Below are 144179 nucleotides of genomic sequence, written 5' to 3' on the forward strand. Positions count from 1 at the left end.
GGAACTACGGAATAAACGGAGACTGGCGAAGGACGAGGTGACGATGCGCGTCGGGAATGGTTCCAAGGTCGATGTGATCGCCGTCGGCACGCTACCTCTGCATCTACCCACGGGATTAGTTTTAAACCTCAATAATTGTTATTTAGTGCCAGCTTTGAGCATGAACATTGTATCTGGATCTCGTTTAATTCGAGATGGCTACTCATTTAAATCCGAGAATAATGGTTGTTCTATTTATTTGAGAGATATGTTTTATGGTCATGCCCCGCTGGTCAATGGTTTATTTTTGATGAATCTCGAACGTGATGTTACACATGTTCATAGTGTGAATACCAAAAGATGTAAAGTTGATAACGATAGTCCCACATACTTGTGGCACTGCCGCCTTGGTCACATTGGTGTCAAGCGCATGAAGAAGCTCCATGCAGATGGACTTTTGGAGTCTCTTGATTACGAATCATTTGACACGTGCGAACCATGCCTCATGGGTAAGATGACCAAGACTCCATTCTCCGGAACAATGGAGCGAGCAACCAACTTATTGGAAATCATACATACCGATGTGTGCGGTCCAATGAGTGTTGAGGCTCGCGGAGGATATCGTTATGTTCTCACTCTCACTGATGACTTAAGTAGATATGGGTATGTCTACCTAATGAAACACAAGTCTGAAACCTTTGAAAAGTTTAAGGAATTTCAGAGTGAGGTTGAGAATCAACGTGACAGGAGAATAAAACTCTTACGATCAGATCGTGGTGGAGAATATTTAAGTCACGAGTTTGGTGCACACTTAAGGAAATGTGGAATAGTTTCACAACTCACGCCGCCTGGAACACCTCAGAGAAATGGTGTGTCCAAACGTCGTAATCGCACTCTATTGGATATGGTGCGATCTATGATGTCTCTTACCGATTTACCGCTCTCATTTTGGGGCTATGCTTTAGAGACTGCCGCATTCACTTTAAATAGGGCTCCGTCGAAATCCGTTGAGACAACACCGTATGAATTATGGTTTGGGAAGAAACCTAAGCTGTCGTTTCTAAAAGTTTGGGGATGCGATGCTTATGTCAAGAAACTTCAACCTGAAAAGCTCGAATCCAAATCGGAAAAATGCGTCTTCATAGGATACCCTAAGGAAACTATTGGTTATACCTTCTACCTCAGATCCGAAGGCAAGATCTTCGTTGCCAAGAATGGATCCTTTCTGGAGAAGGAGTTTCTCTCGAAAGAATTGAGTGGGAGGAAAGTGGAACTTGATGAGGTGATAGTCACCCCTTCCGAACCGGAAAGTAGCGCAGCGCGGGAAAATGTTCCTGTGGTGCCTACACCAACTGGGGAGGAAGTTAATGATGATGATCATGAAGCTTCGGATCAAGTTACTACTGAACTTCGTAGGTCCACAAGGACACGTTCCGCACCAGAGTGGTACGGCAACCCTGTCTTGGAAATCATGTTGTTAGACAACGGTGAACCTTCGAACTATGAAGAAGCGATGGCGGGCCCGGATTCCGACAAATGGCTAGAAGCCATGAAATCCGAGATAGAATCCATGTATGAAAACAAAGTATGGACATTGACTGACTTGCCCGATGAGCGGCGAGCCATAGAAAACAAATGGATCTTTAAGAAGAAGACGGACACAGATGGTAATGTGACCATCTACAAAGCTCGACTTGTCGCTAAGGGTTATCGACAAGTTCAAGGGGTTGACTACGATGAGACTTTCTCACCCGTAGCGAAGCTGAAGTCCGTCCGAATCATGTTAGCAATTGCCGCATACTATGATTATGAGATATGGCAGATGGACGTCAAAACGGCATTCCTTAATGGCTTCCTTAAGGAAGAGTTGTATATGATGCAGCCGGAAGGTTTTGTCGATCCTAAGAATGCTAACAAAGTATGCAAGCTCCAGCGCTCAATCTATGGGCTGGTGCAAGCATCTCGGAGTTGGAACATTCGCTTTGATGAGATGATCAAAGCGTTTGGGTTTACACAGACTTATGGAGAAGCCTGTGTTTACAAGAAAGTGAGTGGGAGCTCTGTAGCATTTCTCATATTATATGTGGATGACATACTGTTGATGGGAAATGATATAGAATTCTTGGAGAGTATAAAGGCCTATTTGAATAAGTGTTTTTCAATGAAGGACCTTGGAGAAGCTGCGTATATATTAGGCATCAAGATCTATAGAGATAGATCAAGACGCCTCATTGGTCTTTCACAGAGTACATACCTTGACAAGATATTGAAGAAGTTCAGTATGGATCAGTCCAAGAAGGGGTTCTTGCCTGTATTGCAAGGTGTGCAATTGAGCACGGCTCAATGCCCGACCACGGCAGAAGATATAGAAAAGATGAGTGTCATCCCCTATGCCTCGGCCATAGGGTCTATTATGTATGCCATGCTGTGTACCAGACCTGATGTAAACCTTGCCGTAAGTTTGGTAGGAAGGTACCAAAGTAATCCCGGCATGGAACACTGGACAGCGGTCAAGAATATCCTGAAGTACCTGAGAAGGACTAAGGATATGTTTCTCGTTTATGGAGGTGACGAAGAGCTCGTCGTAAAGGGTTACGTCGACGCTAGCTTCGACACAGATCTGGATGACTCGAAGTCACAGACCGGATACGTGTATATTTTGAATGGAGGAGCAGTAAGCTGGTGCAGTTGCAAGCAAAGCGTTGTGGCGGGATCTACATGTGAAGCGGAGTACATGGCAGCCTCGGAGGCAGCACAGGAAGCAGTCTGGATGAAGGAGTTCATTACCGACCTAGGGGTGATTCCCAATGCGTCGGGCCTGATGACTCTCTTCTGTGACAACACTGGAGCTATTCCCCTTGCGAAGGAGCCCAGGTTTCACAGGAAGACCAGGCATATCAAGCGTCGCTTCAACTCCATTCGTGAAAGTGTTCAAAATGGAGACATAGATATTTGTAAAGTACATACGGACCTGAATGTAGCAAATCTGTTGACTAAGCCTCTCCCTAGGGCAAAACATGATCAACACCAGGACGCAATGGGTGTTCGATTCATCACAATGTAACTAGATTATTGACTCTAGTGCAAGTGGGAGACTGTTGGAAATATGCCCTAGAGGCAATAATAAATGGTTATTATTATATTTCTTTGTTCATGGTAATTGTCTATTGTTCATGCTATAATTGTATTGTCCGGAAATCGTAATACATGTGTGAATACATAGACTACAACGTGTCCCTAGTAAGCCTCTAGTTGACTAGCTCGTTGATCAACAGATAGTCATGGTTTCCTGACTATGGACATTGGATGTCGTTGATAACGGGATCACATCATTAGGAGAATGATGTGATGGACAAGACCCAATCCTAAGCATAGCATAAAAGATCGTGTAGTTTCGTTTGCTAGAGCTTTTCCAATGTCAAGTATCTTTTCCTTAGACCATGAGATCGTGCAACTCCCGAATACCGTAGGAGTGCTTTGGGTGAGCCAAACGTCACAACGTAACTGGGTGACTATAAGGGTGCACTACGGGTATCTCCGAAAGTGTCTGTTGGGTTGGCACGGATCGAGACTGGGATTTGTCACTCCGTGTGACGGAGAGGTATCTCTAGGCCCACTCGGTAATGCATCATCATAATGAGCTCAATGTGACTAAGGCATTAGTCACGGGATCATGCATTGCGGTACGAGTAAAGAGACTTGCCGGTAACGAGATTGAACAAGGTATTGGGATACCGACGATCGAATCTCGGGCAAGTAACATACCGATTGACAAAGGGAATTGCATACGGGATTGATTGAATCCTCGACACCGTGGTTCATCCGATGAGATCATCGTGGAACATGTGGGAGCCAACATGGGTATCCAGATCCCGCTGTTGGTTATTGACCGGAGAGGCGTCTCAGTCATGTCTGCATGTCTCCCGAACCCGTAGGGTCTACACACTAAAGGTTCGGTGACGCTAGGGTTGTAGAGATATGTGTATGCGGAAACCCGAAAGTTGTTCGGAGTCCCGGATGAGATCCCGGACGTCACGATAGGTTCTGGAATGGTCCGGAGGTGAAGAATTATATATAGGAAGTCAAGTTTCGGCCACCGGGAAAGTTTCGGGGGTTACCGGTATTGTACCGGGACCACCGGAAGGGTCCCGGGGGTCCACCGGGTGGGGCCACCTATCCCGGAGGGCCCCATGGGCTGAAAGTGGAAGGGAACCAGCCCCTAGTGGGCTGGGCGCCCCCCCATGGGCCTCCCCCCATGTGCCTAGGGTTGGGAACCCTAGGGTGGGGGGACTTCCCCCTTGCCTTGGGGGGCAAGGCAACCCCTTCCCCCCTTTGGCCGCCGCCCCCCCTTGGAGATCCCATCTCCCAGGGCCGGCGCCCCCCAGGGGGCCTATATAAAGGGGGGAAGGGAGGGCAGCAACCTACAGCCTTGGGCGCCTCCCTCCTCCCCTGCAACACCTCTCTCTCTCTCTCTCTCTCTCTCTCTCTCTCTCTCTCTCTCTCTCTCGCAGAAGCTCGGCGAAGCCCTGCCGGAGACCCGCTACATCCACCACCACGCCGTCGTGCTGCTGGATCTCCATCAACCTCTCCTTCCCCCTTGCTGGATCAAGAAGGAGGAGACGTCGCTGCACCGTACGTGTGTTGAACGCGGAGGTGCCGTCCGTTCGGCACTCGGTCATCGGTGATTTGGATCACGGCGAGTACGACTCCGTCATCCACGTTCATTGGAACGCTTCCGCTCGCGATCTACAAGGGTATGTAGATGCACTCCCTTCCCCTCGTTGCTAGTATACTCCATAGATGCATCTTGGTGAGCGTAGGAAAATTTTAAAATTATGCTACGATTCCCAACAGATAATTCGCTTTTTGGTACAAAGTTCAGCAAGAGCCTTCCGAATATCGCTATTTGGAAGGCCTTTGCTAAAATTTGTACCAAAAGGCGAATTATCCTATTCGGGACTCCGTTCCAGAACAACTTTGCAAAACTTCGTACCATCATGCCCCGGTTATTTCCGGCTAATGATGAAGCCATGGATTTCTTCAATACTTTGACACAAGGCAACCCGTCGACCCCTTGGCGATCCTCGACTCTCGACCCCTCGACGACCCAAGACCCTCGACCGCTCGGCGATCCATGACCCTCTACTCTAGTTCCCGACCCTCGACCCCCTCATGTCACGTTTGTCTAGTGTCAAAGGATTTAACAAAACCATGTCTTCATCATTAGGCGAAAGTTCCCAATCCTCGACACCCTCGTTCCCGATAAATATTAAGAAGAGAAAGAAGAAAAAAAAGAGGAGAAGAAGAAGGAATAGAGGAGAAGAAGAATTTTTTTCTTCTTCTTCCCCTTCTTCTCTTCTTCTTCTCCTTCTTTCTCTTCTTATTTTTTCTCCTCTTCTTCCTCGGTGACCCTCGACCCCTCGGCGACCCTCGACCCTCTACACCCTCGTTCCCGATAAAAAATAAGAAGAGGAAGAAGAAGAAAAAAAGAGGAGAAGAAGAAGAAGAAAAAATAGAAGAAAAAAAGAGGAGAAGAAGAAAAAATAGAAAAAAAAAATCAATTTTTTCTTCTTCTCCTCTATTCCTTCTTCTCTCCTTTCTTTTTCTTCTTCTTCCTCTTCTTATTTTTTCTCCTCTTCTTCTCCTTCTTCTCCTTCTTCTTCTCCTTCTTCCTCTTCTTATTTTCCTTTTTCCTCTCCTTCTTTTTCTTCTTCTTCCTTCTTCCTTCTTCCTTGTTTCTTCTTTTTCCTTATTTTCCTTCTTCCTCGACGACCCTAATGATACGGCTCCAACGTATCTACTTTTCCAAACACTTTTGCCCTTGTTTTGGACTCTAACTTGCATGATTTGAATGGAACTAACCTGGACTGACGCTGTTTTCAGCAGAATTTCCATGGTGTTATTTTTGGGCAGAAAATAAAAGTTCTCGGAATGACCTGAAACTTCACGGAGAATATTTTTGGAATTTATAATAAATATTGGCGAAAGAATCAACACCAGGGGGCCACACCCTGTCCACGAGGGTGGAGGGAGCGCCCCCTGTCTCGTGGGCCCCCTGAGGCTCCACCGACGTCAACTCCAACTCTATATATTATCGTTCGGGGAGAAAAAAATCAGAGAGAAGGATTCATCACGTTTTACGATACGGAGCCGCCGCCAAGCCCTAATCTCTCTCGGAAGGGCAGATCCGAAGTCCGTTTGGGGCTCCGGAGAGGGGAATCCGCCGTCGTCATCATCAACCTTCCTCCATCACCAATTTCATGATGCTCACCGCCGTGCGGTAGTAATTCCATCGTAGGCTTGCTGGACGGTGATGGGTTGGATGAGATTTATCATGTAATCGAGTTAGTTTTGTTAGGGTTTGATCCCTAGTATCCATTATGTTCTGAGATTGATGTTGCTATGACTTTGCTATGCTTAATGCTTGTCACTAGGGCCCGAGTGCCATGATTTTAGATCTGAACCGATTATGTTTTCATGAATATATGTGAGTTCTTGATCCTATTCTGCAAGTCAATAGTCACCTACTATGTGTTATGATCCGGTAACCCTGAAGTGACAATAATCGGGACCACTCCCGGCGATGACCGTAGTTTGAGGAGTTCATGTATTCACTAAGTGTTAATGCTTTGGTCCGGTACTCTATTAAAAGGAGGCCTTAATATCACTTAGTTTCCAATAGGACCCCGCTGCCACGGGAGGGTAGGACAAAAGATGTCATGCAAGTTCTTTTCCATAAGCATGTATGACTATATTCGAAATAGATGCCTACATTACATTGATGAACTGGAGCTAGTTCAGTGTCACCCTAGGTTATAACTGTTGCATGAGGAATCGCATCCGACATAATTATCCATCACTGATCCATTGCCTACAAGCTTTTTGTTGGGGATCGTAGCAGAAATTAAAATTTTCTACGCATCACCAAGATCTATCTATGGAGTTCACTAGCAACGAGAGGGGAGGAGTGCATCTACATACCCTTGTAGATCGCGAGCGGAAGCGTTCAAGAGAACGGGGTTGATGGAGTCGTACTCGTCATGATCCAAATCACCGATGATCCTAGCGCCGAACGGACAGGACCTCCGCGTTCAACACACGTACGGTTGGGAGAGACGTCTCCTCCTTCTTGATCCAGCAAGGGGGAGGAGAGGTTGATGGAGATCCAGCAGCACGACGGCATGGTGGTGGAAGCAGCGGGGATCTCGGCAGGGCTACGCCAAGCTCAGCGAGAGGGAGAGGTGTTACGGGGGGAGAGGGAGGCGCCAGGGGCTTCGGTGCGCAGCCCTCCCTCCCCCTCTTTATATAGGGGCCCTGGAGGGGCCACCGGCCCCTAGAGATCCAATCTCAAGGGGGGGGGGCGGCGGCCAAGGGGGGAACTTGCCCCCCAAGTCAGGTGGGGCGCCCCTAGGCGCAGGGGGAGGCCCATGGGGGGCGCACCAGCCCACCAGGGGCTGGTTCCCTTCCCACTTCAGCCCATGGGGCCCTCCGGGATAGGTGGCCCCACCCGGTGGACCCCCGGGATCCTTCCGGTGGTCCCGGTACAATATCGGTGACCCCCGAAACTTTCCCGGTGGCCGAAACTGGACTTCCTATATACAAATCTTTACCTCCGGACCATTCCAGAACTCCTTGTGATGTCCGGGATCTCATCCGGGACTCCGAACAACTTTCGGGTTTCCGCATACTAATATCTCTACAACCCTAGCGTCATCGAACCTTAAGTGTGTAGACCCTACGGGTTCGGGAGACACGTAGACATGACCGAGACGACTCTCCAGTCAATAACCAACAGCGGTATCTGGATACCCATGTTGGATCCCACATGCTCCTCGATGATCTCATCGGATGAACCACGATGTCGAGGATTCAAGTAATCCCGTATACAATTCCCTTTGTCAATCGGTACGTTACTTGCCCGAGATTCGATCGTCGGTATCCCAATACCTCGTTCAATCTCGTTACCGACAAGTCAATTTACTCGTACCGTAATGCATGATCCCGTGACCAACCACTTGGTCACATTGAGCTCATTATGATGATGCATTACCGAGTGGGCCCGGAGATACCTCTCCGTCATACGGAGTGACAAATCCCAGTCTCGATCTGTACCAACCCAACAGACACTTTCGGAGATACCTGTAGTGTACCTTTATGGCCACCCAGTTACGTTGTGATGTTTGGTACACCCAAAGCACTCCTACGGTAGCCGGGAGTTGCACGATCTCATGGTCTAAGGAAATGACACTTGACATTAGAAAAGCTCTAGCAGACGAACTACACGATCTTGTGCTATGCTTAGGATTGGGTCTTGTCCATCACATCATTCTCCCAATGATGTGATCCCGTTATCAATGACATCCAATGTCATGGTCAGGAAACTGTAACCATCCATTGATCAACGAGCTAGTTAACTAGAGGCTCACTAGGGACATATTGTGATCTATGTATTCACACATGTATTACGATTTCCGGATAACACAATTATAGCATGAACAATAGACAATTATCATGAACAAGGAAATATAATAATAACCATTTTATTATTGCCTCTAGGGCAACTTTCCAACAGTCTCCCACTTGCACTAGAGTCAATAATCTAGTTACATTGTGATGAATCGTACACCCATAGAGTTCTGGTGTTGATCATGTTTTGCCCGTGGAAGAGGTTTAGTCAACGGATCTGCGACATTCAAATCCGTATGTACTTTACAAATATCTATGTCTCCATTTTGAACATTTTCACGAATGGAGTTGAAGCGACGCTTGATGTGCCTGGTCTTCTTGTGAAACCTGGGCTCCTTGGCAAGGGCAATACCTCCAATGTTTTCACAGAAGAGAGTCATCGGCCCCGATGCATTGGGAATAACTCCTAGGTCGGCAATGAACTCCTTCATCCAGATTGCTTCATGTGCTGCCTCCGAGGCTGCCATGTACTCTGCTTCACATGTAGATCCCACCATGACGCTTTGCTTGCAACTGCACCAGCTGACTGCCCCACCATTCAAAATATACACGTATCCGGTTTGTGACTTAGAGTCATCCAGATCTGTGTCGAAGCTAGCATCGACGTAACCCTTTACGACGAGCTCTTCGTCATCTCCATAAACGAGAAACATATCCTTAGTCCTTTTCAGGTACTTCAGGATGTTCTTGACCGCTGTCCAGTGTTCCATGCCGGGATTACTTTGGTACCTTCCTACCAAACTTACGGCAAGGTTTACATCAGGTCTGGTACACAGCATGGCATACATAATAGACCCTATGGCCGAGGCATAGGGGACGACACTCATCTTTTCTCTATCTTCTGCCGTGGTCGGACATTGAGCCGTGCTCAATCTCACACCTTGCAATACAGGCAAGAACCCCTTCTTGGACTGATCCATATTGAACTTCTTCAATATCTTGTCAATGTATGTGCTTTGTGAAAGACCTATGAGGCGTCTCGATCTATCTCTATAGATTTTGATGCCTAATATGTAAGTAGCTTCTCCAAGGTCCTTCATTGAAAAACACTTATTCAAGTAGGCCTTTATACTTTCCAAGAATTCTATATCATTTCCCATCAATAGTATGTCATCCACATATAATAAGAGAAATGCTACAGAGCTCCCACTCACTTTCTTGTAAACACAGGCTTCTCCATAAGTCTGTGTAAACCCAAACGCTTTGATCATCTCATCAAAGCGAATGTTCCAACTCCGAGATGCCTGCACCAGCCCATAGATTGAGCGCTGGAGCTTGCATACTTTGTCAGCATTCTTAGGATCGACAAAACCTTCCGGCTGCATCATATACAATTCTTCCTTAAGGAAGCCGTTAAGGAATGCCGTTTTGATGTCCATTTGCCATATTTCATAATCGTAGAATGCGGCAATTGCTAACATGATTCGGACGGACTTCAGCTTCGCTCCGGGTGAGAAGGTCTCATCGTAGTCAACTCCTTGAACTTGTCGATAACCCTTAGCGACAAGTCGAGCTTTATAGATGGTAACATTTCCATCCGCGTCCGTCTTCTTCTTAAAGATCCATTTATTTTCTATCGCTCGCCGATCATCAGGCAAGTCTATCAAAGTCCATACTTTGTTTTCATACATGGATCCTATCTCGGATTGCATGGATTCAAGCCATTTGTTGGAATCTGTACCTGCAATTGCTTCTTCATTGTTCGAAGGTTCACCGTTGTCCAACAACATGATTTCCAGGACAGGGTTGCCGTACCACTCTGGTGCGGAACGTGTCCTTGTGGACCTACGAAGTTTAGTGGTAATTTGATCATGATCGTCATCATTAACTTCCTCTCTTGTCGGTGCAGGCACCACAGAAACATTTTCTTGTGCTGCGCTACTTTCTGGTTCGAGAGGGGTCATCTCATCAAGTTCCACTTTCCTCCCACTTACTTCTTTCGAGAGAAACTCTTTCTCCAGAAAGGACCCGTTCTTGGCAACGAAGATCTTGCCTTCGGATCTGAGGTAGAAGGTATACCCAATGGTTTCCTTAGGGTATCCTATGAAGACGCATTTTTCCGACTTGGGTTCGAGCTTTTCAGGTTGAAGTTTCTTGACATAAGCATCGCATCCCCAAACTTTAAGAAACGACAGCTTAGGTTTCTTTCCAAACCATAATTCATACGGCGTCGTCTCAACGGATTTCGACGGAGCCCTATTTAAAGTGAATGCGGCAGTCTCTAAAGCATAACCCCAGAATGATAGCGGTAGATCGGCAAGAGACATCATAGATCGCACCATATCCAATAGAGTGCGATTACGACGTTCGGACACACCATTACGCTGAGGTGTTCCAGGCGGCGTGAGTTGTGAAACAATTCCACATTTCCTTAAGTGTGTGCCAAATTCATGACTCAAATATTCCCCTCCACGATCTGATCGTAAGAACTTTATTTTCCTGTCACGTTGATTCTCAACCTCACTCTGAAATTCCTTGAACTTTTCAAAGGTCTCAGACTTGTGTTTCATTAAGTAGACATACCCATATCTACTCAAGTCATCAGTGAGGGTGAGAACATAACGATAGCCACCGCGAGCCTCAACGCTCATTGGACCGCACACATCAGTATGTATGATTTCCAATAAGTTGGTTGCTCGCTCCACTGTTCCGGAGAACGGAGTCTTGGTCATTTTACCCATGAGGCATGGTTCGCACGTGTCAAATGATTCATAATCAAGAGACTCCAAAAGTCCATCTGCATGGAGTTTCTTCATGCGTTTGACACCAATGTGACCAAGGCGGCAGTGCCACAAGTATGTGGGACTATCATTATCAACCTTACATTCTTGGCATTCACACTATGAATATGTGTAACCTCATGTTTGAGATTCATTAAGAATAAACCATTGACCAGCGGGGCATGACCATAAAACATATCTCTCATATAAATAGAACAAACATTATTCTCGGATTTAAATGAGTAGCCATCTCGCATTAAACGAGATCCAGATACAATGTTCATGCTCAAAGCTGGCACTAAATAACAATTATTGAGGTTTAAAACCAGTCCCGTAGGTAAATGTAGAGGTAGCGTGTCGACGGCGATCACATCGACCTTGGAACCATTCCCGACGCGCATCGTCACCTCGTCCTTCGCCAGTCTCCGCTTATTCCGTAGCTCCTGCTTTGAGTTACAAATATGAGCAACCGCACCGGTATCAAATACCCAGGAGCTACTACGAGCGCTGGTTAGGTACACATCTATAACATGTATATCACATATACCTTTGGTATTGCCGGCCTTCTTGTCCGCTAAGTACTTGGGGCAGTTCCGCTTCCAGTGACCGTTTCCCTTGCAATAAAAGCACTCAGTCTCAGGCTTGGGTCCATTCTTTGTCTTCTTCCCGGCAGCTTGCTTACCGGGCGCGGCAACTCCCTTGCCGTCTTTCTTGAAGTTCTTCTTACCCTTGCCTTTCTTGAACTTAGTGGTTTTATTCACCATCAACACTTGATGTTCCTTTTTGATCTCCACCTCCGCTGATTTCAGCATTGAATATACCTCAGGAATGGTCTTTTCCATTCCCTGCATATTGAAGTTCATCACAAAGTTCTTGTAGCTAGGTGGGAGCGACTGAAGGATTCTGTCAACGACCGCGTCATCCGGGAGATTAACTCCCAGCTGAGACAAGCGGTTGTGCAACCCAGACATTTTGAGTATGTGTTCGCTGATGGAATTATTCTCCTCCATCTTACAACTGTAGAGTTTGTCGGAGACTTCATATCTCTCGACCCGGGCATGAGCTTGGAAAACCATTTTCAGCTCTTGGAACATCTCATATGCTCCATGCTGCTCAAAACGCTTTTGGAGCCCCGGTTCTAAGCTGTAAAGCATGCCGCACTGAACCATGGAGTAATCATCACTACCTGACAGCCAGGCGTTCAGAACGTCTTGAGTTGCTGGGAAAACAGGTGGATCACCTAGCGGTGCTTCAAGGACATATGCTTTCTTGGCAGCTATGAGGATAATCCTCAGGTTACGGACCCAGTCTGTGTAGTTGCTACCATCGTCTTTCAGCTTGGTTTTCTCTAGGAACGCGTTGAAGTTGAGGGCAACATTAGCGTGGGCCATTTGATCTACAAGACATATTGTAAAGGTTTTTAGACTAAGTTCATGATAATTAAGTTCATCTAATCAAATTATTAACGAACTCCCACTCAGACAGACATCCCTCTAGTCATCTAAGTGATACATGATCCGAGTCAACTAGGCCGTGTCCGATCATAACGTGAGACGGACTAGTCATCATCGGTGAACATCTTCATGTTGATCGTATCTGCTATATGACTCATGTTCGGCCTTTCGGTCTCTTGTGTTCCGAGGCCATGTCTGTACATGCTAGGCTCGTCAAGTCAACCTAAGTGTATTGCGTGTGTAAATCTGGCTTACACCCGTTGTATGCGAACATTAGAACCTATCACACCCGATCATCACGTGGTGCTTCGGAACAACGAACCTTCGCAACGGTGCACAGTTAGGGGGAAAACTTTCTTGAAATTTTAGCGAGGGATCATCTTATTTATGCTACCGTCGTTCTAAGCAAATAAGATGTAAAACATGATAAACATCACATGCAATCAAATAGTGACATGATATGGCCAATATCATTTTGCTCCTTTTGATCTCCATCTTCGGGGCACCATGTTCATCATCATCACCGGCATGACACCATGATCTCCATCATCATGATCTCCATCATCGTGTCTTCATGAAGTTGTCTCGCCAACTATTACTTCTACTACTACGGCTAACGGTTAGCAATAAAGTAAAGTAATTACATGACGTTCCAGTTGACACGCAGGTCATAAATAAATTAAGACAACTCCTATGGCTCCTGCCGGTTGTCATACTCATCAACATGCAAGTCGTGATTCCTATTACAAGAACATGATCAATCTCATACATCACATATATCATTCATCACATCCTTTTGGCCATATCATATCACATGACACTTGCTGCAAAAACAAGTTAGACGTCCTCTAATTGTTGTTGCAAACTTTTACGTGGCTGCTATAGGTTTCTAGCAAGAACGATTCTTACCTACGCCAAAACCACAACGTGATATGCCAATTTCTATTTACCCTTCATAAGGACCCTTTTCATCGAATCCGATCCGACTAAAGTGGGAGAGACAGACACCCGCTAGCCACCTTATGCAACTAGTGTATGTCAGTCGGTGGAACCTGTCTCACGTAAGCGTACGTGTAAGGTCGGTCCGGGCCGCTTCATCCCACGATGCCGCTGAATCAAGATAAGACTAGTAACGGCAAGTAAATTGACAAAATCGACGCCCACAACAACTTGTGTTCTACTCGTGCATAGAAACTACGCATAGACCTAGCTCATGATGCCACTGTTGGGGATCGTAGCAGAAATTAAAATTTTCTACGCATCACCAAGATCTATCTATGGAGTTTACTAGCAACGAGAGGGGAGGAGTGCATCTACATACCCTTGTAGATCGCGAGCGGAAGCGTTCAAGAGAACGGGGTTGATGGAGTCGTACTCGTCATGATCCAAATCACCGATGATCCTAGCGCCGAACGGACGGGACCTCCGTGTTCAACACACGTACGGTTGGGAGAGACGTCTCCTCCTTCTTGATCCAGCAAGGGGGAGGAGAGGTTGATGGAGATCCAGCAGCACGACGGCGTGGTGGTGGAAGCAGCGGGGATCTCGGCAGGGCTACGCCAAGCTCAGCAAGAGGGATAGGTGTTACGGGGGGAGAGGGAGGCGCCAGGGGCTTCGGTGCGCAGCCCTCCCTCCCCCCTCTTTATATAGGGGCCCTGGGGGGGCCGCCGGCCCCTAGAGATCCAATCTCAAGGGGGGGGGCGGCCAAGGGGGGAACTTGCCCCCCAAGTCAGGTGGGGCGCCCCTAGGCGCAGGGGGAGGCCCATGGGGGGCGCACCAGCCCACCAGGGGCTGGTTCCCTTCCCACTTCAGCCCATGGGGCCCTCCGGGATAGGTGGCCCCACCCGGTGGACCCCCGGGACCCTTCCGGTGGTCCCGGTACAATACCGGTGACCCCCGAAACTTTCCCGGTGGCCGAAACTGGACTTCCTATATACAAATCTTTACCTCCGGACCATTCCGGAACTCCTCGTGATGTCCGGGATCTCATCCGGGACTCCGAACAACTTTCGGGTTTCCGCATACTAATATCTCTACAACCCTAGCGTCATCGAACCTTAAGTGTGTAGACCCTACGGGTTCGGGAGACACGTAGATATGACCAAGACGACTCTCCGGTCAATAACCAACAGCGGGATCTGGATACCCATGTTGGCTCCCACATGCTCCTCGATGATCTCATCGGATGAACCACGATGTCGAGGATTCTAGTAATCCCGTATACAATTCCCTTTGTCAATCGGTACGTTACTTGCCCGAGATTCGATCGTCGGTATCCCAATACCTCGTTCAATCTCGTTACCGACAAGTCACTTTACTCGTACCGTAATGCATGATCCCGTGACCAACCACTTGGTCACATTGAGCTCATTATGATGATGCATTACCGAGTGGGCCCAGAGATACCTCTCCGTCATACGGAGTGACAAATCCCAGTCTCGATCTGTGCCAACCCAACAGACACTTTCGGAGATACCTGTGGTGTACCTTTATGGCCACCCAGTTACGTTGTGACGTTTGGTACACCCAAAGCACTCCTACGGTATCCGGGAGTTGCACGATCTCATGGTCTAAGGAAATGACACTTGACATTAGAAAAGCTCTAGCAGACGAACTACACGATCTTGTCCTATGCTTAGGATTGGGTCTTGTCCATCACATCATTCTCCCAATGATGTGATCCCGTTATCAATGACATCCAATGTCATGGTCAGGAAACTGTAACCATCCATTGATCAACGAGCTAGTTAACTAGAGGCTCACTAGGGACATATTGTGATCTATGTATTCACACATGTATTACGATTTTCGGATAACACAATTATAGCATGAACAATAGACAATTATCATGAACAAGGAATATAATAATAACCCTTTTATTATTGCCTCTAGGGCATATTTCCAACACTTTTCACATATTAATCTTTGCTTAGTTACTTTTCCGTTGCCACTGTTACGATTGTTACAAAACTACTACTGTTACTTTTGCCACTGTTACCGTTACTTCCATTCTACTTTGCTACTAAATACTTTGCTGCAGATATTAAGTCTTTCAGGTGTGGTTGAATTGAAGACTCATCTGCTAATACTTGAGAATATTCTTTGGCTCCCCTTGTGTCGAATCAATAAATTTGGGTTGAATACTCTACCCTCGAAAAATGTTGCGATCCCCTATACTTGTGGTTTATCAAGACTATTTTCTGGCACCGTTGCCGGGGAGCATAGCTCTATTCTTTGAGTCACTTGGTATTTATATCTGTTGATCACTATGAGGAACTTGAAAGACGAAAAAACCAAGATTTATCCCTCAACTACGAGGGGAGGTAAGGAACTGCCATCTAGCTCTGCACTTGATTCTCCTTCTGTTTTGAGTAAACTTGCGACACCTAAAACTACTCCTTCTATTGATTTTGATATGTCGCATGTTATTGATCATGCCACATCTGCTATGCATGATGCTTATGATGAAACTACTTCTATGCTTGATAATACTGTGCCATTAGGTGAATTTCTTGATGAACAACTTGCTAGGGTTAGAGAGAATGAAATTATTGGAACTGATAATATTTATGAAAGTGATGATGAAGATTCTCCCCCTAGATATGAATTGCCTGATGTACCTGAGGGTTATGTTATGGATGAAGAAACTGCTAGAGATTTTTATGCTTGCAAAGATAGATATGATATTAAGAAACTGTTAGCCAAACTGAAAGAAAAATCTCTGAATGCTAGAATGAAATATGACCCTACTTTTGCTACTTCACCTATCTGTATTTCTGATAAGGATTATGATTTCTCTGTCGATCCTGAGTTAATTACTTTGGTTGAATCTGATCCTTTTTATGGCTATGAATCTGAAACTGTTGTGGCACATCTTATTAAATTAAATGATATAGCCACCCTATTCACTCATGAGGAAAAAAAACCGTTACTATTATATCCTTAAGTTATTTCCGTTCTCATTAAAGGGTGATGCTAAAACATGGTTTAATTCTCTTGCTCCTGGTTGTGTGCGTAGTCCCCAGGATATGATTTACTACTTCTCTGCTAAATATTTCCCCTCTCATAAGAAACAAGCTGCCTTAAGGGAAATATATAATTTTGTGCAAATTGAAGAGGAGAGTCTCCCACAAGCTTGGGGGAGGCTTCTCCGATTACTCAATGCTTTGCCAGATCATCCTCTCAAGAAAAATGAAATACTTGATATCTTTTATAATGGACTAACCGATGCTTCCAGAGACCACCTGGATAGTTTCGCTGGTTGTGTTTTCAGGGAAAGAACTATTGAGCAAGCTGAATTGCTATTGAATAATATATTGAGTAATGATAATGATTGGACACTTCCTGAACCAACTCCTAAGCCAACTCCGAAGAAAAGGGGTATTCTATTTCTCAGTCCTGAAGATATGCAAGATGCAAAGAAATCTATGAAAGAAAAGGGTATTAAAGCTGAAGATGTCAAGAATTTACCACCTATTGAATAAATACATGGTCTTGATAACCCGACACAGGTAGTAAAGGTAAATTCTCTCTATAGATTTGATGAAGGTGATATCCCTCGTTATAAGTCTGCTAGCCAATGCTTAGATGAGTTTGATAATTTTATTGTTAAACAAGAAAACTTCAATGCTTATGTTGGTAGACAAATGAAACGTAATGCTTATATGATTGAACACTTGAGTGATTATATGTCTAGAGTTAAAGGTGAACTTAAACTTATTAGTAAACATGCTTCTATGGTTACCACTCAAGTAGAACAAGTGCTTAAAGCTCAGAATGCTTTGCTCAATGAATTAAAAAAAATGATAATGCTTTTAGATTTGTGACTAGAGGGGGTAGAATGACTCAGGAACTTTTGTATCCTGAGGGACACCCTAAGAGAATTGAGCAAGATTCTCAGAGAACTAATATTGAGTACCTAGTTCCTCTAAGAAGAAGAAAAAGAAAAATGATAGGACTTTGCATGCTTCTAGTGAACCTGTTGTTGACACGCTTGAGAATCACAATGATATTTCTATTTCTGATGCTGAAACACAATCTGGTAATGAACATGAACCTAGTGATAATACTAATGATGATGTTCATGTTGATGCTCAACCTAGCAATAACGATGATGTAGAGATTGAACCTGCTGTTGATCTTGATAACCCACAATCAAAGAATCAACATTATGATAAGAGAGACTTTGTTGCTAGGAAGCACGGTTTTGAATTTCCTCTTCCTACTGTCAAGAATAAATATGATATTCTTATTATTGGGGACGTGCATATCCCCGTGGAGGTAACTTAGTGTTATTCGAAAATTCTCCGGTTTCATGCAATTCAGAAAGAGTTTGTTAACAAGACTTGATCAACCTTGTTAGTGGATTCCTTTTGATGAGCATGAGATGGATGAAGTTAGAAAGCACAACTCTCTGTACCCTCCTTTTACTTTCTGTTATTTAGATTAAATAAATCAAAAATAGTATTTTCTATGTGTTTTTTGAATTATCCTTGCAATAAAAAAACCCTGAAAATAAAAGTTCTCCAAACGTCCCGAAAATGAAATATGAATTTTTGTAGAATATTTAAGAATGTCTGGCACTGAGAACACACCAGAGGGGGCCACCACCTGGCCACGAGGGTCCAGGGCGCGCCCACCCCCCTGGGGCGCGCCCCTGCCTCATGGGCCCCACGTGGACCCCCTCCACTTATTCCTGCACCCACTCACTTCTTCTTCCTCGAGAGAAAATCCTCCCATAGCTCAAACCCGTGTTCTAGCTCATCTTGCTACCATTTTCGATGTCCTTGCTCAAAGCTCCATTCACAAAACTATTTTGGGGGATTGTTCTTCAGTATGTGACTCCTCCAATTGTCCAATTAGTTTTTGTTCTAGTGCTTTATCTATTGAAATTTTTTGCTGCTTAGGTGACCCTATTCTTGAGCTTGCATGTCAAATTTATATGGTCCAAAGTAGTTTTAACGCATGATACAGCCTCTAGGCACTTGTGGGAGTAGTTGCTATCAATCTTGTTGAGTTCGGTTCACTTTTATTTTGAGTCACTAAATATTTCAGAAAATTTCAGAGGGAGAAAATGTTGAAGAGATTGTTGAGAGGTTCTTCGAGCTAAAGCTCGAAGGATAAGCAAAATGAAGAGAACAAAAAACCCAAATACAATCTTCCTCGCACCGCGGAGGTTCAGCCGTGTGAATGGCCTTGTGATGAGTTCTTGAGAGCCGCCAGAATTTATGATGATTTTTATCACTTGGCTGAGAATGCAGGCCTCACCGGCTTCCTCCATGACCAGTGCGAACAGTATCTCCTACTCACTAATATTTTCGTGCAAAATTTTTATTTTCATGCTAAGAAATCACCACCTTCAGTGGAGTTTCATTTATATGATGATGTTAAGGAGATGTCACTCCGTGATTTTTGTCAGGTCTGTAAGATACCCTTTGTAGGCAGCATCGAGGAACCACACCGTAATGATGTGGAGGAATTTATTGATAAAATTGCTGTAGGGGAAACGAGGAAAGTTTCAGATGCTAGAACTACTAGTATACATTTTCCTGTTCTACGATGCTTGATTGGTCGCGGGAACAATGGAAATCTTAGTGCTCCTGATATTGTTATTTTGCGCCATGCATTGTTTCATGATACAACTTTCAGTTTAGGCGCTATTATTGCTAAACGATTAAGTCTGAACCGTACAAAGGGCCCCATCTTCGGTGGCATCTTTGCTTCGCGCCTTGCTGCACACTTTGAGATACCTATTAGGCATTATGAGAAAGAGGAAAAGTTGTTGCCCCTTGTTTTTCTAGATTATAAGAGTATGGTAGCACATGACTTTATTGTTAAAAATAAGAAGAAACTGCTTAAGTATAGTTTGATATTTGGTAAAACTCACTGTGAGGTTATTACCTTGCCTGCACCCTCTTTGTTTAATATACTTTCAGGCACGTACCTCATCTTGCCAGAGGCCATCTATGCATACTGGAGTCTGACACAAGTTCCAGAGCCTGAGCCTGAGCCACCACTTGACCCTTATCGACAGTCTGTTTATCAGTGGGATCCGGAGGAGATCGCCAACCAGTGGCACCCAGAGGACACTCCTCCGTACACTGGAGAGAGTAGCTTCGATCCGTGGCCCTAGAGCAACTTAGGCCAAAAGCCTAAGCTTGGGGGAGTACGTATTTTTCACCAATATTCCATTCATGTTCACACACTCATGCCAGTTGTCGGTGCTCATACTTTTTCATTGTACTATCCATGCTAGTTTATTTTCTAAACCTTCTTCTTGTGTGTTTGAAAAACCTTAAGAAAGACCAAAAAAATTAGTTGTAGCTTTTAGCTAGCTTACTTTCCATGCCTGTAGTAGTAGTAATTAAAAGAAAACCCAAAAATATTTCGTGTTCTTCTTTTGCTTGTTGGGAGCTTTCCCGTATAAATAGTTATATTTCCTTTCTTTTCTTTGGGGGCCGAGAGGAGAAGGCCATGATGAAAATGTTGAAGTGGCTCTTATATGCATTATTGTTGATTTAACAAAGAGCCCATATTACCTTGTCTTCTCCTGTGTATTAAATTCTTGCAGATTCCAGCTTAATCCAATGCACGTGCACTATTATTATTATCCACACCGTTCGGTCGGGCCAGTGAAAGGCAATAATGATGATATATGATGGACTGATTGAAATGAGAAAAGTTGGTATGAACTCGACCTATCTTGTTTTTGTAAATATGATTAGTTCATCGTTCCTGATTTAGCCTATTATGAATGAAACATTTTTGCAATGAAAATTAGAGATTATAGTTGCTCATGCCATGCTTAATTAGCTAGGAGTTTATAATGGTTTACCTTGTGTGCCAACCTGCTATTAAAATGGTTGTGATGTGGTATGACAGGATGGTATCCTCCTTTGAACGATTCGAGTGGCTTGACTTGGCACATGTTCATGCATGTAGTTGAAACAAAATCAACATTAGCCTCCACGATATTTATGTTCATGGTGAATTATATCCTACTCATGCTTGCACCCAGTGTTGATTAATTTTAATACATGTTCATGACAGTTGTCGCTCTCTAGTTGGTCGCTTCCCAGTCTCTTTCTAGCCTTCACTTGTATTAAGTGGGAATACTGCTTGTGCATCCGCTTCCATAAACCCCAAAGTTATTCCATATGAGTCCACCATACCTTCCTATGTGCGGTATTTACCTGCCGTTCCAAGTAAATTTGTATGTGCCAAACTCTAAACCTTCAAATGAAATTCTGTTTTGTATGCTCGAATAGATCATGTATCAACTAGGGCTGTCTATATCTTCCATGCTAGGTGGGTTATTCTCACGATGAGTGGACTCCGCTCACCATTCACGAGAAAATGGCCGGTAACCGGGATGCCCAGTCCCATGCTCAAATCAAAATAATTACAAACAAAACTCCCCCAGGACTGTTGTTAGTTGGAGGCACCCGTCTTTTTGGACAAGCCATGGATTGATGTTTGTTGGTGGTGGGGGAGTATAAACTTTACCATTCTGTTTGGGAACCGCCTATAATGTGTGTAGCATGGAAGATATCGAGATCTCTTGGTTGTTATGTTGACAATGAAAGTATGCCACTCAAAATATTATTTATCTCTATTTCAAAACTCGAGCTCTGGCACCTCTACAAATCCCTGCTTCCCTCTACGAAGGGCCTATCTATTTACTTTTATGTTGAGTAATCATCCTCTTATTAAAAAGGACCAGTTGGAGAGCACCGTTGTCATTTGCATGCATTACTATTAATTTACATTGAGTATGACTATGACTGGATCTCTTTTACCATGAATTACAATGTCTAGTCAGTACTTGATCTTCACAGGTGCTCTGCATTTATGTTTTGCGGTCTAAGAAAGGGCTAGCGAGATACCATCTTGTTATATCATATTATGATTGTTTTGAGAAAGTGTTGTCATCCGAGATTTATTATTATTGCTCGCTAGTTGATTATGCCATTGATATGAGTAAACATGAGACCTAAGTGTTATTGTGAATATGGTTAGTTCATAATCTTTGTTGAAAACTTGAATGCTGGCTTTACATATTTACAACAACAAGAGCAAACAGAGTTTGTAAAAGTTTTTCTTTATCACTTTCAGTTTGTCAACTGAATTGCTTGAGGACAAGCAAAGGTTTAAGCTTGGGGGAGTTGATACGTCTCCAACGTATCTACTTTTCCAAACACGTTTGCCCTTGTTTTGGACTCTAACTTGCATGATTTGAATGGAACTAACCCGGACTGACGCTATTTTCAGCAGAATTGCCATGGTGTTATTTTTGTGCAGAAATAAAAGTTCTCAGAATGACCTGAAACATCACGGAGAATATTATTGGAATTAATAATAAATACTGGCGAAAGAATCAACACCAGGGGGCCACCCTGTCCACGAGGGTGGAGGGCGCGCCCCCTGCCTCGTGGGCCCCCTGAGGCTCCACCGACGTCAACTCCAACTCTATATATTCACGTTCGAGGAGAAAAAAATCAGAGAGAAGGACTCATCACGTTTTTTGATACAGAGCCGCCGCCAAGCCCTAATCTCTCTCGAAAGGGCTGATCTGGAGTCCGGTCGGGGCTCCGGAGAGGGGAATCCGTCGCCGTCGTCATCATCAACCTTCCTCCATCACCAACTTCATGATGCTCACCGCCGTGCATGAGTAATTCCATCGTGGGCTTGCTGGACGGTGATGGGTTGGATGAGATTTATCATGTAATCGAGTTAGTTTTGTTAGGGTTGGATCCCTAGTATCCATTATGTTCCGAGATTGATGTTGCTATGACTTTGCTATGCTTAATGCGTGTCACTAGGGCCCGAGTGCCATGATTTCAGATCTGAACCTATTATGTTTTCATGAATATATGTGAGTTCTTGATCCTATTCTGAAAGTCAATAGTCACCTACTATGTGTTATGATCCGGTAACATCGAAGTGACAATAATCGGGACCACTCCCGGTGATGATCATAGTTTGAGGAGTTCATGTATTCACTAAGTGTTAATTCTTTGGTCCGGTACTCTATTAAAAGGAGGCCTTAATATCCCTTAGTTTCCAATAGTACCCCGCTGCCACGGGAGGCTAGGACAAAAGATGACATGCAAGTTCTTTTCCATAAGCACGTATGACTATATTCAGAATACATGCCTACATTACATTGATGAACTGGAGCTAGTTCTGTGTCACCCTAGGTTATAAATGTTGCATGAGGAATCACATCCGACATAATTATCCATCATTGATCCATTGCCTACGAGCTTTTCACATATTGATCTTTGCTTAGTTACTTTTCCGTTGCCACTGTTACGATTGCTACAAAAATACTACTGTTACTTTCGTCACTGTTACCGTTAGTTCCATACTACTTTGCTACTAAATACTTTGCTGCAGATATTAAGTCTTCCAGGTGTGGTTGAATTGACAACTCAGCTGCTAATACTTGAGAATATTCTTTGGCTCCCCTTGTGTCGAATCAATAAATTTGGGTTGAATACTCTACCCTCGAAAACTGTTGCAGTCCTCTATACTTGTGGGTTATCACCTAACCCTAAACAGTACAACTAACGACAATGACTTCGCTTGCATACATATGAACAAATATGATCGATCATCTATGAACAATAAAAACATCATATGATATATGAACAAAAAAAATCACATCTATGAACAAAAAAATTCATATGATCATATATATATGCAGAAAAAAACATCATATATGACGCTGAACAAAAAATCATCATATATGCATACATATATATTCATACATCAACATTACATCAACATACATCAACATATATGCAAAAAACATCATATATATATGCAGAAAAAAACATATATGCGGGGGCCACGGCGGCCACGTCCACGGCGGTGGCGGCGGGGGGGGGGGGGGGGAGGGCAGGGGCACGGGGGCTCACTGGGGGCGGCGTCGGCGATGGCGAGGTCGGGGCCGCGCTGAGGCAGAGGCGGCGCGCGCGGGGCACGGTAGGGGCCGGCGCAGGGAGCCGACGGCGAGGTCGGGAAGGCTGTCGGCGATGGCGAGGTCGCGGAGGCATCGGTGATGGCGACGGCGACGACGACGGCGACGAGGAGCGGGCGGCGACGGGGGCGGCGACAGCGACGAGGAGCGGGCGGCGTCGGGGCGCAGGGGAGTTGGCGATGGCAACGAGGCGTGGGCGGCGGACGGCGTCGGCGAGGGCTCGGGGGCGGGGCACGGGCGACGGTGACGGCTCGGGCAACCTGGTGGCGTCGATGAGCTCGGCGTCGTCAGGGGGCAAATGGTCGATGAAACTCAAAATTTTCACAGGACCTGCTTATATACACGAAGCATTGGTCCCGGTTCGTGGCACCAACAAGGACCAATGCCCCCCTTTAGTCCCGGTTGGTGCCACGAACCGGGACCAAAGGTCTCTTTTCAGCAGCCCAATGGGCGGGAATCAGGGACCTTTTGTCCCGGTTGTTGGCACCAACCAGGATAAATGGCCTTGTGCTGCCCGCGTCGCGGCCAAAAGTTTAGTCCCACCTCGCTAGTTGAGAGAGCTCGAGAGTGGTTTATAAGCGCTGTTGCGCCCACCCTCTCGAGCTCCTCTCAACTGCAGGCTTTCGGGCCTAATCTGTCACTATGTGCGTATGGGCCTACTGGGCCTGCTGCGGGCCTGAATCCTGGCCCATGGTTGGGTTTCTAGTCGTATTCACGCCGTGGTGGCCCAATAGGTGGCACTTTTTTTAACTTATTTTTCTTTGTTGCTTTATTTTTTTATTTTGTTTCTACTTAAAACAAAATACTTACTGTTGCTATTTTTATTTATTGTATTAAAGTTTATTTATTTTACTTTATTAAAGTTTATTTTCTCTCTACTTATTTATTTTATTAAAGTTTATTTTATCTTATTTTATTTTGTTTCTACTTATTTATTTTATTTTATTTTATTTTTTTGTGTTTCTACTTATTTATTAAATTTATTTTGTTTCTACTTATTTATTTTATTTTGTTTCTACTTATTTATTTTATTTTTATTTTTTATTTTTTATTTATTTTATGAAAATTCTTTTTTGCTTTTAATGTTTTGAACAGAAAATACTTTGATAATTTTAGTTGCATAAATTTTATATAATTTTATTTTCAATAATACTAGAGGTTTATAAAAGCTTTTTAGTTGATTCCTTTAGCTAATAGGGTTTCATTAAAGTTTTCTTGTTCATTCTTTTTTCTATTAGAGTTTCATTAAAGTTTTCTAGTTCATTCTTTTAGTTTATTATTTTTGCTATTAGAGTTTCATAAAAGTTTTCGAGATCATTCTTTTTTATATTAGTTCATTCTTTGAGCTAAATGACCCTGAAATTGAAAAGCACTTCAGATGAACTCTGAAGAGGTTGAAAGTTGTCATGGTATCATCATTTCACCCACATAGCATGTGCTAAAAAGTTGAGAGGGTTACGACAAAAACTGGATGCACTTCGTGTACAAAACGGACAATCTCTTTCGAAGTATCAGGGTTTCAGACGAAAGCTCATGTGTTACAAAGGGATTTCATTTTTTTGAACTTATTTGAACTCCAGAATTTTTGTGTGTTAAAAATGCACCATTCAAAGTCACATCATCAATTTTCAACCCTTTCTGACTTCATTTGTTATTTTTCATGCATTTACTGATTTTTTTTGAGCTATATGACCCTGAAAATGAAAGCACTACAAATGAACTCTGAAAAGGTTGAAAGTTGGCATGGTATCATCATTTCACCCACATAGCATGTGCTAAAAACTTGAGAGGGTTACAGCAAAAACTGGATGCACTTCGTGTACAAAACGGACAATCTCTTTCGAAGTATCAGGGTTTCATATGGAAACTCGTCTGTTACATGGATATTCTAGATCAAAGGCATCATCATAATAGTTGTGGAGAGAAAGTCTTCACTTTTTCTTCGTTTGTGTCCTTAGCTTATTGCGCCGTAACCATGGATAATCTTCATCGTTTAACAGGGTGCTTGGGTCAACCTTGACTTTGAAGGGAGGAATTTCATGAAACTTTTCATAATCTTCAGACATGTCTGTCTTGCCCTCCACTCCCACGATGTCTCTTTTTCCTGAAAGAACTATGTGGCGCTTTGGCCCATCGTATGATGTGTTCGCTTCCTTATCTTATCTTTTTGTCGGTTTGGTAGACATGTCCTTCACATAGAAAACCTGCGCCACATCATTGGCTAGGACGAATGATTCGTCTGTGTACCCAAGATTGTTCAAATCCACTGTTGTCATTCCGTACTGTGGGTCTACCTGTACCCCACCTCCTGACAGATTGACCCATTTGCACTTAAACAAAGGGACCTTAAAATCATGTCCGTAGTCAAGTTCCCATATGTCCACTATGTAACCATAATATGTGTCCTTTCCCCTCTTGGTTGCTGCATCAAAGCAGACACCGCTGTTTTGGTTGGTGCTCTTTTGATCTTGGGCGATCATGTAAAATGTATTCCCATTTATCTCGTATCCTTTGTAAGTCAGTACAGTCGAAGATGGTCCCCTGGACAACGAGTACAGCTCATCACAAACAGTGTTGTCACCTCTGAGACGTGTTTCCAACCAACTGCTGAAAGTCCTGATGTGTTTACATGTGATCCAGTCGTCACACTGCTCCGGGTGTTTGATGCGCAGACTGTTCTTGTGTTCATCGACATACGGGGTCACCAAGGTAGAGTTCTGTAGAACTGTGTAGTGTGCTTGAGACCAAGAATGCTCGTCCCTGCATATTATTGAGTCCCCTCCTAGCGTTCCTTTTCCAGGCAGTCTCCCCTCATATCGCGATTGAGGGAGACCAATCTTCTTAAGGCCAGGATTGAAGTCAACACAAAACCCAATGACATCCTCTGTTTGATGGCCCATGGAGATGCTTCCTTCTGGCCTAGCATGGTTACAGACATATTTCTTTAGGACTCCCATGAACCTCTCAAAGGGGAACATATTGTGTAGAAATATGGGGCCCAGAACGACAATCTCGTCAACTAGATGAACTAGGACGCGCGTCATGATATTGAAGAAGGATGGTGGGAACACCAGCTCGAAACTGACAAGACATTGGGCCACATCACTCCTTAGCCTTGGTATGATTTCTGGATCGATCACCTTCTGAGAGATTGCATTGAGGAATGCACATAGCTTCATAATGGCTAATCAAATGTTTTCCGGTAGAAGCCCCCTCAATGCAACCGGAAGCAGTTGCGTCATAATCACGTGGCAGTCATGAGAATTTAGGTTCTGGAACTTTTTCTCTGGCATATTTATTATTCCCTTTATATTCGACGAGAAGCCAGACGGGACCTTCATACTGAGCAGGCATTCAAAGAAGATTTCCTTCTCTTCTTTGGTAAGAGCGTAGCTGGCAGGACCTTCATACTTCTTTGGAGGCATGCCGTCTTTTTCGTGCAAACGTTGCAGGTCCTCCCGTGCCTCCGGTGTATCTTTTGTCTTCCCATACACGCCCAAGAAGCCTAGCAGGTTCACGCAAAGGTTTTTTCGTCACGTGCATCACGTTGATTGAAGAGCGGACCTCTAGGTCTTTCCAGTAGGGTAGGTCCCAAAATATAGATTTCTTCTTCCACATGGGTGCGCGTCCCTCAGCGTCATTTGGAACAGATAGTCCACCGGGACCCTTTCCAAAGATTACGTGTAAATCATTGACCATAGAAAGTACGTGATCACCGGTACGCATGGCGGGCTTCTTCCGGTGATCTGCCTCGCCTTTGAAATGCTTGCCTTTCTTTCGACATTGATGGTTGGTAGGAAGAAATCGATGATGCCCCAGGTACACATTCTTCCTGCATTTGTCCAGGTATATACTTTTGGTGTCAGCTAAACAGTGCGTGCATGTGTGGTATCCCTTGTTTGTCTGTCCTAAAAGGTTACTGAGAGTAGGCCAATCGTTGATGGTTACAAACAGCAACGCATGCAGGTTAAATTCCTCCTATTTATGCTTATCCCACACACGTACACCGTTTCCATTCCACAGCTGTAAATGTTTTTCAACTAATGGCCTTAGGTACACATCAATGTCGTTGCCGGGTTGCTGAGGGCCTTGGATGAGAACTGGCATCATAATGAACTTCCGCTTCATGCACATCCAAGGAGGAAGGTTATACATACATAGAGTCACGGGCCAGGTGCTGTGATTGTTGCTCTGCTCCCCAAAAGGATTAATTCCATCCGCGCTTAAACCAAACCATACGTTCCTTGGGTCACCTGCAAACTCAGCCTGGTACTTCCTCTCAATTTTTCTCCACTGTGACCCGTCAGCGGGTGCTCTCAACTTCTCGTCTTTCTTACGGTCCTCTCTGTGCCATCGCATCAACTTGGCATGCTCTTCGTTTCTGAACAGACGTTTCAACCGTGGCTTTATAGGAGCGAACCACATCACCTTGGCAGGAACCCTCTTCCTGGGGGGCTCGCCATTATCATCACCAGGGTCATCTTGTCTGATCTTATACCGCAATGCACCGCATACCGGGCATGCGTTCAAATCCTCGTACGCACCGCGGTAGAGGATGCAGTCATTAGGGCATGCATGTATCTTCTGCACCTCCAATCCTAGAGGGCATACGACCTTCTTTGTTGCGTACGTATTGTCGGGCAATTCGTTATCCTTTGGAAGCTTCTTCTTCAATATTTCCAGTAGCTTCTCAAATCCTTTGTCAGGCACAGTATTTTGTGCCTTCCACTGCAGCAATTCCACTATGGTACCGAGCTTTATGTTGCCATCTTCGCAATTGGGGTACAACCCTTTTTTGTGATCCTCTAACATGCGATCGAACTTCAGCTTCTCCTTTTGACTTTCGCACTGTCTCCTTGCATCAACAATGACCCGACGGAGATCATCATCGGGCACATCGTCTGGTTCCTCTTGATCTTCAGAAGCTTCCCCCATTGCAGCATCACCGTATTCAGGGGGCACATAGTTGTCATCGTCCTCTTCTTCTTCGCTGTCTTCCGTCATAACCCCTATTTCTCCGTGCTTGGTCCAAACATTATAGTGTGGCATGAAACCCTTATAAAGTAGGTGGCTGTGAAGGATTTTCCGGTCAGAGTAAGACTTCGTATTCCCACATATAGGGCAGGGGCAACACATAAAACCATTCTGCTTGTTTGCCTTAGCTACTTCGAGAAAATTATGCACGCCCTTAATGTACTCGGAGGTGTGTCTGTCACCGTACATCTATTGCCGGTTCATCTGCGTGCATTATGTATAATTAAGTGTGTCAAAAACCATTATAGAACATCATGGATAGATAAGTGACCAAATTAATAGAAGTTCATCATCACATTAAAACCAAAGTACATACATAGTTCTCATTGAACAACATATAGCTCTCCAGAGCATCTAATTAAACCATACATTGAAACTATGTAAAACATTTCAATGCAACAACAAATGCGATCATAATCGCAACCAAGGTAACAATTGATCCAACGTCATAATGATACCAAGCCTCGGTATGAATGGCATATTTTCTAATCTTTCTAACTTCAAACGCATTGCATCCATCTTGATCTTGTGATCATCGACGACATTCACAACATGCAACTCCAATATGATCTTCTCCTCCTCAATTTTTTTTATTTTTTCCTTCAAGTAATTGTTTTCTTCTTCAACTAAATTTAACCTCTCGACAATAGGGTCGGTTGGAATTTCCGGTTCACATACCTCCTAGATAAATAAAATCTATGTCACGTTGGTCGGCATAATTGTCATAAACAATAAATGAACCAAGTAGTTATAAAAGATAATATATACCACATCCGAATCATAGACATGACGAGGGCCGACAGGGGCGGATACCAAAACCATCGCACTATATAATAACAAGCAATAATAAAGTAAGAAAATTAGACAAGTATCTATCTAATCATACAAGTAAGATTTTTTTAGAAAGAGGATAAGAACAAGAGGCTCACCACGGTGGTGCCGGCGACGAGATCGGAGCGAGCGATCGATGGCGGTGAAGAAGGGGACGGGACGTGACGGACCGCTAAACCTAGACAAATCTTGAGGAAAATGGAGCTTGGAGGTCGAGCTTCGAGAGGAGAAAGCTTAACTAGTGTGGCTCGGGCATTTCATCGAATACCTCATGTGCATAGGAGGTGAGCTAGAGCACCACAAAGCTCTCCCCTCGCCGGCCAGAAAAAACAGAGCAGTGTGGAGTGCTCTGCTCGCCGACGATGGGGTATATATAGGGACCTCATTGGTCCTGGCTCGTGGCTGGAACCGGGACTAAAGGCCCCCCTTCTGTCCCAGTTCCAGCCATTCGTCCCGGTTCGTGCCTGGAACCGGGACAAATGGGTCCAGACGAACCAGGACCAATGCCCCACGAGGCCCGACCGGCCCCCTGGGCTCACGAACCGGGATGTATGCCTCCATGGGTCCCGGTTCGTGACTGAACCGGGACTAATGGGCTGGCCAGGCCTGAACCGAAGCCCTGTTTTCTACTAGTGGTCCTCGATGGAGCATCCCTGTTGGTACTCGCAGTGCTTCACCAGGTGCTTTGGGTTGTTAAGGAGTGGGTAGAAGCAGGCTTCTTCCATGTAGACATGAATCCTTACTTGGAGCAACTGTTTGGTGGGGTTCGAGGGAAGAGTAAGTAATGTATTCTTGGTAACTTAGTCCCTTGGGCTAGGTTGTAAGTTGTAACTCTGTGGATGGTTGCTCTTTCACCCTTCTCCTCATATTAACATCACATACTCATGTGTGTTCTAGAAAAAAAAGAGAACACACATGGCTCCATGGCTTACAAGGTAACCCATCACACAATTGTTCATGCCTAACATTTTTGATGAAGATTGGATGATTTGCCACGTTTTACGTGGTGATTAGATGTTTTGCCCCACTTTAGCTAGGGCGAAATTATTTGCCCATTTTGCTTTAATTTTTTTATCTTGCCATGATCCGTATTATAATGAATTCTTAATTATTTTAATTTAGAAAATAGTTGTGGAATAACATTTATGCTATGGCAGTTTTGCAATTTGTCGGCCTAATCTTCTCTGTACCTGGTTCCACCGAGCTATCAATCCAGTTCAGTCCCATCCTTCATCCCTTGCACCTCGGATACTCCTACTGAACCACTGTGACAAACCAACTGGGAAACAAAGTAGCGCTGCAGCTCAGCTCCTGGCGCTACTCAGAGGCCTGGTGGCTTCGGCTTTTGCTCGATAGCCCTGCTTCCTCTACACCCCGACATCTCCTATCTCTACTCGGTGGCCCCATGGCTCCCAGAGTGGCAACTAGATTTTATAAAGGATGTAGCCCAAGATCTACCTACATATATCACGGGGTTTTTTCAAACTACCATTTGGTTTACATGATGATCTCAAGAGCATGACAAGAAACTTTTAGTGGGGCTCAGCTAATGGGAGAAGGAAAATACACGGGGTTTCATGAGAACATATGATTATACTGAAGAGTCATCGAGGCATGGGCTTCAGGGATATGTGCTTATTTGATTAGGCTCTCTTGTCGTGCCAAGCTTGTAGGCTTCTGTCGGTATCCTAATTTCTTGTGTGTGCTTGTCCTTAAAACTAAGTACTTCCCCAATGGGGTGTTAACAAATAAGGTCCTAGTTCTTTTGGTCGATTCTTCCAGAATTTTGAGAATCAGACCTCCCCCAGGTTCTCCCAGAATCTTGAACCCATATTTTTTTGACAGTACAGCTAGTTACGATGTAAACAACTAGGATAGTCAAAGAAATATAGGTTCAAAATTCTGGGAGATCGGCCAAAAAATTGGGCCACGTTCTTCACTAGGAACGGTTCCTCCACTTGGCATGCAATTGAGTATGGGCTTGAACTTCCCAAGAAAGGAATAATTTGGTGAGTCGGCAATGGAGCAAACATCCGTGCTTGGCGAGACCCATGGATTTTGAGGGACCATCAGCTGTGTCCGATCACTAGCAAATGGCGATGCTGCCTGTGCTGGGTGGCGGAATTTATCCAACCAGACGGAACTTGGAACATGCAGCTCCTGCAGCAGTACTTTTGGTCTGTTGATGTTGATGAAATCGTCAAAATTTAACCGTCAACAACAAACCATGACGACTTATCGCGTGGCACCAAGAGAAATGTGGCTCTTTCACAGTTTGAAGCGCTACCGCCTGGCCCTCGACGAACACATGCACGTATGATAGTGGAGCCTCGAGCAACATGCCCCAAGGAGACCGACCGAACTAGAAGCTCATATGGCAGTGTGCAATTCGGCCCAAAGTGCGCATATTTGGGTGGAAACTTGCTTCCAATCCACTCGCCACCCAGGTCAACTTCTGCAATCGAGGTACGGGCACAAATAAAACCTGCACTATATGTACAAGGGAGTCAGAGGATGATTTTCACGCCCTGATGTGCTGCATTCATGCTCGCGAGCTATAGCGAGTTATGCGCTAGGAATGGACGTTGCCAGAGGATAATATTTTCAGTCCTACAAGACCAGAATGCCTACTCCAAGCTTTAGTTTGATGAGAGAACATCAACAAGCTATGTCCCTAATGATAGTACAGAGGAATTGGCACATCCATAATGAAATCACTCATGACAAACGTGCACCTACAGTGGAGAGCTCCAAGCATTTTCTACTCAGCTACATGAATTCCCTCATGCTCATCCAGCAGCATCCTTTCGTTGACGTTGAGAAGGGCAAGCAGGTTGTTTCATATGTGCAAAGCAGCAGTCTTGAGAGCCATACTTTGGACAGTCGTCAGAAGATGCATCAGAAGTGGACGTTGCCGCTGGCGGATCAGGCAAAACTGATTGTCGATGGCTCTTTTAAAACTGATGGCACAACCGGAACAGGGATGGCTATTGGTGTTCACCTGGGATCCTCCATCTTCGTTGCATGGGGGTACCCGCTGGTGCGCTGGATGCCGAGCTTGCAACCATGGAAGAAGGCATATCCCTTAGTTGATCACCACTACCGCTGATTGTGGAAATGGACTGCGTTGAGGCCATCGCTTTGGTGAATGCTTCTACACCCAATTCGTCCCGGTATTTTTCACATGTCCAAACTATCAGTGAGCTTCTTCGGAAAAGAGATGTGTCAACTACAAAGATTAATCGCGAGGCCAACTCTGTAAGTCACGGCTTAGCACGGCCAGATAGAGTTGTAACTCTCTATTTCTAGCTAATATATGCTCACACTTTCCTTGTAAAAAAAGGAAACGTCCCATGGTCCAGCAATCTATTTTTTCCATGTGTTGAATCACAGGATGAAACATTCACGTTTTCTTTTCTGTCGACAAACTTACCAGAAAGATCGAGAACAGGATATTAGTTTCACCATCTGGACTGGCAACTGTTGTAGGCTCGTTGTTCTCGCTACCGCCGTCGACAGGGACATCGCGGCTCCTGTCAAGTCACCTCGCCCCACCGAGATCTCAGGAGTGGTCGTGCCAAGATGTATGACTTGTTGTGGTCTAAGACCGCCCTCTGCATCGCATGAACCGACACCAATGGGTATTTCTATTCCCATTCAATACTAGCTAGAACCCTATCCAACTTCTCATAAGTCGGGTTAGGTAGCGTATTAGCCCAAGTGTATTGTCTACCAGTAAGCTCAATCTCCCTCAAACTGAGGCTTTCGATGATCATATTAAACATATGTGACCACCGCCCATCAAAATTATCGTTGTTCTTCTCATCTCACCTTCGTATAATATTAAAATCTCCACCAACTAAGATAGGGAGATTCTCGTCTCCACAAATCCTGACTAAGTCAGCTAGGAAATCGGGTTTGAGTTCGGGTTGGGCTGCTCCGTACACCGCTACAAGGGACCAACGGAAACCATCTAGCATTGGTCTCACTCGAAACTTAACCGCAAAATCTCCCCTGACCACATTTAGCACCTCAAGTGTTTCACACCTAACCCCTAGCAATATCGCACTGGATCTTCCTCTAGGGGGTAGACAGTGCCAATCAAAATCAATTCCACCGGACAGAGTTCCTAGGAATTGTGAGGTGAAATTATCTCTGCTAGTTTCAAGGAGTCCAATAAAATCGAGCTGTTGTTCTATCGATGTCTCAGCAAGGAACCTTTTTTTAGCCAAGTCAGCTAGACCTCTGCTATTCCAAAAAATTCCTTTCATAGATCATCGTGGAATTTATTTTTAAGTTTAACCCTAGCACTCCTCCGAACACCCGAAGTCGGATAAACCTTCCTTTTCCATGTACGTTTGGGCTTACCCCCTACACTTAACGTATCTACGTCAATATGGTGACTAGGGATGAAATCTTCCGCCGGCACTCTACACTCTCCTCAGTGTCCGAACCTAGTAAGTCCCCATCGGCCTCAGAGGGGGGCATTAGATTATCACATAAATTATGTAGAGCCGATATTCCTAATTGATTCACTTCATCATTATTCATGGGTTTAACCGCCGCTAGATTTTGAATAATATCAGATGCCCGCTCCACTTCTAAGTCTAGAAGGTCATTTATCGACTTCGCAGTTTCCTTTGCGTTCGAACCCAAAGAAACTCCTATGTTGTTGGTTTTATCTAAAATATCATGCTCTGAAAAATGCAAAATGGAACAACTCTTATTAACCGACATACCTGTAGTAGCCTCGACATCCCGAAGCTTGGCCGCCCTCATGGCACGCCCCAATTGCAGGTCGTCCACATCTGGTTGATCTTGGATCCGGTCACTGACACGCCTGCCAGCCATCACCGGATCTTTGATCCCACCAAAAGCGATAATTTCATCCATAGTCCTCTCCCGGACAGAGACTCCCGAAGCGACACGCGCATCCATCGAAGTTGGTGTAGAGATGGGCGCGGTAGGAGCACCACCATCCAGCGCCGGCGAAGGAAGAAGGTGCGGAGCCTCCTGCTCAGCTGCCATCTTGTGGCCGTCGACGCGGACGGGAGTCACCGTGGTTGGGGGGACCTGAGGGCCTCCTGCCCACGCCCCTCCCCCAACCCGGTTCCCTGCCAACAGTCGTTCGGCAAGACGCTCTGTCTGGCGTCCTTAGGGACGCCCCGGGGAGTCGACGTGGGTGAAGGGGTCCCCCGGCCTCCCAGGTCTCCGACTCGCCCGCTTGGCCTGCCAGTATAAAGGACACCTGGCACCACCTTTCCCGACCGCGCCAACGGGGTGACAGCGCGACGAGGAGACGCCGTGGGAGATAGGAGAGCCTCCTGCCCGCCCATCCCACTGGAGTCAGTCGGCTGCGACGGCACCACAGCAGCTGGTGTGAAAGAAGTCGGTGCTCCATAGGTATCCACCAACAGTGACGGCAGCTCTGACTCCATCGGATCATCCGTCTCTACCCTCATGCTCCACAAGCGACTAGGAGTAGAATGAGAATCAAAAGAGCCAAAACGCAAAGTGTTCGTCGGTGTTCCAGACATCAGCGGTCCCTTGGCCGACTTATCCGACTTATCAGGCTGCGGAGTAAGTTTCTTGGCCGAGCCCCTAGATCTGTCCTCAGATTCCTTGTTCTGGTTATCCGGTGCTCTATCTCCCTCAGATGTATCCATGTCCTGATGCTCATCAACCCCCTCATCTACTGGTGTGTCCTCAATCTCAAGATCCAACACATATGTACTTCCCTCATGAGTCCACCGAACCACATCGGGTAACAAGTCAATGATGATGACGCTAACAAGCAACCTCGCAACACCATGAGCATGCGTGAAGGGCATATCCACCTTCTCCGTCTTACCAATCAGAGACCCCAAACTCCAAGTGACGAGAAAATGATTTAAAGGCTTATGTGGAGCACCCGAGAAGCGGACCCAAGCCTTTTCCAAAGGTACTCCCCGTGGTTCGTTTTGTTTCCAGTCGTCAAACTCCAGAATGATGCTAGTACTAGGAACCCTGCATATGCCAAACTTAAGAATACGAAGTTGATCCTCCTTAGTTGGAATTCTACCTTGTATGACTGAAAATTCCCTAGTGCCAACTCACGCAGGTGCTGAATAATCTATGCCTCTGTCATAACCCCATTAGTCACCTTAACAACTCCTGGAAAAGATCCCTCAATAGCCTGAATCGAAGGTGCCACTTCCGAAGACTCAAAAAACATTAGCTCTTTGCAACAAACTCCGTAAATCGTGACTACCGGTTTGGGTCCCGACAACAAAGGACACTCACCGGGCACATGCTGAGACTTCTGACAGTAATCACATAACTCCTTAGTGCATTACGCCACGAAGTGACCTGGCTCACCACATATGTAACAAGTCAACTTCTTCATCTTGATTGCCCACTTGGATAACTTTTCACCCTCAACCTTGTCTTTACCCTTATCAGAACCACCATCTTTTGCATTGACAGCCCCCGATCCGGCAGCAGGCACCTTCACCGCCGCCATTATACGCCGAAACATGCCATTGCGTAGGCTCGTAGGCGTAATTCGTATTCGTATTTGGCCCGAACCGCATCCACGGCGGTCGCCGGTAAAGTGGTGACAGCGGGTGTAGCAGCCGCTGCTTTGACTGAGCTCTCATGAGCTACATCGGCCGGCGGTGGGGGAGGTTATGGCGGCGGCGGGCATCGTCCCCCACCTCTCCCTCCGCGAAAAAGATGCCCTCCCTGGTTGCGAATGGGTCCAGCCACCCCTTCAACAAAGTTCCCCGGCGGACCTTGGAAACCACGCCCTGGTCCGTTGCCATTGTACCATCCAGAACCTCGGCCACCTCCAGATGATGAACCACGGTGTAGGCCCTCACCGTATGCATCATATCCATCATCTCCCCACTGGCCATAATGATTGTAGCGGTATCCATCTCCGCCAAAATCTCGACCACCACCGTAGTCATGACCATCACCGCCGTAACCACCGTTGCCGTAGCCATCGTCTTGACCCCGACCGGTGTCTTGGCCAGAAGCAAAAGGCGGCCCAGGTGGAGGCTACTCCTGCTGCCGTGCACCAGCCTGAGAAGGGTCCTGGGCGGTAGAAGCCCTCGCCGGCGGTCGTGCAGGGGGCGGCGCTCCCGCTTTTGCCAGTGGCGGACCTCGTCGCCCCGCCATGTTCCTGTGAGAGCCGGCGTCGCAGTAGATCCGTGCTGCCCGACAAGTTCCTAGCGAGGGAAACCCAGGTCTTCGGAAAACCCTAGCGATAGACGTAGAACGATCGGGCGGCGGCTCGATAACCGATGCCCCATGCAACGATGTTGGGTCGGACGTGATCGCAAGCGTGACTTCGGGCCCAGACGTGAACGCATACGTGGCTTGGGAGTTTACCTGGGCCTCATACCCAGTGCAAATAGAGCCCACGACCAACACATTAGCGGACACCTGCTCGTGGCCCAACAGAACATTCAAGCGCGCGCCGTCTGCCCGCTTGAATTTCGTTGGCCGCCCTAGCCATCGGCGGCTGCTGAAGCGGCGGCGGCTTCGCCGGCTGGCCCTTCTTCCCGTTCTTCTTCTTCGTAACAATTGTCCATGAATCCGGAATGAAATCGGAAAGAGTAACATGTGCACGGTTTACCTTCGGGATCGGTCCAATCCACGGTTTCATGTGCATCTCTGGCTTCTTATGAATCCCTCTCTTCCGGTGAGGATCGGTGACACGTGAAAATCCCGGCGGCGGCGGCGTCATCGCACACACCGCTTTTTCCATGATCATCTGACTCATGCCGGCCCCATCTTCTTCCTCCATCCCCCCATGACTAGCCCCTTGATCCTCCTCATCGTCGCTATCTGCAAGAACCCAAAATCGTCCTCCAAAACGATGATCCGATCTCCCGGCTTTGGGCGTAGCCGTCAAGTCGATCAGATCCGCAACCTCCTTCTGATCAACCTGCATACGACAATCGACTCGCACGTATAAATATCAATGTGTAAACGAAATCCTACCGTAATCTGGACGTCGGCCGCCAGGTAATCGCCGGCAAGGACATCGTTGTCCAAATTGAGGAGCCCTGTCCACCGAGAAGTTGGATTGTGTTGAAGACGACCCTCGATCCAGCCACCAGAAGAGCGCTCGTCGGAGAAGTGAATTCTCCAGTGCTCCGCCTGCGCCCTCTTCTGGATCGCGAGATCAGCGTCCGCCGGATCTGCTTGAACCCCTTCTACCCCCTGCGTCGACGGCGCCGGCGAGGGGCGGCGCGATGAGGATTCAGCAGGGATCTCCGGCGGTGGATGCGCGGGAATCCGACCCTCCGGCGGCCGGAGGCCATCGCCGCAACGGACGCCCTCAGTCATGTGCCGCAACGGTCTCTGTCACGTGTGCTCTGATTCAGAGAGGATGGCTCTCTTTGCGCAAAGCTCGGACATGGGAGACAGACGTGCCCATGACCGACGAAGAGCAGGATGTGGAACACGTGCGAAGATGTGGAACTTTTGCTACGTACCTGTACTTATAAAAATGCCATGCTCCCATACTTCTCATGAATTTCGTTCAGTTTGCATGAAATTTGTACACCTTTCATGAAACCCGTCCGGTTTATTCATCTTTCGTCTCAAAAGCAGACTGATGGTTTAGTGCATAGGGTTATGTGGCACGGCGTAAGAAACTTACACCATCACCAAGAAACTTTTCATCAAAAAATCGCCAACACAAGGATAAAGTCATTTGTTTGCACACCACAAGCCGTACACAGTTAAAGAAAATGCACAACGTCAACCGGGTGGTGCTACTGAAAGTCTGAAACACTAGAGAAAATACAACATTGACCAGGAATAACGAGCAATGCAGTGCCTCTAATACTCCACTACGCTATGGCAACAACTTGAAATTTCTCGGAGGGAAGCTCTTGTAGATGAGTATGCTGACAAAACAGGATAATAGAAGCCAGCACAGTTCGATCACGACGATGGTTCTAAGACTTGCTGGATCGAGCTTGACCAGCTGGTAATCAACGTAGATGATAAGGGCGACACTGTAGCAGAACAAAACCCCGTGGATCCACTTGTTGAGTTCCTCGTAGGGCTCCGTCGTTGTCACGGCGACGTAATCGCCGTCATCGGCGTTCTCCACATCGGCGCCAGTCCTTTTCACAGAGAAGCACTTGTAGGTGACTATGATGGTACAACAGTATAATATTAGCCCGGACATATTGGTCACTGCGAACGTTCTAGGATTCTCCGCATCGAACTTGACCAGCATGTAATGGAAGTAGACTACATATACGAAAACGGTGAAGTACATAAGACGGAAGAACCACTCGCCGTGTTCCAACAAGGGCACCGTCGACTTCGGTGTCACGGCGACGTAATCGCCGGCGTCGGGGTTCTCCATGTCGGCGCCCATCCTTCGTCTCCGATGCTTTGCAAGGCGGCTACTAAGTCGACTTCGTTAGTAGTATAGTAGATCGCTTCTAATATATGGTTGGATAGCCCTTGGACTTTGCCTACTATATATAATAATATCAGGATGCTTGGGCAGCTGATTTTTAGGAGTTTGTTATCTTTTGTTGCAATTCGCAAGCACGTCCAGGGACGGGGTTGCTACGGGAAAATTCCGGACTCTAGATGAGTTTTTCTTTTTCTTTTTTTGATTGGACTCTAGTTTTTTTTATGTATAAGAGCATCTCCAACACCGTCCATCAAAACGAACACCCCAAACATCCGCTTACACGTTTGGATGTGTCCATGGACAAACGTTCGTCACATTTCAAACATAAATTGAACAACCCGGACGAAAATTAAGAAACTTCGATACGTTACATGCAATCGGGAGGAAATCAGACAAGTTCAAACTAAATTACACGAGTTACCATATGGAGATGGTGGCCTTGTACGCACGGCCTCCCAGGCTGGCGTCACTTCCGTCGTCATCCAGTCTGTCGCCATCACCACTGGAGTCGTTGTCGTCGTCCTTCCAGAGGCGGAAGGGCTCGTAGGGTCCGCAACAACCCTAACTAGTCGCCGCCCTACGGCTCACGGTGTTCGGCTTCCTTTGCCACGGACACCGCCTCCGTCCACCTGCCCCTGGCCTTGCCCTTCCACCGAGGAGAAGAGCGGTGCGCAGGGACTCGGCTAACCCGATTTGATGACCTGGTCCGTGACTGGGTTGTCTGCTCGGGCGTTTGTGGACGGTTTGGGGTGCCCGGCCATAGATGCTTTTACTCTTGCTAATGATTACACTATCACCAAGAAACTTTTCATCAAAAAATCGCCGACGCAAGGATAAAGCCATTTGTTTGTGAACACAAGCCGTACACAGTTAAAAAATGCACAAGGCCAATCGGGTGGTGCTACTGAAAGTCTGAAACACTATAGAAATTACAACGTTCATCAGGATAACGAGCAATCCGATGCCTCTAATTAATACTCCACTAGCTATGGCAACAACTTGGAATTTTTCGGAGGGACGCTCTTGTAGATAAGTATGCTGACAAGACAGGATAAAAGGGTTTCTCCGATGGGTGCAGCGGGTGTCGGTCATCTTTGCTTAGTTGAGTTGCCGGCGTCGGCATTTGTTTTTTTTTTCTTTCTCTCCTTTTTCTTTTGGGCTTGTTTGTGCTGCGGCCCCAGCAAGCTGGTTGTATCATTTGAACGTTGCTTTATAATCTAAAGCGGGGGAAAACCCTTTTTCTTAATAGGAGCCAGCACAGTTCGATCACGAAAATCGTTCTAAGACTCGCCGGATCGAGCTTGACCAGCTTGTAATCGACGTAGATGGTAAGGGCGACGCTGTAGCAGAACATAAGCCCGTGGATCCACTTGTTGAGTTCCTCATAGGGCTCCGTCGTTGTCACGGCGACGTAAGCGCCGTCGTCGGCGTTCTCCACGTCGGCGCCAGTCCTTTCCGGAGAGAAGCACTTGTAGGTGACTATGATGCTACAAAAGTATAATAGGAACCCGCACATATTGGCCACTGCGAACGTTCCAGGATTCTCCTTATCGAACTTTTTTTTTTTTTGCATCGTCTCCGTATCGAACTTGACCAGCATGTAATGTAAGTAGATGACATACGCGAAAACGTTGAAGTACATATACCGGCGGAACCACTTGTCCTGTTTCAAATAGGGCACCGTCGACGTCGGTGTCACGGCGACATAATCGCCGGCATCGGGGTTCTCCACGTCGGCGCCCATCCTTCCTCTCCGATGCTTTGCAAGGCGGCTAGTGTAGTACTTAGATCGCTTCTGTAGGGTTGGATAACCCTTGTACTTTGGCTATATATATCGGGATGATTGAGCAGCTGATTTTTTAGGAGTTTGTTATCGTTTGTTGCAAATTGGCAAGCACGTAAAAGAACGGGGTTGTTACGGGAAAATCTGGACTCTTTTTTTTCAGAAATAAACTTTCAATCTATTTATTTTTAATTATGGTAGTACAACAAACACTATAAATAATAAAAATTACATCAAGATCCCTAGACCACCTAGCGACGACTACAAGCACTGAAGCGAGCCGAAGGCGCGCCGCTGTCATCGCCCCTCCATCGCCGGAGCAGGGCAAACGTTGTTGTAGTAGACAGTCGGGAAGTCGTCGTGCTAAGGCCCCATAGAACCAACGCACCAGAGCATCAACTGCCGCAGACGAAGAGTGTAAATCAAAATGATCCAACCTGAAAACACACGAACGAAGACGAACGACGAACATATCCGAGCAAATCCACCAAAGATAGATCCTTCTGAGACACACCTCCACACGACCACCGATGATGCTAGACGCATCACCGGAATGGGGCTAAGCGGGGAGACCTTTATTCCATCTTCAGTGAACGGCCGCCGTCTCGCCTTCCTGAGCAGGACACAAACTCTAACAAAGTTTGAAAAAAGATCTAAAAACGAAGCCCTCCCGCCGGCAAGAGCCGAGATCCACTCCGTCTCCATGGCCCTAAGGCCACCGGAGACGGGACGGACCGGCGCTGGCGCCGGCAGGAGGCAGCGGGAGGCAGAGAACCCTAACTTTTTGGAGGCGGCGGCTGGCTAGGAAGACCGTGGCCTGTTTGTGTTGTGTTTGCTCGGCCGGGGAAAATCTGGACTCTAGACGCTAATACGAGTATTATGTTCTGATTTGTCAAAGAAGATACGACTCCACGGCGCACAAGTAACTCATTACGCATTTGTGATGCCTAACATTTTTGCATTAAGATTGGACGATTTTTTAGGGTAATTAAGATAGGATGATTCCCATGTTTTACTTGGTGATAAGATGACTTGCCCCACTTTAGCTAGGGTTAGATTATTTGCCCCATTTTTCTATAATTTTTTTGATCATTTGCCATGATCCGTATTCTAATAAAAACTCAATTATTTTAATTCAGAAAACAGATGTGGAATGACTTTTGCCCTTTGTCAGTTTTGCAATTTGTCGGCCCATAATCTTCTCTCTACCTGGTTCCACCAACCCATCAATCTAGTTCACCCCCATTCTTCGTCCCCTGCAGCTCGTCCTGCTCGGCTACTGCTATAGAACCACTGAAGTGACAAACCAGTTGTATTGGCTCTCCTCCCTTTGTCTCTCCTCCAAGGAAAGGCGGTTAGGGTTTCTGCCTTCCGGTGGCGACGCCGCTGATCTAACACGTCTCCTGTGGCCTTAAGGCCATGGGTGCGTGGTGGATCCCTGTGCTTGCTGGCGTGAGGGTTTCGTTTTCAGGCGCTTCTTGAAGTTTTGTTAGAGTTTGTCTCCTGCTTAGGAAGATGAGACGACGACTTCTTGAAGATGGAATAAGGTTCTCCCTGTCTAGCCCCCGTCTCGGTGGTGCATCTAGTATCGTCGAAGGGCATGTGAAGGTGTGTCTCCGGCGGATCTCATGGGATTCGGTCGGCGGTTGTCTATTTGATCGGATCTGATGTTTGTTCGTCTTTGTTCATTTGTTTTCAGGTTGGATTCTTCCGATCTCAGTTTCTCTTCATCAGCGGCGGTTACTATTCTGGTGCGTTGGTCCCATGAGACTTAGCACATGACTTCCCGACTGTTTACTATAGCAAATTGTGTCCGGCTCCGACAAGGGAGGGGCGATAACGGCAGCGTGCCTTCGGCTCGCTTCAGTGCTTGTAGTCGCCGCTATGTGGTCTAGGAATCTGGATGTAATTTTTATTATTTCCAGTGTCCGTTGTACTGCCATCAAGATAAAGAGATTGGAAGTTTTTTCTTTTAAGAAGTGACAAACCAGCTGGGAAACAGAGCCGCTTGCAGCTCGGCTCCGGTGCTGATCGGAAGCCCAGCGGCTCCGGCTTTTGCTCGATGGCCCGGGGGCTTTTGCTCGGCTCCCGCTGCTCGGTGGACCAGGTGCTTTAACCTCAACATCCCATGGTCCAGCAATCTTTTTTTTTTCCTGTTTTTTTTTTGACAATTATCTCCTTCTTTATTCATTCATAGTGATCGTAGTACCGCTTACAAGAAGAGGAATAACCACATCCGGGTCTTTTTTTTTCATGTGTTGGTCAATCACAGGTTGAAAAATTCACGTATTTTTGCGTGGAGAAATTTGCCAAAGAGATCTAGAACCCATTAGGCCATGTACAATAGTGCTAGCTTAGGAGTGCCATATAGGATAAATGATGAGGTGGAAGAGAAATAACTCAAAAGAAAAGGCTTGTCTTCTCTTTATTTAAAAAAAGACAAGAGATAATCTCTTAACACAATATGTCTCATCACGTTTTTAGAAATAACTAGTTATTGAAGATATGGCTAAAAGATGACCCATTGTAAACAATTTTTCTTGTCATCTCTAAGTTACATGCAAGACTTAAGATAAGACCGTTTTATCAACCGTTGTACATGCCCTCGTAAGACCGGAGCGGCGGCTGTTGCAGGCTCCTTATTTTCGCTACCGCTGTCGTGGAACATCGCCACTCCTGTGAAGTCACCTCACCCGGTCGTGATCGCAGGAGTGGTCGTCCCTAGATGTATGACTTAATGTGGCCGGCGGCCGGCCTCGTGCACTTGAGAACGAACACAGGGGTAGGATACTGGTCGTGGATGACTCGGTTGATCTGTTGGGATGAACCGGATGCTCGGTCAAATCAGCCAGAGAAATTGCAAAATGGCCATAGGGGCATAAGGTCATTCCATGTTGATTTTCTGAATTAAAATAATTAAGCATTACAATATGGATTAGGGCAAATGAGCAAAAGAACAATGAAAAATGGGGCAAATGATCTAATAGATTTTTGCTAAAGCACGTCTAGATGTGCAGTAAGTATTGCACATCTAAGTCCTATATCATTGATCTTACGCGAAGATTCATGTGGGTATTTCCTTTTTCTTTTTCCTTTTCTTTCTATGCTTTGCTTGTGTCACTTAGATGTGCAATAACTAAGGCACATCTACATATACCCTAAACAAACCCTTAATTCTAACTAAAGCGGGGCAAATTATCTGATCACCAAATAAACCGTGGCAAATCATCCAACACATAATATGTTGCTTGGGTTCGCTCGTGTTGTTTGCGCCCTCCGCCTTGGCAGCTAGGGTCCCCTCCTCCACTCCCATCCGCGGCCATCTCGACCACCGCGCACCATGCCAGCCCACACCCTAGCCCCAATAGCTCCGGCTCCCCCAGCCAGGCCTCTGCCAGCTACTCGCAGTCCCCATCCCCACCTTCCCCAACGACCGTGGACACCTCATCCATCGGGTTTTCCGACGGGGTGGAGCCAGGCCAATAGTAGCGCCTGGGCCGCCTTCGAGTAGTGTCCCTGGATTTGGGCTTCACGGGTCGGGTAATCGCTACAATGACCAAAGCATTAGGGCCTCACGCCCCGTACCTAGCCCCTAGAGGCTTGGGTCCTGTCTCCGCCCTGTTTTCTGTCATGTGTCCTTCTGCATCGTAGAGGGTAGCTCTCTCTGCGCGGAGCTCGGACATGGGAGACGGACGTGCCCACAGCTGGCGAAGAGCAGGACGTGCCCATGGCTGGAGAAGATTTAGAGTAGGTTAACTTTTGCTATATACCTGTATTAATGAAAATGCCATGTCCGCTTTTGTTTAATGTAATATGTCATAGTTTTCATGAATTTTGTCCTGTTTGCACGAAATGTGTCCGGCTTGCATGAAACCCGTCCATGGATTGGGTCGTTGGGTGGCTGACTCCCGTGTCCACATACCCATGCGTCCCATTTGCGGCATGGCGTTGGAGATGTCCTTACTCTTGCTAATGATTACACCATCACCAACAAACTTCTCATCAAAAAATCCAACACACTCAAAAGCGAGAGGGCCCTTACACAAAGCATTAAGATAAATCAGAAGATATAGGAACGATGGCTGAGGAAATATATATACAAGGATAAAGCCATTTGTTTGCAAACCACATGCCGTACAGTTAAAGAAAATACTAGCTCTGAACTACCCTACAAAGGTAGTAGAACATTGACCAGGATAAGCAATGCGAAATACTTCTAATACTCAACAACGCTATGGCAACAACTTGGAATTTTTTGGATGGAAGCTCTTGTAGAGGAGTACGCTGTTACAACAGGATACTAGGAGCCAGCACAGTTCGATCACGACGATCAGTCCAACACTCGCCAGAGCGAGCTTGCTGACAAGCTTGTAATGGACGTAGATGATAAGGGCGAAGACGTAGCAGAACATAACCCCGTGGATCCACTTGTTGAGTTCTTTGTTGGGCTCCGTTGTTATAACGGCGACGTAATCGCCAGCGTCGGGGTTCTCCACGTCGGCGCCCGTCCTTTCGGGAGGGAAGTACTTGTAGATGACTATGAAGCTACAAGAGTATAATAGGAGCCCGCACATATTGGTCACGACGACCATTCGAAAACTCGCCGGATCGAAGATCAGCATGTAGTGAAAGCAGATGACAAGTCCGAAAATGTAGCAGTACAGGAGCCGGTAGAACCACTTGTTGAGTTCCTTGTTGGGCTCCGTCGTTGTCACGGCGACGTAATCGCCGGCGTCGGGGTTCTCCATGTCGGCGCCCATCCTTCCTCCTCAATGCTATCCTAGGCGACTAGTGTAGTAGATCGCTTGTGGAGGGGTCGATAGCCCTTGGGTTTACCTATATATCGGGATCGGGATGCTTGAGCAGCTAATTTCGGGGATTTGTTATCGTTTGTAGCGATTCGCAAGTACGTATAAGGCCTGGGTTGTTACGGGAAAATCTGGACTCTAACGAGGAGTACTTTACTTCCTTTTTTTTCGGGTAATACCCTGCAAAAAATAAATACTAGTACTTTACTGATGATCATGTACGTGCAATGCACCCTTATATTAGGTAATAATACATTTCTAGAGTATATTATGCAATATATTAATTGTATTACACACTAATATTTGACAAGATCTTAATTGCATGTTGATAATCCCTCCATTCCATAGTGTAGTGTGCTCACGTATTTCGAGATTTAACTTTAATCATAAATTTAACTAACATGGCCGACTGCGGCAGGAGCATGAGAGTTACCTTTGAACTCGTATTCGAAAGAAGTTTTCAAAGATATTTTTTTAGTAAAATGGTTAATGTATTATTGGTCTAATTTATGATGAAAGTTGAATCTCGAAAAACGTGGGTGCACTAATTATGGAATGGGGGGGGTATTAGGTAGTACACTCTTCATAACTAAATACAAGATGTTTGGGCTAAGTGAGTAATACAAGGCCTCCTCGTTCGCTCCCCCCCCCCCCCCCCACACACACCCGCGGGCGACGGGCGAAACCCCGCTCCCCTGATCCCCCTCTCCTCCGGCCCCTCCTCGTCGCTCTCCCCTCCTGCCGCGGTCGGCGTGGTCCGCTGGGCCCTGCCTGTGCGGCGCTGGCGGCGGCGGGCCGTTCTTTCCCCCCGCGCGTGTAGGGGGCGTGTGGGGGCGTCCTGATGGCAGTGGTGTTGTTCGGCCGGCGGCGGGGTTCCCGCGGGCCTCGGGTGCCCTTGATGCGGCGGCGCGTCCGTTGGTCGCCGGGCGGCATGGGGGTGCTGGTGGCCGGCGGCGCCCGCGCGACCCAAATTTGGGCCCTATCGGGCTCCATCTGGGCTGGGGCAGGCCGGTGGCTCAGCACACGGCGGCGCTGCTCCCTGGTGGTGGTGACAAGGTGGCGGTGGTCCACGGGCGGTGGCGGCATCGTTGGCCGGCGAGCTGCAGCATGGCGGCAGGGGATGTCCAGACCCATTTGGGTTCGGCCGGGCTAGTCAGGGCCTGGCAGGCCCCTGTCTTTGCGTCTGGTCGGCTCCGCGGGGGTGGTGGAGGAGGTCTCCTCCCATCGGCTGTGTTGCGGATGCCCCCGAGCCCATTGTCTCCTCTTCCTTCCTCCAGGTCTCGTGTCAGTGGCCTCAGTGAGACGACAGAGTTGGTTCGGTGATCATGGCGCCATAGGCTGGTGGGCGGCAAGTTGGGCGGTGTACTTCGGATCGTCTGGGGTGGTGGTGGGTGTTTGGGTCAGGAGAAATCCCTGGTGGCTCGTCCGACTCCGACGCGGAGATGCCTGCGGGCGCCGCCGGGCCTTCCTGAAGGGCGTCGGGTATACCCCTCCCCCACTACCCTCCGCGTACCGGGGGAAACCCTAGGACTAGTCCGGGCAGCACCGCATTCCTTCTTGAAGGTGTTGCTCGGTACACAACGCTTCGGACTGCTTGGAGCGCGGTGGAACTTCTCCGGAGGGTGAAGCAGTTGCCAGCCATCTTCACTTCATTGATCTGCCGGTGTCGGCATTTGTTTCTCTTTCTTTCTCTCGTTTTTCTTTTGGGCTTGTTTGTGCCACGACCCCAGCAAGCTGGATATATCGGATGGTTGCTTTATAATATAAAGTGGGGAAACCCTTTATGGTCAATACAAGATGTTTGTGCAGTTTGAATTAAACTGCAAAAACATCTTATATTTAGATACGAAGATAGTATATAATTGGTTGACGCTAACATTGATATTAGAAATATTAACTTTTTTAGGGAAGAAATATTATTAGTTAGTGAAAAGTGCTGACCTTGATTAGTGCTAAACACATTTAGCACTAAACACCGGGACATAGGTCATTTCGATGGATGCGGTTGAACAGATGAGATATATTGGGTCTTAGCAACTCACTTTCTTTATAAGGATTTGACTATTCGAATTCTTCACCCCAGCCAACTTGCGCCTCTGAGAACCCCGTTTGTCTAAGCTACCCTAAACTTAAAGCAAGCAAAGAAAGCCAAAGCTAGTGCCAAACCATCCACCCATCCACACACCCATGCATATGCATGCGGTGTAATATTTTCTGTGTGTGATGTAAACTTACAGACACTAGCCCATTTGTGATGTAAACTTACAACACTAGTGCACGCTCAATGCATTTGTACAGTATGCATGCGACATGAGTTTACTCGCACAGTATGCATGTGACGTACGTTTTTGTACCCATTCCACTGAAAAATGTAATTTTTTGTAGCCATTCCACGGTGAAAACTTAGCTGTGCTCGATTAGGAATCTTACATAGATTGAGCCAAACAGACATAAGACTTATGTCATTTATCATTGATGCCAAGCGTTGCAAAGGAGCCGTGGAAAGGTGATCATCTACTATTAATTCACAAACACCGGTAGAAAAAAGGCCTTTAGTCCCGGTTCGCAAAGGCCTTTAGTCCCGGCTGTGCAACCGGGACTAAATATGCGCGACTAAAGACCCCCCTTTAGTCGCGCCTCTTACGAACCGCGACTAAAGGCTTTAGTCCCGGTTAGCCAAAGGCCCGTCCACGTGGGCGCCAGGGGTCCGTCGGGGCGGAGGACCTTTAGTCCCGGTTCTCGTAGCTAACCGGGACTAAAGGCCTCCTCCGCAGGTTTAGGGTTTTAGCCCCCCTAAACCTGGTTTCTTTTTAATTTGTAGTGTTTTATTTCTTTTATATTTTATTTTGTGTTTTATTTTAATTTTGATGAAGTTTCAGTACACATATTCTACGCTACTATATACATGCATATGAAATTTCAAACAAGAAGAATTCAAGAGGAATATATAATATATATTCAATCTCGGGTGACCATATACAACTTCGAACAAGTTTCTATACACAATTAGGATGGATGACCATATACAACTTCGAACAAGTTTCAATCTCGGGTATGCATATAAATTTCTTCGTCCTCGGTATAGTGTTCTCCTTTAGGATTGATGACTTCCCTCATGAAAAATCCTGCTAATTCATCTTGAATTGGTCGGAAGCGAGCTTCTGGACTAAGCCTCCTCCGCAAGTTATCCGTCGCGTTGCGCACGCTATCCGATGCCTTCCGCTCAGAGGTGTGTCTCCGGATGTTCTCACAAACATAGTATCCACATAGATTGGTCCCCGGTGGCTGCTTATCCACATTAACTAACCTTCTAAAATCTAGCTCATGTTTGAATTCACCGACAATTTCTTCTGAGAACCGTCTCCAAACCGTACAGGGCAAAGAAAATTAAATGAACAAGGGAGTTATTAGTTACTTGATATTAGGAAATGAACGAAAGAGACCAATCGATATAGAGCTCAAATGATTGAAAATAATTACTTTTGTAGCATTTTTCTCATGTCGGCCCAACGCTTTGGATCCGAATCCATAGAGTCCATGATTAGAACTCTGGAGGTGTGAAGTTCAATATTTAGCAGAATCCAGTGGAACCTGCGGACACGTTACATGCACAGTCATGCATAACTCATCGATTAGACATACCATGCATGGAGTAAACAAAAGAGAATGGGCACAAGAGAGAAACACTCACCCAAAATGGTAAGGAAATAGAATATGACTTTTGAGTTGATGCTTTCTAAGAAACTTGTACAAGTCTTTCTCCACGTCTTCGGGGTGATGTTGTAACACATGTCCATTAACGATATGTGGGTCAATGAACCCAACATCATGGATGTTTCTTATTTTGCATTCCCAAATCTTCAATCTGCATAATAGTGTACGCAACAATATAGTTAGGACAATATATATATATATATATATATATATATATATATATATATATATAGTGCAGGCAATGAATAACGAGATGAGGTAGAAATAAATCTCTTACAGAACGTAGCAACTCAGCATAGATTTGTCGAGGTCGCGCAGATTGAACAGCTGGAACAATTCACTCATATGAACTTGTACAAAGTACCGTTTGGTGTGATGCTCCTCTGTAACATCCGCATAAACATATTCTTTGTCGGCCCATGTTATGAATTGCTTGTACCAACGTAGCAGATTTCACATTTGTGGTGGTAGACTCTTTTCCCGCGCAGGCTCGACGAGAGGCCCATTCCGCACATATTGTAATGCTATCTCACATACTGGCGCATCCTCAAGGCCTAAGAAGGCACGAAGAGTCAAACCCATCTCGGACGCTTGTTTCATGGCACTCGCTACAGTCAATCCAAGTGCTGCCGCAGCTGCTATGATCTCGGGGTCCTCTTCCGGACCGGCTTTCACTATGAGCGGGGGGATCGATTGTTTCTTCTGCATCCCGAGCTGGTCAACTTGTTTTCCGCTTTTTTTACTTTCTTCTTTCTCCTCCTTCAATATTTTTGCTTGCCTACGAAGTTCATGTCCATAGTCGTCAGGCATATTCAGCTCGGCTTGGGACGGTGTCGTCAAAAAATCCTTAGCCCACTTCTTTTGCTTCTCAGTGAATACTTGCTTGGGCTCAGGCTCTTTTATCGCCTTCATATCCGCCTTCCATTTCTCATAATCAGCAGACGCGGCCAATTTGGTTTTAGCTTCACTAAGTTCCCAGGGCCTTGGGAGGAGAGGCTTCAGTGATGGCTCCGGTAGCCTTGTGGTCTTAGGTACATAAGGGTCCGGGTTAATAGTCCAGGAGCGGGTTTCCTTGCTGTCCGCCTGCTTCTGCTTCTTCGCCGGAGGTGGATTGGGGGGCGTCGTACCCGCCGGAGGAGGATTGGGGGCGTCGTACCCGCCGGAGGTTGTGGATCGAGGGACGGCGTCGAATGGCGTGAAGGAGGTGTAGGTGAACCACCACGACCACCACCGCCGCCACCACCGCCACCACCACCACCATCGGAGGGGGTGGACTTGCTAGCCTTGGCGCCTCGCAATGGCTACTCGAACATTTTCCGGTAGGAGCCCCCTCAAAGCAATCGGAAGCAATTGCGTCATAATCACGTGGCAGTCGTGAGACTTCAGGTTTTGGAACTTTTTCTCCGCCATGTTTATTATTCCCTTTATATTCGACGAGAAGCCAGACGGGACCTTCATACTGCTCAGGCATTCAAAAAAAATGACCTTCTCTTCTTTGGTAAGAGCGTAGCTGGCACGACCTTGAAACCATTCCGGATGCCGGTCATCTGGGTCTTTCAAAAGTTGCTGGTCCTGCCGTGCTTCCTTTGTATCATTTGTCTTCCCATACACGCCCAAGAAGCTTAGCAGGTTCACGCAAATATTCTTCGTAACATGCATCACGTCGATTGCAGAGCAGACATCTAGGACTTTCCAATATTCTAGCTCCCAAAATATAGATTTCTTCTTCCACATGGGTGCGTGCCCGTCAACTCCCCGCGGAACTGATTGTCCGCCAGGACCCTTTCCAAAGATGACTTTCAAATCCTTGACCATATCAAATATCTCAGCACCAGTACGTTCCGCAGGCTTCGGCCGGTGATCTGCCTTGCCGTTGAAATGCTTGCCTTTCTTTCTTACGTTATGATTTCGGGGAAGAAATCGACGATGACCCAGGTACACGTTCTTCTTACAATTAACCAAACGTACACTTTCAGTCTCATGTAAGCAGTGCGTGCATGCATTGTATCCCTTATTTGTCTGTCCCGAAAGGTTACTGAGAGCAGGCCAATCGTTGATGGTTACAAAAAGCAACGCTCGTAGGTCAAATTCCTCTCCTTTGTGCTCATCCCAGACACGTACACCAGGTCTGGCCCACAACTGTAAAAGTTCATCAACTAATGGCCTTAGGTACACATCGATGTCGTTCCCGGGTTGCTTTGGACCTTGGATGAGCACTGGCATCATAATGAACTTCCGCTTCATGCACAACCAAGGAGGAAGGTTGTAGATGCATAGAGTCACGGGCCAGGTGCTATGGCTGGAGCTCTGCTCGCCAAAAGGATTCATGCCATCAGTACTTAGACCAAATCTTATGTTCCTTGCGTCAGCTGCAAAATCTTTGAACACTCTGTCGATCTTTCTCCATTGCGTTCCATCAGCGGTGTGTCTCAACTCCCCGTCGGACTTACGGTCCTCTTTGTGCCATCGCAACGACTTGGCATGCTTTTTGTTCATGAACAGACGTTTCAACCGTGGTATTATAGGAGCATACCACATCACCTTGGCGGGAACCCTCTTCCTGGGTTTCTCGCCCTCAACATCGTCACCAGGGTCATCGCCTCTGATCTTATAACGCAATGCAGTGCATACAGGGCATTCATTCAAATTCTCGTATTCACCGCGGTAGAGGATGCAGTCGTTAATGCATGCATGTATCTTCAGAACCTCTAAACCTAGAGGGCAGACAACCTTCTTTGCTTCGTACGTACTGGCGGGCAACTCGTTATTCTTCGGAAACATATTCTTCAACATTTTCAGCAAATTTTCAAATGATGAGTCACCTACACCTTCCTGTGCCTTCCATTTTAGCAAATCCAGTGTGCAGCCCAGCTTTTCAGACTATTATCGCATCCTGGATACAACGACTTTTTGTGATCCTCTAACATGCAATCCAAATTCTCCCTATCCTTGTCAGTTTCGCAGCGTCTCCGTGCATCAGCAATGGTCCGACCAAGATCATCAGCGGGCTCATCATGTGCCTCTTCTTCACCTTCACCTAACCCTTCCCCACCTTCAGCATCATCCTCCATGAAAGTATCACCGAAATGATCATGATAGTTGTCATCGATATCATCCCCTTCTTCATCTTCTTCCATTCTAACCCCTCTTTCTCCATGCTTGGTCAAACAATTATAGCTTCGCATGAAACCATGCCGAAGCAGGTGCATGTGAACGTCTCTTGAGGAGGAGTAACCCTTCTGATTCTTACAGACAGCACATGGACAGATAATAAAACCTTGCTGCTTGTTCGCATTTGCCACTACGAGGAAATCTTTCAAACCCGTAGTGAACTCGCCGGAGAGTCGGGGACCGTACATCCATTGCCGATTCATCTGCATTATTATTATATAAAGTATATAATTAACCATCATGCATTTGTTAAACTAACTAGCTAGAAATAATACAAATTAAACAATGAACTACACACATGCATATTTTATCAATGACACATGAAAGGTTCAAGTTGCTAACCGCGATCGCGGAGGAAAAATAAATGAGAAAGCTCAAGTGTGGCTCGGACACTTCATATCATGTTTGTTTCAGGCTCTCGGGCATTTCATCGAACACCTTGTGTGCATAGGAGGAACCAAAAGCAAATCCACCACCCCCTTCTGAATATTGTGAAGTGAGCTGAGTGAAGTGAAGTGAGCTGAGTCCTATATATAGGGATGGGCCTTTAGTCCCGGTTGGCCTGGCCAACCGCGACTAAAGGCCTTCGGGGAACTTTAGTCCCGGTTGGCCAGGCCAACCGGGACTAAAGCCCCTCCCGTCCGCCAGCTGGATGGGCCTTTAGTCCCGGTTGGCCTGGCCAACCGCGACTAAAGGCCTTCGGGGACCTTTAGTCCCGGTTGGCCAGGCCAACCGGGACTAAAGCCCCTCCCGTCCGCCAGCTGTCGACCGAGCGCGCTGGGCCCAGATAGTTGGTCGCGGGTCTCCCCCCGAACCGCGACTAAAGACCCCTTTTGTTGCGGTTCGATTATTTTGGGGACTAATGGGGGCGTATGGAAGCCTCTTTTTCTACTAGTGAAAGTGCATACTCCAATTTTTATTTTTCGACAATTTATACAATGAAAAAATGTCAAACAGCAACCCAACCTCCTCGCGGGCGCCGCGAGCACAGGCGCAGCCAGGGCCTCTGGTGGTCGTCGCGAGCACGGAAGCACGGGCGCGGCCATGGTGCTCCACCACGGATCCAGGCATGGTAGAGGGCTGGGGCGGCGCGGTGAGGTGGAGTTCATCCATGGCGGTCGGCATGGCAGCTGGCTCTCGTTTGTTAGAGAGATCAGGGAGGAAGGAGGAGGAAGGAAAAGAAAGGAGCGGCGAGCGGAACTCCAGCGGCTGGCCACGGCGGCCAGGTCTCGGATGACCAGCAAGGGCGGCGAGCTGTGCCGGCGGCGTGCAGGAAGAAATGTCCATTGCCTGTTTGTTGAAACGCCCAGGAAGAAAATCCCCAGGAGAAAAATAAAAAAATGGAAAAGAGATAAACACTTGAGTCATTTACAGGTAGGATCCTTGGCCAACTCAGCATATTGTCCACACAAGCAAGCCACGTCAGCCTGACAGGTGGACGCAACTCGTCAATTTTGCTGTTTTCGCGTGCTTACCTGACAACCAGTGCTCTTCATTAGTCATTAGGCACAGAGTTGATGGTTTTTTATGCCCTGTCCGAAAAGTGGTACTAAGTTGTTACCCTAGCCCCAAGTGTGGTGGTTTTAGGTAAATAACTCTACAGTATATAGCAACATCGATTTTGCCAAGGCTATGCAGACCCTAAAATGGGAATGTAAGTTATAGCAACACAATTTGGCATCTGCAAAAGAAACCTAGCGATCTCAAGCTCCAGCTGCACTTAGACCAAACTCAATACACATGATGTCACATCAGCGCTGCAGCAGGTCACAAGAGGTTGACCAGGTGATACAGGTTTAACAATGTATGCAATTTTAAAAGGTTAGTGATACGTCCAGTATCACGGTTGGGCAGGGGGGTAAATGGATAATAGATACTCAAAATGCAATAGCTGCAATTATTTATTTGCATATTTTAGAATCTCAAAGAATACTATGACGAGCCTATGACTAGAAATAATAGAAATAAATCTGTTGACTATAATTTTTTTGGATCACTGTGTCATATCTATGATGTGCACTGCAGTACTACAACAATCTATTTAGCTACTGAATATTTACCAAATTCAAAGACTTTCTGTTGTGGTTTCAAAAAAAAGATTGTTTACCATAGTGTCCAGCAACCAAGCCAAAAAGAGAAACAGAAGTGCCTCTTAAGCCAACATAAATCACCACAATACAAAACTGAAACATGAGAATAAAGGAGAACGCTTTATATAGCGCATAAATCTGTAGCATAGCTTTATGGAATAAAATATTACAAGTACCTAAGCTTCGATCGAGTATCTATAAGTTGATGCGTCTCAGATTTGATGTCCATTGGTTATGTTCAGCACGCAGAAGGATTTAATGAATTGTGTCATGGTGACGCAGTGGGGAATGTTATAGACATATTTTTGGCCTCGTAAAACTTCTAACCTGATCAAGATTTCAAAGAAGATGGGGCTGTAACTTCGCTTGAAATGTGGAGGGGCCAACCTACATAGAATAGATAATATGATTTCTTTCATAACTAAAAGTTGAAGAGAAACACCTAGTACAGTAGTAGGTATCACACACACACACACACACTTAAGTATCAGAACAGATACAAATGAAACATATTGCAAATCACTGGTAAAAAAACCTTAGGCGATGCACTCCAATTTCACAGGACTTCTGTCATATAAATCTCATTATAAAAAGAAGACATTTTCCTATTTTGGAGCGGAATAGACGTTGCTGCTGCAACCGTGCATATTTGGCAGAGGAGGGTGGTGATTAGTTCACTGGATGATTGCCAGCCAGTCTTGAAGGTGGGGTGGCGAGCGTCGTTCTCATCACGGTCGTCCTTCTGTTTCCTTGCGCAACAAAGAGGAACAAAGAATAGAGGCGGCACCGCCGCTGGCGCGGCAACGAGAGACTGGCAAGATTATTTACCTTGCCGGATGAAATATACTGATTTCGAAGCTAACAACCCCAGATGAAAACAGTAACACAACTTCAAGTATTAAAAAACATCCCAAGATCCAGGCTGAATAAATCAGGCTTGAGCTCAGCTCGTGCCACACATTAGACTCCCCGCATCCCCGCAAAAAAAAAAGACTACAACAGAAACTCTTAGCACCCCTGACAGCACCAGCCCATCAGCCCAACCAACTACCGAGCCCGACGAGGAGACGGCCCAAGGCCCAGCAGAGAGGATCAAGAAACCCAACCCAAGAGTGAGTGGCAGCCAGTGGGTGAGCGCAACACAGGAGGGATAAAGGGAGAAGCTGGCAACCCTAAGGGGTATCGAAGATCGATCAAGGCACGGCACGGCACGGCGGCGGCTACCTACTACCTTAGAACCCTAGTTCCTTTTCCCCTCATCTCCAATTCGGCACCTTGGTGCTTGTAATCTTCAGATCTTGTGAACCCCCACCATATTCTGAGAGTAATACTAGTGCCGTGCTAACACTTGGTATCAGAGCCCAGCGCCCAATTTTGTTTCCGTCCTGGCGGCGTCCATCATCGAAACGCGACAGCAGCGAGCGGAGAGGATGCAGAAGGACCAGGAGCCCGTCACCAAGGGCGACCTCAAGGAGTTCTTCAAGGAGCTGCGGGCGGAGTAGAAGGAGGACATCAAGTCTTCCGTCGCCGCCGAGTTCGCGTCATGGAGACCTGAGATCGACTCGCAGATCGCCGATCTGCAGGAGGCAGTCGACTTACTCAAGAAGCAGCGCGTGGGCGACAAGGGAAACGACGCAGAGGAGGCGTCGACAACAGATCACACCGATCTGTTGGCGCGGAAGAACAATTCGTCTTCGGACGGATCCCCGGCGCGTCTTCCTCCTCGGGCCGATGGCCTCGGCACTGCATCACCTCCACGGACAGCGGTCGACGGGGTGCTCGTCAGCCCGTCGGCCCCTCCGGCCAACGGTATGGTCAATTCCCGGCTTCAGTTACCTGCTGTCACCAACACTCTGTCACCGGCTGGGGGTTCAGGGAATTTAGCACCATTTTTTGCCTCAAATGCTCCCAGTCCACCTTCCATGCCTTTTCCTGTGTTCGATGGAGAGAACCCACTATTGTGGAAAGATCTCTGCGAACAATACTTCACCATCTATGGGATCCTAGAGTCAGTTTGGGTGCAAATGGCTACACTGAATTTTTCGGATCGGATCAACACCAGTCCTCGTCCTCCTACAACACCAGTCGCAGCGGATCGCCGTGGCCTCGAAGCGGCCCGTGCGGCACCGGTTGAACAACCAAGGCAAGCACCACAAGAAACAAACCCGCTGAACACTCTCCGTGCATACAGAAGAGCCAGGGGAGTATGCTTCAAGTGTGGCGAGCGTTGGGGGCGTGACCACACTTGTCCAACCACAATCCAGATGCATGTGTTGGAGGAATTAATGGATTTCATGGGGATTGAACAAAACACAGACGGAGAGACGAGTGTTGGTCCGGATTCCACTGAAGAAACAGTTTATGCAGTATCTTTGCAAGCATTCAACGGGAATAACTCTTCCAAACTACTGTAGTTCAGCGCATTAATCCAGGATCAAGCTGTGGAAGTGTTGATTGACTCGGGCAGCTCAGCGTCCTTCATCAACTCACATTGTGCCGAGGGCTTGCTGGGATTACAACAATTGCCCAAAGCAGCTCGCGTGAAGGTTGCAAACGGAGCAGAGCTGCGGTGTGAGCAAGAATTAACTGAATGTCAGTGGACAGTACAAGGGCATCAGTTTGCCACCTCTTTTAAAGTGTTGCCTTTGGGAGGTTTTGATGTGATTGTGGGAATGGACTGGCTGGAAGCTTTGAATCCACACATTGACTGGATCAACAAAACGGTGACAATTCCCTCGGCTTCTACCCCGATTCAGTTACAAGGGCACAAATTCTCTGAAAACAAATGCCCTCAAATATCCGCTGAAGAACTGCAGCACATGTGTGTCCAGGGCGAAGTGGATCATCTTGTGTACCTCTGTGCTACTCCTGATTAGCACAAACAAGCACAACAGTTTGCTGATACATCATCAGTGCCAGTTGAAATTCAGCACATTTTGGAAGAGTTTTCTGATGTGTTTGCCACCCCCAGGGCCTTCCACCTCGTAGAGCTTGCGACCACCGGATCCCACTCCTTCCAGGGGCTCAACCAATCAATATTCATCCGTATCGGCACTCACCAGACACCAAAAATGAAATTGAGCGTCAAGTCGAAGAGCTGCTAGCTTCGGGCATCATCCAACACTCCAATAGTCCCTTTGCTTCTCCGGCAATTCTGGTGCGCAAGAAAGACGGCCAATGGCGTTTGTGCATTGACTATCGCAAGTTAAATGCGCTGACCGTCACTCCAAAATTCCCTATTCCAATCATTGATGAATTACTCGATGAACTATCAGGAGCTAGCTGGTTCTCGAAGTTAGATCTCCGTTCCGGTTACCATCAAATCAGATTGGCAGAAGGAGAAGAATTCAAGACTGCTTTTCAAACTCACTCTGGTCACTACGAGTTCAAGGTCTTGCCATTTGGAGTGGCAGGGGCCCAGCAACCTTTCAAGGAGCTATGAATCACACGCTGAAACCGGTATCGCGTATCTGCGTTCTGGTGTTTTTCGACGACATTCTCGTCTTCTCCAAGACCTTTACTGACCATGTCAAGCATCTTCGAGAAGTCTTACAACTCTTGCGCAATGACCAATGGCAGATCAAAGCTTCCAAATGCTTTTTCGCTCAACGAGAACTCTCCTATCTGGGATTTTTCATCAGTGAACAAGGGGTTTCCACAGAACCTGATAAAATCAAGCAAGTGCAACAGTGGCCTCTTCCCATCAATGTCAAACAGCTAAGGCAATTCTTGGGCCTTTCCGGTTACTACCGCAAATTTGTTCGCCATTATGGTATTATAGCAAAGCCGTTGACACATCTTTTGAAGAAAAACATCCCTTTTGTGTGGACGAGTGAGTGCACAACGTCGTTTGAGACCTTGAAAACTGCATTGGTAACAGCTCCTGTCCTTGCCCTGCCAGACTTCTCGAAGCAGTTTGTCCTTGAGACCGATGCTAGTGATCTTGGCGTTGGAGCTATTTTGCAACAAGACGGTCATCCCTTGGCATTTCTGAGTAAGCCTCTCGGTCCTCGCAATAAGGGGCTTTCTACATATGAGAAGGAATTGTTGGCTATTTTATTAGCAGTTGAACATTGGCGGCAGTACCTCCAGACAGCAGAGTTCATCATCAAAACTGACCAACGCAGCTTAGTTCATTTGGAAGATCAACGCTTGCACACGCCTTGGCAGCAGAAAGCTTTCACCAAGCTATTGGGTCTTCGCTACAGATTGTGCTACCGGAAAGGAGTCGACAATGGGGCTGCTGATGCTCTTTCTCGTCGGCCAATCTCAGAAACTGATGAGCTTTATGCTATCTCCCTCTGTCAACCCGAGTGGCTCGAGGAGGTGAAAGCTGGATATGCCCAGGATGCACCTACCCTCAAAATCATTAAGGAGATACATGCTAACCCCCAATCACACCAGCAATTTTCTTTGGAAGATGGCCTCTTGCGTTACCAAGGGCGAATTTGGATTAGGCGCAATAGCCAAATGTAGTAGCGTATGATGATCGCGGGGCATCAGTCGGCGATTGGTGGCCACTCCGGGGCCCCTGCAACATATCAGCGCTTGAAAACAGTTTGCGCATGGCCACGTATGAAGCGGCTCGTCACTGAATTTGTACAGGCCTGCGAGGTATGCCAACAAGCCAAGCCAGAGCGCTGCAAGTACCCCGGACTGTTGGAACCCTTGCCAGTCCCTGCGCGTGCCTGGCAAATGGTGTCCATGGACTTCATCGAGGGATTGCCTCAATCTAGGCGAGCCAATTGTATTTTGGTGGTCGTCGACAAATTCTCCAAATTTTGGAAGGTGCTCTTTCGCCTGACCAACACGACACTGAGAATGAGTACTCCTTACCATCCTGCAACTGATGGGCAAACAAAGCGTACCAATCAGTGCCTGGAGACTTTCCTCCGGTGTTTTGTCCATGCCTGCCCAAAAAAATGGAGTTCTTGGCTGCCCCTCGCTGAATATTGGTTTAACACCAGTTACCACAGCGCTCATGAGAAAACCTCCTTCTTCGTTCTTTATGGTCACGAACCACGACACTGGGGGATTGAGGCAGCTTCGGCTACTCCTGTCACCGATCTGAATGCCTGGCTCTCCGAGAGGGTGGAAATGCAAGCTTTAATCTGTCAGCACTTACTGCGGGCTCAAACAAGAATGAAACATCAAGCTGATAAGAACCGATCTGAACGCAGCTTTGACATTGGTGACTCGGTTTATATCAAGCTTCAGCCGTATGTTCAGAGTTCAGTAGCTCGTCGCGCCTGTCACAAACTGTCTTTCCGCTACTTCGGGCCCTTCTTGGTGCAAGACCGGATTGAGCAGGTAGCATACAGAGTGGGATTGCCTGAGCATTCAAAGATCCACCCCGTGTTCCACGTTTCGCAACTTCGCAAAGCCATCAAGCCAGGTGTGTCTATTTCCTCTGTTTTGCCTGCTGATACTAACCAGTTTGCGATTCCCGTGGAAGTGCTTGACAGTCGCATGAAGACTAAAGCGAACAGAGTGGTGGCTCAAGTGTTGGTGCGCTGGTCCGGCGATTCCATCGAGCCAACTTGGGAAGACAGAGATGAGCTTCATTCGCGTTTCCCGTGCGCAACGGCTTGGGGACAAGCCGCAACTCAAGCAGGGGAGGGTGTTAGCACCCCTGACAGCACCAGCCCATCAGCCCAACCAACTACCGAGCCCGACGAGGAGACGGCCCAAGGCCCAGCAGAGAGGATCAAGAAACCCAACCCAAGAGTGAGTGGCAGCCAGTGGGTGAACGCAACACAGGAGGGATAAAGGGAGAAGCTGGCAACCCTGAGGGGTATCGAAGATCGATCAAGGCACGACACGGCACGACGGCGGCTACCTACTACCTTAGAACCCTAGTTCCTTTTCCCCTCATCTAATCTTCAGATCTTGTGAACCCCCACCATATTCTGAGAGTAATACTAGTGCCGTGCTAACAGAAACATACACCGCACAAAAAATCTGAAATTTATCAGCTTCTTCTCGTGCATTCGAACAGCTAGTAGGCAGCGTACAAAGTGGATTGAAGCGTTTTCCAATGAACACGTGCTGAAGTATTGTAGAAGTTGGACTCTGATAACTCAAAATAAATTTGACTCTGCCTCAGAGCTTCGTTCTATCATGTTAGCAGTTGAGACAGGCCCTTTCGTCTGACATGATCACCTAATGCTCTCGTGGTGAAGGCCATCATGAGCATCGACTTCTCACAACTGCAAGCTCATGCGCAATGCGCATGTATACACACGGTTATAGAAATTCATTTTACTCTACTAAATCCATGGAACAAAGGCTTCCACGATCATACTTCATCGGATCAATTGATCATGTGCAGTATATTAGAACATCAACATGCATTCCACTTCACAAGTAGTAGACACCACAGATTAACAAACATCGAGTAGCAAGAGATGCCACAGAATAACTAACGCCGAAGCATCCTAATTTGCAAAGTGGAGTAACAAGAGACGCCCCACACACAGGGTAACTAACAACAAAGCATAGTAATGCAGAAAATCCGGGTTTGCAAAGTGCAGTAACAAGTGATGCCACAGACATAGAGTAACTAATAACGAAGCTTACTAATGCAGCTAATTCTGATCTGCAAAGTGCAGTAACAAGAGATGCAACAGAGTAACTAACATCAAAGCATAGTAATGTACTCCTAGTTCATTCTTTTTTCCAAACTGAAGTAGCAAGAGACTCCAAGATTAAATAAGACCCAGATATGTTGACAGGTCCTGACAGTGGGCGCCACATCGTCACTCTGATGCAGTCGTGAGGTGTCTGAAGGAGTCGCCAATGGTGGTGTAGCTGCCCGCCCAGTTGATGCCACCTATCTTGCAGTGATCCCAAGCTTGATCCATCCGTATATGACAAACTGGAGCGCACAAAATCCCAAACCAATGCCATTTGCAATCTGCAGTTCACAAACATGATTGATTTACATTCAGATACAGTTGGATCAACTTGCAGAGTCATACCAAACAAGATTGATTTACATTCAGACACAGTTGGATCAGTCATAGCGAATTGTTCTGCTTTGGAAGAGCTAAAGATGAACAAGAAGCTTATAAACAATTGTTCGGCTGCGAATTGGGGTCTTTACCATTCACGTATTTGGGTATACCAATTCACCATCGCAAGTTGTCTAACAAAAAATGGAAGTGCATTGAGGATCGATTTGAAAAGAAACTAAGCTGCTGGAAGGGCAAGCTTATGTCATACGGAGGCCGATTAATTCTCATTAATTCGGTTCTTACGAGTGTGCCTATGTTTCTCTTGTCCTTTTTTGAGGTCCCAGTTGGAGTCCGGAAAAGGCTAGACTACTATCGGTCGCGCTTCTTCTGGCAGAGTGATGAATTAAAGCGAAAATATAGTCTTGCTAAATGGGATATCATTTGTAGACCGAAAGACCAAGGGGGTCTCGGCATTGAAAACCTAGAGGTGAAGAAAAGATGTTTACTCAGCAAGTGGCTTTATAAACTATCTGTAGAGACGGATGCCACATGGGACCAAATCCTGCGGAACAAGTACCTTTATTCCACAGTATACCAGGTGACGGTGAGGCCGACTGGCCTTTTTGGAAAGGACTGATGAAAGTGAAATCAACCTTTTTCAACAGGACAAAAGTTATAGTTGGAAATGGTACCACCACGAGGTTTTGGGAGGACACACGGCTAGGGGAGACGCCCCTGGCACTCCAATATCCTTCTCTCTATAATATTGTGCAACGAAGAGAAGATTACGTTGCAACAGTATTACAGTCAAATCCTCTAAATATCCAATTCAGGAGGACTCTAGCGGGAAATCGTTGGGAAGCATGGATCCACCTTGTGGGAAGATTGATGGAGGTCCACCTTTCTCAACAACCCGGTCAGTTGAGCTGGAAACTAACGAAGAATGGTGAGTTTTCGGTTAAATCCATGTATTTGGATGTTATCAACTCTAGCGTCATTCCGCGTTAGAAACATGTGTGGAAAGTCAAAGTGCCTTTAAAAATCAAAGTGTTTATGTGGTTTGTCCATAAACAAGTCATTCTAACTAAGGACAATTTTGCAAAACACATTTGGACAGGTTCTACACGATGTAGCTTCTGTGATTCGGAAGAATCCATCAAACACCTCTTTCTCGAATGTCCCTTGGCAAAAAATTTGTGGCGGACAGTGCACATATCTTTTAATATTACTCCTCCGAATACCATCAACACGTTATTCAGGACGTGGTTAGATGGGTTAGACTCCATAACTGCGACACATATCTGTGTAGGAGTATGTGCTTTATTATGGACAGTATGGAACTGCAGAAATGATTTGGTTTTTAACAGAACAACAAAAATTCATTTCTTGCAGGTTATCTTCCGGGCCACTACACTCATCCGTATGTGGTCGCTACTCACTCCGACGGAGGCCAGGGAGCGTTTGGTTACTGGATCTATCCGATGGGAGATGGTAGCTCGGGATATCTTCAGCCGGTTTGGATGGCGGTCATGTAATAGGATAGGTGTTTAGTTTCCTATCTTATATTCTTGCCGGCCGGTTGTGGCTATCCTGTCATGCTGCTTTTGATCTTTGTGAGCTTCTTTACTTTTGAGACCTAAAGACTTTTGTTGAACATGTTGCTTTTTTAATAATTTGGCCGCATGCATCATTCTGATGCAGAGGCCGGGGCCTGACCCCTTTCCGAAAAAAATTATCAACCTGTATTGTGAAAAGCATCAGGAAAAAAAAACTTTAGGCGATGCACTCCAATTTCACAAGACTCCTGTTATATAAATCTCATTTTAAAAAGACGAGGGTGTTCATTAGCTCACTGGATGATTGCCAGCGACAACCACCACATCGTCAGTGCTTTGGAGCAGCCGTAAAGGTGGGGTGGCGAGCGTCGCTCCCATCACGACCATCCTTGTGTTTCCTTGCGCTACAAAGAGGAACAGAGAATAGAGGCGGCACCGCCGCTGGCGCGGCAATGAGAGACTAGCAAGATTTATCTTGCCGGCTGAAATCTACTGATTTCGAAGCTAAGAGCATCTCCAGCCATTGTGCCCCCAGGGACGATTTTTGCGCCGGATCAAGATGGCACTAATTTAGCACTTGGGGGGGGGGGTGGGGTTCGCATTAGTTGAGCCCCCAGCCACGCCTCATCGCTCGCCCGCTTCCTCCTCCACTTCTTGGTCGTCTTCTCCGCCGCCACGACCAGCGCCTCGCGCTCCTCCTCCTCCTCCTGGCGACCGCTCTCTCCTCCCTCCTTGTAGCGCTGCGGCCAGGCGGAGCGGTTGCATCTGTGGGAGCTCCGCTGGGCGAGCCGAAGGCAGCGGCGGGGCGCGGTGGCTACGACACGGGGCAACTGCACGGGAGCAGGCGAGCGCGCACGGCCGTGAGCGGAGGCGCGGGCGGACGAGCAGGGGTGTGGCCCTAGCACACCAGGCCGCAGCAGGGAAGGCGGCCAGCGCGGCGGGAGCGGGGCCAGCGGTGGACTCAGCCAGCGAGGTGGGGCTCGGCCAGGCGCGGCCAAGGTGGGCAGTGGCACGCGTGGCCATCTACGGCAACGGAGCGAGGGAGGGAAGAGGGGAAAAGAGGAGAGGCTCACAGGGGAGGCTGTGGGTGCGTCGACGAGGCCGGCGCCTGCTGCTTCCTGTGCAGCGCCAACGGGCTCGAGCTTGGTTGCGCGGTGGCCGGCGAGGGGAGGGTGAGAGGAGGCCGCGGAGGCGCACCCCTGGCGTGCGGCGGCGAGGAGGAGGCCACGACGGAGGCTGGCCGTGCGAGCTCTCCGCTCCGGCCGCCCGAGCTGTGTGCGGTAGGTGGTGGAAGGAAAAGGAGAGGAGAGAGGAGAAAGAACAGAGAGAAAGGAGAGGAGAGGGGAGAGAGAGGGGCTAGCAAGTGAGGCAGCGGCTGCAAAAAGCAAATGTCGGCGTCCCCAGCTGCCCCCAGCGGGCTGGATGTGGGGTGGGCGTGCCGACGCTAATTTTCGCAAAATCCAGCGCAAAACGACGTCTTGGGGGCCTGGCTGGGACGTTTTTACCCGCCGGTGCTAGAAAAAGGTGCTTGGGGGCGTCTTGAGGGCCCTAGTGGAGATGCTCTAACAACCCAGATGAAAACAGTAACACAACTTCAAGTATTAAAAAATATCCTGAGATCCAGGCTGAATAAATCAGGCTTGAGCTCATCTTGTGCCACATTAGACTACAACAGAAACATACACCTCACAAAACATCCAAAATTTATCAGCTTCTTCTTGTGCATTCGAATAGCTAGTAGGCACCGTACAAAGTGGATTAAAGCGTTTTCCAATGAACACGTGTTGAAGTATTGTAGAAATTGGACTCTGATAATTCAAAATAAATTTAACTCTGCCTCAGAGCTTCGTTCTATCAGGTTAGCAGTTGAGACAGGCCCTTTCGACTGACATGACCACCTAATGCTCTCGCAATACACATTTATACACACGGTTAAAGAAATTCATTTTACTTTACTCAATCCATGAAACAAAGGCTACCACAATCATATTGTTAGGAAAATATGCAACTTAGTATTATCAGGAGGCAAAAGCCATCATATATACATGTACATGGGATGCCAAAGGCCAGAATGCAAAAGGCTAAATGCCACAATAAATATAACTCTAACACCCCCCCCCCTCAAACTCATGGTGGATCCACAACACTGAGTTTGGAGAGGTAAAATCCATGTTGAGACCGGCCTTTTAGCACCCGGGTGTCCAGACTCCCGCTTATCACCACCGTTCGTGCGTAGCAGGAGACCTAGCGATCTGTGCCACGGTCTGCAATGCTGCTTGGTATTGCAGGCCTACTTGAATAGTAACAGCCAGAGCTAGGCTTCTCGTAGGGCACTGTACATTACTAGGGAGATTCTACAACACCTGTCACTTCCTGATGAACCCGTTGACTACATATCACACTCTATCTTTTTCCCTTCTCTCTGTCATCACCCCTCTCTGCTCCTTTTTTCTCTGACACACACCACTTTTCTCCCTTCTCTCTTTCATAGCACCTCTCTCTCATACAAAAGCATCCTCTCTCTCCTCCCCTCTCACTCTCATGGCTCTCTCACACGTGAAAGGCACGAAAATCCCAGGACAAGAAATGTCAGTGATCTCTCTCCTTTCCTTTGTTCCCATCAAGAACAGTGACCGTAGTGTCATACCTATCGGGGCTAGGCTAGTCATAGATAGGAATCTACTGCGCAGTCAAACTTCTCCGCTATGAGGCAAATGGTCTGACAAAGCTGGCAGGGTGCTGCAAATAAAGTTGGCAGGGTGTTGCAAATGATCTGAACCTAGACAACTCCAGCTCAAATATCAGAGTGACTGAACGGGCTGATAAGGGGGTGTCGGGAGTCCCGGGTGCCACCACACCTTTTCGAATCCATGTTGCGCTCTAGTCTAGGCCTTTGTGAAGAAGTCCGCCAGCTATAACTCGGAAGGCACATACTGAAGAGCAATAACATGGTCCTGTACACCAGCGCGCACAAAGAAAGCATCAACACCAATATGCTTGGTAAGCTCATGCTTCACGGGGTCCCACGCAATACTGATAGCACCTGTACTATCTGATAAGAGTGTAGTAGGTGTAGTAACAGTAACATCAAGATCCTCAAGTAACCAACGTAGCCAAGTCACCTCTGCCGTGAGAGGAGCCATAGCTCGCAACTCAGCCTCCGCACTCGAACGAGAAACTACAGTCTGTTTCTTCGTCTTCCAGGCAATGAGAGAACCACCAAGAAAAACACAGTAAGCAGAAAGTGAACGGAAATTCGAAGGATCACTAGCCCAAGTATCGTCTGAATAGGCCTAGAGCTGTAGCGAGCTGGAACAAGGAAAGAAGAGACGTTGAGAGATCGTGCGACGAAGATATCGTAGAACACGAAGAAGGTGACTATAGTGAACCGAAGTGGGAGAAGAAACAAACTGACTCAGGATATGGACATGATAGGAGATATCCGGATGAGTGACAACGAGATAGACAAGACTCCCAACAAGATGACGATAACGGGTCAGATCAGACAAGGGCTCACCATCAGAAGCACGAAAGTGAACATTAAGCTCCATAGGAGTCTCAACAGTGTGCTCATCACTAAGAGCCGCACGAGCAAGAAGATCCTAGATATACTTTTCTTGGGAAATAAAAAAGCCATCAGAGTTGGAGGAAATCTCAATCCCAAGAAAGTAACGAAGAGGACCAAGATCAGACATAGAAACTGCTCACTGAGACCGGCCTTGACAAAGGCAATGTACTCAAGATCATCGCTAGTGATGATCATGTCATCAACATATAGAAGAAGAAGAGTGCGGCCATGAGCAGAAAGGTGGACAAACAGCGTTGGATCATGAGCACTGGGTGAAAAACCAGCTGCAGTGACCACCAAGGCAAAACGCTCAAACCAAGCGCGAGGGGCTTGCTTAAGGCCATAGAGAGAGCGACGAAGACGACAAACCATGCCATCAGGAACTGAATACCCAGGTGGTGGCTGCATATAAACTTCCTCGCGCAACTCACCGTTAAGAAAGGCATTCTTAACATCAAGCTGAGACACGGACCAGTGGCGAACAGAGGCCACGGCGAGAAGTGTGTGAATAGTGGTCATATGGGCCACAGGAGCAAAAGTCTCATCGTAATCACGACCATGCTCCTGCTGAAAGCCACGAGCTACAAGACGAGCTTTATAACGCTGAAGAGAACCATCAGAGCGAGTCTTAATCTTATGGACCCACTTACAAGTGATAGGACGGACATGGGGAGGAAGAGAAACTAGATCCCACGTGCCGGTGCGCACAAGAGCAGCAATCTCCTCTGCCATGGCAAACTGCCATTCAGGATGAACAATAGCGTCTCGATAAGAAATTGGCTCAACAATGGTCGAAAGACCATAGCGAGAAGGAGAATATCAATCAGGGGGCGGACAAGGCCAAGAACGAAGACCATAAGTCGACTGAGAGGAGGAAGAAGACACGCCAGAAGTAGAGGGCACATCAGTAGACTCATCCATAATACGTCGACGACGGGTATAATGAAAAGGAAAGGAGGGAAGAGGTGGAATCACTGGAGGTGGAGACGGGGAATGTATCGGTGATGAAGGTGGAGAAGAGGAAGGTATCGGTGATGAAGGTGGAGAAGAGGAAGGTATCGGTGATGAAGGTGGAGAGTCATGTGATGAGGGAGGATAAGAAACCATAGGAGAGGATGGCGTCGGATCTGCAATAGCGGGATGAGGAGTAGGAATACTGGGCACAGAGGGAGGTGTATCCGGAAACGTAAGAAAAGAGATGTCCTCCGTGGAAAAGGCCGAGGAGGATGGACGCGGGTAGAAGGGACGAGACTCATCAAAGGTGACATCCCGAGAAATACGCATCCGGCGACCGACAGGATCCCGACACCGATAACCCTTATGCTCATCACTGTATCCGAGAAAGACACACTCAACAGACTGAGCGGTCAACTTGGTGCGTTCACGAGGGGCAAGCAAAACATAGCAAACACAACCAAACAAACGAAGCGCCGAATAATCAGGAGAACGACCAGAAAGATGCTCAAGAGGAATACCACCCTGTAGAGCAGCAGATGGCTAAATGTTGATGAGATAGGTGGAAGTGGTAACAGCCTCAGCCCAGAAGTGAGGCGGAAGAGAGGCGGCGATCATCATCGCATGCGCCGTCTCAAGAAAGTAACGATGCTTGCGCTCGGCCACACCATTTTGAGCATGAGCACCAAGAGAAGAGAACTGAGCAAGAGTACCCTGCTCAGCAAGGAACCCTCGTAGCGCATGAGAGATATACTAACCAGCTGAATCTGCGCAAAAAACACGAATAGGAGTGGAAAATTGGGTATGAACCATGGCAGCAAATTTTTTGTATATGGATAAGACCTCACTACAACAAGACATGAAATAGTGTTGGTGAACGCAGTAATTTAAAAAAAATCCTACGCACACGCAAGATCCATCTAGGTGATGCATAGCAACGAGCGGGGAGAGTGTGTCCACGTACCCTCGTAGACCGAAAGCGGAAGCGTTTAGTAACGCGGTTGATGTAGTCGAACGTCTTCGCGATCCAACCGATCCAAGTACCGAACGCACGGCACCTCCGCGATCTACACACGTTCAGCTCGGTGACGTCCCTCGTACTCTTGATCCAGATGAGGCCAAGGGAGATTTCCGTCAGCATGACGGCGTGGTGACGGTGTTGATGAAGTTACCGGCGCAGGGCTTCGCCTAAGAACTACAACGATATGACCGAGGTGGAAATCTGTGGAGGGGGGCACCGCACACGGCTAAGACAACTGTCGACTTGTGTGTTCTAGGGTGCCCCCCTGCCCCCATATATAAAGGAGCAAGGGGGAGGCCGGCTGGCCCTCATGGGGCGCGCCCCAAGTAGGATTCCTACTAGGAATCCTATTCCTAGTAGGTTTCCAACAAGGGAAGAGAGGGGGAAGGAAGGAGAGGGAGAAAGAAAGGGGGGCGCCGCCCCCTTTCCCTTGTCCTATTCGGACTCCAAGGGGGGGCTGCGGCCTGCCCTGGCTGCCCTCCTCTCTCTCCACTAAGGCCCATGGTGGCCCATGAATTCCCCCGGGGGGTTCCGGTAACCCCTCCGGCACTCCAGTTTTACCCGAAACCACCCGGAACACTTCCGGTGTCCGAATATAGTCATCCAATATATCAATCTTTATGTCTCGACCATTTTGAGACTCCTCGTCATGTCCGTGATCACATCCGGGATTCCGAACTACCTTCGGTACATCAAAACACATAAACTCATAATACCGATCGTCATCGAACATTAAGCGTGCGGACCCTACGGGTTCGAGAACTATGTAGACATGACCGAGACTCACTTTCGGTCAATAACCAATAGCAAAACCTGGATGCTCTTATTGGTTCCTACATATTCTATGAAGATCTTTATCGGTCAAACCACATAACAACATACGTTGTTCCCTTTGTCATCGGTATCTTACTTGCCCGAGATTCGATCGTCGGTATCTCAATACCTAGTTCAACCTCGTTAACAGCAAGTCTCTTTACTCGTTCCATAATGCATCATCCTGCAACTAACTCATTAGTCACATTGCTTGCAAGGCTTATAGTGATGTGCATTACCGAGAGGGCCCAGAGATACCTCTCCGACAATCGGAGTGACAAATCCTAATCTCGATCTGTGCCAACTCAACAAACACCATCGGAGACACCTGTAGAGCATCTTTATAATCACCCAGTTACGTTGTGACGTTTGATAGCACACTAAGTGTTCCTTCGGTATTCGGGAGTTGCATAATCTCATAGTCATAGGAACATGTATAAGTTATGAAGAAAGCATTAGCAATAAACTAAACGATCATAGTGCTAAGCTAACGGATGGGTCAAGTCAATCACATCATTCTGTAATGATGCGATCCCGTTCATCAAATGAAAACTCTTGTCCATGGCTAGGAAACTTAACCATCTTTGATTAACGAGCTAGTCAAGTAGAGCCATACTAGTGACACTCTGTTTGTCTATATATTCACACATGTAATAAGTTTCCGATTAATGCAATTCTAGCATGAATAATAAACATTTATCATGATATAAGGAAATATAAATAACAACTTTATTATTGCCTCTAGGGCATATTTCCTTCAGTCTCCCACTTGCACTAGAGTCAATAATCTAGATTACATTGTAATGATTCTAACACCCATGGAGTCTTGGTGCTGATCATGTTTTGCTCGTGAGAGAGGCTTAGTCAACGGGTCTGCAACATTCAGATCCATATGTATCTTGCAAATTTCTATGTCTCCCTCCTTGACTTGGTCGTGGATGGAATTGAAACATCTCTTGATGTGCTTGGTTCTCTTGTGAAATCTGGATTCTTTTTCCAAGGCAATTGCAGTAGTATTGTCACAAAAGATTTTTATTGGACCCGATGCACTAGGTATAACACCTAGATCGGGTATGAACTCCTTCATCCAGACTCCTTCATTTGCTGCTTCCAAAGCAGCTATGTACTCCGCTTCACAAGTAGATCCCGCCATGACGCTCTGCTTGGAACTGCACCAAGTGATAGCTCCACCATTCAATAAAAATATGTATCTTTTGACGAGCTCTTTGTCACCTCCATAAAAGAGAAACATATCCTTAGTCCTTTTCAGGTATTTCAGGATGTTCTTGACCGCTGTCCAGTGATCCACTCCTGGATTACTTTGGTACCTCCCTGCTAAACTAATAGCAAGGCACACATCAGGTCTGGTACACAACATTGCATACATGATAGAACCTATGGCTGAAGCATAGGGAATGACTTTCATTTTCTCTCTATCTTATGCAGTGGTCGGGCATTGAGTCTGACTCAACTTCACACCTTGTAACACAGGCAAGAACCCTTTCTTTGCTTGATCCATTTTGAACTTCTTCAAAACTTTATCCAGGTATGTGCTTTGTGAAAGTCCAATTAAGCGTCTTGATCTATCTCTATAGATCTTGATGCCCAATATATAAGCAGCTTCACCGAGGTCTTTCATTGAAAAATTCTTATTCAAGTATCCTTTTATGCTATTCAGAAATTCAGTATCATTTCCGATCAACAATATGTCACCCACATATAATATCAGAAATGCTACAGAGCTCCCACTCACTTTCTTGTAAATACAAGATTCTCCAAAAGTCTGTATAAAACCATATGCTTTGATCACACTATCAAAGCGTATAATCCAACTCCGAGATGCTTGTACCTGTCCATAAATGGATCGCTGGAGCTTACACACTTTGTTAGCACCTTTTGGATCGACAAAACCTTCTGGTTGCATCATATACAACTCTTATTTAAGATATCCATTAAGGAATGCAGTTTTGATATCCATTTGCCAAATTTCATAATCATAAAATGCGGTAATTGCTAACATGATTCGGACGGACTTAAGCATCGCTACGGGTGAGAAAGTCTCATCGTAGTCAACTCCTTGAACTTGTCGAAAACCTTTCGCAACAAGTCGAGCTTTGTAGACAGGAATATTACCGTCAGCGACAGTCTTCTTCTTGAAGATCCATTTATTCTCTATGGCTTGCCGATCATCGGGCAAGTCGACCAAAGTCCACACTTTGTTCTCATACATGGATCCCATCTCAGATTTCATGGCCTCAAGCCATTTTGCGAAATCTCGGCTCATCATCGCTTCCTCATAGTTCGTAGGTCGTCATGGTCAAGTAACATGACCTCCAGAACAGGAATACCGTACCACTCTGGTGCGGATCTTACTCTAGTTGACCTACAAGGTTCGGTAGTAACTTGATCAGAAGTTTCATGATCATCATCATTAGCTTCCTCACTTACTGGTGTAGGAATCACTGAAACTGATTTCTGTGATGAACTACTTTCCAATAAGGGAGTAGGTATAATTACCTCGTCAAGTTCTACTTTCCTCCCACTCACTTCTTTCGAGAGAAACTCCTTCTCTAGAAAGGATCCATTCTTAGCAATGAATATCTTGCCTTCGGATCTGTGATAGATAATGTACCCAACAGTCTCCTTTGGGTATCCTATGAAGACACATTTCTCCGATTTGGGTTTGAGCTTATCAGGTTGAAGCTTTTTCACATAAGCATCGCAGCCCCAAACTTTAAGAAACGACAACTTGGCTTTCTTGCCAAACCATAGTTCATATGGTGTCGTCTCAACGGATTTAGATGGTGCCCTATTTAACGTGAATGCAGCCGTCTCTAAAGCATAACCCCAAAACGATAGCAGTAAATCAGTAAGAGACATCATAGATCGCACCTTATCTAATAAAGTACGATTACGATGTTCGGACACACCATTACGCTGTAGTGTTCCGGGTGGCATGAGTGGCGAAACTATTCCGCATTGTTTCAAATGAAGACCAAACTCGTAACTCAAATATTCTCCTCCACGATCAGATCATAGAAACTATATTTTTCTTGTGATGATGATTTTCCACTTCACTCTGAAATTCTTTGAACTTTTCAAATGTTTCAGACTTATGTTTCATTAAGTAGATATACCCATATCTGCTCAAATCATCTATGAAGGTCAGAAAATAACAGTACCCGCCGTGAGCATCAACACCCATCGGACCGCATACATCAGTATGTATTATTTCCAACAAGTCTGTTGCTCGCTCCATTGTTCCGGAGAACGGAGTCTTAGTCATCTTGCCCATGAGGCATGGTTCGCAAGCATCAAGTGATTCATAATCAAGTGATTCCAAAAGCGCATCAGCATGGAGTTTCTTCATGCGCTTTACACCAATATAACCTAAACGGTAGTGCCACAAATAAGTTGCACTATCATTATTAAACATATATCTTTTGGCATCAATACTATGAACATGTGTATCACTGCTATCAAGATTTAGACCACTCATCAAGGGTGCATGACCATAATAGATATTATTCATATAAATAGAACAACCATTATTCTCTGATTTAAATGAATAACCGTCTTGCATCAAACAAGATCCAGATATAATGTTCATGCTTAACGCTGGCACCAAATAACAATTATTCAGGTCTAAAACTAATCCCGAAGGTAGATGTAGAGGTAGCGTGCCGACGGCGATCACATCAACTTTGGAACCATTTCCCACGCGCATCGTCACCTTGTCCTTCGCCAATCTCCGCTTAATCCGTTGCCCCTGTTTCGAGTTGCAAATATTAGCAACAGAACCAGTATCAAATACCCAGGCGCTACTGCGAGCATTAGTAAGGTACACATCAATAACATGTATATCAAATGTACCTTTCACTTTGCCATCCTTCTTCTCCGCGAAATACTTGGGGCAGTTCCGCTTCCAGTGACCAGTCCCTTTGCAGTAGAAGCACTCACTCGCAGGCTTAGGTCCAGACTTGGGCTTCTTCACTTGAGCAGCAACTTGCTTGCCATTCTTCTTGAAGTTCCCCTTCTTCCCTTTACCCTTTTTCTTGAAACTGGTGGTCTTGTTGACTGATAACCCACAAGTATAGGGGATCGCAACAGTTTTCGAGGGTAGAGTATTCAACCCAAATTTATTGATTCGACACAAGGGGAGCCAAAGAATATTCTCAAGTATTAGCAGTTGAGTTGTCAATTCAACCACACCTGGATAACTTAATATCTGCAACAAAGTATTTAGTAGCAAAGTAGTATGGGAGTAACGGTAACGGTGGCAAAAGTAACAGTAGCAGTTTTGTAGTAATTGTAAAAGTGGCAACGGAAAAGTAACTAAGCAAAGATCAATATGTGAAAAGCTCGTAGGCATTGGATCGGTGATGGAGAATTATGCCGGATGCGATTATTCATGCAACAGTTATAACATAGGGTGACACAGAACTAGCTCCAGTTCATCAATGTAATGTAGGCATGTATTCCGAATATAGGCATACGTGCATATGGAAAAGAACTTGCATGACATCTTTTGTCCTACCGTCCCGTGGCAACGGGGTCCTATTGGAAACTAAGGGATATTAAGGCCTCCTTTTAATAGAGTACCAGACCAAAGCATTAACACTTAGTGAATACATGAACTCCTCAAACTACAGTCATCACCGGTAAGGATCTCGATTATTGTCACTTCGGGGTTAACGGATCATAACACATAATAGGTGACTATAGACTTGCAAGATAGGATCAAGAACTCACATATATTCATGAAAACATAATAGGTTCAGATCTGAAATCATGGCACTCGGGCCCTAGTGACAAGCATTAAGCATAGCAAAGTCATAGCAACATCAATCTCAGAACATAGTGGATACTAGGGATCAAACCCTAACAAAACTAACTCGATTACATGATAAATCTCATCCAACCCATCACCGTCCAGCAAGCCTACGATGGAATTACTCACGCACGGCGGTGAGCATCATGAAATTGGTGATGGAGGAAGGTTGATGATGACGATGGCGATGGATTCCCCTCTCCGGAGCCCCGAACGGACTCCAGATCAGCCCTCCCGAGAGAGTTTAGGGCTTGGCGGCGGCTCCGTATCGTAAAACGCGATGAATCCTTCTCTCTGAGTTTTTTCTCCCCGAACGTGAATATATAGAGCTGGAGTTGAGGTCGGTGGAGCTCCAGGGGGCCCACGAGGCAGGGGGCGCCCCCACCCTCGTGGACAGGGTGTGGGCCCCTGGTCTTGATTCTTTCGCCAGTATTTTTTATAAATTCCAAAAATATTCTCCGTGAAGTTTCAGGTCATTCCTAGAACTTTTATTTCTGCACAAAAATAACACCATGGCAATTCTGCTGAAAACAGCGTCAGTCCGGGTTAGTTCCATTCAAATCATGCAAGTTAGAGTCCAAAACAAGGGCAAAAGTGTTTGGAAAAGTAGATACGATGGGGACGTATCAACTCCCCCAAGCTTAAACCTTTGCTTGTTCTCAAGCAATTCAGTTGACAAACTGAAAGTGATAAAGAAAACTTTTAGAAACTCTGTTTGCTCTTGTTGTTGTAAATATGTAAAGCCATCATTCAAGTTTTAAGCAAAGATTATGAACTAACCATATTCATAATAACACTTAGGTCTCATGTTTACTCATATCAACGGCATAATCAACTAGCGAGCAATAATATAAATCTTGGATGACAACACTTTCTCAAAACAATCATAATATGATATAACAAGATGGTATCTCGCTAGCCCTTTTTGAGACCGCAAAAAATAAATGCAGAGCACCTCTGAAGATCAAGGACTGACTAAACATTGTAATTCATGGTAAAAGAGATCCATTCATAGTCATACCGAATATAAATTAATAGTAATGGATGCAAATGACAGTGGTGCTCTCCAACTAGTGCTTTTTAATAAGAGGATGATGACTCAACATAAAAGTAAATGGATAGGCCCTTCGCAGAGGGAAGCAGGGATTTTTAGAGGTGCCAGAGCTCGATTTTGAAACAGAGAAAAATAATATTTTGAGTGGCATACTTTCATTGTCAACATAACAACCGAGAGATCTCGATATCTTCCATGCTATACACATTATAGGCGGTTCCCAAACAGAATGATAAAGTTTATACTCCCCTCCACCAACAAGCATCAATCCATGGCTTGCCCGAAACAACGGGTGCCTCCAACTAACAATAGTCCCGGGGGAGTTTTGTTTGCAATTATTTTGATTTGATTTGAGCATGGGACTGGGCATCCCGGTGACCAGCCATTTTCTCGTGAGTGAGGAGCGGAGTCCACTCCTCTTGAGAATAACCCGCCTAGCATGGAAGATACAGACAGCCCTAGTTGATACATGAGCTATTCGAGCATACAAAACAGAATTTCATTTGAAGGTTTAGAGTTTGGCACATACAAATTTACCTTGGGGTGCCTTGGGCATCCCCAAGCTTAGGCTCTTGCCACTCCTTATTCCATAATCCATCAAATCTTTACCCAAAAACTTGAAAACTTCACAACACAAAACTCAACAGAAAATCTCATGCTCCGTTAGCGAAATAAAACAAACCACCACTTTAAGGTACTGTAATGAACTCATTCTTTATTTATATTGGCGTTAAACCTACTGTATTCCAATTTCTCTATGGTTCATACCCCCTGATACTAGCCATAGATTCATCAAAATAAGCAAACAACACCCGAAAAACAGAATCTGTCAAAAACAGAACAGTATGTAGTAATCTGTAACAAACGCAAACTTCTGTAACTCAAAAATTCTGCCAAAATAGGACGACCTAAATAATTTGATTATTGATCTACTGCAATTTGAATCGGTATTTTATCACTTTCTGGTGATTTTTAAAAATTGTTTGCATGGTCAGAAAGTTTCTGACTTTTTCAGCAAGATCAAATAATTATCACCCAAGAAGATCCTATAGGTTTTACTTGGCACAAACACTAATTAAAACATAAACCACATCTAACCAGAGGCTAGATGAATTATTTATTACTAAACAGGAACAAAAAGCAAGGAACAAATATAAAATTGGGTTGCCTCCCAACAAGCGCTATCGTTTAACGCCCCTAGCTAGGTATTTTTTTCAAGGATAATTCAGAAAACAGACAGAAAATACTGTTTTTGCTTTATTTAATCTAAATAACAGAAAGTAAAAGGAGGGTATAGAGAGTTGTGCTTTCTAACTTCATCCACCTCATGCTCATCAAAAGGAATCCCCTAACAAGGTTGATCAAGTCTTGTTAACAAACTCATTCCGAATAACATGAAACCGGAGAACTTTCGAATAAGACTAGGTTACCTCAACGGGGATATGCACATCCTCAATAATAAGAATATCATATTTCTTTTTGACAGTGGGAAGAGGAAATTCAAAACCTCCAAAAATAATCGTTGGAATTTTTCCAATAGAATTGATACTGTGGACTTGAGGTTGTTTCCTCGGAAAGTGTACCGTATGCTCATTACCATTAACATGAAAAGTGAAATTGCCTCTGTTGCAATCAATAACAGCCCCTGCAGTATTCAAAAAGGGTGTACCAAGGATAATCAACATGCTATCGTCCTCGGGAATATCAAGAATAACAAAGTCCTTTAAGATAGTAACGTTTGCAACCACAACAGGCACATCCTCACAAATACCGACAGGTATGGCCGTTCATTTATCGGCCATTTGCAAAAATATTTCAGTAGGTGTAAACTTATTCAAATCAAGTCTACGATATAAAGAGAGAGGCATAACAGTAACACCGGCTCCAAGATCACATAAAGCAGTTCTAACATAGTTTCTTTTAATGGAGCATGGTATAGTTGGTACTCCTGGATCTCCAAGTTTCTTTGGTATTCCACCTTTAAAAGTATAATTAGCAAGCATGGTGGAAATTTCCGCTTCCGGTATCTTTCTTTTATTTGTAACAATATCTTTCATGTACTTAGCATAAGGATTCATTTTAATCATATCAGTCAAACGCATACGCAAAAAGATAGGTCTAATCATTTCAGCAAAGCACTCAAAATGCTCATCATCCTTTTTCTTGGATGGTTTAGGAGGAAAAGGCATGGGTTTCTGAACCCATGGTTCTCTTTTCTTTACTGTGCTTTCCTAGCAACGAAGTCCCTCTTAGCATAACGTTGATTCTTTGATTGTGGGTTATCAAGATGAACAGCAGGTTCAATCTCTACATCATTGTCATTGCAAGGTTGAGCATCAACATGAACATCATCGTTAACATTATCACTAGGTTCATGTTCATCACCAGATTGTGTTTCAGCATCAGAAATAGAAATATCATTGGGATTCTCAGGTGTGTCAACAATAGGTTCACTAGAAGCATGCAAAGTCCTATCATTTTTCTTTTTCTTCCTTTTAGAAGGACTAGGTGCATCAACATTAATTCTCTGAGAATCCTGCTCAATTCTCTTAGTGTGGCCTTCAGGATACAAAGGTTCCTGAGTCATTTTACCCCTTCTAGCCATAACTCTAACAGCGTTATCATTCTTCTTATTATTTAATTCATTGAGCAAATCATTTTGAGCTTTAAGCACTTGTTCTACTTGAGTGGTAACCATAGAAGCATGTTTACTAATAAGTTTAAGTTCACCTTTAACACTAGACATATTATCACTCAAGTGTTCAATCATATAAGCATTGCGTTTCAATTGTCTACCAACATAAGCATTGAAGTTTTCTTGTTTGACAATAAAATTATCAAATTCATCTAAGCATTGGCTAGCAGACTTATAACGAGGAATATCACCTTCATCAAATCTATAGAGAGAATTTACCTTTACTACCTGTGTCGGGTTATCAAGACCATGTATTTCTTCAACAGGCGGCAAATTAAGACCATGTATTTCTTCAATAGGTGGTAAATTCTTAATATCTTCAGCTTTAATACCTTTTTCTTTCATAGATTTCTTTGCCTCTTGCATATCTTCAGGACTGAGAAATAGAATACCCCTTTTCTTCGGAGTTGGCTTGGGATTTGGTTCAGGAAGTGTCCAATTATTTTCATTAGTCAACATATTATTCAATAGCAATTCAGCTTGATCAACAGTTCTTTCCTTGAAAACACAACCAGCACAACTATCCAGGTGGTCTCTGGAAGCATCGGTTAGTCCATTATAAAAGATATCAAGTATTTCATTTTTCTTGAGAGGATGATCAGGCAAAGCATTAAGTAATTGGAGAAGCCTCCCCCAAGCTTGTGGGAGACTCTCTTCTTTGATTTGCACAAAATGATATATTTCCCTTAAAGCAGCTTGTTTCTTATGAGCGGGGAAATATTTAGCAGAGAAGTAATAAATCATATCCTGGGGACTACGCACACAACCAGGATCAAGGGAATTAAACCATGTTTTAGCATCACCCTTTAATAAGAACGGAAATAATTTAAGGATATAGTAGTAGCGAGTTTTCTCATCATTAGTGAACAGGGTGGCTATATCATTTAATTTAGTAAGATGTGCCACAACAGTTTCAGATTCATAGCCATAGAAAGGATCAGATTCAACCAAAGTAATTATCTCAGTATCAACAGAGAAATCATAATCCTTATCAGTAACACAGATAGGTGAAGTAGCAAAAGCAGGGTCATATTTCATTCTAGCATTCAGAGATTTTTCTTTCAGCTTAGCTAATAATTTCTTAAGATCACTCCTATCATTGCAAGCAAGAAAGTCTCTACCAGTTTCTTCATCCATAACATAACCCTCAGGCACAACAGGAAATTCATATCTAGGGGGAGAATCTTCATCATCACTTTCATCAATATTATCAGTTTCAATAATTTCATTCTCTCTAGCCCTAGCAAGTTGTTTAATATCAAGAAATTCACCTAGTGGCATAGTATTATCAAGCATAGAAGTAGTTTCATCATAAGTATCGTGCATAGCAGAAGTGGCATCATCAATAACATGCGACATATCAGAATTAATAGCCGAAGCAGGTTTAGGTGTCGCAAGCTTACTCAAAACAGAAGGTGAATCAAGTGCAGAGCTAGATGGCAGTTCCTTACCTCCCCTCGTAGTTGAGGGATAAATTTTAGTTTTCTCATCTTTCAAGTTCCTCATAGTGACCAACAGATATAAATCCCAAGTGACTCAAAGAATAGAGCTATGCTCCCCGGAAACGGCGCCAGAAAATAGTCTTGATAACCCACAAGTATAGGGGATCGCAACAGTTTTCGAGGGTAGAGTATTCAACCCAAATTTATTGATTCGACACAAGGGGGGCCAAAGAATATTCTCAAGTATTAGCAGTTGAGTTGTCAATTCAACCACACCTAGATAACTTAATATCTGCAGCAAAGTATTTAGTAGCAAAGTAGTATGGGAGTAACGGTAATGGTGGCAAAAGTAACAGTAGCAGTTTTGTAGTAATTGTAACAATGGCAATGGAAAAGTAACTAAGCAAAGATCAATATGTGAAAAGCTCGTAGGCATTGGATCGGTGATGGAGAATTATGCCGGATGCGATTATTCATGCAACAGTTATAACATAGGGTGACACAGAACTAGCTCCAGTTCATCAATGTAATGTAGGCATGTATTCCGAATATAGTCATACGTGCTTATGGAAAAGAACTTGCATGACATCTTTTGTCCTACCCTCCCGTGGCAGCGGGGTCCTATTGGAAAGTAAGGGATATTAAGGCCTCTTTTTAATAGAGTACCAGACCAAAGCATTAACACTTAGTGAATACATGAACTCCTCAAACTACGGTCATCACCGGTAAGGATCCCGATTATTGTCACTTCGGGGTTAACGGATCATAACACATAATAGGTGACTATAGACTTGCAAGATAGGATCAAGAACTCACATATATTCATGAAAACATAATAGGTTCAGATCTGAAATCATGGCACTCGGGCCCTAGTGACAAGCATTAAGCATAACAAAGTCATAGCAACATCAATCTCAGAACATAGTGGATACTAGGGATCAAACCCTAACAAAACTAACTCGATTACATGATAAATCTCATCCAACCCATCACCGTCCAGCAAGCCTACGATGGAATTACTCACGCACGGCGGTGAGAATCATGAAATTGGTGATGGAGGAAGGTTGATGATGACGATGGCGACGGATTCCCCTCTCCGGAGCCCCGAACGGACTCCAGATTAGCCCTCCTGAGAGAGTTTAGGGCTTGGCGGTGGCTCCGTATCGTAAAACGCGATGAATCCTTCTCTCTGATTTTTTTCTCCCCGAACGTGAATATATAGAGTTGGAGTTGAGGTCGGTGGAGCTCCAGGGGGCCCACGAGGCAGGGGGCGCCCCCCACCCTCGTGGACAGGGTGTGGGCCCCCTGGTCTTGATTCTTTCGCCAGTATTTTTTATAAATTCGAAAAATATTATCCATGAAGTTTCAGGTCATTCCGAGAACTTTTATTTCTGCACAAAAATAACACCATGGCAATTCTGCTGAAAACAGCGTCAGTCCGGGTTAGTTCCATTCAAATCATGCAAGTTAGAGTCCCAAACAAGGGCAAAAGTGTTTGGAAAAGCAGATACGATGGAGACATATCATTGACCATCAACACTTGATGCTCCTTCTTGATTTGTACCTCCGCAGCCTTTAGCATTGCGAAGAGCTCGGGAATCGTCTTATCTATCCCTTGCATATTATAGTTCATCACGAAGCTCTTGTAGCTTGGTGGCAGTGATTAAAGAACTCTGTCAATGACACTATCAACTGGAAGATTAACTCCCAGCTGAGTCAAGTGATTGTGGTACCCAGACATTCTGAGTATATGCTCACTGACAGAACTATTATCCTCCATTTTGAAGCTGTAGAACTTATTGGAGACTTCATATCTCTCAATCCGGGCATTTGCTTGAAATATTAACTTCAACTCCTGGAACATCTCATATGCTCCATGACGTTCAAAACATCGTTGAAGTCCCGGTTCTAAGCCGTAAAGCATGGCACACCGAACTATAGAGTAGTCATCAGCTTTGCTCTACCAGGCGTTCATAACGTCCGGTGTTGCTCCTGCAGCGGGTCTTGCACCTAGCGGTGCTTCCAGGACGTAATTCCTCTGTGCAGCAATGAGGATAATCCTCAAGTTACGGACCCAGTCCGTGTAATTGCTACCATCATCTTTCAACTTAGCTTTCCCTAGGAACGCATTAAAATTCAACGGAACAACAACACGGGCCATTTATCTACAACAACATAGACATGCAAAATAGTATCAGGTACTAAGTTCATGATAAATTAAAGTTCAATTAATCATAATACTTAAGAACTCCCACTTAGATAGACATCCCTCTAATCATCTAAGTGATCACGTGATCCATATCAACTAAACCATGTCCGATCATCACGTGAGATGGAGTAGTTTTCAATGGTGAACATCACTATGTTGATCATATCTACTATATGATTCATGCTCGACCTTTCGGTCTAAGTGTTCCGAGGCCATATCTGCATATGCTAGGCTCGTCAAGTTTAACCCGAGTATTCTGTGTGTGCAAAACTGGCTTGCACCCATTGTATGTGAACGTAGAGCTTATCACACCCGATCATCACGTGGTGTCTCGGCACGACGAACTGTAGCAACGGTGCATACTCAGGGAGAACACTTATACCTTGAAATTCAGTGAGAGATCATCTTATAATGCTACCGCCGTACTAAGCAAAATAAGATGCATAAAGGATAAACATCACATGGAATCAATATAAGTGATATTATATGGCCATCATCATCGTGTGCCTTTGATCTCCATCTCCAAAGCACCGTAATGATCACCATCATCACCGGCTTGACACCTTGATCTCCATCGAAGCATCGTTGTCGTCTCGCCAACTATTGCTTCTACGACTATCGCTACCGCTTAGTGATAAAGTAAAGCAATTACATGGCGATTGTATTTCATACAATAAAGCGACAACCATATGGCTCCTGCCAGTTGCCGATAACTGTGTTACAAAACATGATCATCTCATACAACAATTTATATAATCACGGCTTGACCATATCACATCACAACATGCCCTGCTAAAATAAGTTAGACGTCCTCTACTTTGTTGATGCAAGTTTTACGTAGCTGCTACGGGCTTAGCAAGAACCGTTCTTACCTACGCATCAAAACAACAACGATTTTTCGTCAAGTTTGCTGTTTTAACCTTCAACAAGGATCGGGCGTAGTCACACTCGATTCAACTAAAGTTGGAGAAACAGACACCCACTAGCCACCTGTGTGCGAAGCACGTCGGTAGAACCAGTCTCGCGTGCGTACACGTAATGTCGGTCTGAGCGGCTTCATCCAACAATACCGCCGAATCAAAGTATGACATGCTGGTAAGCAGTATGACTATCACTACAAAAAAAATACACTTCCGTGATGATACGTGTTTGTCACAGTAGGTCACGTTTTCTGTCATGCATGTACATCCATGACAATTTTATGAAAGAATCAAGATAGTCATACCTGTGCTGTCGTATAAGTGTTCCATGACATTACCAAAATTATCATCACGGAAGTGTCCACTTCCATGACGATAAATTGCGCGTCACAGAAGTACTGTCGCCAAGGGTGACCGACACGTGGCATCCACCGTAATGGAACGCCGTTAAGCTATCGGGTCCGGTTTTGGATCCGATAACCCGTTAACAGCCCCGACCAATGGGGATTTTCCATGTATAAAATCATCATTGGCTGGAGGGAACACGTGTCGGCTCGCCGTTGGGACAGATGTCATCCACTCATTGGACCCAAAGCGCCTATGATACGTCGACACGTGGCACGGCCCAACAAAGGCCCATTCCTGTGAAAAGGCCGGCCCATTTGACTTGGTCAAAAGGTGGCGGGCCTACCCACAACAAGCCTATTAACGGCATGTTCGCATATAGCCCATTTACAGCCCGCTAACCCAGGGCTCGTTTACGGCCTATCCGAATTAGGCCGAGTAGCGTCATCTGGGCCGTCCAATATAATTCCAGCCCGTTTTAACTTCCGGCCCATATGAGGCCCTTAGTAACCCTCAGCCCATTAACGGCCCGTGGTAAAACTGCCCGTAATGAACAGTGTATCACTTTATACCCATTAACGGCCCATTATTCCGTTGGGCCGTTTCCAGCCCATGTTATGTTTCGGCCTTCTCAGGGCACATTTATTCTTGGGCTCATTTCCAGCATTCGTTTACTTTCGGCCCGTTACTTTCATTTTCTGCTTGTGGGCCAAATTCAGCCAATGGTTATAGTCGGCCCGTTTGTGGCCCGTTAATACGTTGGGTCGTTTTCACAGCGTCATCAAATACGGCCGATTAACGACAGCCCGTTATGGTCGGCCCATGAACGGACGATTTCAACTCTAGCCCATTTACGGCCATAATGTGGTCTGTTATTGGCCCATGTTTGGCCAAGCGATCATACGGCCCGTAGAAGGCCCATTGTGTCTATGGCCCGTATAAGGCCCATTGTTTCTACGCCCCGTAGAAGGCCCATTGTTTCTACGGCCCTTAGAAGGCCCATTGTTTCTACGGCCCGTAGGAGGCCCATGTTAACTACAGTAAATATGTAGCCCATGATTAATGTGGCCTAGTTTTAAAAAATAGGTTATTGCGGCCACTAGCAAACCGCGAAAAAAGAACTGCAGTGACTACAAGAAAACAAATAAACAAGACAATAAGGAAATAAATAGGCAAGCAACTTACGCTAGGCTATCACGGCTATTACACATATTACATCCACTGGGCATCAAAGTTCGCCACCAGTGCAAATATAGGGAACAAAGCAGCATATAAACGCCGCAGCAAAACAAGTCCAGAACTGAAACCACTTCAGAAGAGCTCAAGAAAAAATATCATGGGTACCCATAATGCTGGCAAGATGCTTAGCAAGCTTATTAACTTTCTCTTGTTTGGCGCTTAAATCCTCCAGCACTTGCTGTTGCACAAGAAAGTATGCATCTGAATTCTGCAGGGACTTCCTCAGTCCTTCGGCTTCCTGTCGCATAACATCTGATTGATGTCTTTCAACTTGAAGTTGAGACTCAAGAAGCCGAACTGATTCAGGCAGCGAGTTCGAAGAGCTGGTGCCAGCAGCAGTAGCCAGTAACTCGAACACTACATCAAGACATGACTTTGGGGTTGTCTCAGTGTCTTCAATATAGTTTTTATCAGCTTTCCTGGAGAACAAGAGGGATGTCTCACTATCTTGAACCTTATCTGCATTACTTCCTTTACCATTGCATAACGGGGTACTCTTCTCCAATATTTTATCCGCGTTCTAAAAGAGAAACAAACAAACACATCACAAATTTACAATGTAGTATATGAAACTCATTTTGGTAAACCAGTTCAGTAGTAAGGTGGACAGGATAACAGCATGAAACAAACATATATCTATGTAGTATGGTCACTGTATGGTCTATATCATTCTAGTTTATGTTGCCAAATCAAGATAGATACAGTTCGAATCATATCTATTTAAGACAAAGCAGTTTAGACAGAATATAAGTGTGGGAAACTACACAACAATAACAACACTTGTAAGGTGCATGGCATGAGAATATAACATTTTATTCAATTGAAACTGAAATTAACATAGAGCAAGTTACAACAGCGAACACGTTAACGAAGCAGGTTTAAAACATACCTGTTGCGCCATTGGAGTTTCAATTGCATCCTTCAAATTTGAAATTAGTTGGTATGAGTAAATACAATGATGCAAGAGCAAAGAAGTATGAACCATAGCTACGGAACCTGACCTGAGAACAATTCTTCTTCTGCTTTAAGCGTTGACTTGGGGTTCGGAGTGGTGGTCCTCGTGCTTTGGGCACTGCAGTTGCCTTACTAACTGCTCGTGTTTGGGTGCTCTGTGGTGGAGACGGTGCTGTGTCAATGGGAACTGGGTTACTATCTGCTGGGGTTGGGGTTAGAAGGGGTGTAGCTGGTTCTCTGTCCAACTGGGTAGGGGTACAATCTGCGTGATTCTGGGTTATGTGTGGTGGGGCTAGTTCTTGGGCAAGTACAACCGTGGTTCTATCTCCATCGACAGGTAGCACGATCTTTTCTGAAGACTGTGTTTTTACTCCCACAGATACTGCCATCACCCCCTCCAATTGAAATGGCTGATAAACAAGAAAAGTAATTGAATGTACATACATTGTAAGATAGACAGGTGCAATGGATAGTAGGGAAGAAAACAGGGCATGAAATAATTCACATTTATGTTGTCTAACCAAACATTATAGCTGGACATAATTTCACATATATGATGGCTAATTAAACAGGATAGCATGACACAATTTCACATGTATGATGGCTAACTAAACAGGATAGAATGACATACTTCAAAATATGATGACTATGTAAACAGGATGACATGATATAACTATAGGATGTGTCTATTAAAGTGGTTGGCATGCCATAAATCACAAACATGTTGTCGATGGAAACATGATGGCATGATATAATTCACGGATAGAATGACATAATTCAAAATATGATTACTATGTGAATAGGATGAGATGATATAAGTATATTATGTCTTTAGAAAATGGGTTGGCATGCCATAATTCAGATACATGCTGTCTATGTAAACATCATGGCATGATATAATTCAAATATATGATTTATATACTAAGGAAGTGAGCAGAGGGCAATCCCATATATGATGTGTCAACTAAGGAGATGGCATTCAATATCGTGTATATGATGTAAAAACTAAGCATTGCAATACAACATATGCATGATATGAGTAATATAACCCTGCCAAGTTTGAGCATACACCTCAGGGGGATAATAGGACTAGTCATCTGCCTCTGAATCCTCCTCTGAAGAGCTATCTGTAACCAGCAAGATATCTGCTTCACCAGGTAGCATTGTCTGCTCTAAGACCTTGTTTTCACTCCAGATTTCTCCATCACCAATTCAAATGGCTGATGCACAGGAAGAGCAGTTGAATATACAAACATTGTCGACAAAAGCAGTGAGAAATACAAAAAAAGGACGACATGATATAATTCACATATATGACGCTTGGCTAAACAGCATGGCATTGCATAATTCAAATATATAATGCCTTGCAACAAGATATCATTGCATAATTCACATATATAATGTCTGGCAACAAGATGGCATTGCATAATTCACATATATGGTAATTAGACACTAAACAGGTGGCATTCACACAAAGCATGTCTAAACTAAGCAAATGACATAGCAATGCAAGATACCATACGCACGATATGAGCAACATAACCCTGCCATGTTAGAGCATGCACCTCGGGGGGGGGGATAGGACTGGTCATCTGTCTCTGAATCCTCCTCTGAGGAGCTATCTGTAACCAGCAAGACATGCGCTTCGTCAGATAGCATTGTCTGCTCTGAAGACCTTGTTTCCACTCCAGATTTTTCCAGGACCGTGCCGAATGGCTGATGCACAGAAAGAGTAATTGAATGTACTAAAATTGTTGACAAATTTAACACGTAATAATAAAATGATGTCATGATATAATTCACATATAAGATGACTGGCTAACCAGGGTGGCATTGCAAAATTCACATATATGATGCCTGGCTAAAAAAGATGGCATTGCATGATTCACATATACGATAAAAAAACTAAACAGATGGCATTGACACAAAGCATGTCTAAACTAAGTAGATGACATCTTTGATGTATACAGTAAGCAATACAAGGCACCATATGCATGATATTACCAACATCAGCATGCCAAGTTAGAGCGAAGACCTCATGGGGTAAATAGGAGTGGTCTTGTGCTTCTGAATCCCCCTCAGAACAGTTATCTTCCTCTTGATTACGATCCAAAATGGGTGGAGGGGGCTGCCTTTGCGCCTACCATGGAGCGACGTCTGCATGAAATTTTATTGCCACGCAAGGCTCGTCTCTGTTGCTCTACATGTTCAGTTCCATTGTGTACAATAACTGACATGCATAGGAATAAAACATAGTGAGATTATGTAAGGAGTGCATGCACAAATCCAGAGTGATGGTAGCAAACTGTGGATAGACCCAAAACAAATGATAGCAGGCAGATAATAGCTTTAGTTAAAAATTACAGATAATGGCTCCTTTAATGTTTGTTTGCACCCAACATGAAACTCATAGTAGACACCCGAGATTAACCAGATAGTAGACATAAAGTACTGATTGCTGCCCCAATATGTACGCCACAAACATTTAAAAACTCAAGTTTCAACATAAGTTTGGACATGAGTCGGAGTCTAATAGGTGAACACGACCATAAAGTAGCATGTCATCATATTAAGCGATGCATAACGTGAGCAGACACGAAAGAGTGCGACCTCTCTTGCGGACCCGTGTAGTCCTCAAGGTCATCTGCTTAGTTGATGATGGTAATGCAGTTGTCGTGGCTGCCGGCGGCGGGGAAGAAGATCTGAGGCGGCGAAAGACAGTCTGGAGAGCGGATCCCTGCTGTGGTGAACCCTTCCGTCGTTGGAGCAGCTAAGTTGGGGTGGAACACAGCACCGCAGGAGCAGGACAAACCACACAAGGTTTTCTTTGACACATATATGTAACAGAAGTAATTGTGTAAGGGCTTGTTTGAATTTGAGGATTCTAACAATGCAGGGATAGGAAATAGACAGGAATAGGATAGGAATGCACGTGCAAAACAGAGAATTTAAAAACACAGGATTTCTGCCAATCTGGGTGTTTGGTTCACAAGAATTGGAAGATCACAGGATGCAAAGAAGCATGGTGAGATTAAGTCAAACCAAAAGAAGTGTACAACCTCTTTGGCGAAGCCATGTCGATCTTAGTGTGATTGGATTGGCCGGTGAGGATGCTCCGGCTGACTTGGCTGTCGGAGGAGGGGAAGAAGATCTTAGGCGTCTGGAGATGGAGCCCGAGGTACTGCTCCGCTGTGATGGAGGGTTTCGTCGTTGGAGCAGCTCCGGTGAGTTGTACGACGCCGAGGCTGAAGCAAGACAAGAGAGACAACGTTAACCTGAGTGGAATTCTAATAGCATCTCCAATAGATGACGTAAAATACATAACCACAAAGTGATAGATGTATACATCAGCCGCTCATCTATGAACTTAACTGTCGAAACTGAATTTAACTGTCGAAACTGAACTTAACTGTCAAAACTGAATTTTGCTGTCGAAACTGAATTTTACTGTCGAAACTGAACGCACTAGAGGTGAGGCTACACGTCAGTCGACTGACTTTTTCATCTCTGGTCAGTCGATTTTGCAGCCGTTGGATACGAAATCAAGGGCGTGCAGTTCATATTCAACCTCCACCCCCCCCTGAGCCGCCAGCCACCACCGGCCAAACAGCCGCCCGCCTCGAAAACACTCGCCACCGCCTCGGCCATCCCTCTAGGCCACCCCATGCCGAGCTTTTTCTCCAGCAATCCCCACGCCACCGCCCCACCACCGCCGGCGACCACCGCCCCCACCCTGAACCCTAAGATAGATAGTGGGGTACCTCTCCGGCGAGCCCCCCTCCCCGCTGCGGCTGGTTCTTCCTTAACTCCGGCGAGCCCCCCCCCCCCCCACCCCCCGAAAATCAACTGGCCCAAAAGTCGATTCAGTCGACTGAAGTGTAGCTAAATCGGAGCAGCATCGCAAGCAAGAGCAAGAGCGAGAGCAGCAGTGCGAGCAAGAGCAGACCAGGCAGGGGACCGAGAGCAAGAGCAGAGCAGCAGCACGAGTGAGAGCTAAAGCAGCAGCATCTCCTACTGATGTGGACGTCGCCACCGAGGGAGCGACGCCGTGGAGGAAGTTGCCGGCAACGCTGCCGTGGATGGAATGGCGCCGTGTCGGCTCAGGACCGAGCGCCGGCAGCACCGTGAGATCGAATCAAGAAGAAAATGCGGCGATTAGTGTACAACCTCTTTGGTGGCGCCGATTAGGCCGCAGCTTCATCCGAGGAAACGGTGATGATGATGCTCTTTCGGTGGTGCAGGTGAAGACGGCGGTGTGGGAATGGAGGTGGCGCGAAAGACGAGGGGAACGTCGGGGCAGCTCCTTGGAGGTGGAGGACGGGGTGGCTGAACCGGCGGGAAGACCAGATCGACGACGGATCCTCATCCGGTACGGTGGATGAGGGACGTCGTGGTGTTGCTGTGGACAACGTCGTCGGGGAAGAGGCTCCGGCTGGGTGGCGAACGGAGGAGGGTGTGGGGCTTCGCGGGTTTTCCCGGCCTCGGTGTACGAATGGGTGGGCGGATGGGATGGGAGTGGGGAACCATGGCTTAGGGACGCGCTTGTCTGAAATGTGGGGTAAGTTACGAAAGTACCCCCACCGATTTGAGGCGGTTCTTTCGGTTCAGGGGTATCATGGGCATTTCGCGTGTCGGGATTTCACAGGAGGTGGGAGTTTTCGCGCGCGTTGTAATTTTGGAATAGCAAGGCGCGGGTTGAGATGGAGGGATTTGTTGGAGCACAATGAGACAAAGATTTATCTTAAATATTTCGGGGTAACAAGGCGCCGGTTGAAGAGGCGGGAGTTTCACAGCACGATAGATAGAGACGCTAGCTTGAAATTTCGGCATAACAAGGCGCGGCTTGAAATTTGGGGAGAACAAGCTTAACGTGTACCAAAAAAAAGACAATTTAGACTAGTATGATATACTACGTACAATGTGTTTAACACACACAACACACACACAGACACCATTTAGACTAGCAAGGTACACGTGCATTGCACGCATGAGATTTGGCAACCAAATTATGAATAAATACCACATTATAGCATGTAAGCTTTAAGTCATATATGCATGATGTAGATGTTCGTTTAATTCTTATAGTTCATTTCATTCAAAATCATCTAGTTTTTATAAGAAAGCTAATCTATTTTAAGATTCATGGAATTGTGCGTTGTAAGGCATAAAGTAAAAACAAATCATGTAGAAAAACATTTGGGCAATTCTGATACGGAAGATTCTAGAACAAAGAAGAAGTGCTTGTGTTTTGAGGTTTGTGCATTATGCTTAAGTTCAACCATAGAGTCTTCTAGATTGTACATGTGGCAAAATCTGGTGGAATCTAGATGATATCCAACGGCCAGTAGTGCTCAAATTTGTCAGCTCTGCACCATCGGATTGGCCTCATCCAACGACCATCTTTCAAAGTTAAAGTTATCCGCACACTATATAAAAACTATAAAATATAATATATATATATAGGGGTATAGATATAGATATGTGATGCGAAAGCCACCCATCATCTCCAATTAGAATAGTGTGTCCATGCACGGATGCAATGTGGCCAAACGATGTCTGCCATCGGTATCTCAAATTCAAACAAGTCTGACCTTGTTCAATGTGTATACATTACAACATGCTCGTTTCCAAACCACACCGCGCAGATCTCCGTTATATTCATGCATGCATGGGTTTCAAACATCGTGATCTCTTATTCAAATATTTGAATTCAACTTTACATTGATTATGACCTCACCTAGTCTTTTACACCCACACATTGGTCTTCTCTTTATAATTGTACCACCAACTTTCTCTCGTGCATGCATGCACACACACTACCAGCCGGCATTATCCACCGCACACATGCAATCTTTTTCTTCAGGTCGGTCTCCCACGAAGGCACGCACACACACATCCCCCTCTCCATCATATCGGGCATTCTTTATCTCTCACGTGCATGCGCAACGATCGATGTTCCTCTATGTGTGTGTGTGTGTGTATAGCTAGGTCTTTCATAGTTTTCCACATAAACCGTTCAATCTATATATCTAGTGAGGTCTCACCCTCTTTCCCGCGTCCACATCGATCAATCTATACCTCTCTATATAGGATTACATATATAGCTAATACACCCACATTAATTATATATCCAACACCCCCCTCTCATCATCCATGCCTTCCGCTTCGTCTCTCAGACGCGCGCACAATGGCGAAGACAGGGGGCAGCAAGGGCCCTGCCCTTCCCCCTAACATCACTATATATCGAGGCTAATATGAATGTGATCATTAGACAATTTCTGGTAAAAATGGTTTAAGTTGATGAATTGGCCCTCCTCGTAAAGGATTAGCAATGCTTGGCCCCCTAGCTCATGGGACATTTTTCATGGCTTCGCCACTGCGCAACAGCGCACGTTCTCGCCCCCTCTCTCTAAATATCGATCTCGCAGTTGTGCACTCCTTCATAGTCTCCCTCCACTCGGCCCCTCGCACCATCTTCTAGCCCCCCACCGGATTTTGCCACATGTACAACCTAGCAGACTCCATGGTTTAACTTAAGCATAATGCACAAATCTCAAAACAACAGTGGTTCTCCTTTGTTCTAGAATCTTCCGTATCATAACTGCCCAAACTTTTTTTCTAGTTGAATTGATTATTTGTTTTTTACTTTATGCTTTACAACGCACAATTCCATGAATGATAAAATAGATTAAGGGCTTCTTTGATTCAAAGGATTCTCGAAGGAATTTTGGAGGATTCTAATCCTTTGGAATTTTTCCTATCTTGGTTGTTTGATTCGTAGGATTGTAAACCATAGGAATTTTTCCATATGATTCATTTGCACTAGATTTCATAGGAAACATCTCATCCACTCAAAACTCTTTGAAAGAATTCTGCATTTTTTTTGTGCACAATCAAACACTCGTACCATCCTGTAGGATTCAAGACGACATTCCACTCTATTCCCATGTTCTTCCTATTCCCGCGTTTTGGAAATCCTACGAATCAAAGAGGCCCTAGGTTTTTTTATAAAAACTAATTGATTTTGAATGAGATGAACTATAAGAATTAAACGAAGGTCTACATCAGGCATATATGACTCAGAGCTTACATGCTACAGTGTGGTATTTATTCATAATTATGTTGCAAAATCTGACGCGTGCAATGCACGTGTACCTTGCTAGTACTTCGAGTATGTGCAAAACACAATGTCACGCTACACAGTGTCTCTCTGACAGTTCCTGAAGCCACGTGGCACATGTGGAGGCGCTGTCGCGACATCCTTGTGTGGATTGATCACATTGACGTGCTGCTGGTTCCAGAAGAATGTACTCGTCCTCCCTGAGCCGCACTGGCGGTACATGCACGAAGCGAAGATGTGCACGCACGCCACGCACGCACTCAATCCCTCGCACGCACACGCGGGTATACGGGCGGACGCAATTTTGTACAAAGATCCACCCCATGTGATAATTTGACGCGTGTAAAGTCCTTCACTTCATTGATGGTCAATTAATACAGCGCATGCAAATTGAGTGGACGTGAGGGCGGAAGAAAGACATTACTACTCCACTGCGCGCATGCGAGTAGTTAAATCATGGGTTGCTAGTAGTACTTCCATTGGTCTCCTTCGTATTTTGTGCCAATTTTTGACAGTAACATAATATTTACGCATCTGAGCAGTGTAGTCTACTTGAAATTTATGTTCCACTAAACTCATCGGGAGCCGTTTCAGGCCTCGAAACCAAAAACCATCAATTAATCTTTACCTTGTTCCCATCACATTCGAAAGTACTAGTGCTACAATTAAGTGCAAGCCTGCTCACACCTACCAGTACGTACCAAACCTGAACGTGTTCCCACTATGCAGGTTTTAGTACTAGTGCTAGTACTTAGGTTATAAAAAGGGGAACTACCTAACCAAAAATTACTCTACCTTCCTCCTCATAAGTCCTCCTTCTTCGTCCGTCCTTGCCATGGCCGGTGTGCAGAGCTCTAGGTCGAGAACTACTCGTAACAAGGGTGTGGCAACCAAGGCTGCAGAAAAAAAGAGAGGGCTTGCCGCCATGCAGAGACCTCGAAAGATCTCTCACGGGCAGGCGATGGCTCCCAGGAGCGCCCTAGACGCGGAGGCGAACATGCCGAGCTGGCGGCGCTGGAGTCGTTATCGCTCGAGGGCATGCCCGATCAGCTCAATAAGCACCTCAATAAGCAGAAGGAGTTCATCCACGGCTTGGTAGAGCTGCTGAAGGAGAGCCTCGACGACATGCCCGCTGAGCTCAATGAGCAGGGGGAGTTGACCGCCGGCTTGGTGATGCTGCTGAAGAAGAGCATTGCCTCGGAGAAGAAGGCGACCGGCGAAATCCTGCAACTTCAGGAGGACAAGGTGAAGCTCTGCCACGAGCTTGAACTGCTGAAGGAGGAGAACGCCGGCTAGAAGAAGCTGCATGAGAATAGTAGTTCCTCGATGAAGATGTTGCAGGCCCTCGTCATGGAATAGAAGGAGGAGTTGGCGAAGCTCCGCATCAAGCACCCGGCTGCTGTCAAGGTACGTAATGCGGCCGTGGAACAGATGATGAAGGCTCGCGTCAAGAAATCCTGTGTCATGGACACAATGAAGAAGATGGCGGAGGAGACGCGCAAGGAGATGGAGGTCGTGGAGGCGATGAAGAAGCAGTTACGACTCCGCGACCAGCTATCCTTCATGTAGTGAGAGCAGCGCCCTAGACTTGTGTGTGTGTCTTCCTTCTTTTTTGGGGGTGATAATCCTCCTTCTTCTTTTGCTCCTGTGTTTCTTATTTTGCTTCGGGTGTTTCGCTGCACGTGTCACCTTCTCTGCGAGGCATGAATAGAACAATGCTAAAAATGAGATGACTAGCAAATTAGATCATTCTTTATCGCCACTAGAACAATGCCTCTTGCTAGTAATATATAATAAGAGTAGAGAGTAGAGGATATGGCACTGGGCTGCTGTGTTTCGTGCTCCTCCGTCGTACTCCAGTGGAAAACTTGAGTATACCGCACGGTTCTTTGCTCCTCCTCAGGTCGTCGGCACATTTATACGAGCAGTCAAATCACAAGGACCCGCCTTCCAGCAGTAATGAGCCGTCAAATCACAAAGGCCCTCGCCTCTCGTGAAAAGGACCAAGCTAGACTGCCCCGCCCTCTAGCCTTTTAAAAAATGTATACATTTGTACAGTAGTAGTATCGATGGATTGCGCCATGGAGCAAAACTAACAAGATGTAATTAAATAAAAAGGTGGTACATATAGAGAGCGCTCGTCGCCAAATTATGCATATAATATATGACACTACCCACTATGAAGGTACTAGTAACATAGACTAGTAACTAGTCTATGCTACTCTCCACTATGACCAGCCAAAGTTGAGGCGCGGATACCAACGAGGGCCTGGTTGTGTCTATACTTGGACAACTCACCCGACTGCATGCGCACCAGGCAGACGAAGCTCGTGTCGTGTTGGTTCCATGTGCGGCCCGCACATTAACCAAAACCTCGTGCCTCCATCTTAGCCTCCGCGTTTTAAACTTCTCAATCTCAAGGCCAAGGAGCAACGTTAAACCTATGATAGAGCCAATCGGATGGTTGAGAACACTACAATTTGTAACTACACATGCGTGTGTGAGAGAGGACGAGTGCGTGCATGCACCTCTTCTCAGAGTACAACTATATGCGGGTGGCATCGACCTAGGGAGCAGTGATGGTGTGTGCGAGAAGTACCGATAGAGAGGTGTAATGCGTCTGAAAAAAAGACTAGTCTATAGCTCGCCACAAGGCTATTCCTGTCGAACACCAAGCGTAAGATATGTATCCGATGGTGCCAGTTTTTGCACGTTGTAACGCCCCGAGACCGACGCTCCAGATGGCTTCCATGTTTTTTCGTTATCGTTGTGTGTATTTATTTGTTTGTTGCATTCATCATCGCATTGCATCCGCATGTTTTCATAAAACTTGCATCCGCTCATAGTTGCCGCGTCCCCCCTTGCTTTCGTTGACCGTTTCGAGACCAACCACACTTGCAACGTTGCTCCTCATTTTCTCGCTTGTCTTCTCCGGGGCCTTTTGTCAGACACTTTGTCTTTGTCGACCCCTCTCAGAACACCCCTCGCGCGCGTTCGAAAATTGTCCCGAACCCGACCCGGGTTGTTGTTACCGATGGGTCCGGATCATCCCCTAACATCCCGAAAGTATCTTCGGTTCTTTATTGGACTCTCCCTAGCCTATTTTTTTCGTCCGCCCGATTACGATCGGAGGGAGAAGATAGCCCCTAACCAAACCCACTCGCTATATATACTAGTCTAAACCGAGACCAAATCCCTAATTTCTAGGGATCCTCCTAGCCGCCGCCGCCACTCTCTCCCGCATCTTCCTCGGGATCCCCCCGATGCACCCACCTGCCCATCTCCTTTCGCGCCCAACCACTGCTCTCCGTCGATCCATCCATCCAACCAGCAGCCACCCGCAAGGCCACCACCACCTCACCTCCCTTGACCTCCATCGCCCGCGCCGCCGGAGCAAGCTCCACCGGCGACCAGAGCCACCTCGTCTCGCGGCCTGCTCTGCTTCTCCTCGAGCCCGCAGCAACAGCCCAACCCCGAGCCTCCCCACGCCAGCGCGTCTCCTCCTCCTCTGCTCCGGTCGTTCTCGCCGTTTTCCAGACGCCCGAGGCCGTGCCTCCTCTCCCTCCTCGGCTCGATCCCAGGGGCAGCCACCGCCTTGCCATTCCCCTGCCTTGGCCTCGCGACCCACGGCGCGTCCAACCCGCAACCGCGACGATCCATCCATCTAGCTCCAGCGAGGCCCCTCCTGCCGTGCCTCGATCTCCTCCAAGACTGGTAAGTTCCGCCGTATGCCATGGCCGTGGAGCTCGTCGGCGTCGTCCTCGTGCCGTCCTAGCCCAGTCGCCGTTTGCCTCCTCGCCGCCCGGATCCGGCCGTCTCCGCGTCGTCCGCGCCCCTGCCTCGCCATGGACGCGCCTCCCTGTTGCTGGAGCCCCACAAACCGTCCTGCAAGCTGTCGCCGTTGCTGCTTTGCTTCAGGTCGAACAGAAGAGGACGCTCGCGCCCCTGCCTCGCCTAGGTTCTCGCCGGGTCGCCGTCTCACCGCCGGAGCAGCGCCTGCTCCTCTGCTTCGGGTCCCGGCGTCCCCAGCTCGCCAGCAGCATCGCCCCGCAGCCCTGCTTCGCGCCCAAGCCGCCGTCCGCTCGTTTCTGTGCTTCATCGCCACCACGGGTCACCAGCGCCTCCAACCTCCCGGTCGCATCGCCCTTCGCCGGAGTCCCAAGCAACGCCAGGCCGCCGCTGCGTCCCCTGCTTCGAGCAGGCGAAGCCCGAGCGGTGTCGTGGCCGCGCCTCTGCTTCGAGCAGGCGAAAGAGGCGTGCCAGCCTCGATCCCCTGCCTCCTCTGCTTCGTGGTCGCGTTGACCGCATCGGCCAGATGCGCGCCAGGCCCAGCGCGCTTCCTCACCCAACCGGGCCCAGCCCGCAATGTGAGCAGTTTCCCCCAGCCCAGTTCCGCCAGATTCAGCCCATGTTTTTTCCCATGCGCTGCGAATTTTGCCATTTATCCAGGGAACTGTAGTTTTACAAAAAAAAACCCTCAAACATCATGCATATAATGACTCCTTAATAGTGCACCATATGTAAAACCTTCATATATGAAAAATGCTTAGATTTCTGTCTAGTCTCATAATATGCAACTTTCATCCATGTTTAAAATGTTTAAATTGCTGTTTGCATTAATTTGCTTAAATGCCATGTTAAAACAATTTATTTCATAACTAAATAACCGTAGCTCGGATTTAAATAAACTTTATATGTAAATGGGGTAGAAAAATGCCTAGTTTAACATGGTGCACTTTATTTTGCTGTTTAACAACATTAAAATTGTGTTTAGGGCAGAACAGTACCAAATCTAAAATATCTAAATGGGGATTTTCCGGAATTGTTGTTTGTTGTTTCCGGCCTCATTTAAATTGCCTAGATAGGTAGTTTTGTTATGTTTCAGCTCTTGCCATGTTTAGCAACATTTAATATTGTTGGGTACATAAACGAGAGAGAACTAAATAATTGATTTGGTGTTTCTTCAATATGCAACTTGTTGCATATTGAGCTCCACTTAATTTGTAGTATTGTTTGTGCACTTTGCCATGCCATGCCGCTTTAAACTGGACATGCATCATACTTGTTTGTGCATCATGCCATGTGTATGTGGTGGTTGTTTACTATGTTGTTTGTTTCTTTCTGGGTTGCTTCTCTCGTTAGCTTCGGTTTCGTTCCGTAGTTGTGAGGATTCGTTCGACTACGTCCGTTTGTCTTCTTCATGGACTCGTTCTTCTTCCTTGCGGGATCTCAGGCAAGATGACCATACCCTCGAAATCACTTCTATCTTTGCTTGCTAGTTGTTCGCTCTTTTGCTATGCCGCGCTACCTACCACTTGTTTATCAAGCCTCCCAAATTTCCATGTCAGCCTCTAACCTTTTCACCCTTCCTAGCAAACCGTTGTTTGGCTATGTTACCGCTTTTGCTCAGCCCCTCTTATAGCGTTGCTAGTTGTAGGTGAAGATGAAGTTTGTTCCATGTTGGAACATGGATATCATAAACTTTGTTGGGATATCACAATATATCTTATTTTAATTAATGCATCTATATACTTGGTAAAGGGTGGAAGGCTCGGCCTTATGCATGGTGATTTGTTCCACTCTTGGCGCCCTAGTTTCCGTCATACCGGTGTTATGTTCCTTGATTTTGCGTTCCTTACACGGTTGGGTGATAAAACTCCTCCAGCAAGGCCCAACCTTGGTTTTACCATTTGCCTACCTAAGCCTTTTTCCCTTGGGTTCTGCAGACTCAAGGGTCATCTTTATTTTCAACCCCTGGGCCAGTGCTCCTTCGTGTATTGGTCCAACCCGTCAGTCGCCGGTGGCCACCAGGGGCAACTCTGGGCTCGCCTATCGGAAGCTTGGACAATCCGGTGTGCCCTGAGAATGAGATATGTGCAGCTCCTATCGGGATTTGTCGGCACATTCGGGCGGCTTTGCTGGTCTTGTTTTACCATTGTCGAAATGTCTTGTAAACCGGGATTCCGAGATTGATCGGGTCTTCCCGGGGGAAGGTTTATCCTTCGTTGACCATGAGAGCTTATAATGGGCTAAGTTGGGACACCCCTGCAGGGTATTATCTTTCGAAAGTCGTGCCCGCGGTTATGTGGCAGATAGGAATTTGTTAATATCCGGTTGTAGAGAACTTGACACTCGACTTAATTACAACGCATCAACCGCGTGTGTAGCCGTGATGGTCCCTTTTCGGCGGAGTCCGGGAAGAGAACACGGCTCTTTGGGTTATGTTTGACGTAAGTAGGAGTTCATGATCACTTCTTGATCATTACTAGTTGACGGCCATTCCGTTGTTCCTCTTCTCGCTCTTATTTGCGTATGTTAGCCACCATATATGCTTAGTGCTTCCTGCAGCTCCACCTCACTACCTTCTCCTACCGATAAGCTTAAATAGTCTTGATCTCGTGGGTGTGAGATTGCTGAGTCCTCGTGACTCACAGATACTTCCAAAACAGTTGCAGCTGCCGAGGATACCAGTGCAGGTGACGCAACCGAGCTCAAGTGGGAGTTCGACGAGGAACTTGGTCGTTACTATGTTTCGTTTCCTGATGATCAGTAGTGGAGCCCAGTTGGGACGATCGGGGATCTAGCATTTGGGGTTGTCTTCTTTTATTTTGGTTCCGTACTCAGACCTATGTGTGTACTCTGATTGATGTATGATTTATTTATGTATTGTGTGAAGTGGCGATTGTAAGCCAACTCTTTATCCCATTCTTGTTCATTACATGGGATTGTGTGAAGATGACCCTTCTTGCGACAAAACCACAATGCGGTTATGCCTCTAACTCGTGCCTCGACACGTGGGATATATAGCCGCATCGTGGGTGTTACACACGTACACAGCAGTAGAAAAAGAACTAGTACCATGGCATATGCTACACCACGGCCGAGAAAACGTGCCGACGTTACGCCATCCGGGAATAGTGCCACACTTCGAAACTAGAACCGTCAATAAATTTTGAGCGCGTCTCGTCACATTCCAAATTACTACTACTACCACGCTATATTTAATTGCAAACCTGTTCACACCGATCACAACCTACACGGTTTCCCACTTAGGAGCGTATTAGTAGTACTCGGTTATAAATACTACTATGTTAAGATGACTGCACATTCCTCCTCAACTCCTCATCCACAAAAAACAATCAAGTCAATCAAGCCATAGCTAGTGTGAGTTCTGGGTCAAGAGATTTCCACCAGGGAGAGGTGAGCATGGAAGAGGAAGCACGAGAGTTGTCCCGCCTCGCCACGAAAGCAGCCGACATGTCCAGCCGCGCAGCAGTAGCAACACAGAGGTCCCGCCGCGCCGCCGAAGCAGCACGGAGGTCCCGTCGCGCCGTCGATTTAGCATACTGGTCCGGCCATGCCGCGGAAGCAGCAGAGATGTCTCGCCGCGCCGCCGAAGCAGCAGAGAGGTCCTGCCACGCCGTGGCGCCCTGGGAAAATTTCTCGCGGGTAGGCGAGGACTCTTACAGGCGCATGCATGCGATAGTCCATAGCCAGATGGATCAGATCTCTGGCTGGGCGAGGATGCAGGACGAGGCTACCGGCGTCATCCGGCAACTAGGGGAGGGCAATGCGAAGCTCCGGGGCGAGCGCGAACTGCTGAGGGCGAAGATCGCCGGAAGGCGAAGCAGGAGGAGGAGACCGCTGCCTTGTTGCAAAGGACGGGCGTCATCATCAAGAAACTTATGGATGAGAATGCCATGCTCCGCATCGAGCGCAACAGGCTGGTGGAGGAATCCATGGATGCTGCCAAGCAGCGTATTAAGGACATGAAACTGATGAAAGAGATCATCGCCCGCCGCGAGAACTAGTCTTCGCGACCTGTAGCACATAAAGGCAGTAGAGATCAGCGAGCCAGATCGTTGTATGCGTCTTCCTTCTTCTTTTGCCCTTGTGTATTTCGGGCAGAGCCGCATGTGGCTTTTTTTAATTATCTTCCTAATTATGTAAGACTATTATTATCCACTCTCGTCGTCCTTATCTATATTCATCAGTCTTGCTATAAGTCGCAGTAGATGCTATATAGGTCCGTTGGATCTTACATCAAGATCCGTGCAAAATTTTCTTTTCAGATTTTCTTTTTTCTCTCTTAAATCTCAGTCGAGTGAGACATTGCCACGCCATTAAACAGAGGCTCGAGCGCCATTAATGGAGACCTTGGGAGAGAGGTGGACGGCAGATGGAGGTCAAAGGGCTCTCCTCCCGACAAGCACGCGCAGGGGTCTGATCGCACGCCTCCTGTACTTAAATAGCTACCCTGCACGGCGCCTCCTAGCTAATAAAAAAAGGGGACGCGTGGCGGCACGTAAATGTTAAATAGAATGCCCATGGTTTCAATAATACTTGTGTTCCGGATTGTAACGTGACAGCACTTGTTCCAAAATGACTTTTTTGATTGTTAATGTGTGCGCCTTCGCAAATCGGACAACAAAATTAGCATAGCATGTTGGTGCCATGTCATGACACCAAGCCAAGTTTCATGATTTTCATGCGTGTATAGGATTTACAGGAATTAAAAAACCATGTTTCTCAATGTTTCCAGCCGAGCCATGACGCCCAGATGTTTGAATTTCATTCCCATGTCTGGCATGGGACCTAGAAATTTACCCGAGGACACACATGTGATTTTTCAACCAGCTTTGGTGCACTGGAGCATGTGCTTGTATTTAAAATTTGAATTATGCACACAAAGGTGACACGTTCCCTCTCAGAACCACGAGCCTTCTTGAGAGAAGCTCCGGTTTGCAAGAAACTTATACCAAAACTTGTTCCTATTCTGCAAATTTTTTTACCACAGCATGGTAGTACCATGACATGACAGCATGCCAAGTTTCATGATTTTCAGGCATGTTTTGGATTTACAAGAATTTTAAAACCAAGCTTCTCAATGTTCTCGGCCGAATCACGATGCCCAGATGTTTGAATTTCATTCCCATTTCTTGCATGGGACTTACAAATTCAGCCGAGGACACACATGTGATTTTTGAGTCAACTTTGGTGCACTGGAGCGTGTGCTTGTAGTTCAAATTTGAATTATGCACATTAAATGACCAGAAACTCAATTAATGTATAAAAAAGGCCAAACGAACCCGGAATAATTCCAAAATTTAACAGGGCACTCATATAGTTCTATGTTGCCTCTGTAAAGAAAATCTGGGGGGAGGCAGCGTATATTGTTTCACACACAAAGGTATAAAGAAATAAAGAAATAAAGAAATTAGCATACCTATTTAATTCTTGGGTTCTTATTATTTATGCCACTAGTTGTGTATCACTACTCAGTTTTGCCATTAGAAGTTACAACTACTCAAAAAATGCCATCGATCCGTGAGATGCCTGCTCAAAAATGCAATTAGATATCTAAAAAATGCCATCGTTAAGTTAGATGTTTGCTCAGAAATGCCATTAGACTTTGTTATTTTCACATCAAACCCGTTGACCATGTTACATGACAAAAATGAGGCCGATTCTCACAATGATAAGTTAATGGTGTCCAGCACAACACACCCCTCAAATAAAACTAAGCACCCTGGAATTCTTTGACAAAACTAAGCACCCTGAAATTCTTTGACAACTAAACTGCTGGCTATATGATGTTGGCCATATATATTGTACGTATATAATGTCAAGAAACGAGTGGTAGTACTATACCAACTAAAAGATGAAATGTACGAAATATAACGAGAAGAAACATAACATAGTTCTGCTGGGGGCTCAGCACAACACACCCCTATAATAAAACTAAGCACACCAGAAATTAAACTAAGCAACTAATCCGGTAGACACTGCATTAGAACCACCATGAGCAACGACACTGCCACCTTACTCGGAGTCCTCGTCCACCTCCTCGACTTCGTCCTTGTCCCTCTTCCTCTTGGGCGATACTTCTTTGCTTGAACCGCACACTTGGCTCTTGCTCTTCATCCAACCCTTGTAGATATTGAAACAAATGTAGCCATCCATTGCAGCGTAGTAGATGTGGTCTATATCTAGTACAGTCCACTGCCATGCACGATGAAACGTGTGCGGAGGTTTCTTCAGTTCACCGTACGAAGGATGAACCATGGCTCCTGCCAGGGTCAGCATTGAAGGCTGATCAAGGGAGGGCACCAGCCCTTCCTTCTGGAGGTCGAAGGGGTCGCCTACAACGACGCCTATCCGACCCAGTATTTCCTTGTCGTTCCTAAAGTCTACAGTAACGAATTTGACTCGGCCGCCCTTGAGGAACTTCTTAAATTTCTCCCACTCAACGTCGGCATGGCATATGTGGTAGACCAAGCATAAGTCATGCACGCAAACCTGGATCACGGCGGGCTTCTTCTTCTCTGCCTCCTTTAGTTTCTTCTCGCTTCCCAGGACTGTGGTGTACTCAACATCTAGCCCAGCGACCCACTCATCATTTGAGTTTTCGAACATGCGTTTGAAGCGAGCAAGGCATTCTTTCACCGTTGCAGAAGAACGGGTGTAGATGACGTCGAACTCATTGTCGGTGATGGTTCTAACCTTGTACTCACCGCCGATCATGGAGATTTGGGACGCCATGGATTTGGGAGGAGGGTTAGGATTAGTGGAACTGCCGTAATGTGAAAGGACGGGACGACTAGGAGTGGTTTATCGATTGTCAAAATGTCGAGTGGGGGGCACGTGTGAATGGCAGGGTAGTGGCTTGCCTAGTGGATAAATGGATTCATGCACAGTACTATGGGGGCCCAATTAGATGTCATGTCTACTCGACGCCCAATTAAATGGCTTTCGATGTCACATCAAGCGTCGGGAAAATTACAGGTGATACGAAGCTTTCCATTCTCCCATGATACGGGCTTCTGAGAGCCCTTGGATCTAAGATCGAACTGTTGCATGGCGTGATTCTAGACCTATGGGTCAATATCCTATCCTGGAGGGTTATTCTGCAAATTTTCAGCAACTTAGCATGCGACCGTTCGATCTCAGATCCAAGGGCTGTCAGTAGCCCGTATCATGGTCGCGCCTACCACGACCGTCGCCTCGCTCGCGGGGTCGCGCCCTTGGAGATTTAACACGGTGCGTTAGGCTATCTGATGTTGGCATGTCATACATAGTCATCACTTAGTCACTCATACAACAAGGTTGTCTGTAAGGTTGGCCTATAAGAGTGTTTTTTGTTTACTTCTCTCTATCTCTTTCTTCGTAGTATTTATTGCATTTGCCAAGGAGTGACCTCTTCCAATGAAATGGTGCTTAGATGAGGTGCTATGGGAATTAAATGGCTTAGCAACTCAAGTCCCCAATGCATATGTGCTTAGTTTTTTGTTGCTAAGTTTGCTTCATCTAGGTACACGCGCTTATCACCGTTTCCTCCTGGGGTCACCAAACTAGTCTCTCTCTTCTTAATTAACTTGCCACATCAGACTTTATGCCTATGTGGCAGGCTTAGCACCTGTAGGATCAAGTACAATAGTGGGCTATAAGCCCGCTTTACATGGCATTTTTGCATATGTGGGGGAAAGAGGCAAGGAAAAAGTGGAGGAGTGGGCTCTCAAACAAGAGCCAGCCTCTACATGGTGGAGCATTGGGAGAGGCACCTGTATGGAGGTGGTCAAGAATCGGGAGACTCAAGCCGGTCGTAGCGCCGCAGTTAAAATGATAATGGCAAGTCAAATCACCGGGCCCCACCTGTCCAGCAGTAACTCACTATCAAATCACACAGCCCTACGTTTGCAGCAGCCTACTCCCTCATCTTCTCGCGTCTCTGTCGAACCGACTAGGCGGAACTGCCCCGCCTAGCGTGAGGGAAAAGCTCTGCCCTCGACGTTTAAATAGTACAGTATACTAATTTTGTATCCATGGATTGCGCCATGGAGCAAAGCCTCAAGAAAACGGCGGTACACATGTACGGAGTATACAGCACGCCCGTCGCGTTCGCGTCGCACCCCAGATGGTCGGACGGTCTGGCACGCCACTCTCCAAATGGAACGCGCGTCATATTGCGTTTGCACACACATGTGGGACCGCAATTGAGAACCGACCATGGGCACACTCCCCGGGCCCGCAAGTCGGGTGAGTTAATAGAAGTACATACGTTGGTACCTGGATGATCCCTGCAAGACACGGAAGATCAGTTCGTCCATGCATGTGACCAGACTCCAGCAGACACGCCTGGATTGGCTATCGTCTACATATCGTGCAGGCTGTGTTGTACAGGGTTGTAGTTCTGGTGAGAAATCTAAAAAAAGGTTTCTTGTCATCTCGGAAAATTAGGTGTCATGTGCTTCGGATCACTGCGAGGGTTAAACAGCGACAACTGAGTTGGGCTAGTCATTGGGGGCACATGCACGAAGACTACTCGGCTGCATTCTAGGTCAAGCCGGCTATGTTAATTAGGACATCTATCGACGGACCCCTTTTCTACGAGTTTATCTTTAATTTGAGCTTTGATCCTCGTCTAGTTTGTCCGTTGGGATTCATCTTGTCTCCTTTGGGCAGTGAGGATATGATTTCTTGTCATGTGGCATTTTTTCTTGTTATATGTTATAATCCGGTGCTTCAGATCAAAATGACGACAACTGCGCCTCCGGCGCACGTGCATGAAGACTTGTCGACAGTCCATTGCCAAGGTCAAGCCGGCTCCGGCCGGTAGACAAAAGAAAACTAGTACTCCACTATATAGGCAGGAGCCCCCGCGCTTGCTTGCTAGTGTTGCTCTCTTCACACTGCCTCGTCCTCTCTAGATCTAAACACGACAGCGGTGGCCACTCTCTCTCTCTCTCTACTCACCTCTGGTCACAGATCCAACCGGATCCTCTCCGCCGGGGAAGGTGAGAAGGTGCAACGTTCACGTGATTGTCCTCGGCGACAGCTCTTACCCACTGCCGACGCATCCCGATCAGCGTGCCTTGTCGTTCTCTCCCAAGCATCACTGGCGAGGGAGGGCCTCCCACCCCTTCTTCCTCACTGACGTAGTGTGGGCAGATCCGGCCTCCCGTCGCCCACCTAGCGACATCCCGGTGACCCTCAGGTATAACTTCCTTCGAATCCAGCCTTGCTCTACTTCCCGAGCTCCTGACGTCACTGCATTTGTATCTTTTACTATTTCTCAGGCCCCCTCGTGTAGATAGGATCGATCGGCTGTTCGAAAACCACCTAATTTTTTAGTGTTAAGAGGTAAAACTAGTTCATGCACTCGAATCTAGTAGTACTTGGTTCAAACAAGGAAGAAAGGTGGTGGGGGTGGGGGAAGATTTGTTACCTGAATCTAGGACTTGGTCGAAAGAGGAAATAATGGGGGCGAAAAGTAGCAGAGACTGGCTATCCAACTGGTCTCTAGGTCTAATAGGGAAATAAAGGGAATGCATTACAAACTCAATATAAACCCGATCTATTGGTTGAAAAAGGAAAGAAAGTGGGGACTGGGGGACAAGTCAATAGAGTAAGTCCAGCACTAGATTTGCTAGCCTCACACAGTATAAGGTGGCTATATACCGAACAAAAATGGGACCAACCCAGATATCCTCTTCTGATGTTTGTTGCCCCGAGCCGCTCTTATGTAATGCCACTGGTAAAATGTAGCAGTCGCACTGTTAAAAGTAAGGACACGTTAAACCAATGTTGTTTTCAATGTAATGCCTCCAGTAATATGAATCAATGGCACTTTTTTTCATGTCTTGCTAAATTTCCCATTAAGATAAGTCGCTTCTTTTCGTTAGAGATGCAACTTTCCTGGTCCGCCTACTCTCCAGGAGCTTCACGACCAACCTTGATGTTGCTCAATTTTATTGCAACTAATGAAGAAGAAGCTCTGTGGGTTTCGTTTTCTGATGGAAATGGAACCGGGGCTGGAGCCCTTTTCTTAAAAAAGAAGAAGCTGCTAGCTCATGGGACATTGCTTCCTTTTAGGTGAACTGCACCAAAAGGTCCCATGAATTGAATCATTCATGTTGGTGACTGGTGTCATCCCTTTTACGATGGTGTTGACTGCAGATATGGTTCCCATCACGAGGTATGTTCCTTTTTGGTCTGAACTTTTGCCAAAGATCCTGCATCTTGATCCTGCTCTTGTGCTACTGTTTTGGCACTGCCATGATAAAGCGGTAATGTTATTATTTTGCACCTTAACCTAGTGGCACTATTAATTTGAGGCAATGTTTTGGCACCGCTAGTGCCACTGTTTTTTTTATATATCGAAAGAGGGGGTTCACTCCGATTTCATTAAAGAAACCCAACCATAGAGAACCATTATCCGACAACATCTCAGTGTAAATGGGCAGTTATGCAACTACTACTAGAACAAACTGAGTACTAGCAGGAGACAAGTTTGCCACATAAGCTAGGCACGTAGGGGGACGCAGCACCAGCTCGACCAAGTTTGGATTACAACCCAAATTCTACCACAGAAACATCAGGGGGAAGATAGGGACTGAAAGAGCCAGCTTCAGCATCCCAGTCTAAGCACCCCCGGCCTTCATCCTTGCGACGCACGGTACACCTCATTTTCCACCTGCTCGACCCTAGTGACACTGATAAAATGAAGTAATAATACAGTTAAAATAGAGCGAGTGTCCTCTCTATCATTTCATTTCCAATGTAGATAAAGAAAGTGCTTCTCTTTGTTAATGTATGTTTCATCAACTAGTCCAATTGTTAATGTTTAAGCGTTTCTGCAAACTGGGGTGCTTAATTTTAGTTGATCTGCACAAAAATCTGCACAAAAATAGAGACTTGAATGTCTCAAGGCCCCTCCTTGTACTACCGCTGTACACTGATGTTCATCACTGGCAGAAGGTGTATCGGGGAGACTTGGGACGATTTCCAGTATGAGGCGTGGCGTACCGTATGAGGCGTCGCAGGGCCCATCTCGCCCTTGCAGCATGGCATACTATGATACTATCGCAATATTTTCTTCTATTTATTTTGCGTGTTTCATCAACTAGTGCCACTATAATGTAATCACGCTTTTTCATTATCTGTGCAAACAGGGTTATCAGCTGCATTTTGGTGGAACTGCACAAATGTACGGATGGAACCAGCATATATGCAGAGTGCGAGGTGTGCCAAGTAAAAATTACCGACACCAACCATGCTCCATGCATGCTTTGGCATCCACCACCACCAGTGGGATGTGTGGCGCTCTCTGTGGACGGATCTTTCTCGGCAGCAAATCCTCTAACCAAATACTAGTAGCTTATATTGGCAGGTTTCTAGGGAGTACTCTTTTCTGAAAGAAGCACCAATCTATTTTTCTTTATTTGTACACAGTGTCACAACTTTGACCCAAAGGTCCAGAGCTATTTAAGGGTGATTGGCGTAGTACTCGGAGACTGATTGTAACCATGATTTTCATTAGCTGTCACACTGATTGTAAGCATGAGCATGTGGAAGATTAGGTTAGTGCGAAGCTTACCTTAAACCCTACCGTCCTTGAAACCTCCCACTCATTGTCAAACCAAGTAAGGATCTCCTTCAACCTAGCTAACTTTTCCTGGTCGCCGCCAGCGATCTGCCTGATTTGGTGCTAGCTTTGGAAGATGGGAGGAGAGACAGTGGTCTTGCAATAGAGAAGAGGGAGAGGCGAGACGGTGGTTTTGGAATGGAAATGATGGAGAGGAGAGGAGATGGTTTTGCAATGGAGAAGAGGGAGAGGCGACACGGTGGTTTTGGAATGGAGATGATGGAGAGGAGAGGCGTTGGTTTTGCAATGGAGAAGAGGGAGAGGAGCATGCGGCAGCGATTTAGGATTGGACGAGAGGGCCGCCGCGCTGTGACTGGATCAAAATCAAAATCAATTTACCCTTCAATTAAGAAAGTGACCCCACATTAACTAGTCTCCCTTTTATTTTGGGTCATAATTGACCATGATTTTCGCAAATAAAATATATGTCATATGTTGCAAAAATAATATAATTTGAAAGTACATTCAGATACGAACCAAACGATACAATTTTTGGTGACATGCATTCACATTTTGCTTGTCAAATACAGTACATGGTCAAACTTTGACCCAAAATACGCAAAACAAAACAAAATACTTCCAAGACCAGCGCCACTCTTCCGCTCTTCTCCTCTTAAACCACCGCCGCTCCTCTCATGTTCCAATCTAAATCCAGCGCCGCTCCTCTCCTCTTCCATTTCAAAACCACCGCCCTACTCTCCTGTTCCAATCCAAAACCAGCGTCGCTCCTCTCCCGTTCTAAACCAAAACCAGCGCTGCTCCTCTCCTCTTCCATTCAAAAACCACCGCCGGCGAGTGAAGGTGTTGTGGAGAAGTAGATCGATGGAGGAGTACAATCGATATGTGAGGATCGCAGACGGCGACCCTGTGAAGCTAGCTAGGATGTTGGAGATACAATCTTGGTTTGACAACAAGGACCAACTAGCGGCGACGGCGACATCCATGGCCAAATATCTGCAACAGAGCGAAAAGGCGGCGATACTCGCGGAGGGAGTCGCTTGGGAGTACATAGAGCTGCTCCTCTGGGCCATGGAGCAAACAGATTCACCGAATCCGATCGTGAGGGAGCGGTGGTGGGAGTATCGATCCCAGATGGAGCATCCACCAGAGATTGAAGGATCGAGCATCTACAGGGTGCCGTTTGTGAGGGTGTCGTGCCAGTGCGAGCCGGTGGAGTCTTCGTTGATCGAACCCAACTGCAAGACGAGAAAAACAGTTGGCCCCACGACGCTTCCCCGCCATCCTCTCCCTTGCCGTTCACATCGTCTCACGGGGCGGCTGTCTGCCGCCGAGGAATAGGAGGGATTGCCCCCCCCCAAACCAATAGTTGGGCAGGTTGTGAATTTTCAGGAGGAGCTTAGGGTTGTTAGTGTTTGCAGGTTGTGAATTGTGTTTTGTGTTGTGTATTTTGAGAGTACTTTCAGATATGAATGTCTTTTGAATTTCAAATTTGTAGTATTGAGCATATGAAATATTTTATGAATTATAGAGATCTATTTTTAGCACTTAAAAAAATGTAGTTTCATAGGAGTATAAAAGTGCAGACAATGTGATTCTCAGAGAAGAAACTGCAAGTTTCAGTTTTAGATAAGAAACTCCAAGTTCAGTTTCCGATAAGAAACAGCAACTTTCAGAGGCAGAGCATTTATATTAACACGGCCTTTTCAAACAGTGTTAACATCATGCTGGAAGTTTTATTCATGGTCAAAACTGGAACTACCAGCCAGTTAACATCATGCTGATCAACATTCATCCATAGCACATCTTCATATGATGCACAGTCAAAAAGAAATGCTATTTTCAAGATGCCCACACAATGTCGAGTGTGCGAAAAATAGAGAAAACGAGGGACGAAGTTTTGGCAAGTGCTGGACGTGGTGTGCGTAGATGACAATTGGGACCCACATGTCAATAAAGGCAGAGGCAAAAATTTTGGAGATATTTTCTCTGCACAGGTGGAATCGAACCCGGGCGGAACAGCTGTCGGAAAGTGTCACTCGGCCACTAGGCTAGTTCAGTTGTTTTGTTACTAATAAGGCACTTCCTCAGGTGGTCGGATCTCTTCTTGCGCCTTTGTGCACTCGCCGCGACGCCGCTGTCTGCCATTGTGAGCATGCTGAACAAACAAGAGGAATCTGGAGAGGACTGTACATGGAGAGGCGGACAGTCGGGACCCACCAGGTCTAGGGCCGTACGCAAGCAAGTGCTTCATCGAAAAAATACTTCCTCCTAATGCTATACTGACGTTGGGGCCCACGGGTTTGTCAACATAGTTAAATTTTTTTAGGTGCTTCAACGTAGTTACTATAGGAGATAAATTCACAACGAAGCCGGGGAGCTGGCATGTGTCATTTATTATCATTGGGGCAGCAAGTATCAGCTGGGTTTTGGGCTGCCCCGTCTAGGCTTTCTTTTTTAACATGCGCAGCCCACGACCTCGGATGGGAGGTCCATAGGCCTGTTTGTATTATCTTGAGGGCCGTCATGTATCGACCGGCCTATGGACCTCCCATCCGAGGTTTTATTTTCCCTGAAACATCGGCAGCCCAATTTATGTATTTTTTTGAAGAAAACGCAGAGGTCTGTTCTATTTTTCTATATAAGAATAGGAACGCCTGGTCCAACTTATGTTTCCCTTCTAACTATATTATATATATTTAAATTATTTTATATGTTATTATATATTATTGTTATTGTCATCATATATTTAACAGATACTTACATATGTAAGAAAACAATATCCCACATCTTATTAACTTATAAAAATAATTTCTTAACAATAAAATCCTGGTTTTTTTTGGCAACGAAAATCCTGGTGATTGTGTACAAAAGCTTGGTAAGATTTAAGGACCAATGTAATAATAAATCACTTATTATTTATATATATATATATATATATATAACAAAATGCTCAGCCCCTGTTTATTTTTTGATAACATTGCTGCGCCCACCCCAACATTATAATTAGAATAAGCCCAGCAAAATCGTGTATTTCGAGAAAGTGTAAATGGCCTGAAATTTTTTAGGAAAAACATAAATGGGCCGCATGGACGCTACATTATTTGTTCACCCAGCCCAGCTAATGGACTGTAATTCAAAAAAAAAGAGTTCAAATGGACTGTAAATTCTACCCCGCAAAGAAGACTGTAAATTCTGAAAAAATGGGTTGAATACGTGCCACATTTTTGGAGGCTGAAATCTGGGCCAATAGGTCGAAGCCAATGCAAGTCCTTGTCAATTTAGTCAACAAATGATTCTGACATCGTTAGCCGTTGGATTTACATCCAACGACCGGCATCCATCTTCAATCTCTCGTCTTCTTCTGCTACCGCCTCCTGCTGCTAGCAGCTCTGCTTAGCATGCTTCGCTGTGAAGCGCTACTCCACCGTTGGCCAGGCCATCCCTCCACCCCTCCACACCTCATGTTCTTCTCCACAGACTGCCGAACCACACTGCACCAGAACCAGTTAACCCTCATACACCTCTCCATCTACGACTCTACTCCCGCGTCTTCCGATCTCCGGCTCGTCGCTGTCCGGGGCCTCGCCGTCGCCTACCACCTTGGATGCGATCGGTGCGGAGTGGTCAACGTCGTCAATGAACGACACCATCGGAAGTAGACTGTGCGTGGAGAGGCTGACAGCTGGGTCCATGGCCGCACATAAGGAAATGCCTCCTTATTACGCGCAACATAATGATTCCTCCACCTGACAGCTGGGACCCACCGGAAGGGCCTCTGTATTTCGCGAAAAACGTTCCCCCGCTGACAGGTCGGACCCACCAGCTATATCTTCGCACGCAAGGAAGTGCCTCCTTATTATGCACAAAAAAATGAATACCCCCTGCTAGCTGGGACCAACAATAGTGGGAGGCTGACTTGTGGGCCAACTAAGCTGACGGGGATGGAGGGCTTTGTCAACTTAGTCAATATGAACGATTCTAGCTCCAGTGACCGTATGATATCCATCCAATGGCTATAGTGCTTCTTCAACCTCTGGTCTTCTTGCTCCAGCCGCCCAAAGTAGCGTCGGTCATGCCTCGTGCTACGCCGACGGCAGCCTCACACCGTAGCGAACCAGTGAACCCTCATACTCCTCTAAGTGTGGGCATCCACTATCGCGTCTTCCCCGGCTCCGCGTCGTCCCCTTCCTAGGCCTCGCCGTCGTCCACCGCCCTGGTGCTCTCGGCGCGGCGTGGTCAACGTGGTCAAGGAATGGCTTCCATCGAACGTGGACTGTACGTGGAGAGGCTGAGAGCTAGGTCCACGGCCGCAGCAAGGAAGTGCCTCCTTATTACGCGGAAAATAATGATTCCTCCACCTGACAGCAGGGACCCACCGGACGGGCAACCGTATTTCACGAAAAAACGTTTCCCCCCTAACTGCTGGGACCTACCAGCGACATCTTCGCACGCAAGGAAGTGCGTCCGGGCAAAAAAAACGATTCACCCCCCTGACTGCTGGGACCCACCAGCTACATCTTCGCACGCAAGGAAGTGCTTAACAGTCGGGACCCACCTGGTCGAAGCGTAAGTAGCGTTGTCATTCTGGTCGCAAACGTGTACGTACATACTGGTCGATGTGGAGGCGCGCACGTAGCATGTACACGTACGTACAGCGGCCAGGGTGCAAGAAAGTAAATACGGCCACGTACGTACATACGGGTGGGGTCTCAAATGCCTACTCGCGCGTACGTACGGCCAGGGCTTGTGTACATGGCTGGGTCGGAACAGAGAAACTGCGTCGTCGTCGTGTTCATGGGGAGGCAACGGAATGCGTCTTGTTCATCGGGAGGCAACGGAACGCGTGGGAGCGAAACGGCTTGGACGGAACAGCCGATGGAAACGAGGCCTGGCGTACCGCAGAACGGAGGAAACGGGCTTGTGTTCGACCAGCCACGGTCGAAACGGGATCCTGTTCATCGGGAGGGGTCTGGCTTACCGCAAAACGGAGGAAACGGACCTCCTATAGACGAAACGGGGGTCCTGTTGATCGGGAGGGGTGTGGCGTACAGCAAAACGGAGGAAACAGACTTGTGTTGGAGCTCTACGGTCGAAACGGGGATCTTGTTGATCAGGAGGGGTGTGGCGTACCGCAAAACGGAGGAAACAGACTTGTGTTGGAGCGCTACGGTCGAAACGGGGGTCCTGTTCGTTGGGAGGGGTGTGGCATACCGCAAAACGGGACTCCACGGGATACTGTTCATCTCCACCGTCGACCCCCTCCAGCCTCCACGGGCTACTGTTCATCCACCGTCAACCTCCTTCAGCCTCCACCTGCGACTGTTCATCCACGGGCTCCTGTTCATCCAGCCTCCACCGCGCACTACTCCACCGGCGACTATTCAACCAGCCCTCTCCACGGGCTCCTGTTCAACCACCCCTCCACGGGCTACTGTTCCTCCAGCCCTCCAGCGTCTACTGTTCATCCAACCCTCCACGGGGTGGTCCTGTTCATCCAGCCCTCCACGGGGTGGTCCTGTTTATCCAGCCCTCCACGGGGTCCTGTTCATCCAGCCGCAACCGGCTCGATCGATTAGGGTCCTGTTCATCCAGAGGCAACACCACGGGGTCATGTTCATCCACCCCCACCGGGAACTGTTCATCCAGACCCCCCAGCAACGCTCACTGTTCATCCAGAGGCAACACCACGGGGTCCTGTTCATCCACCCCCACCGGGAACTGTTCATCCAAACCCCCTAGCAACACTCACTGTTCATCCCGAGGCAGCATCGATCGGCTTCAGTTAGCAGCAGTAGCGAAGGAATCACTCGATCGGGTTCAGTTAACAGCCATCGATCGATCGCTCGGGTTCAGTAATGCGTAGCCTGCAGTGCAATCGCTCGGGTTCAGTTAGAGCCCAACGCCTCGCTCGGGTTCAGTTAGAGCCCAATGCCTCGCACCCACGCGCGTGCGTGTATGAGAGAAACGCGCATCGCTCGGCCCCGACCACCTACCGTAACCGGGAACACCCTGATATTTTCCTCGCCCTCGCTTCTACCATGGTTTTTTCCATCATGGACGACCCAAAGAATGTCATGCAGCTTTGTCTCCGGCCCGCCTAGGAGGAAAAGCCCATTTTCTGTCACGATTTTTTGTCATAGAAGTAGGAGCCCACCACATCTATGATGATACCGGGTTTTGTCACAATTATCGTCATAGAAGTGCCATAAGTATGACACACACAAAATTCGTTCGGCCCAAAATGTCATGGATGTGTCTTTTTTTTGTAGCGTATTATCGCCCACAACTCTTTGTGTTCTACTCGTGCATATAACATCTACGCATAGACCTGGCTTGGATGCCACTGTTGGTGAACGCAGTAATTTCAAAAAAATTCCTACGCACACGCAAGATCCATCTAGGTGATGCATAGCAACGAGCGGGGAGAGTGTGTCCACGTACCCTGGTAGACCGAAAGCGGAAGCATTTAGTAACGCGGTTGATGTAGTCGAACGTCTTCGCGATCCAACCGATCCAAGTACGTAACGCACAGCACCTCCGCAATCTGTGTTCAGCTCGGTGACGTCCCTCGTACTCTTGATCCTGCTGAGGCCGAGGGAGAGTTCTGTCAGCACGATGGCATGGTGACGTTGTTGATGAAGTTACCGATGCTGCCCTGGCTGCCCTCCTCTCTCTTCACCAAGGCCCATGGTGGCCCATTAATTCCCCCGGGGGGTTCGGGTAACCCATCCGGCACTCCGGTTTTACCCGAATCCACCCGGAACACTTCCGGTGTCCGAATATTGTCATCCAATATATCAATCTTTATGTCTCGACCATTTCGAAACTCCTCGTCATGTCCGTGATCACATCCGAGATTCTGAACTACCTTCGTTACATCAAAACAAATAAACTCATTATCGATCGTCATCGAACGTTGAGCGTGCGGACCCTCCGGGTTTGGGAACTATGTAGACATGACCGAGACTCACTTCCGGTCAATAACCAATAGCGGAACCTAGATGCTCATATTGGTTCCTACATATTCTACGAAGATCTTTATCGGTCAAACCGCATAACAACATACGTTGTTCCCTTTGTCATCAGTATGTTACTTGCCCGAGATTTGATCGTCGGTATCTCAATACCTAGTTCAATCTCGTTAACGGCATGTCTCTTTACTCATTCTGTAATGCAGCATCCTGCAACTAACTCATTAGTCACATTGCTTGCAAGGCTTATAGTGATGTGCATTACCGAGAGGGCCCAGAGATACCTCTCCGACAATCGGAGTGACAAATCCTAATCTCGATCTATGCCAATTCAACAAACACCATCGGAGACACCTGTAGAGCATCTTTATAATCCCCCAGTTACGTTGTGACGTTTGATAGCACACTAAGTGTTCCTCCGGTATTCGGGAGTTGCATAATCTCATAGTCATAGGAACATGCATGTATAAGTTATGAATAAAACATTAGCAATAAACTAAACGATCATAGTGCTATGCTAACGAATGGGTCAAGTCAATCACATCATTCTATAATGATGTGATCCCGTTCATCAAATGACAACTCTTGTCCATGGCTAGGTGTCACATCCCTAATTCTAGTAATGCCTAGTGCTAGCATCTGGTGTTGCATCATGTTTACTTTTCACAGAAAGTTGAAATGGGGATGACAGAACCCGCAACACCCCCCCTGAAAACAACTAGGGTTTACTAAAATCTTTTTCAATGAACCTGAAGTGCCCTTCTAAAATGTCCATCATTTTTGTCCTGGGTTAGAACCTCTGGCAAAATTGGTTCACAATTTTCTATGTCATCTTAAGGTCACTGGATTAAATCATATGCTATTTGCATTTGGACATTTAAATGCTACTAAATATTAAATGTCCAAATAATCCCAAACTGAAATGTTCCATGTTGGATATGTTCTAAACAGTGGGCATGTGCAGTTTGGTGATTTTTGGAAATGCCTAGGTATTTTTAGAAAAGCCACAAACTTGCAGAAATAAAGAAAACAGAAAAAATAAAAGGAAAACAAACTTACTTGGCAAAGCCACCAGCCGGCCCACCTGGCGGCCAAGCATTGTGCTGGCCCGTGCCAGCCTGCTGCTTCGTCCCCGCCAGGCAGGCAGGGAGGTGACGCCGGCGTGCGCGAGCTCGCTACCGCGTCAGCTGCTTGCCGCCCGCGCCCCTGGACTCCTGGGCGAGCTCCACGTCGCCACCCCGACCCCGCAGACACCTCGCTCACTCCTCTGCCTCTCTCCCTCACCCTCTCCCACCATGGCTGACGCTGCCGCGCCCGCGCCACCGTCAAACTCGTGTCCACCGTCGTCCCCGCGCCGCGCTGCCGTGTCCCACGAGCTCCACCGTCTTCTGCTTAGTCGAGCTAGCCGAGCCCCAAGCGCTCGCACGCTCTACTTCATCTTCTTCGACCTTGTCTTCACCGAACGCCGCCGGAGATCCCCTTCGCCGTCACCGCCGCACCAGCTCGTCCCCGACCTCGCCGTCTGCCTCGTTGTGATCGCCGTGAGCCCAGCTACCTCCTCCCCCTTCACGTTCTCGCTCTCGAGCTCCACAGCGACTGCACCGAGCTCGGCCGCACCCGCCACCGCCACCGCACGTCGCCGTCGTGGCCACAGCCACGTTGGCTTGATTCCGAGCACGCCATCGTCTTCACCGCACTCGCAGAAGCCCATAGCACCTCCCCACGCGCCTCGCCGTGCCTCATAGCGATGACTTCGACCTCGCCCGAACTCCGGCGACCGCCAAGGTCGTTGTCGACGCCGTTTCCGGCCACCCCAGCTCCACCCACTGCCACCACTCGACGCGGCTCACTCCCCGCATCACGTAGATGTGCTCCGCCGTCGTTTTGGTCGCCGGAGCACGAATCCCGCACTACCCCGCCGCGTTTGGCCTCGCCGGCGGCTAAACGCCGGCGAGTTTGACCCCGCTGACCGAGTTGACCCCGGGTCGACCCAGTTTGACCCCCCTGGGTCTATGACAAGTGGGACCCGCCCACTAATTAAGTTAGGATTAGGACTAACTAAAAATTAGTTAGACTAATGACACTGACACGCGGAACCCACTGGTCAGGTTTGACCCAGACCATCCCCGTTAACTGCTGACGTCACCCTGACGCACTGCTGATGCAATAAAGCATTTACTGGATTTATTCTTATATAAGAAATTCCAGAAAATGCTACAAACTTCAAAAATTCATAGAAATTAATCTCTAACTCCAAATGCAAAGATTTATATATGAAATTTGATCAGAAAAATCCAATCTTTCCATCTATACTGGTTTCATGCATGTTAGAACACTTTAACCTTGCTGTTTAGGTGAAACAAGTTAATGCACTAATATGACCTCTTATTTTGGGTTTGCATTTGAATCCTTGATCCAAATGAACTCAAACCAATATGTTCTAAGTTCCATTAGCCAAAACACACTCATTTTGCCATGTCATTGCATGCATCATATTGTTGCATATTGCCATGTGACGATTGTGTTTCGATGTGTTCTTCGTGGTAGGTTCTGTCTCCGAGGATATTCATGAGTATCCAACTGAAGGGCAGTATCCCACTACCACTCTTTCAGGCAAGCAAAACCCCCTTGTTCATTCCGATACAATCCCACTCTCTCGCTCCTGCTCTCTTTTACTGCATTAGGACAACAACGATTCAACTGTTACCTACTGCAGTAGTTGAACCCCTTTCCTTTGCATGACCTGTCATTGCCATAGTAATTAGATGAAACCCACTAGCATGAGTAGGAGTTGTTTGAGCCCTGATGTGCCTACTCATTCATGCTTGTTTGTCATGCAGCTACTTCTTAGAGTTGAGTCAGATCCGATTCATTGGGGATGAATTGGAATGTGGTGAACATGTCCTACTGTTGAGAGCGTGTGTGAACACGATTTGGTAAAGGTAGCGGTGAGAGGCCATGTAGGAGTACATGGTGGGTTGTCTCGTTGAAACCGTCCTTAGGAACTGAGTTCTGTGTTTGTGATCCATGAATAGCTACTACCACACATGGGGATCCTTAATTGACTCTCTCGGCTTCTTAACCACCCCTGTCCTCTGTCCAGGAGTTGCAAGTAGTTTCTGGTGTTTGTAGTATGCTGGAGGCCGTGCGCAGCGCTGACCCGAGGGGTGGGCTGTGATGCGGTAGGCACGTGGCCGGGTATGCCGGGCGCCCGTTTGGTGTCGCGGAACCCTGTACACAGTGTTTGGGGCCGTATGTGGAAACCTGGGCCGGACTCCCTGCGGATGGAACCTGAATAGGCGATAAACCTGGACTAGAGACTTGAGTGTTTAGGTAGGCCGTGGCCGACACCCTCGTTGGGCTTCCGCTTGAAGGTGCCGAGTACATGTCGTGTAAACGGTGGTAAGTGGTGAGAGCGTGTGTGAAGAAGTACACCCCTGCAGGGTTATAAATGATCTATTCGAATAGCCGTGTCCGTGGTAAAGGACTTCTGGGTTGCCTGTACAGTTCATAGACAAGTGAAAGTGGATACTCTAAAACTCGCAAGATAAGCGTGAGTGCTATGGATGGCCTTCTCATAGGGAGACGGAAGCGGATCCATAGTGGTGTATTGATATGGTGAATATGTGGACTCGTGTGCGCCACCTCAAAAGAGTTACTTGCAGTAGTAGTTTAGGATAGCCACTGAGTCAAAGATGGCTTGCTGCAGTCGAACTCCACCACCCCCTTTGTTGATACTGATGCATATGTAGCTAGTTCTGATGTAAGTCTTGCTGGGTACATTTGTACTCACATTTGCCTATTTTATGTTTTGCAGAGAGACGTCAGTCTCGCTAGTAGTTCCGTGTGGACTTCGACGTTTAGCTTGATACCTCAGCTACGATCTTGTGCCCTCGGCAGGATCTGGTAGATAGTCAGGCTTCTCAGCCTTTTGCATTTGTAGATGTTTGTACTCAGACATGTTAAGCTTCCGCATGTGCTTTGACTTGTATGCTCTGAATGTTGGGTCATGAGACCCATGTTTGTAATATCTCGCTCCTCGGAGCCTAATGAATAAATACTTGAGTCATAGAGTTATGTTGTGATGCCATGTTGTATTTACACATATCGAGCATATTGTGTGTATGATTGAAATGCTTGGTATGTGTGGGATCCGACAACCTAGTTGTTTATCCTTGGTAGCCTCTCTTATGGGGAAATGTAGCCTTGTGCTTCCATGAGCCATAGTAGTCCACTACAGCCCGGTTCACCGGAGTCCTGCTAGCCCAGCACTACTGCTCCGGAACACTTGACTGGCCGGCATGTGATTCACTTCAATCATGTGTCTGTCCCTTCGGGGAAATGTCACGCGATGACATCCGGAGTCCTGCCTAGCCTGCTACAGCCCGGTTCACCGGAGTCCTGTTAGCCCAGTGCTACAGCCCGGATTCGCACGCTGCTGACCGACATGCTCGATGTTGATTCATGTATGCATGTCCCCGAAAGTTAGTGCCACTTTGGGTTCACGACTAGTCATGTCGGCCCGGGTTCTCTGTCATATGGATACTAGCGACACTATCATATACGTGAGACAAAAGGCGCAAAAGGTCCCGGGCCATGGTAAGGCGACACCCGTGGGAATACCGTGCGTGAGGCCGCAAAGTGATATGAGCTGTTACCGGCTAGATCGATGTGACTTGGAATCGGGGTCCTGACAGCTTTGGTATCAGAGTATGACTGCCTGTAGGATTACCAAGCCAAACTGGTCGAAGTTGAGTCTAGAAATGCTTTAGTTATATAAGGGAATTGATTGTGGAAGGGAACGTAAGGCTCTTTTTACTCCTTTACCTTATGTCCCTCTGATCTGAGTCATCCTCTTCTTTTCTACGGGGATTAAGAACTAGGCCTTCTCATCTCTCTATCAGGTTCACGTGTTACTAATCCGTAGAATTTTAGGTTTGTCGGTTCCAGGCCTCAGTTCAGTTTCTACTACTTTTAGTATGTTGTCAGTTGAATCAGACCCTTGATATGATGGTGTTAAGTGGATATGCCACTATTTTGCAGGATATCCCAAATCTTGTTGAGCATTTACAGCTGTTATGTTGTCCGAGTCATCCTAGGTCTCTAAACAATCTAATGCATTTGCAAAGCCTTCCTCCCTGTTCCCGATGTCCTTTTGGGCCAGATCAACCACACTAAACTAGTGAGTTGAGGTGCTTCACTGCCTCAGTATATAGGTTGGAGCTAGTATTATGACCCTAGGTATCTTAGAGGATCACCTAGTAATCTAGCCATGTTTTGTGTTCCCAGTGTGATGAATCTGGCCATCATTCCCGAAAGCATCCCGTGATGCTACTTATTAGTAGGTATTCTACTCCTGGGTTTTTGAACCCGAGATTCAACTTACTTCATGTTGATAGTGTTTGCTAGTTCCTTTAGGATATTAGTAACCTTGCGACAGTCCTCGAGGTCCGTGGTATTTCCTTCTTCCAAATACCATGAACCATTAAGGCAGAAGTTCTTTGAACCAAAAGATCACAATCAGAGTACTCTTGAGGAGTTCTCCATTCATAATTGTGATATTGCCAGTTCTACCTTTCTGCATGGGTTATCTGTAAGAAACCTGTTGAACTTGGTTCGACATATTAATCTATGCATCCACAACTCAGAAAGATATATGTCCCCCTGAGTTGTCCCTCTTCCTTTGTATTCCGACCATCGTCTATCAATTGATAGTCGGGAGTAATTGTGCATCCGTGTTATCGATGCTCATTATTCTTGTGGTCTGTCAAGCCATTCTATTCCGGAATGACTAGGAGAAACAAACTCCAGTACCTCATCCATATCTAGGATTGGGTCAAAGCAATTGTACTTTGCAGATCAAAATGCATATCCAGCTTTTGTTCTGTTCTACCTTGGAGTATTACCCTATTTATGTCAAGAATATCATAGGAATTGCACCAACTCTTACGAATTCTTGACGCAGTGATACTTCTTGCCATTATCATTCATTCCTCGGTTTTCCGTGTTTTTGTATCCGGAATACTGACAAGTGAATTGTGATGTGTGAAATCAGTACTGCTAGCAACCCCGTTGCTTGGTAGTTAAAGGACAATAATTTCATTCTTAGTGTGCCGGTTATTGAATCATCATTCTAAGATAGATTGTGCTACCTAGTCCTTATTTCTGGTGCACTCTTCGATCAAGAGTTAGGATTGTATCAATACCGTTCTTATTTAGCTATATCATCTTGCCCTCAAAAGCAAGATTGTTCTCGAGCTTAGAGACATATCGGTGGTTCGTGATTTTCCAGATATCTTCATGGAAGTATCACCAGGTTGTCCCCTGGCCGTTATGTTGAGTTCGTGATCAAGTTGGTTTTCCAATAAACCACTCTTTCTCCAAGAATCTGTGTTGGATATCCCTGCAGTTGGTTAAGCTAAACAACAACTTGGAGAGTTGGAAGTTAAAAGCTTGCCTAGCTTAGCTCATCTCTAAGGGCTATCTTTTGTGTGAGTTGAAGAAAGATGGTATTTTCATCGATTGACCCTCGTGATCAGTTAATGGACCTATCATCTTATCCAATCTTTGATTTGAGTATGGGCTATCATCAAATCAAGTTAGAACCAACGATATTCGTAATGTTGTCTTACTCGTTGTTGATTCCTCGAGCATACACCATTACATCTTTTGGTCTGACCAATACTATCACATTGTTCACATAATGGTGGAAGTCCAGTGATACGGAAATACCGATGAGTTGCTGTTGAGCCCATCAGCAGCATCTTGTCTTCCCCATGATTTGTGTTAAACATTAAGCTAGTGTTGGAAACTTTGTAAACAATGCCTTCATGTTCCGTTCATGAAGCATATGTTTGGATGAAAGTAGCGACTTCCTCTAAGTTCACGTGCAATCGATGCAAGTTGCCGCCGTGAATTCGAGAAAGCTTGTTTTTGCTTCCTCTAGAATCATCCCAAGTCATTCATGCATATGTGCGAAGTATCCTATGGTTTGGGGACTTGCAACCTTCATTTCATATGTTCCCTAGCACCCCAAGCCACTGATTGACTTGTTCAAGGAAAACAAGTCTAGCGCGCGTAAAGACTTCGAAATCCTTGATGATGGATCCTAACCTGAACTCGATAGTATTTTATTATAATACTACTATGTGGTCATTGAGGGAGTCCAGGATTAGGGGGTCCTCGGACTGCCGGACTATATACTTTGGCCGGACTGTTGGACTATGAAGATACAAGATTCAAGACTTCGTCCCGTGTCCGGATGGGACTCTCCTTTGCGTGGAAGGCAAGCTTGGCAATACGGATATGTAGATATCCTCCCTTGTAATCGACTCTGTGTAACCCTAGCCCCCTCCGGTGTCTATATAAACCGGAGGGTTTAGTCCGTAGAACAACAACAATCGTAACCATAGGCTAGCTTCTAGGGTTTAGCCTCTACGATCTCGTGGTAGATCAACTCTTGTAATACTCATATCATCAAGATCAATCAAGCAGGAAGTAGGGTATTACCTCCATCGAGAGGGCCCGAAGCTGGGTAAACATTGTGTCCCCCGCCTCCTGTTACCATCCGCCTTAGATGCACAGTTCGGGACCCCCTACCCGAGATCCGCCGGTTTTGACACCGACATTGGTGCTTTCATTGAGAGTTCCACTGTGTCGTCACCATAAGGCTTTATGGCTCCTTCGATCATCGGCAACGATGTGATCTAGGGTGAGATTTTTCTCACCGGACAGATCTTCGTATTTGGCGGCTTCGTACTGCGGGCCAACTCCCTTGCCCATCTGGAGCAGATCGAAAGCTACACCCCTGGCCATCAGGTCAGGTTTGGAAGCTTGAACTATACCACCGACATCCGCGGAGACTTGATCTTCGACGGATTTGAGCCCATGTCAGGTGCGCCGCACAGTCACGACAAGCACGACTTAGCTCTGCCGTCGGACAGTGTTCGGGAGATCACACCTGCGGCTACTCCGGCCCTCAATCCAGAGCAGATCGTGTTATCCGAGGACGGGTGGATAAACCCCGCCACGGAGGCCGCATACTCAGCGGCGATAGAGCCGGATACTTACTTGACCTCTTATGAGACCTGTGTTGCCGGACACTTGTATTCGTCCCCGGCCACGTGCTCCGAACTGCCGGCGTCCGTGCCTATCGAATCTAATTGGGCACCGATCATGGAGTTTTCCTCCGCAGATATCTTTCATCACTCGCCACTGGGCGACGTGCTAAATTCATTAAGGTCTCTCTCCTTGTCTGGAGACCCTTGGCCGAACTATGTCCGGCTGGAGTGGGAAGCGGACGACGAAGAAATTCGTTCCCCACCCACCACCCACTTGGTAGCCACTGTCGACGACTCAACCAACATGCTCGATTTTGGCTCCGAAGACATCGACGGTATGGACGACGATGCAGGAGACGAACAGGAACCACCGCCCACAGGGCGGTGGACTGCCACCTCATCATATGATATATACATGGTGGACACCCCCAAAGAAGGCGATGGCGATAAGGCAACAGAGGATAATCCCTCCAAGAAGCAATCCAAGCACCGGCGTCAGCGGCGCCGCTCCAAGTCCCGCCATAATAAAAGCAGCGATACCGGCACAAGAGACAATAAGGTTCCGGATAGTGCCGAAGACGATGACAATCCCCTCCAGCCAGGCCTCGAGCGGGAGGATGGGCAAGCTAGCCCTCAAGAACAGGCAATAGATGGAGAATCAGAGGATGACAATTACATGCCTCTCTCCGAAGACGAGGTGAGCCTCGGCGATGAAGAATTTATCGTGCCTGAGGATCCCATCGAGCAGGAGCACTTCAAGCGCCGGCTTATAGCCACAGCAAATAGCCTGAAGAAAAAGCAACAACAGCTTCGAGCTGACCAAGACCTGCTAGCGGTTAGATGGACCGAGGTCCTGGCGGCCGAGGAATACGAACACGAACGCCCTACCAAGAATTACCCAAAGCGCAGGTTGCTACCCCAACTCGAGGAGGAAGCATTAAAACCTACATTACCAGCGTATAACGCAGCTGATCGGCCACCTCGTGGCCGAGACAGAGTGGCATATCAGCCCGAAGTCCAGCCCGCACCCCGTCGCCATCCAAACAAAAACACCAAGGCCCGGGGCAACACGCATGACCTGCGAGACGTATTGGAAAATAAAGTAGGACATAAAAGATCGATCTATGGATCACGAGGGCGCCCCTCCAACGCATGAGGATGACCGTCGCGCCAGATATACTAACAAATCCAGCCGGGCCGGATACAGCAAACAAGACTCGTATGAACTGCGTCGTGATATAGCCCGGCACAGAGGCGCCGCACACCCCCTATGCTTCACTGATGAAGTAATGGATCATGAATTCCCAGAAGGGTTTAAACCCGTGAACATTGAATCATATGATGGCACTACAGACCCCGCGGTATGGATAGAGGATTTCTTCCTCCACATTCATATGGCCCGCGGAGATGATCTACACGCCATCAAGTATCTCCCGCTAAAACTCAAAGGGCCGGCTCGGCATTGGCTGAATAGCTTGGCGGCAAATTCCATCGGAAGTTGGGAGAAGCTGGTAGACGCATTCCTGGACAACTTCCAGGGCACTTATGTGCGACCACCGGATGCTGACGATTTAAGTCACATAACACAACAACCCAGAGAGTCAGCTAGGAAATTCTGGACTCGGTTCCTAACTAAAAAGAACCAAATTGTCGACTGTCCGGATGCCGAAGCCCTAGCGGCCTTTAAACATAACATCCGTGACGAGTGGCTCGCCCGACATCTCGGCCAAGAGAAGCCAAAATCCATGGCAGCCCTAATGACACTTATGACCCGCTTTTGTGCGGGCGAAGATAGCTGGTTGGCCCGTATCAACAACACAGCAAGCAACCCTGGCACATCAGAAGCCAGAGATAGCAACGACAAACCCTGGCGCAACAAACACAAGTGTCGTAAACATGGTGAAAACGCCAAAGATACGACAGTTAATGCTGGATTTAGTGGCTCTAAGTCCGGTCAGCGGAAAGGGCCTCTAAAAAATAACAGTTTAGGTCCGTCCAGTCCGGACCGCATACTCGACCGCCAATGCCAAATTCATGGCACCCCAGGAACGCCAGCCACCCATACCAACAGAGAATGCTGGGTCTTCAAACAAGCCGGCAGGGCAGGCGCCAAAAACAAAGATGGGGGGTCTCAAAGCGATGATGGCGACGAAGAGCCCAGATCACCGAACACAGGAGGGCAAAAGAAATTTCCCCCGCAAATCCAAACGGTGAACATGGTAAACACCACCCAAATTCCCAACCCGGACCGGATACGCACCCTTAGGGATGCCGACTTAACAGAACTAGTCGCCCCACAATATAAACTAGGGCCGGTCACCTTCAACTGCACGGATCATCCGGTTAACGCCAATTAGGGCAATCCAGCCACACTAGTCCTCGACCCAATAATTGACGGGTTCCACCTCACACGAGTCCTTATGGACGGAGGCAGTAGTCTAAACCTGCTTTACCAGGACATAGTGCGCAAGATGGGCATCAATCATTCGGTGATCAAACCCACTAAAGCCACTTTCAGAGGCATTATACCAGGTGTGGAAGCCAGCTGTACAGGCTCCATCGCCCTTGAGGTAATCTTCGGATCACCAGACAATTACCGTACCGAAGAGTTAATCTTCGAAATCGTCCCTTTCTGCAGTGATTATCAGGCACTGCTTGGACGAACTGCGTTCGCTCGATTCAACGCGGTGCCACATTATGCCTACCGTAAGCTCAAGATGCCCGGTCCATGAGGCGTCATCACAGTTAATGGCAAGGCCGAACTTTCCTTCAGCACCACCGAGTACACCGCTGCCTTAACAGCAGAAGCAACGAACAGTACCTTGCAGCCGAACCTCGAGTCGACAGCCAGGCTCCCGGACACCGCCAAAGGACTCCGAACTACTTCGCGGCAGGATAGCCCGGCTCGTCCGGAGCTCAATTAAACACTCCGGCGAAAGCGAGGACAGGCCGCACACAGCGGCTCAACCGCTCTCCGGCACACAAACATTTCTTACATTTCCTTTGCAGGTTCACCTCTGCGCTGACCAGGACGGGCGATATGGAGGCAGCTCGAACGCGCAGGGGAATCCTTAGATATTCCCCGCGATGACCATCCGACTATACTCTGGATCCGCACACAGCTTCTTCCCCCTAGTCTCAGCAGGTTCCACAGTCATATTTCCTTTTTATCACATTACCGGTTCTTTCTTTCACCGAACAGTGTATCAGGGGCTACTATCCATACCATGACACTCTTCGAAACCTCATAAAACATACCTCTAAACCTTTTATAAGGCTGATACATGCTTCATTCAGCCCAATCTCAGCAGACTGAATCTTCTCAATCACCACACCCATAAGGGCACGGTGTTCATCGATGATGGAGGTGCTCTTCAGCGCCACCAACAAAGCATCCGGCACCTCTGGTTGGACAGAGGTTGCCGGTGGAACAAGCATGCCCCCCCAGCTGAGAGAGGCTGCCTGCTTGATTCTGGAGCCATATTGGTCTCCGGAATTGCATCCGACTGGGAGCCGAATTCAAGATGGCCCCCGCCGTCAGCTCCCATGGGAATTTTCTCCCCCATGTGTCCGGCCCCTGAAGTTTGACCTCCTGGCGCCGCCTTAACGGTCTTTTCCTCTCCTCCTTGGCAGGGGTCCTTCTGGGACGAAGCCTCGGTGTTATTCACCTGTTTGGAGGAAGGGACCTTCGGGGGTGTCCCGCTCTCCATAGCATCCGAGCTCAGCGAATCCTCTAATGAGGATTGTTTGGTACGGGACCTCGCCGGACTACAGAAAATATGGCTCAGGTTAAAATACTATGCCATGATGAGTTTGGGCGCATAAACGTACTCGGATTTGATATACTCACGAGTTCACCAGGGGCTGGGCCTTGGTATCCCACGCCGGGCCGCTGTCGGCGGCGGCAGTGGACTCCTCCGGAAGAGGAGCTTTTCCCCTTTTAGGCGACTCGGCCTCCAAGTGTGCGGAGGCCGTCCTCTTCTTTCTTCCCCCCGCGGGGGATTCATCTTCCTCCTCCTCTCGTCCTCTTCGGAGGTGGAACGGGCATTAGAGCCTTCGGATATTGTGTCCGAAGTACCGCGGCGACGAAGGCCGCCCCGGGTCTTTTTGGCCTCCCTCTCGGCCGTCTTCTTCAGCACCTTGTAAGGCGTCGGGACCAGCATCTTCGTCAGAAGTGGGACGGCCAGTTCTTCGGGCAGCGGGGCCGGACAATGGATCCGCTCCGCCTTCTTCGTCCAGCCCTAGGAGAGTTGTAGAAAACACATTAAGCGTTTCCTTTGGGTTATGCGGATAAAAAATATGATGACTTACCGAACTTGCAGGGCGGCACAGTTGGTACCCACAGTCTTCGGCAGAGTCCGGCCATGATTTGCTGGACTTGAAAAGCACCTTCCAGATGTCTTTGTGCGAGGAGCCAAAAAGCTCTCGTAGGGTTTGGTGCTTGGCCGGATCGAATTCCCATAGATTGTAAGTCCGGTGTTGACAAGGCAGGATCCGGCGAACTAACATCACCTGGACTATATTGACAAGTTCAATGTTCTTGTCTTCCATATCTTTAACGCGCGTTTGGAGCACCGACAATTCGTCAGACGAAGACCAGTTCAGGCCCTTCCTGACCCAGGATGTAAGTCGCAGAGGGGCTCCGGATCGAAACTCGGGAGTAGCGGCCCATTCCGTCCCGCGTGGCTTTGGTGATGTAAAACCACTGTTGTTGCCACTCCTTGACGGAATCGTTAAAGGTGCCTGTTGGCCATGTGACGTTGGGCATCGTGATCACCATAACGCCCCCGCACTCAGCGTGCTCGCCGCCCACTACCTTGGGCTTCACATTAAAAATCTTCAGCCATAAGCCGAAGTGTGGCGAGATGCGGAGAAAAGCCTCGCACACGACAATGAATGTCGAGATGTTGAGGAAAGAACTAGGGGACAGATCATGAAGATCGATCCCATAATAATACATGATGCCGCGAACGAACGGGTGGAGGGGAAACCCTAGCCCGCGGACAAAGTGAGGGAGGAATACAACCCTCTCGTGGGGTTCCGGAGTAGGGACGATCTGTCCCGCACTACTAGGAAAAGGCCTACTAGTGGCGCACCAGTTTTGCCTACTAATGGCGCACTACAGGTGCGCCACTAGTACCACGCCACTAGTATTAAATACTAATGGCGCACCACTGGTGCGCCATTAGTATCTGGTATACTAATGGCGCATCACGCCGTGCGCCATTAGTATAGACCAACATGCGCCATTAGTATCTGGTATACTAATGGCGCATCACGCCGTGCGCCATTAGTATAGACCAGCATGCGCCATTAGTGTGCCTCCCAGGGGGCGATATTTACACATGTGCTTTGCCATACTAATGGCGCACTGTGGGGTGATGCGCCATTGCTATTTTTGAATTTTGAATTTTGATCTGGATCGCGATTTTTTTGCCCATTTTTTGCCCCTTTTTTGCTCGTTTTTTGCACGATATTTTTCCAAATTTTGTTCTCGTTTTTGGATCTTGTACGTTCTTTTTCCGGAGAGGAGTTCGCCGGAGAGGAGGGCCGAGGTCACCGGAGAGGAGGAGGAGGTCACCGGAGAGGCGCTCGCCTACATCGCCGGAGAGGAGGAGGAGGTCGCCGGAGAGGAGTTCACCGGAGCATCGGAGAGGAGGAAGGAGAAACCATGAGGGGAGGGGAGGAGATGAGAGGAGGAGCTCACCGGAGAGGAGGGAGGAGGAGATCACTGGAGAGGAGGGAGGAGGAGATCACTGGAGAGGAGGGAGGAGGGGATCACCGGAGAGGAGGGAGGAGAAACCGTGAGGGGAGGGGAGGAGAGGAGGGAGGAGGAGGTCGCCGGAGAGGAGGAGGAGGAGGTCGCCGGAGAGGAGGAGGGGAGTATGGTGGAGGAGAGAAGGGGAGATGGATTGGAGGAGAGGAGGAGATGGAGTGGAGGAGAGGTGGAGTGGAGGAGAACAATGAAGAGGTAAGGAGGAGAGGACCCCGCCCAGCCATATATACGGCATAGTAATGGCGCATCGTGGGCAGGTGCGCCATTACTAACTTTTTTTATTTTTTTGATTTATTTTGAATTTTGAAGGCGGGAAGATAGTAATGGCGCACCGTGGGCAGGTGCGCCATTACTAACTTTTTTTATTTTTTTGATATAGTTTGAATTTTGAACGCGGGAAGATAGTAATGGCGCACCATGGGCAGGTGTGCCATTACTGAGTTTGTTTTTTTTTTTGATTTTTTTGCCTCTCCGGATCTTAAAAGCCCCGTAACTTTTTTTCTGTTAGGTTTTTGAGGATTCTGAAAATGTTTAACGGGATTCTGAAAATCTTTTCGAGTAGATGATTTTTCATACAAAAAACTTTTTAATCCGAGTTTGTATGCAAAAGTTATGCCCATTTTACAAATTCCAGAGATTTTGCAAATAAAGTCGGAATTCATATTTGTAAATTTTCCCAACAAGTAGACCACATATCACATGGGAAACTTATTTTCTTTTATTTTGTTGACATTTCCATCATTTTCTTTTATTTTTTCTAAAACTGAAAAGGCGGTCCACGGGGGGGGGGGGGGGGTGCATTCGGTGGAATTTTTGGGGAAAGTTACTAATGGCGCACCGTGGGAGTGGTGCGCCGTGGCGCACCGTGGATGTGGTGCGCCATTACTAGTTTAACTAGTAATGGCGCACTATCCCCTCGTGCGCCATTACTAGTTTTGAAAAAAAATTAAAAAAATTGTTACTAGTGGCGCACCATGGATGTGGTGCGCCATTAGTATTTGGACACTAATGGCGCACCAACACATGGCGCGCCACTGCTATATAGTAGTGGCGCACCACATGTCTGGTGCGCCATTAGTGTCCATATCATCTATAGCCCTTTTCCTAGTAGTGCCGCCATCGGGAGACGGTGGCTGATTTTCTTGGCCAGATACCCGGCTTCCCGAAGCTTTTTGATATCCTTCACCCGGACGGTAGAGGCCATCCACTTGCCTCCTGCTCCGGATCCGGACATTTTTGGAAGGCCTTTGTGGGCAGAGAAGATGAACGCTTGGGCGCTGGAGCTCGAGCGAAGGGGAATAGATCGAGAAGAAGAAAGCGTGGGTGCGAAAGGGAGTCCTTATCCCCTTATAAAGGCAGCAGGGATTCTGTGCCTCCCCACTTGCCTGGTAAACTCGCTTGTTCCCCAAGCGCCGTGATTGATGGCACGGTTGGGTTACCCACACCTGTATTGATGAGAATCCCGTGATAAGGGGACATGATCTCTGCTTCGACAAGACGTGCCAAGAAAACCGCCTCGCAATATGTGCAGTAGCTGGTTCAGAAAAACGGTTCGAATAATGACCGGGCTGTGGTGTGATGTCATGCTATGTAGCTTGTCAGCAGATTAGATTTGTGGAAATATTATACTCTCTACGGTGGTATGTGGAATTTGTTTTGTAGAGCCGGACATGATCCTTGTGTTCAAAATCTTCTATGGAGTATTCGGAGGAGGAACCCGCCTTGCAATGCCGAAGACAATCTGCGCGCCGGACTCATCATCATTGAAGCCTGGTTCAAGGGCTACTGAGGGAGTCCACGATTAGGGGGTCCTCGGACTGCCGGACTATATACTTTGGCCGGACTGTTGGACTATGAAGATACAAGATTGAAGACTTTGTCCCGTGTCCGGATGGGACTCTCCTTTGCGTGGAAGGCAAGCTTGGCAATACGGATGTGTAGATCTCCTCCCTTGTAACCGATTCTGTGTAACCCTAGCCCCCTACGGTGTCTATATAAACCGGAGGGTTCAGTCCGTAGAACAACAACAATCATAACCATAAGCTAGCTTCTAGGGTTTAGCCTCTACGATCTCGTGGTAGATCAACTCTTGTAATACTCATATCATCAAGATCAATCAAGCAGGAAGTAGGATATTACCTCCATCGAGAGGGCCCGAACCTGGGTAAACATTGTGTCCCCCGCCTCCTGTTACCATCCGCCTTAGACGCACATTTCGGGACCCCCTACCCGAGATCCGCCGGTTTTGACACCGACAGTCATTCTTGTCTTGGACAACATGTTCACATGTATGTAGCAGAACCAGCTCATATTTTGGGGCTTGCTCTCGTAGTTCACTCCCCGAGAATCTCGCAACGTCATCTCGTCGATTTGTGTTGCAAACTTTCATTTCTCTTTCTAGACTTGATGAGTCTGGAATGTCCTGACACCAACCAGATTTGAATCTTAGGCAGATATGATGGTTGGAACATTCCCGACATTTGCATTTTGTTCCCAGCTTGCACCACCTTGTGCCAATCTCCCTTGGACTGCCCTTCTCAGCAATTGTTGTTCAGGATCATCTTTAGAAGTGATCCTACCATGGGTTCCATCCATTTCCGATGATAAGCAAAATCATGCATTGCGTTGTCTTCAACAAGGTAGTCCACATCATCCATTCGAATCCGGATATGCCATTCCTTTGAACTCCGCCAAACGATCGATTGTGATTGCCTTAGGCTGGTATAAAGGTGCCCCGTTGTGGAATCATGGCAGTTAACTCCTCAGTACGTCGTGATCGAGCGTGGATTTGTTGCCTACCTAGTGGACCTTCGTCATCTGTTACACCCCATCCCCCTGAATGTATGTTTCGTGTCTCAGCTCAAGAGATGTTTTATATCTCACCCCAAGAATTGATCTTGAGTTGCTCGATCTTCGAGAAGATCGATTCCTGTAGAGTTCCTGTCCGTCGTCATCGTGTTGGATGAAGATCTTGAAAGGAAGGACGCCAAGATCGATCTGAAGCAATGGATCATGAAGATCATGTTAGCTTGTATCCCCTCTGTCTTCTTACCTCACCTCTTGAATCTCGGGACGAGTTGCTTAGTGGGGGTGAGTTGTCACATCCCTAGTTCTAGTAATGCCTAGTGCTAGCATCTGGTGTTGCATCATGTTTACTTTTCACAGAAAGTTGAAATAGGGATGACAGAACCCCCAACACCCCCCTGAAAACAACTAGGGTTTACTAAAATCTTTTTCAATGAACCTGAAGTGCCCTTCTAAAATGTCCATCATTTTTGTCCTGGGTTAGAACCTCTCGCAAAATTGGTTCACGATTTTCTCGGTCTTCTTAAGGTCACTGGATTAAATCATATGCTATTTGCATTTGGACATTTAAATGCTACTAAATATTTTAAATGTCCAAATAATCCCAAACTGAAATGTTCCATGTTGGATATGTTCTAAACAGTGGGCATGTGCAGTTTGGTGATTTTTGGAAATGCCTAAGTATTTTTAGAAAAGCCACAAACTTGCAGAAATAAAGAAAACAGAAAAAATAAAAGGAAAACAAACTTACCTGGCAAAGCCACCAGCCGGCCCACCTAGCGGCCCAGCACTGTGCTGGCCCGTGCCAGCCAGCTGCTTCGTCCCCGCCAGGCAGGCAGGGAGGTGACACCGGCGTGCGCGAGCTCGCCACCGCGTCAGCTGCTTGCCGCCCGCGCCCCTGGACACCTGGGCGAGCTCCACGTCGCCGCCCCGACCCCGCAGACACCTCGCTCACTCCTCTGCCTCTCTCCCTCGCCCTCTCCCACCATGGCCGATGCTGCCGCGCCTGTGCCACCGTGAAACTCGCGTCCACCACCGTCCCCGCGCCGCGCTGCCGTGTCCACGAGCTCAGCTGTCTTCTGCTTCGTCGAGCTAGCCGAGCCACGAGTGCTCGCACGCTCTACTTCGTCTTCTTCGACCTCGTCTTCACCGAACGCCGCCGGAGATCCCCTTCGCCGTCACCGCCGCACCAGCTCATCCCCGACCTCCCCGTCTGCCTCGTTGTGATCGCCGTGAGCCCAGCTACCTCCTCCCCCTTCCCGTTCACGCTCTCGAGCACCACAGCGACTGCACCGAGCTCGGCCGCACCCGCCGCCGCAACCGCACGTCGCCGTCGTGGCCACAACCACGTTGGCTTGATTCCGAGCACGCCATCGTCTTCACCGCACTCGCAGAAGCCCATAGCACCTCCCCACGCGCCTCGCCGTGCCTCATAGCGACGGCTTCGACCTCGCCCGAACTCCGGCGACCGACAATGTCGTCGCCGGCGACGCTTCCGGCCACCCCAGCTCCACCCACTGCCACCACTCGACGCGGCTCACTCCCCGCATCACGTAGATGTGCTCCGACGTCGTTTTGGTCGCCGGAGCACGAATCCCGCACTGCCCCGCCGCGTTTGGCCTCGCCGGTGGCTAAACGCCGGCGAGTTTGACCCCGCTGACCGAGTTGACCCCGGGTGGACCCAGTTTGACCCCCTGAAGATTAGTTAGGATTAGGACTAACTAAAAAATAGTTAGACTAATGACAATGACACGCGGGACCCACTGGTCAGGTTTGACCTGGACCATCCCCGTTGACTGCTGACGTCACCCTGACGCACTGCTGACGTAATAAAGCATTTACTGGATTTATTCTTATATAGGAAATTTCAGAAAATGCTACAAACTTCAAAAATTCATAGAAAATAATCTCTAACTCCAAATGCAAAGATTTATATATGAAATTTGATCCGAAAAATCTAATCTTTCCATCTGTACTGGTTTCATGCATGTTAGAACACTTTAACCTTGCTGTTTAGGTGAAACAAGTTAATGCACTAATATGACCTCTTATTTTGGGTATGCATTTGAATCCTTGATTCAAATGAACTCAAACCAATCTGTTCTAAGTTGCATTAGCCAAAACACACTCATTTTGCCATGTCATTGCATGCATCATATTGTTGCATATTGCCATGTGACGATTGTGTTTCGATGTGTTCTTCGTGGTAGGTTCTGTCTCCGAGGATATTCACGAGTATCCAACTGAAGGGCAGTATCCCACTACCACTCTGTCAGGCAAGCAAAGCCCCCTTGTTCATTCCGATACAATCCCACTCTCTCGCTCCTGCTCTCTTTTACTTCATTAGGACAACAACGATTCAATTGTTACCTACTACGGTAGTTAAACCCCTTTCCTTTGCATGACCTGTCATTGCCATAGTAAATAGATGAAACCCACTAGCATGAGTAGGAGTTATTTGAGCCCTGATGTGCCTACTCATTGATGCTTTTTTGTCATGCGTGCTACTACTTAGAGTTGAGTCAGATCCGATTCATTGGGGATGAATTGGAATGTGGTGAACATGTCCTAATGTTGAGAGCTAAGTGTGTGAACACGATTTGGTAAAGGTAGCGGTGAGAGGCCATATAGGAGTACATGGTGGGTTGTCTCATTGAAACCGTCCTCAGGAACTGAGTTCTGTGTTTGTGATCCATGAATAGCTACTACCACACATTGGGATACTTAATTGACTCTCTCGGCTTCTTAACCACCCTTGTCCTCTATCCAAGAGTTGCAAGTAGTTTCTGGTGTTTGTAGTATGCTGGAGGCCGTGCGCAGCGCTGACCCGAGGGGTGGGCTGTGATGCAGTAGGCATGTGCCCGGGTATGCCGGGCGCCCGTTTGGTGTCGCGGAACCCTGTACACATCGTTCGGGGCCATATGTGGAAACCTCGGCCGGACTCCCTGCGGATGGAACCTGAATAGGCGATAAACCTGGACTAGAGACTTGAGTGTTTAGGTAGGCCGTGGCCGACACCCTCGTTGGGCTTCCGCTTGAAGGTGCCGAGTACATGTCGTGTAAATGGCGGTAAGTGGTGAGAGTGTGTGTGAAGAAGTACACCCCTGCAGGGTTATAAATGATCTATTCGAATAGCCGTGTCTGCGGTAAAGGACTTCTGGGTTGCCTGTACAGTTCATAGACAAGTGAAAGTGGATACTCTAAAACTCGCAAGATAAGCGTGAGTGCTATGGATGGCCTTCTCGTAGGGAGACGAGAGCGGATCCATAGTGGTGTATTGATATGGCGAATATGTGGACTCGTGTGCGCCACCTCAAAAGAGTTACTTGCAGTCATAGTTTAGGATAGCCACTGAGTCAAAGATGGCTTGCTGTAGTCGAACTCCACCACCCCCTTTCTTTGATACTGATGCATATGTAGCTAGTTCTGATGTAAGTCTTGCTGTGTACATTTGTACTCACGTTTGCCTATTTTATGTTTTGCAGAGAGACGTCAGTCTCGCTAGTAGTTCCGTGTGGACTTCGACGTTTAGCTTGATACCTCAGCTACGATCTTGTGCCCTCGGCAGGATCTGGTAGATAGTCAGGCTTCTCAGCCTTTTTCATTTGTAGATGTCTCTACTCAGACATGTTAAGCTTCCGCATGTGCTTTGACTTGTATGCTCTGAATGTTGGGTCATGAGACCCATGTTTGTAATATCTCGCTCCTCCTAGTCAGTGGGTAAGCCCTGCCCATTGTGTCCCTAAGAAGGGAGGTATTATTGTTGTTCCTAATGATAAAGATTAATTGATCCCACAAAGAATTGTTACAGGTTATAGGATGGTAATTGATTTCCGCAAATTAAATAAAGCTTCTAAAAAGGATCATTACCCCTTACCTTTTATTGATCAAATGCTAGAAAGATTATCCAAACATACACATTTTTGCTTTCTAGATGGTTATTCTGGTTTCTCTCAAATGCCTGTGTCAAAAGAGGATCAAGAAAAGACCACTTTTACTTGCCCTTTCGGTACCTTTGCTTATAGACGTATGCCTTTTCGTTTATGTAATGCACCGGCTACCTTTCAAAGATGCATGATGGCTATATTCTATGACTTTTGTGAAAAGATTGTTGAGGTTTTCATGGATGATTTCTCCGTTTACGGAACTTCTTTTGATGATTACTTGAGCAACCTTGATCGAGTTTTGCAGAGATGTGAAGAAACTAATCTTGTCTTGAATTGGGAGAAGTGCCACTTTATGGTTAATGAAGGTATTGTCTTGGGGCATAAAATTTCTGAAAGAGGTATTGAAGTTGATAAAGCTAAAGTTGATGCTATTGAAAAGATGTCGTGTCCCAAGGACATCAAAGGTATAAGAAGTTTCCTTGGTCATGCTGGTTTTTATAGGAGGTTCATTAAGGACTTCTCAAAAATTTCTAGGCCTTTGACTAATCTCTTACAAAAAGATATTCCTTTCGTCTTTGATGATGATTGTGTAGAAGGATTTGAAATACTTAAGAAAACTTTGATTTCTGCACCTATTGTTCAGCCACCTGATTGGAATTTACCCTTTGAAATTATGTGTGATGCTAGTGATTATGCTGTAGGTGCTGTTCTAGGACAAAGAGTTGATAAGAAATTAAATGTTATTCAATATGCTAGTAAAACTCTAGACAGTGCCCAAAGAAATTATGCTACTACTGAAAAAGAATTTTTGGCGGTTGTATTTGCTTGTGTTAAGTTCAGACCTTATATTGTTGATTCTAAAGTAACTTTTCACACTGATCATGCTGCTATTAAATATCTTATCGAAAAGAAAGATGCTAAACCTAGACTTATTAGATGGGTTCTCTTGCTACAAGAATTTGATTTGCATATTATTGATAGATAGGGAGCTGAGAACCCCGTTGCAGACAACTTGTCTAGGTTAGAGAATGTTCTTGATGACCCACTACCTATTGATGATAGCTTTCCTGATGAACAATTAGCTGTCATAAATGCTTCTCACACTGCTCCATGGTATGCTGATTATGCTAATTACATTGTTGCTAAATTTATACCACCTAGTTTCACATACCAGCAAAAGAAAAAGTTTTTTTATGATTTAAGACATTACTTCTGGGATGACCCTCATCTTTATAAAGAAGGAGTAGATGGTGTTATTAGACGTTGTGTACCTGAGCATGAACAGGAACAGATCCTACGCAAGTGTCACTCCGAGGCTTATGGAGGACACCACGCTCGAGATAGAACTGCACATAAGGTATTGCAATCCGGTTTTTATTGGCCTACTCTCTTCAAGGATGCTCGTAAGTTTGTTTTGTCTTGTGATGGATGTCAAAGAATTGGCAATATTAGTAGATGTCAAGAAATGCCTATGAATTATTCACTTGTTATTGAACCATTTGATGTTTGGGGCTTTGATTATATGGGACCGTTTCCTTCCACTAATGGCTATACACATATTTTAGTTGCTGTTGATTATGTTACTAAGTGGGTAGAAGCTATTCCAACTAGTAGTGCTGGTCATAACACCTCTATTAAGATGCTTAAAGAAGTTATTTTGCCGAGGTTTGGAGTCCCTAGATATTTAATGACTGACGGTGGTTCACATTTTATTCATGGTGCCTTTCGTAAAATGCTTGCTAAGTATGACGTTAATCATAGAATTGCATCTCCATATCACCCGCAGTCTAGTGGTCAAGTAGAACTGAATAATAGAGAGCTCAAATTAATTTTGCAGAACACTGTTAATAGATCTAGAAAGAATTGGTCCAATAAACTTGATGATGCATTATGGGCCTATAGATATGCATATAAAAATCCTATGGGTATGTCTCCGTATAAAATGGTTTATGGAAAAGCATGTCACTTACCTCTCGAACTAGAACATAAGGCATATTGGGCCATTAAAGAGCTCAATTATGATTTCAAACTTGCCGGTGAGAAGAGGCTATTTGACATTAGCTCACTTGATGAATGAAGAACCCAGGCCTATGAGAATGCCAAACTGTTTAAGGAAAAGGTTAAAAGATGGCATGACAAAAGGATACAAAAGTGCGAGTTTAATGTAGGTGATTATGTTTTGCTATTCAACTCTCGTTTAAGATTGTTTGCAGGAAAACTTCTCTCTAAATGGGAAGGTCCTTACGTTATCGAGGAGGTCTATCGTTCCGGTGCAATAAAAATCAACAACTTCGAAGGCACAAATCCGAAGGTGGTGAACGGTCAAAGAATCAAACAATATATCTCAGGTAATCCTATAAATGTTGAAACCAATGTTATTGAAACCGTAACCCCGGAGGAATACATAAGGGACACTTTCCAGAATGTTTCAGACTCCCAAAACGAATAGGTATGTGGTACGGTAATAAACCGACTCCAAAACGGTTCTAATGGTATTTTTTCTCCGTTTTGGAATATTTAAGAAAATAGGAAAATAAGAAGTAGTCCGGGAAGGACACGAGGCGTCCGAAGGCGCGCCCCCTGCCTCGTGGGCACCTCGTGCGCTCTCCGCACTCCGTTTTCTTGCACGATACTTCTTTTGGTCGGTAAAAATTCATTATATAATCTCCCGAAAGTTTTGACCACCGTACCACGCAAATATCCTCTTTTTTTTCGAGCTGTTTTTTTGACAGATCTAGAACACCATGACATCTCCAAGTGCCCCCAAGACAAGTTCTTCGAGAAGGTAATCAACCCCTACCTCATAGAAGTGCTGCAACATCCTCAAACCATTGTGATGCGTGAGGGGTTGCTGCACATCCGCGATGTTGAGGGACCAAGGAGGACCGGAAGCGTGGAGACAAGGCTCGAGGCAATGGAGCAACAAGTTTTCAAGTGACAGGAGATGGTGGAGCGTGGACTCGACTCCAATCACATAATGATCACGGAGTTCACCAACAACCACAAGCTGGAAGCCAAGGACATTGGGGAGGTCATCTTCAATCTATGAGAAAATCGAGCACCTCCAAGCCCAGATCTATGACCTGCAAAATCAAAACCGTGAGTATGAATATAGATTCAAGAGGATGAGTTTGGCTGCAGATTTAAGGATCCCGGAGACTCGACCATCCTTCTATGATGGTGAGCCTATGCCTTGGAAGAGGGAAGACAAGCCTACATCATCAACAACTCCATCATCACCACCCCCGAGGAAAGAGGTATAATCACATGGGTATGGGCACTCCCCTTGGCAACTGCCAAGCTTGGGGGAGGTGACCCGGTATCGTATCACCATCACACTCCTATCTTTATCGTTTTTCTTAGTTCGATCCTTTTGGTAATATCTTGATCTAGTAGAATAAAGTTTTAGTATGATTTAGTTTTGAGTTTTGCCTTATGATCCTTCTATGTAATCGAGTCTGTGAGCTATATATAATAAAGATTAGTGTTGAGTCAAGGGCTTGATTATCTTTCTATGATCGTGAGGGAATAAAAGAAAAAGAAAGAATAGAAAGAAATAAAGAGATCATATGGATCTTATGGAGAGTAATGACTTCACATATAAAGAGTATGATGAATAAAAGTTGTTGAGAGTTGACAAACATAGTTTTGGTCATCGTTGCAATTAATAGGAAGTAATAAAGAAAGAGAGGTTGTCACATATAAATATACTATCTTGGACATCTTTTATGATTGTGAGCACTCATTAAAATATGACATGCTAAAGGGTTGATGTTGGACAAGGAAGACAACATAATGGGTTATGTTTTCTTATATCCGAAATAAAGTATATTGTCATGGATCATCCAACATGTTGAGCTTGCCTTTCCCTCTCATGCTAACCAAATTCTTTGCACCAAGTAGAGATACTACTTGTGCTTCCGAATATCCTCTCCATGTTGAGTAAGATCCTTCAAGTAAGTTGTCATGTTGCATGCAATAAGAAAGAATTGCTCTCTAAATGTGTAGGATTTATTAGTGTGGAGAAAATAAGCTTTATACGATCTTGTGATGTGGAAGAAATAAAAGCGACGGACTGCATAATAAAGGTCCATATCACAAGTGGCAATATAAAGCGACGTTCTTTCGCATTAAGATTTTGTGCATCCAATCATAAAAGCACATGACAACCTCTGCTTTCCTCTGCGAACGGCCTATCTTTTATTCTTGTCTTATACCTTATACAACAGTTGTGGTGAACTTCACCTTTCCTTTTTACATTTTATCCTTTGGCAAGCACATTGTGTTGGAATGATCCTGATATATATATATATATATATATATATATATATATATATATATATATATATATCCAATTGGATGTAAGTTAGCATGAACTATTATTGTTGACATTAACCTTGAGGTAAAAGGTTGGGAGGCAACACTATTAGCCCCTGTCTTTCCCTTTGTTCGATTAAAACTCCATACCCATAAAGTATTGCGTGAGTGTTAGCAATGTGAAAGACTAAATGATAGTTGAGTATGTGGACTTGCTGAAAAGCTCTGATAATGACTCTTTCCGATGTTATGATAAATTTCAATTGTTTCAATGACCGATATCATAGTTTGTTAGTTCTCAATGAAGTTTCTGATTCATACTTTACATTGTGAACAGATTATTACTTGAGCATCAGAAATCATATGACAATATCCTTATATGTTGCTGATTATAAGAATGATCATGATGCCCTCATGTTCTTATTTTATTTTTATCGACACCTCTATCTCTAAACATTTGGATATATTTATCGTTATCGGCTTCCGCTTGAGGACAAGCGAGGTCTAAGCTTGGGGGAGTTGATATGTCCATTTTGCATCATGCTTTTATATTGATATTTATTGCATTATGGGCTGTTATTACACATTATCTCACAATACTTATGCCTATTCTCTCTTATTTTACAAGGTTTACATGAAGAGAGGGAAAGCCAGCAACTGGAATTATGGGCTGGAAAAGGAGCAAATTAGAGACCTATTCTGCACAACTCCAAAAGTCCTGAAACTTCACGGAAGTCATTTTTGGAATTAATAAAATATACTGAGCAAAGAAACTACCAGAGGGGGCCACCCACCATCCACGAGGGTGGGGGGCGCGCCCTACCCCCTGGGCGCGCGCCCCTACCTCGTGGACCCCCTGGCAGGCCTCCGGTGTCCATCTTCTGCTATATGAAGTCTTTTACCCTGGAAAAAATCATAAGCAAGCTTTCAGGAAGAAACTCCGCCGCCACGAGGCGGAACCTTGGCGGAATCAATCTAGGGCTCCGGCGGAGCTGTTCTGCCGGGGAAACTTCCCTCGGGGAGGGGGAAATCATCACCATCGTCACCACCAACGATCCTCTCATCGGGAGGGGGTCAATCGCCATCAACATCTTCACCAGCACCATCTCCTCTAAAACCCTACTTCATCTCTTGTATCAAATCTTTGTCCCAAAGCCTCAGATTGGTACATGTGGGTTGCTAGTAGTGTTGATTACTCCTTGTAGTTGATGCTAGTTGGTTTATTTGGTGGAAGATCATATGTTCGGATCCTTGATGCATATTAATACCCCTCTAATTATGAACATGAATATGAATTGTGAGTAGTTATGTTTGTTCTTGAGGACATGGGAGAAGTCTTGTTATAAGTAGTCATGTGAATTTGGTATTCGTTCGATATTTTGATGAGATGTATGTTGTCTTTCCTCTAGTGGTGTTATGTGAACGTCGACTACATGACACTTCACCATTGTTTGGGCCTAGAGGAAGGCATTGGGAAGTAATTAGTAGATGATGGGTTGCTAGAGTGACAGAAGCATAAACCCTAGTTTATGCGTTGCTTCGTAAGGGGCTGGTTTGGATCCATATGTTTCATGCTTTGGTTAGGTTTACCTTGATACTTCTTTTGTAGTTGCGGATGCTTGCAATAGGAGTTAATCATAAGTGGGATGCTTGTCCAAGTAAGGACAGCACCCAAGCACCGGTCCACCCACATACCAAATTATCAATGTAACGAACGCGAATCATATGAGCGTGATGAAAACTAGCTTGACGATATTCCCATGTGTCCTCGGGAGCGCTTTTCTTCATATAAGAGTTTCTCCAGGCTTGTCCTTTGCTACAAAAAGGATTGGGCCATCTTGCTGCACCTTATTTACTTTTATTACTTGTTACCCGTTACAAATTACCTTATCACAAAACTATCTGTTACTGACAATTTCAATGCTTGCAGAGAATACCTTGCTAAAAACTGCTTATCATTTCCTTCTGCTCCTCGTTGGGTTCGACACTCTTACTTATCGAAAGGACTACGATAGATCCCCTACACTTGTGGGTCATCATGTATCTTGCAAATCTCTATGTCTCCCTCCTTGACTTGGTCGCAGATGGAATTGAAGTGTCTCTTGATGTGCTTGGTTCTCTTGTGAAATCTGGATTCTTTTGCCAAGGCAATTGCACCAGTATTGTCACAAAAGATTTTCATTAGACCCGATGCACTAGGTATGACACCTAGATCGGATATGAACTCCTTCATCCAGACTCATTCATTTGCTGCTTCCGAAGCTGCTATGTACTCCGCTTCACACATAGATCCCGCCATGACGCTCTGCTTGGAACTGCACCAACTGACAGCTCCACCATTCAATAAAAATACGTATCCGGTTTGTGACTTAGAGTCATCCGGATCAGTGTCAAAGCTTGCATCAACGTAACCGTTTACGACGAGCTCTTTGTCACCTCCATAAGCGAGCAACATATCCTTAGTCCTCTTCAGGTATTTTCAGGATGTTCTTGACCGCTGTCTAGTGATCCACTCCTGGATTACTTTGGTACCTCCCTGCTAAACTAATAGCAAGGCACACATCAGGTCTGGTGCACAGCATTGCATACATGATAGAACCTATGGTTGAAGCATAGGGAATGACTTTCATTTTCTCTCTATCTTCTGCAGTGGTCGGGCATTGAGTCTGACTCAACTTCACACCTTGTAACACAAGCAAGAACCCTTTCTTTGCTTGATCAATTTTGAACTTCTTCAAAACTTTATCAAGGTTCGTGCTTTGTGAAAGTGCAATTAAGCGTCTTGATCTATCTCTATAGATCTTGATGTCCAATATATAAGCAGCTTCACCGAGGTCTTTCATTGAAAAATTCTTATTCAAGTATCATTTTATGCTATTCAGAAATTCAGTATCATTTCCGATCAACAATATGTCATCCACATATAATATCAGAAATGCTACAGAGCTCCCACTCACTTTCTTGTAAATACAGGCTTCTCCAAAAGTCTGTATAAAACCATATGCTTTGATCACACTATCAAAGCGTATATTCCAACTCTGAGATGCTTGCACTAGTCCATAAATGGATCGCTGGAGCTTACACACTTTGTTAGCACCTTTTGGATCAACAAAACCTTCTGGTTGCATCATATACAACTCTTCTTCAAGATATCCATTAAGGAATGCAGTTTTGACATCCATTTGCCAAATTTCATAATCATAAAATGCGGCAATTGCTAACATGATTCAGACAGACTTAAGCATCGCTACGGGTGAGAAAGTCTCATCGTAGTCAACTCCTTGAACTTGTCGAAAACCTTTCGCAACAAGTCGAGCTTTGTAGACAGTAATATTACCGTCAGCATCAGTCTTCTTCTTGAAGATCCATTTATTCTCTATGGCTTGCCGATCATCGGGCAAGTCAACCAAAGTCCACACTTTGTTCTCATACATGGATCCCATCTCAAATTTCATGGCCTCAAGCCATTTTGCGGAATCTGGGCTCATCATCGCTTCCTCATAGTTCGTAGGTTCGTCATGGTCAAGTAACATGACCTCCAGAATAGGATTACCATACCACTCTGGTGCGGATCTTAGTCTAGTTGACCTATGAGGTTCGGTAGTAACTTGATCAAAAGTTCCATGATCATCATCATTAGCTTCCTCACTTACTGGTGTAGGAATCACTGGAACTGATTCCTGTGATGAACTTCTTTCCAATAAGGAAGTAGGTACAACTACCTCGTCAAGTTCTACTTTCCTCCCACTCACTTCTTTCGAGAGAAACTCCTTCTTTAGAAAGGATCCATTCTTAGCAACGAATATCTTGCCTTCGGATCTGTGATAGAAGGTGTACCCAACAGTCTCCTTTGGGTATCCTATGAAGACACATTTCTCCGATTTGGGTTCGCGCTTATCAGGTTGAAGCTTTTTCACATAAGCATCGCAGCCCCAAACTTTAAGAAATGACAACTTGGGTTTCTTGCCAAACCACAGTTCATATGGTGTCGTCTCAACGGATTTAGATGGTGCCCTATTTAATGTGAATGCAGTCGTGTCTAAAGCATAACCCCAAAACGATAGCGGTAAATCAGTAAGAGACATCATAGATTGCACCATATCTAATAAAGTACGATTACGACTTACGGACACACCATTACGCTGTGGTGTCCTGGGTGGCTTGAGTTGCGAAACTATTCCGCATTGTTTCAAATGAAGACCAAAATCGTAACTCAAATATTCTCCTCCACGATCAGATCGTAGAAACTTTATTTTCCTGTTACGATGATTTTCCACTTCACTCTGAAATTCTTTGAACTTTTCAAATGTTTCAGACTAATGTTTCATTAAGTAGATATACCCATATCTGCTCAAATCATCTGTGAAGGTCAGAAAATAGCAATACCCGCCGCGATCATCAACACTCATCGGACCGCATACATCGGTATGTATTATTTCCAACAAGTCTGTTGCTCGCTCCATTGTTCCGGAGAACGGAGTCTTCGTCATCTTGCCCATGAGGCATGGTTCGCAAGCATCAAGTGATTCCAAAATCCCATCAGCATGGAGTTTCTTCATGCGCTTTACACCAATATGACCTAAACGGTAGTGCCACAAATAAGTTGCACTATCATTATTGAACTTATATCTTTTGGCTTCAATACTATGAACATGTGTATCACTAGTATCAAGATTTAGTAAAAATAGACCACTCATCAAGGGTGCATGACCATAAAAGATATTATTCATATAAATAGAACAACCATTATTCTCTGATATAGATGAATAACCGTCTCGCATGAAACAAGATCCAGATATAATGTTCATGCTTAACGCTGGCACCAAATAACAATTAT

The 144179-nt window shown here is 46.4% G+C and overlaps 1 protein-coding gene across 1 annotated transcript; it reads left to right on the forward strand.

Annotated features, from left to right (window-relative positions):
* Positions 1–46420: 46420 nt before the first annotated feature.
* LOC141043038 (uncharacterized) lies at positions 46421–98875 on the forward strand. The gene is made up of 3 exons (XM_073511956.1): positions 46421–46576; positions 95361–96508; positions 97284–98875. Exons 1-2 carry the CDS (start codon positions 46421–46423, stop codon positions 96441–96443), a joined length of 1239 nt encoding a protein of 412 aa, XP_073368057.1. The 3' UTR covers positions 96444–96508; positions 97284–98875.
* Positions 98876–144179: the final 45304 nt, after the last annotated feature.

Source organism: Aegilops tauschii, chromosome 3, assembly GCF_002575655.3.
Source record: "Aegilops tauschii subsp. strangulata cultivar AL8/78 chromosome 3, Aet v6.0, whole genome shotgun sequence".
NCBI lineage: Eukaryota > Viridiplantae > Streptophyta > Magnoliopsida > Poales > Poaceae > Aegilops > Aegilops tauschii.

Coding starts and splice junctions, on each gene's coding strand:
- LOC141043038 (XM_073511956.1), top strand. CDS start 46,421: ATGGGGGTGCTGGTGGCCGGCGGCGCCCGCGCGACCCAAATTTGGGCC. Junction 46,577..95,360: donor CCACGGGCGGTGGCGGCATC/GTTGGCCGGCGA, acceptor GGATCCTCCTAG/CCGCCGCCGCCACTCTCTCC.